The 141,264-nt window shown below is 44.1% G+C and overlaps 7 protein-coding genes across 13 annotated transcripts in view; 6 read left to right on the forward strand and 1 right to left on the reverse strand.

The window, feature by feature from the left end:
* Positions 1-12,083: 12,083 nt before the first annotated feature.
* On the forward strand, positions 12,084-32,956 carry tasora (transcription activation suppressor a). The gene is made up of 23 exons (XM_036531228.1): positions 12,084-12,561; positions 17,419-17,564; positions 17,720-17,812; positions 18,709-18,781; positions 20,632-20,723; positions 20,842-20,976; positions 21,221-21,351; positions 21,458-21,489; positions 21,631-21,736; positions 22,171-22,274; positions 22,415-22,518; positions 22,670-22,742; positions 22,856-22,930; positions 23,129-23,827; positions 23,943-24,277; positions 25,997-26,117; positions 26,489-27,651; positions 28,501-28,623; positions 28,907-29,066; positions 29,780-29,888; positions 30,163-30,341; positions 30,684-30,842; positions 31,180-32,956. The coding sequence occupies exons 1-23, from the start codon at positions 12,258-12,260 to the stop codon at positions 32,649-32,651; spliced, it is 5,988 nt and encodes a 1,995-aa protein (XP_036387121.1). The 5' UTR covers positions 12,084-12,257; the 3' UTR covers positions 32,652-32,956.
* A 1,870-nt stretch (positions 32,957-34,826) lies between these two features.
* Positions 34,827-44,497, reverse strand: ccdc66 (coiled-coil domain containing 66). Its single transcript, XM_036531660.1, has 18 exons — positions 44,419-44,497; positions 44,249-44,274; positions 43,609-44,002; positions 43,135-43,288; positions 42,911-43,017; positions 41,579-41,703; positions 41,339-41,464; positions 40,394-40,525; positions 39,882-40,090; positions 39,700-39,784; positions 39,399-39,560; positions 38,654-38,813; positions 38,443-38,565; positions 37,873-38,348; positions 37,683-37,738; positions 37,315-37,532; positions 36,927-37,048; positions 34,827-35,304 (listed from the first exon to the last, which is right to left on the reverse strand). The coding sequence occupies exons 1-18, from the start codon at positions 44,495-44,497 to the stop codon at positions 35,209-35,211; spliced, it is 2,850 nt and encodes a 949-aa protein (XP_036387553.1). The 3' UTR covers positions 34,827-35,208.
* A 3,022-nt stretch (positions 44,498-47,519) lies between these two features.
* On the forward strand, positions 47,520-80,493 carry ip6k1 (inositol hexakisphosphate kinase 1). Of its 4 annotated transcripts, XM_036531887.1 has the most exons (7): positions 47,520-47,621; positions 48,606-48,679; positions 70,500-70,911; positions 74,396-74,600; positions 76,146-76,327; positions 77,810-77,985; positions 78,878-80,493. In XM_036531887.1, the coding sequence occupies exons 3-7, from the start codon at positions 70,689-70,691 to the stop codon at positions 79,418-79,420; spliced, it is 1,329 nt and encodes a 442-aa protein (XP_036387780.1). In that variant the 5' UTR covers positions 47,520-47,621; positions 48,606-48,679; positions 70,500-70,688; the 3' UTR covers positions 79,421-80,493. The 4 variants fall into 4 exon arrangements, with proteins under 4 accessions (XP_036387780.1, XP_036387778.1, XP_036387781.1 ...); XM_036531885.1 differs by having other exon boundaries at positions 47,520-48,679; XM_036531888.1 differs by lacking the exon at positions 48,606-48,679.
* Positions 80,494-82,993: 2,500 nt separating this feature from the next.
* Positions 82,994-92,195, forward strand: gmppb (GDP-mannose pyrophosphorylase B). The gene is made up of 10 exons (XM_036531449.1): positions 82,994-83,174; positions 84,084-84,279; positions 86,147-86,227; positions 86,437-86,485; positions 86,590-86,732; positions 86,817-86,975; positions 87,754-87,832; positions 88,017-88,144; positions 89,823-90,005; positions 90,809-92,195. Exons 2-10 carry the CDS (start codon positions 84,151-84,153, stop codon positions 90,938-90,940), a joined length of 1,083 nt encoding a protein of 360 aa, XP_036387342.1. The 5' UTR covers positions 82,994-83,174; positions 84,084-84,150; the 3' UTR covers positions 90,941-92,195.
* A 1,011-nt stretch (positions 92,196-93,206) lies between these two features.
* lmcd1 (LIM and cysteine-rich domains 1) lies at positions 93,207-108,821 on the forward strand. Of its 2 annotated transcripts, XM_036531254.1 has the most exons (6): positions 93,207-93,307; positions 97,578-97,666; positions 99,474-99,729; positions 102,350-102,694; positions 105,291-105,506; positions 106,633-108,821. In XM_036531254.1, exons 1-6 carry the CDS (start codon positions 93,281-93,283, stop codon positions 106,762-106,764), a joined length of 1,065 nt encoding a protein of 354 aa, XP_036387147.1. In that variant the 5' UTR covers positions 93,207-93,280; the 3' UTR covers positions 106,765-108,821. The 2 variants fall into 2 exon arrangements, with proteins under 2 accessions (XP_036387147.1, XP_036387148.1); XM_036531255.1 differs by lacking the exons at positions 105,291-105,506; positions 106,633-108,821 and adding an exon at positions 103,319-103,836.
* An 8,184-nt stretch (positions 108,822-117,005) lies between these two features.
* On the forward strand, positions 117,006-120,768 carry LOC118779726 (telomeric repeat binding factor 2, interacting protein). Its single transcript, XM_036531935.1, has 4 exons — positions 117,006-117,081; positions 117,953-118,946; positions 119,162-119,289; positions 119,808-120,768. The coding sequence occupies exons 2-4, from the start codon at positions 117,965-117,967 to the stop codon at positions 120,399-120,401; spliced, it is 1,704 nt and encodes a 567-aa protein (XP_036387828.1). The 5' UTR covers positions 117,006-117,081; positions 117,953-117,964; the 3' UTR covers positions 120,402-120,768.
* A 1,509-nt stretch (positions 120,769-122,277) lies between these two features.
* LOC118779409 (E3 ubiquitin-protein ligase RNF123) overlaps positions 122,278-141,264 on the forward strand; it is a 103,266-nt gene continuing 84,279 nt past the window's right edge. The window contains exons 1-24 of one of the 3 annotated variants that reach the window (XM_036531511.1): positions 122,278-122,432; positions 123,755-123,872; positions 124,335-124,422; positions 126,918-126,997; positions 127,777-127,874; positions 128,405-128,459; positions 128,652-128,737; positions 128,909-128,995; positions 129,375-129,442; positions 129,570-129,695; positions 130,001-130,115; positions 130,324-130,428; positions 131,138-131,263; positions 131,381-131,473; positions 132,328-132,401; positions 132,838-132,955; positions 134,182-134,281; positions 134,404-134,465; positions 134,602-134,673; positions 134,962-135,082; positions 135,635-135,736; positions 140,270-140,370; positions 140,654-140,849; positions 141,135-141,264. The exon at positions 141,135-141,264 is cut by the window's right edge and continues 16 nt beyond it. In XM_036531511.1, coding sequence (XP_036387404.1) covers positions 123,791-123,872; positions 124,335-124,422; positions 126,918-126,997; positions 127,777-127,874; positions 128,405-128,459; positions 128,652-128,737; positions 128,909-128,995; positions 129,375-129,442; positions 129,570-129,695; positions 130,001-130,115; positions 130,324-130,428; positions 131,138-131,263; positions 131,381-131,473; positions 132,328-132,401; positions 132,838-132,955; positions 134,182-134,281; positions 134,404-134,465; positions 134,602-134,673; positions 134,962-135,082; positions 135,635-135,736; positions 140,270-140,370; positions 140,654-140,849; positions 141,135-141,264 — 2,285 coding nt within the window. In that variant the 5' untranslated portion in view covers positions 122,278-122,432; positions 123,755-123,790. Of the gene's footprint in view, positions 122,433-123,754; positions 123,873-124,334; positions 124,423-126,917; positions 126,998-127,776; positions 127,875-128,404; positions 128,460-128,651; positions 128,738-128,908; positions 128,996-129,374; positions 129,443-129,569; positions 129,696-130,000; positions 130,116-130,323; positions 130,429-131,137; positions 131,264-131,380; positions 131,474-132,327; positions 132,402-132,837; positions 132,956-134,181; positions 134,282-134,403; positions 134,466-134,601; positions 134,674-134,961; positions 135,083-135,634; positions 135,737-140,269; positions 140,371-140,653; positions 140,850-141,134 lie in introns of those variants that run through there. The other 2 variants (XM_036531512.1, XM_036531513.1) reach the window with 2 other exon arrangements.

Here is a 141,264-nt window from a genome sequence, read left to right on the forward strand (position 1 = left end):
CTCCTGTCCCCGGCTCTGAGGGGAGCCTCTCCTGATTGACGGTCCACTCAGGAGACTCCCTGTGCATCGTGGGATGAGAGGCGCGAGAGGGGTCTCGCCTCAGGACCCCAGAGATGTCACCATCGCCCCCCTGACCCACTGCACTGCTACTGTGCCCTCTCAGAGGAAAGACAATCTACAAATATATGTATATTTATGTAGCGAGTAGAATAAAGTAGTGTTTACAGTGAGTCTCCAGTCAAAATGACCAGCAGAATGTGTTCTAGACAATCAAGGGAGAGAGGCAGAGGATGGTGTTGCACGAATGTGAAGGGGTTGGTTTTGTGAGGTGTCAAGGCCAGTGCTGTGCTTCTGTGACTCTCTGCCACAGCTCCTTACTCTTGGTGCGTGTGCAGTCAAAGGGGAGCTCTGAAGGCCGACATCCAGTAATGATCGTAATTACGGCCTCCACAGTCATCCACAGTGTGGCTACTGAGCCAGTGAACAGAGTGGACGAACCTAGTAGGCCCCCTCAGAAAGTTACATTACTACTATTGTCTCAAGAACAACTGTATCTCTGTCACACTGGCTGATAGAAGCTACAGTGAGGGCTGGAAGAATGGGGACATTAGTGTTTGTGTTTAATACAGGGGGCATATATGGAAATGGAGTCCTCTCAGAGACACAGATTGTACTGTTTGACAAATCCACGTCAATAAGCTTCACAAAACCTCTTTGTCTCTGCAAGAGCCACTCCGTTACCCAGACAGCACAGCTCTTGGTGTTGTTCATATGAAGGTCGCATGACACCGTGAGGCATTATAGATGAGAGCGCATATTATTACTCCACAATGGAATATGCAAATTCAGAGTGAAACACTTTGATAAGCAAGAAAAGCCTGTACTTGCCTGTAGATAAGACAGAGTAGTCACTGAGCTTGGCTTGTGCTGCCCCCTGCTGGAGGAGTTATGGTGTGCAAGGTGTTCCTGTCTTGTACAGAGCAGTGGGAGAGCAGAGCCTCGCTGAAGCAGAATGTCATTGTGTGAGCCTCATCTTGGGGGAAGTGTATGTCTTACTTGTAAGTCACGGTGTGGTTAAAGCCAATACAATGTAGCTGAGAGTGTCGTAACATCAGGTAATTGCTCCCAAAGTTAAGTCATTTTCACATTGATGAACTTTTCATGTTAAATGAAGCTGAAGGTGTTTCTGACTGTGTAAGTGACTTTAGTTGCTCTGTGCCATGTAGCTGTATGCACCAGCCTTTGGTCACTGGATGTTCTGTGTGCTGAAGTGACTATGACTGCTAACGCATTGCCAAAAATGTTTGTGTTCGTTATTTTTAGTCTTGTGCAAATGTACTTGTTTGGCCTAATTGTCTTGTTTTGTATAAACGTCACACGTGAAATTTATGTGACCAGGTAATCGCTATAAAATTTATCCAAAATATATGCCTTTATTGTTTTTGTTTTTTTTTTTCAAGAAATGTATTGAAATCTATCCTTTAGGACATTTATTTATAGTTTTTTTCCACAGTGAATTATTGTTTTGTTCTTATTGTTTGGTTCATGCTGGAGACAGGATGTGGTATGATGGTACAGGAAGTGAGAGAATAGGTGGGGTGATTGAGGGAATCGCAATGTGTCAGAAAGACTCTGGTGTATGTACATTAAAAAGTTATTGTTGAAAGGTGAATCGCTGTGTTATGTGATGGTATGTGTGTTGAAAGAGTAAAGACACAAACAGATGTATAATGGAATTGAAACATTACCGAATAAATGACCTGAATCCAGAAATGAGCTAGTATGTTCATTTGGCCTGAGGAATCTGGTGACATCTTGGTAGGTAAGGCAGGGCTTTTCTATTTGTACCAAACCATAGTGATATATTAACTGCCCACAAGAAGTGATACCATATTAACTTCCCATAAGATGTAATGTCATTTTCACAGCATTTACTTCTCTTTCAGCTCCAGAACTGTACTCACTCTAAAATTACAGTGGTCCATTGCTAGAAATGTTATTAGTTTCTAAATAATATGCACCTGATTTTTTAAGAACCCTTCAACGTGTATTAAACTCCTGCTATGTGACAAAACACACAAGTGACAGAGGAGGAAAGAGAGAGAGAAAGTAGATAAGAAAAAGATACATCTATGATAAATCTCCTTTTTACATTAGGTAACTTTAATTCCATAGGACTGAAGTGGTCACCAGGAAAAAAATCATCGCATAAAAAAACATAAAACGGCCAATAAGGACAGCAGATAATAATTATCAGCTCTTTTCTCGAGCTGCTTTGAAGCTGCGCTCAGATTTCCTCTGCTGCTGTTCCTGTCTGTGCACGCTGTCCTCGGAAAACACTGGCACCTGTTCAGCTTGCACAGGCTAACAATGGGATTGCCACGGACGCAAAGGCCACACATCAAAAAGCCAGGAAATATGAAAATATGGTGGCGCACTGGTTACAAAGACGAGTCATTATTAATGTTAGGAAAGTGAAGGCCCCCCCATCCCCCATTCAATAGTAGTATCCTTTTATATTAGGGGCATAAAATGTTTAGGCACATCCAGTGTAGCTCAAGTGGTTCTTGGGTTATTACAAGCCACAGTCCATGGGGACACACCTAAAGCTGAGAAACTGCATAAAGCTGGAGTATTGATGTGGGCTGATCTAGATTAATCTGCAGCCAATCAGGACAGATCCTTTCCTGCCCCTCTGTCTTTTGGTAAAGGATTCTACTGAACAGTCTCTTTAATTGGACCTTTTGCACCATTATAAGATATCTTAAAAGATATAACTTTGTAAACAAAGCAGAAAGAGGTTTCATATGAAGGTTTTAAATAAATACACTCATAACATTCCCTGAAATATGGTCAAAGTGAATCCAAGTAAAATAGGTTTCCTCAGATCTCACCATCTGCAATCTTCTTAACCGTAATTCAAGCGAGTGATGGAATTGCAAATGGTCCCAGCCTTTTTCTTTGCTTTTATTTGGGATTATTTGCATTCCTCTGAACTCTATAATTGCCTGTCTTTCTGGGAACTATGTGAGCTAAGCAGAGAGAGCAGGACATTCGTCAGGCTTTGTGTCTTAATGTGTCAAAAACAGTGCTATCACTGCTTGTAAAAAGGATCAGTCTGCTCGCCTTTCTCTGATTCATGTGAAAGTTCTCTGTTGTTAAAGACAAAGTTTCCATTCAGACATGACACAAATATCTAAACTGGAAATTCAGACTCTTTCACACTGAGGAAGCACTTCATCCTGTTCAAACACAGGAGATTAATGAGTCTGAAAAATGAGTCTTAAAAGCTGACCATTGACTTATTTTCATACGACTATGCATTACAACATTACAAACAGAGCAGTTTAGGAAACGCAAAATAGAGCAAAAGAGAAAAACACTAAAAAGACACAGGCAGAGGGAAAACGTCATGTACAATAACTTGGATATGAGGCTGTACAGACCAATTTACAAAATACAACACAGAGTACCTGAGGTAAACAGTGGTGTGCAGAAATATATCCATTCAGGTGGGGCCTGCAGTGCATTTTGTTTTAATCAGGACAAAATTGTTTTTATATCCATACTACCATTTATTGATAACTTAACCTTGCCTTTGTATATGATGGCAAACAAAATGAAATTCACTGCAAGTTGTCAGACCTCCAAAAATATTTTCCCGATTGGGGTTGGAGGTAGTCCAAAATTGAAGGCTGACATGATCCATACCTAAACAGCACTGGGAGGTGGTCTTGTTTCAGGGTCTTCTACAAAAAGACCCATCATTTTTATGAAAAATTATTGCAGGAAATAGTAGGCAAAATTAATTTAGCACCAACCAATGAGGATTTTTTCGAAATGGTTAATTGTTTAGTTCTCTGTGCAGCTTGAGAGATTACATTGTGATACACTTGCCATGTCCACTACTCTAGTATCAGTTTGTTACAGTTTGGTATCATATGCACCCCTCCCTTGTAAATGCTCTACCACAAAGGAAGTTACATTGTATTTTGTATGTGCAAAAGATTATTTATTAATTTATTGTGTGCCAATGTAAATGTGCTCTCCCTTAAGCTCATTTGAAAAGATGGAGGAGATACTGCCCTCTTGTGGCACAATGTGGTAGTTAGAACATGACTAAAGACAAGAACCTGAGATATTGACACACACACACATATATATATATATATATATATATATATATATATATATGTATATATATGTATGTATATATTCATTAATCTAGTGTAATGGGAAATCTGGAGCATTGCATTAACCACTACATATTGAATACTTCAGTGTCCCCTGTTTGTGCATAGACCAATGTGTCACTAGCACACTGCGTCACATACTGAAATACATGTATTTGCATGGTCTTTTTAATATTGCGCTGCTGGTATCTCAATAACGGGTGCTGAGTAGGGCACATTGTGACCTGTGTGGTTGATGAAAATCAGGCCACAAATAATCTTTTATTTGTTCAATGGACATGTTTTCCCCATGTCATGTTGCCCCATACCATTTTCCTACCCCCTACCATGGGGTGGGAGTATGCAACATTTGGATCTGTGAGAGCCTATTGAGTCTCTTGATGGAGACTCTTTGATAGAGTGGATAGAATGTTGCTTGCAGGAAGTGGTGTGCTTTGTGGAGAGAGGATGTTTATGGGGACGTAATTTTGATGATTATCTTGTTTCCCAGTTTTGCGTATCATACCCACTGTGTCATCAGAAAGGCTGTGCTCCTCTGGTAGCTGGCAAACAAGAGTCCCAGATTGCATCAGCCTGGTGAGGTGTGTGTGTGTGTGTTTGTGTGTGTGTGTGGTGTGTGTGGTGTGTGTGTGTGTGCATGCAAGAAGCCTTTCCATGACCTTAGTGCTGATCACACCAGCAGGACATCTAGCCAAACATGCTGAGATACCTCTTCTCCTTGACCGCAGGGTTAAACACCTAGCGGGGGTGATTAGCATTGGCTGCTATCCAGCCAGCAATACCGAGCTTGCGTTGACTTATATTCAACCTCTTGCTGCTGTGCAGCCCAGATATCTCAGTGGAAGATAATGGGAGGCTGGTGTTGCCCCTAGAGGCCCTCAGTGCACTGAATAAGACACCTTGCTGTTAAAAAGCAGGTTATGTTTTGCCCATCTCTGACACAATTAGAGAATATTATACTTTCCCATCTCTGACACTAAGAAAGATGTTGTTGTATATGACAATACACAAGTTTGATTCTGATGCTACAGGGATGTAGCCTGACCCTTGGGGACAATATCTCTTACTAATACATGGTAGTTGGCAAGATATAAAAAAAGGGCTAAGTAAACACCTAAAAGGGTTTCACATTTACCTTGTCTGCGAGTGCAGCTGTGAAGATGGAAATCTTCACTAACGAGTATCTATCTATGTGTGTGTGTGCGTGCGTGCGTGCTTGTGTGTGTGTGTTTTAAAACCCCATATTGCTAAGCCTTTTCATCAGTTTCAGTGTTTGTGTGCATGCAATTTTATGTCTGTTCAGGCATTTGATAATTGATTAATTGATTAATTGATGGACCATGTCTTCTAATCAAAAGTATAAGGTGATATAAATGAGAGGAAGATTAAAAGACAGGAGAGCAATGGCAGAATAGAGAGGGTTATTTGGAAAGTAGCTATGCCTTATTTTAATGTCATTTATGTTCCTGTTTTAGACTATTTTCTTCCGTTTACTTCTGCTTGTTTTACCTTTTTTGCCTGTTTTGTGTGTAACGGATTCAGAATTGTGTGATATCTCCATACCACTGTTTTCTTCACACCTGTAGAAACTGATATCCTCTTCGACCTTAAACTAAACAGTAATTCAGGGATTGGCTCATCTTGTGTGTATTTGTGTGTGCGTGCGGTACGTGTAATATGTACATGTGTGCAGTGTGCTGTGCAGATGTGAGCCATGCTCAATACCTCCTACGCTGTTCTCTGGCTGATCGGAATCTGGGACAAAAACCCTACCTGCTGTCAACACCAAGGCCAGTTGGTTAGCCTCTGCATTTACCTGACACCACAGCTATGCAAATGAATGCATCCCTGCACAGTGGCATAACTGCCATCAGTGCTGCCTGGGGCCTGTTAGAAAAGGCAAATAAGGTGGTTCAATCACAGATTAAACCCACGGGAAAAGGTTTTGTGCAGCAAGCTTATGCACATCATCCTTGTAAGGGCCATTGACTTTACTTGGTGTATGTTTTATATGTCCAGCAACGAAAAGTTTTCAAATGTTCATCTTGAAATACTTACTGAGTTCTTATAAAAAAACCCCCAAAATTAATTTCTCTTTACGATGTACATGCCGAATGGTAAACTCTACCTCTATACATTTGAATGTAAACTGCCCTTCTAATTCCCCCCTCCCATTTCTGAATTTACCTCACCTTATCCTTCACAGCATTGAACCCCTGTCTCCAGCACCCCACTACCCCTTAACACCCTTTAAAGGTGGACATTCCTGCCCTGCTAAAAGACAAAGCATGTACCATAAGGTGAATTTCAAGTAGTAATATCAACTGTATCAGCAGCATCAATATCCACCTATTACAGTAGAAGTAATGCTTCATTGGCCAGTCCTTATCCTTTTCTGAGGTAATCTGCTCATGTGTTTCATACTTTCACTAGGTGGTTTACTCATAACACATAGTTTCCCATGTAATCCATTTACTGTATTTGTTTATTTCAAAAATGGTCGTCCAAAAACCCTGATTGCTTTATAAATTCTGAGGGTGTTTAAGTCAATTAATTTTGGATACTTTTTATATCAATTAAATATTACTATATGTTTCACCAGAATTGTTGTGTTGTATGCCAGGAGAAAAATATATGGGTGTGGTGGGCTATTTCCCTATAATATCTCCATCTTCTCTTACATTTTGCCTATAATAAGAAAATGTAAACTGGATTTCCATCTACATATTCTCTGGTATTATGAATTTATGGTTTTATACAAATCTAGAGATATGTCTTCCCATTCCTCAGCTGACTTGATTATCTGCCTCTATTTCCCATATGAGCTTCATCTCAGCTTTCTGATGTTTCATTTTATTGTAGGTTTTCTCATTAAATGTCACAAAGGGGTGGTTATCATGTAATATTCCCTCTTTATTATGTCATTGAATGATCTATAGAAGCAGAAATGGGGTAGGCTATATTTTAGCTTAACATTTGAACAATGTTAAAAATACTCCATCACTCTAACATTCCCAAACTAATAGTAAAAATACAATCTTTAACCCTCAATTTTTACTTCTTTCATCTATACGTTTGTATAATCTTATGTATAATAAATGTCTTATTTGATACTTCTACATCTTAGTATTTGGTATGAATGTCATTTTTCCCTCCACATGATTCAGGCCCCCTCCATTTTTCTGAATATCTGTCAGATAGCCAGGGAGTAATACAATCAATCAATGATATATTCTATAATATCTATCTATAAATATTCATTTATGGCTTCATTCCATTCCACACAAATGTAATAAGAATCATACTCCATTGCCTAAATGTATTCATTGTAATGGGTATCTGGTGTATTTCAAGAAGAAATCAAGTGAATTCCATTTTTCTTATTTTATTTCTCCCTAGAAGCAAGACCGCACCAGAGTACATCAGTTAATTTCTCAGTTAAAGCGGTTTTACAGTTTCTGATGATTTGTAATTATATAATGGGAGTATGTAGGGGGCTCACAATCAGCTAAGACAGTAAAAGCTCTTGTTCCAAGAACAGGAAGAGTCCCATGGCCCAGGCCCAGAACCAGCCATTACATCTACAATGACCAATGTGGGAGCTCCATGGAAGAAATTAGCCTTGCTGTACCCCCATTACCCCCCCCCCCCCCCCCCAAACCCACTCCATCACCTACGTCACCAGCACCCCAACATGCACCCAGCAAAGGCTGTCAGACTGTTCAGGCAGATTCAGGAAGCTCTCCTATCAGGATGAAAAGGTTTCCAGGAACATCAAAAACACAGGAGGGCAATAGGTTATGGGATATGGAAATTCCCCATATTTCCAATGCCATGCAAAAGTCTTTGGCATTTTGCATTATCGTACTCAGTTGCATAAGGAAACTACAGCATTGTGAAATTCTCTTACTCTTACACATACTTTAAGTCCTGATGTCAGGGCTGACCACAATACTGTTGAATAACAGACAATGACATCTGAGCCCTGCCAGTTTTGTTGTCAGTTCATTGCTTGTCTTATTTTTGTTACAGACACTATCCTTCTTAGTAAGCTCTTGGGTCTCACAGTGCTGGGGTATTCAATTACAGAGAATGTTTCTCTGTACTTGTTGACTGTGCTTTGGACACCACTTAAAAATTGAGTCATGTGATCTACTTTAGCCAATGTTTTTTGTTCTTTATGCAGTGACACAATTCTATAGCAATTTCCTTATCCATAAACCAAGGTATATATGTCCATGTATTATCCATGTATTGAAATCACTGAATGTGTTTCATTATATTACATTACATTCATTTATCTGTTGCACTTATCCAGAGCGACTTCCAGCACAAAAGAACAGAAGTGTATTCATTCAATATGTATGAGCAACAGTGTCAGACCAGGGTAACAACACTCCCAGACCAGTGAGTGTGAGCATAATACTATTCAAGCCCTACCCTAAGTTGACTTGTGCAACCTGACTAGATATAAAATAGATATCAAATACTAGACGTAGCAGGTGTTAGGGGGCGAGGACTGAGGTCGAACCGAGATTAAGTCCGAAGAGGTAGGTCTTCAGTGTGCATTGGAAGATGGCCTGTGATTCTGCTATCCAACCTTTGTGGGGATCTCATTCCACCACTGAGGGACCAGTACACACAGGGGTTGCGTCTGAGAGTAGTGGCCCTGTTTGGACAGGACAGTCAGTTGCCCCACAGTTGCAGAGAGCAGTGGTCACAGAGACGAGGGAGCTCTCCAGTTCACTGCTCTGTATGCCAGCACCAAGGTTCTGAACTTGATGCAAGTGGTGACAGGAAGCCAATGAAGTTTCGTTAGGAAGTTCTCCCACTCAAAGACGACACGAAGCAAGGTCCTGTCATATGGCCTTTACTACTCTTGTCAGAGGGAGCAGTCCAAGCAAGCACCAAATGCGGCTACGAGTGAGCTCAAGAACATACAGTCAACCGTGGGCTTATGTAGGCTATTTGTTTACATTTCTTCACCTTATCTATCCTATGCAGCTTCCACACGACAACACTATTTAAATGACATTATCCTAATGATGCACTTAATGATGCTACGGCCCCACAAAGACTTACGTCTAGATGGTGTGAACAGTTTATTGGTCGGCACTCACACATGGACTCCCCCCAAAGGGCATAAACACTAGGGTTACATAAGGACACTGTTAAACAAAACGTCATTGTAATGACACTTCTATTATGAAATTCATCCAGGCCTACCAGTTTGTTAACCTTTGCACAGTGTGACACATCCAGAGACAACAGGCTAGACATCTAATGACAAATAAAAAAAGGTAATGAAATCCCTCAGCTAGGCTTCAGTTACTCCTATATGCAAATTGAAAAAAAATTGACTTTTTGTGAATAAACAACTCAAAGTATACACAGCAGTTACAGTTCACACAGACTTAAACAGAATCACACGGAAATGCTTTTTGATAGAATCACGCGGAACCACAATAAGCAACTGGTAGTGTGACACACACGTTCCAAGAAAGCTCTCAAATGAATAAAATTGGATATAGTTCTAAGTGATATTTACTGAGCTCTTTGAGAAAATATTTGAGTCCCCTTGACTGAGATGTCTTGTGGTGACTGTTTACTGAGGTGAGCCTGCACAGACTATTGCACTAATTAGCAGACAAATATATGCAGGAAAGCCTATTTAATCATAACAGAAGGTTTCTGGGCTCCTTTCTGAATTTCCCATCATTTCTACATTTTGTGCACTTTTGTGTTCTCTTAAAGTGTGCTTTATGAAGTATTTTCTTTCTGTTTACAGACTATTAAGCCAGGCCAAGCAACAGTTTTGTAAAAACTACTGGGCATTTTCAGATTTTTAATAATAGCAAGTGAATGTACTGCCAGTGAGCGTGAAACACTTCACATGAAGGCCACTGAGGAGGAGTCAGCCTGACACATCAAACCAGTTCTGAAATCATGAAGTCTTGCTGTGTCACCACGGAAGGACTCAATTGTGCCATCAACTGATTATAGGGCAACTGCTGCCCTATAAAATTACAAACAATCTGCAATAATTGCAGGACACACAGTCACCAACTGTTCCAACACAAACTATCAATACACCTAGTTATTTCTCTCCAGTTGTTGGGCATCTGTTGTTGTGGTGGTAGCTCCTCAAAAGATACTTGAAAGAGACATTATTGTTGCTCCTTTGACCTGATACACCATGCAATCTAAGGAGTTAAGCTGCAAACCTTTGCGTACATGCACTAATTTTCACCAAGAATCACAGTAAAGAATATTGAAGTAGACATGTAAGGGCAGTTGAAGCAGCTAAACTGTAATGTGTGTTCGAGGCATAGGACACTGACTACAGTGGGTCCCTCCTGAATGGGTCAGTGGTGGTGTTGCTACGTGTTTACCCACAACATCCTGGAATGGAAAAGGGTCGCCTTGGAAGCAAGGCCCAGGCCTCGCGGAGAGGGCTCACCTGGGAAAGCCCCAGGCCTGGAACGTGTGTGAAAAACATCCCCACGCTGCTGATGCAACTCAAGGCAACAGGGCTAAAGTAGAGCCGGCACAAGCCCCCAGGTCTCCTGAGATGGCCCCTCTCACTGGGCTGTGCACCATCTCCTGGGAGCCTGCCACCTCATGTTGTGTTTTCCCCCCCAGTAAAGCTACTCCTCCGCCGTGGTCCCTGACAGCCAGCCCTGTAGTTCTGCAAATCCATTGTGCAGATAGATTGCCTGCTCAGTCTAATAAATAATCCCTTCAGGTGTGGTCAGAACAGCAGTTAAACTGCTGTAGTGGGACCCAGTCTGAAAAAATAAATCAATAAAATAAAATAAATCTGGGAAAAAATTAAAATTTGGGAAAGAAAAACTCAATTTCTATTCCAAAGGAGAGACATAGCCAACCGTCACCATCAGTAAACACCTAATTTAGCTCACGAGGAAATGAAAAATGGAAAAAGCAAACTGACAAAAGCATAAACAGTACAAAACACCAAGCGGTTGCTGATTAGAGCCGGAACAAGACAAGGGTGAGGGGGGGGGGGATGGGTCCACATGTTGTCTGAGAGGCAAAGCTTTCATCAGCCAGTGTTGAAGGCGCCTCTCCCAGACAGGTGTGAACGGAGATAATTTTCACTGGCACTGCCGAATCTCTTTGATCTGGAGTAGATAGTTACATGGGGGTGAGATGAAAGACAGATCTTTCTGAACCACTGGATATTTTAATTTATTGCCAATTGGGTATCAATACACTCCCCCTCACATTTCCCCAAAATTATCAGGTTATATATATTTTATATAAATATTGTCTTACCTGAGAAAGATGTGTATTTTCTCAGTTTTTGGCTGACAAAATGAATTATGTTGATTATATTGTTTTAATGATATCAGTGCTAAATCAGTTTCAGTAAAAACCCTTTACACGACTTTAAACATATTATTAAATCAAATACAACGGGATTCCTCTTTAAATGTTTAAATGAAATATTTTAATTGAATGACTTGCAATTTCATGTGATAATCTTCATTTTGTAAGTGAATGGTAGGGCTTCACTTTACACAATTATTTCTTTGAACACGATGAATGCAGTTTTATGCATCCTTAATATTTTTATATGTACAAGATGTCATACTGTAAATAATGATGACACTTTATATTATAATTACTGTTACTGTGTGTACTCTAATTCACTTACAGTCAATTTCGGGCGGATCACCTCTTTAAGATAGTAGGCTACATGGTAGATAGCAGCCTAAGGCTCGAATTCGACAATGCATCTGTCATCCTCAATCCTCAGGAAAAAAAAAACCAAAACAAAAAAAAACACATCCCTATTCTGTGTCAAACTCTGACAGTCTCATAAACACAGTACATTCAAGAGCCGACAGGAGGCGCGACGCCCGCTTGTACGTGAGTGAGATTATAAATGCAACGTCGGGCGGCGGAGTGAAGCAGTGGAGAGGAAGGAGTACGTCAGAGAGACAGAATGGCGGAGGCAGGTTGAGAAGAGATAGTAGGAAAGCCATATACAGCGGTCGCAGAAGTGTGGAAGCGGCGAGTGTTTCATCCGTCGTTCGAACAATGGCCAGTAACCTTAATATGGAAAGACAACAGGGCAAAGGAGGCGACAGGAGGCAAGGCGGCGATGTTTCTGCGGAGAGTTGCGATATTTTGAAGCATTTGTTGCCAGCCGCGGTCGCATCCAGCCAAGATGGCGAACAAGCTGTATGTGAAGGACTAGCGTCTGAGCAAGAAGCTACTGAAAGGCGGAGGAGCGGTGTGTCGGAGCTGAGGCACAACAGTTCTCCCTCGGCATATCAGAGACCATTAGACGAGTTGCCACGGCTAAACTTTCAGATACCGAGGAAGAACAAAGAACGGAAAGGTTGTGCATTCTCTCAAATTCATATTCCTAAACACAGAGGCTGTATTCTGTTCCATAGTTCCATCTGCTGCATGTACGAAGCAAATCGCGTTTCTTGGCTGAGGTTAGAGAATTGTTGTGGGTTGATCCATCTGCAGAGGGTAGTTTATTCCGCGAAAAAAACCGTTATCTTATTCCTGCAAACAATCTAAAGAATTCTCAGTGAGAACACTGCAGGTAAGTTTCAGAGCTGGGAGGCGCCATCAGATCAGAGGAGGCAACCACGTGAAGATGGTACCTCGTTTTAACGAGTTGCGTGGCTCTCTGAACCAAGACCAATCACAACAGTGGAATGATGCTTAACTTTATTCTTGGATAACATGTAATCCCACACCTGAAGATCAATTTTAAAGGATTTTTTTTTTAAATGATGCGTTCTTTAAAGTATGCCTTGTTGCCCTCAGGTGTCAAGTTATGTTTGGTTGGCCACACCCATCACCAGTGGATATCAACAGAAGTCCCTTCATTCATGTACTCACCCTTTCTCTCCACCCATTCAGTGTAAAATGCAGTAGCTGAATTTTTTTTTTCTGTTGGGATGCTTTCATGCATTCTAGCTATGTGGACAAACAGTGATTGTTTGAGCCCATATACTCAATAGTGGAAATGACAGTTTGACATGCTGTCAACAGTAGCTTCAGTAGTAGCAGCAGTCTTACCAAGAAGGTATTTATGGCTGCAGGTGGGAAATGCCAAAGTTGGTTTGCAGCTGTAACCCAAGGCATTCCCTTTTCTGATGGTTCCACGTCACTCCCAGGTCCACGTCTGATGGCTCCATTTTAAATTGAAGGGAGGCATTTCCTTCTGTTTTGCACCTATGATTGGGTCCTTGTAACATCCAAGAGAAGTTGCTCTTAAAGATCTCTCCAGAAATGGTCCTTTTCTCTTTCTTGAAGAACTGTGCTCTTCTCTACTGATTAAGGGCCAGCCATGGTCTCTACCATGGTTGTCTACCATGTTCTGTGTACTTTGCAGTTCTGGTGATTCCCATTCTAAAATGATGATTGAAAGTCCTGGGATGCTTGTTGCCAACACCTAAACAGCTAAAAGCATTTTGGAAATTATCATGTTTTCACCTTTCAGATTTTGTAGGTGAAACTTTTACGTTGAACCTTAAGCAGCTATGTAGGTTCACATGGATACATGACAATACCAGCAGTTTTGGTTGTTTCAATCTGGTGTGAATGGTCTTAAACTGAAATTCTTGTCTGCTATACTTAAATGAAAGGCCCTGAGTGGTGTTTTGTGTTGGGATATTGTAGTGTGGAATGAACAACAAGTACAGTTTTTAATACTCAACTTGAAAGTGAAACTCGTGAACATGAATAAACAAAATATATGCATACGCACACATGGTCCCATTTCGTTTTGAAATCGATTACACCTCTAAAGTCCTTTTAATGGAATGCATCCTGGATCGCACTGCTTGTTCATATTAACCCTTTAGGTGTTCATGGGCAGTATCCATTGTGTTCTAAGGGCTGGACTGAGTCTGATATTTCCCCAAGATGCATACCTTTAAAGTGACTACTGCACTCTCAGAACTTCCTAATTCATCTGGATGTTTAAAGACAAAAATCTGTTAAATTCCAGCTATTCATGTAAACCGCATGTACAAAAAGAAATGCAGACACTTGTCACTACATGTCACGTCACTAATGGAGACCCTAAAAATGAGTTTTGACTGCTGAGGTTGTTTGAGGCTTTGGAAAATTTCTCACTTGCCAGAAAGTGATCCAGGTTTCCAGCTCAGTGCATTAAGTGAGACATAATAATTGAATACATAAATGCATAAATTGAAAGACCGCAACTGTTACATGATTACTGTCACAGCTTAGAATCGTTTCTTCCAGCTTCCTCCACAGATAAAAGATCAGGGATGAGATGTTGCAGAGAATTGTTTTAGTCTACAACACACTAAAAAGGTGTCATTTTTTAATCAATTTGTGCAAATTTTCCATTCACAGAACTAGACATCGTTTGTAAACCAAATTAGTATTTGAAATGTGTAGCTTTGTGACACCAGTGCAAGCAAAAGGTTATTAATTGTTACCTTCGTGGGAGATGTTACTTCCTAATATTAACGCATTAGCTAACTAATCTTTGTCACCCCCAAAAATAGCGAAACATGATGGCAATTGGCCATCTTATGTTTCGTTTTTAGCTGTTCATTTTATTGTTAGATTTTCAAGACCATTACACTGTCCTTTGGATAAACTGGTCAAAACAAAAGGTCTGTTTGTTGTATTGTTGCTGCCCGGTGTCAGGAGTCTAGGATGCTTTTGATTTTGTGAAGCACACCTCAGAGGGAGACTTCAAAATGTGTTCCTTTTGAATGAGTCTGAGACATGTGTCTGAAAGTTACATACAATTTAGGTGTGAGAAATTATAAAGTTGCATCCCCTCTCTATGTAACCATGATAAAAAAAAACATTGTTTATAAGCTTGTACAGAATGTTAGAAGTACATTATTTCAGTAGTCTTGTTAACAAATGGTACAATTTTGGCTACTTAAATAACCATCATAGGTATATCATGATGTTTTCCCAGTAAGTAACAGGAAGACACTTTTCATACTTTTACTTAATATGTGGGTAAAGAGGCAAATCTTGTTGAAAATGTGATGTCTCCGATAGTATTGCGCCAAGATATACAATTCAAGTCATTGATAATTTCCATGATGTTTTTGTCAGTGTAGAGAGCTTATATTGATCGCAGTATTCTTGCAATCTTGTTCCTGTACTCACAAAGGCCGCATGCTTCAAATTTTATGAGTCAAAAATGTCGGCTCTGTTTAGTGACTTATCTGGAATGCTGGATGGAACAGCATACAGATAATTGTCATGAGACTACAGAAAAAAGGTAACCACTCCAGTGTATTATTCCATTGTTGGACAAAACCTTCAAAAGTACTTATTTTGGACACTGCAAGAGAATTACATAAAATTCAGCAGCCGGTAACAAGATAGAAATCATATGCTGTATTTTCACTTCAGTAGGATCACAGTTGTAGGCCTATATTGTGTTTGTTCACTGAAAATTCAACATTTTTTATGTGTATCTTGGACTCACAGCTGAATAATCAAGTCTCATGCAATTTCCTTTCAGTACCCACAAGGAAATAATTATCTGTTGTATTTATTTTGAAGCCCTCTGTCTTTTAACCTCATCAGGAGATATCGTTTTATCGAATTGACAAGAGACCATGAACCATGCATATCAGCTTGATGACTTAGATGTTGTGTTTTGAGCATCTCTTTTGTTCATAGATGGGCGCTGCACCAGTAGCAGCACAGTTTGTCTGAGTCTTGTTATCCTTCCTTGTTGTTTTTCTATCTATCTATCTATCTATCTATCTATCTATCTATCTCTATCTATCTATCTATCTATCTGTCTATCTAGCAGCCTGTTTTACAGAATGTTAAATTTTTTATAAATTTCTGTAACTTAATGTCTTAGCCAAGAGACTTTCTTAGTTGGAATGAGTATGAGCAGGAGCAGTGATTGATTGGAAGATCTTGATTGGCAAGACGTGTAGCTGCTGAAATTATATGCCCATTGTGATATTTACTTGCCATTCTGTGTTGGTGGACACAGATGGATTTGTTACTGCCCGTATACACACCTCAGAGCTCCCACTGGGACTTTCAGTGACCTCTTCTATGGCTTTTGGAATTCAGCCATCTTGGTCTCATGTCAGAATCAGAAATGGCTTGTTTTTCACCGTGATGAAAGAATTTAATGTGGCAGATGGATGCGTGTATTTGTTTCTTCTTTCATAACTGCCCCTTATGCGGTTATGAGAAGTTTTATGCTGGCCTCAAATGAGCCCAACCTTGTCGTGACTGCTTTGTGAGGGATGATCACGATCTGCCTTGTGGTAGGCAGCCCCCTTGTGCTAATGGCTCTGCATTATGAGAGGGCGGTCTGGGAAGCGTTGCTATAAAAGTTTCGGTGATGATGTTGCGGTTCAAATTACATGAATGTTGGTTCAGTATCTGTGCCTGGTGTGTACCTGAAGTGGAAGTGGGCCACTGAGAGGCAGGTGCTTCCTGCGAGTCTTTCTTTTAGTATGTTAAAAAAGCACACAATGAAACTGTTGAATGCGAGGCCCATCAATTTGGCTTTGTAATGGGGAGTGCTTGAAAGGGAAACGAATGCCTGTTCGCTTGTTTTGACTCAGTGGATTTTCTGTTTCACGCCGACCAATCGGTACTAAAAACCTGAAACATTATTGACCGTTTCTTAGATCTGACCATGAAAATAGGTTCTGGGAACTGCAAACATTTACCACAAATAAGACATGCAGAGCAATGACACCTTTTTTTGCCTCTGGAAAGGTAAAGTTATCAGGACAGGACTGTTAGTGTAACACCAACCACTTGCTAAATGCCATTCTCCCTGCCCTCTTTGACAGTGTACGCCACGTATTGTCAGTATACTGCTTACTGTTGTCCCCTTGTAGTAAAATGTAAAAAGAATTGTATAGGGTTGACTTAGCCCCATTAACTTGTAAGTTTTTTTACATGTACAATTTATGTAAATGTTTGTGTGTCCACCTGCCTCTCTCGTGATGAATTTCTGGCAATTTGTACTTGGTCTTATACAATGTGCACATTTTTATGTAATTGTAAACTGGATGCATAAGTAAACCTTGGAATTGGTGTTTTGGCAAAACAAGTGGATAGTGTGCGTTTGTACCTTTGCCTATACCTAATTCAAGGTTCATGTTCTGTCTTCACCACTCATAATGAGAGCTGCTGAGGGTTGTTCCATGCGTCAGGCCAACATTTTGCCGTCTTTCCCTGCTTACCACAGCCTTGTTCCAGTACCTGTCCCAGGGGTCGCGTGAGTTTGAAGACATTGTGAAAATCCTCTCCTCCTGTTACCGTGATGCCTCCTCGGCTGGGACGTTTTCCTACACCAAGGGCCGACTTGTCCACAGTGAGCTGCTGGAGAAGGATGTGAGCAAATCATTTTCAATTGAATTCTGGGATATATTTACTTCCTCTTAACAGCAAGTCCCTTTTTTGATGGCAACTCATGACCTTTGTTAGTGGAGCTTGTCGTCTCAGTTCCTACCGTTCTAACATGGGTTTTGCTGTGTGCTGACTGGCAGTTCGTTGAGAAGAGGAGGGAGCTGAAACAGGATGGGCGGACAGACAAGGAGCTGTTGGAGTCCTATTGTTTCCTGCTGCCGGATCCCTCCAAGGTGGGTGGGTCTGTCTCCATGTGCCAGCAGGCAGTGGAAATGACCGAGAAATGTCACCACCAGTACCTGCTGCTCGCATGTTTCTGTCCTAGGAAACACAAGACCAGGTCTGGTTGACATTTAAACCCGGCTTAGAATCACTGAAAAAAAAACACTCAGTTTACCAGACAAACCACAGATTGATTTGTTTTACTCAATTTGCTTGTTAGTTACAATTATGCCACATTTAAAGCCTGTAGGGAAAAATAAAACTAATAGAAAAATTAGCTTTTTATCGTAGTTTTGGTCACATTTCCAGTAATCAGATATTGGGTTGGTCTTTTCAGTGATCAATTTCTGAAGGCAATGAAAATACAGCCACACGTTCCCACATTACCCACCTCTCTCCTCTACCGGTTCCTGCTCCACTGCCCCTCATACAGTGATTATCAGCTGCTAGGGAGGAGGCTTGTCCTTTCACTGCTGCTAAAACTCTACTCTACGAAGGAGACAGTAGTGATGGCATTCCAACTCACAGGGCAGGAAGGTAGTGACTATTAATCAGAGATAGACAGAGGCACTATCTGTGCAAGAAAGGACAGAGAGACCTTCCTCTGAGCTGCAGGAGTAGGGGGGTTCACAGCTAGAACAGAAACACCTCATTGTTTTCCCATGCTACAGCAAAGAGGTGCCGTGAATGAGTCAGTCTTATGAATACCAGATGTGTCAAATCTCTGCAAAACATTTCTACATGCCAAAAAGATCCCCTTGTAATGATTACAGTAGTACAGCACCACACTCGGGAATTCGTTTTCTCCCTTTTGTTTTCGTCCAAGGTCGTTACGTAAAATGAATTGGAGAGGGCATTGTGCGGGGTTATATGCGCTCTCAGCTGTTTTTTGTTGTTCTTCCCACAGCTCCACTTGATCTGTGAGAAGGGCCTGTCGGTGGGGCACACTCGGATCACCACGCTGGGGAATCCCGCAATGGGTAGGCGCAGAGCTTCTGATTGACGCGATTGTCGACATCGTCAGTTTCGTTTCCTGATGCGGCTGATGTCACACCAGAGCCTTCTCAGCTACCCCCTCAGCAAATTGTCCTTTGTTGTGGTTTTATTTTTGGCTTCTCTGCTCAGTACACATTATACTTCTCTCAGCTCACTGAGCAGATAACTTTTAATAAATCTTCTGAGGCAGGGAGCAAAAATGACTGGTGGACATTTGGACAGTGCTTGTCAGTCTTGTCTCAGGGAAATGTGATTCTTACTGTTTGCTAGTTTTGTTCCCACAGAACTTTTGTCAAAATGAATATCTTGGCTATCCATTCCTCATTTGCCTGGGCAGTGCAGCTGAACAAAATAAAAATAAACGCTGTACCTTTATATTTTTTATAAGAAGAAACACCCTCCAACCAGTATACTTTCAGGGCGGACTTTTATTAGAGATGATGCATGCAGATCAGTATTCAGTTAACAGCTCTGTCAAGCCTAATTAAGAGCTCAGCTGGAACGAAGACCAGCACAAACACACACACGAGACCCCATGAGCAGGGCTCAAGAGTCCTGATTTAGACTACATTTAATGCTTCATAGTTGGGTGGGGCAAGATATCAGTGAATGTTCAGTCTGCTTGTCACACTGTGTGAGGGGACAGTGGTCTGTTTTGATATAGCCTCTGGCCTTGTCATGTGACTCTAACATAAGGACATCATTTTAGGGGCTAAAGGGTTACTGTCCAAGTGAAATAATAGCCAGCAGCTGGACAGAGCTATACATTGGCTGTGGTTTGGTGGTTGGTGCCCTAGTCATTATGGGAAAGACTTTGAAGTTCAGTGAAATTCCACTTATTACTGAGGGCTGTGAGAAAGAGGTTGAGTGTTAAGAATGCGTTGATTGTCAGGCTGTGGTAACTTTAAATGAGTGAAAACATGGGGGTTACAAATGGAAGTAGAAAATAGTTTTGGTTAAAGCTGGATTCAATAGGTCAGCTGGAACAAGGTCCTCAGGACATTCTCACTTGCTGTGACCGTGTGGAACACATCTGTGTGATGGCTGCTATTTTTAACCCCATGGAAAAGAGAGTGTCGTTTTTTGTAAAGCTTTTGTTGAAGAGGCAACGAGAGGGAAAAAGCTTCAGTTTGCCCCCACGTGGCAGAACTGAAGTGCAAGAGGAAGAGGACTGACCTTTCCATGAGGGCAGGATGGGTGGCTTTCTTCAGCATGTGGGAGAGGTGTTGCTTGTTCCTCTGCTAAGCAAATAAATCTGTAGTGGCGATGCAGAGGCGGTGGTGCTCTGTTGACTGCAGGGCGGTCAGAGTTGTTGGGGTGGATGGGCTTTGGTGAATAGCTGAGCATTTACTCATCCCAGTGCTACAGCCATTACCCTCTGAGCTCAGAGCACGGAGCAGCAAAAGCACAACGCCCCACATGCGCTCTCTGTTCACAGCTGGTGCCCCTACACAGGAAGGTACTGCCCCAGATCAGCTGTCACCTGTTTACTGAATGGAAAATATTATGGCAACCATACTTTATTATTTTTTTTTTTTTGCCCAACCAGTAATCACCACAGGGTGCCCTTTATTTTAATTGCTTAGCAGACAGCCTTAGATGTCGCTTTAGGGTGATTCATTTATTATGTGTAAAATGTTTTTATGAAGTGCTTTGACAGGGTCACTCCTTCTGTCAACCTGCAGGTAATAATGAAAGAGTATCTGTTTATGCTTTGTTGCTGTTATAGGTGCTTTCCATTCATCTCGACTGTTGAATTCTGGAAGAGTGATTTTGTCCCATGTGATATGACCCACAAGGATTAATACTAAAATATTTATTTTTGTCCTCTCAGGTGTTTATCTGTCCAAATACTCAGATTTGCTGAAAATAAATCCTTTTGACCTGGGTGCCACCGGTGATATTATTATATTTAAAGTTATGAAGGTAATGTCACAAAGAAAAAAAAGGGTTTTCCTTTCTCTGCATCTTAATTTAAATGAATTTAAAATGGTGCAGCAGTGCATAGAAGGATTACTGAATGACATGCCTTTCTCCCTTTCAGGGCAAGGTAAAAAGCATATATGAAAATATGTCCAAAAACCTCCTGGATCCCACGCCCAAATTTGACTGTCATGTCTCGAAGAACGCCGCCAGAGTGACCTCTCTTCTGTCGTACAGAGCATTTGAGCTCACACAGGTGCATGTTGGAGCAAAACCCACATCGCATAGTCACTAATGTCAGGGAGCACACACACACATTACATGCTTACTGAATGCTAACTGTTCATGGTCAGACATGGTGTGCTGTCATTGAAAGACAGAGGAGAAGCTCAGTTCATTGTTCACTGATTGATTGTCCAGTGTTCGTTGTTACATAATCCCTGCTCAGCCCTGTGGTGCTTTCAGCCATCTTCCTGACTTGTGTTGTCTTGTTTCCACAGCAATACTTCTATGAGTACTCCTTTGATGAGATTAAATCCCGCCCCCGACACGTGTGCCCGTATGCAGTGGTGTCCTTTTTGTACAAAGGCAAAGAAGCCACACCCCCTCCAAAACCTACTGCCCCTCTCAGGTATCCTTCTGTGACAGTAGTGTTATTTCTCTGAGTTTGGCATGTGGTGACGTATATATTAACTTTAATTGTCAGGTTTCAAGCAGTTTCCTGTTTTTGTTTTCAGATTAAACAGCAACATCTCTGAAGGAAGTAGAGGTAATATCATTGTATAATTACATACATATATATATGTATATATGTTTTCATATTGTATTCACCTTACCATGTGTTGGTACAGTGTAGACATGCACATGCTCCAGCAGTTGTGGTTCACCCCATGTCGTCCTCTCACGGCAGCCAGGAGCAGCTACACAGTGTGGAGCGGGCAGCTGCTTAATGGAGGCAAGGTTGTGTACCAGATTGGCCTCCGCTCCTCCACCCGCCCGTTTCTTCCCTTCAAACTGTGAGTCCCTCCTCTCTCTTCAGATAACACTGCTTTTTAGCTCACGGGTCAGCAGAGTGAAAGTATTCCGACAGGGTCCTTTTCTCCCAGGAATGCGTGAATACAGACTCTGAATTCTGGTAGTCACAGTGTGCTGAACTGCTTATCTTAAACCCATACAAATTCCCAAACTTAACTTCCTGTTACACCTTTGATAAAGACTGGAGTGTTGAGGGAAGTGCATGATGTTCACATGCACTTCCTGTGTTGTTCTATTGCCCTTCATCAGTAATGGCAAATTAAATCAGGGACAGATCGATGTAAAGCATTCATTTCAACAGAGGTTTTCAGAAATTAAGTTGTAATTAAAAGTGCATTTTTAAATTTTAAAGACAGGGTGTGTTTCGTTCTGCTGTACTACACCTGTATTGTCTTGTGTTGGTTTTCTGGTGCAGTCCAGAAAAGCTTGAGATCGGTACGGTGATGAACCTGGACCAGGTGAAGAGGAAAATACCAACGGTTCTTTTCTCCTGGGACACCTACACTGGAACCCGAGAAGGTGAGAGGGTTTTCCCAAACAGCAGGTTCTGTAAGCGACTGGGAAAATCTGTTGCGAACATCACAGAGAATGGTTTTGGTATTGTGCGAACCAATCGGAACAAGTGTTAGTTCATGTGTGTGTGTGTGTGTGTTTTTCAGTTTTGAAAAGTGGGATGTACTGCAGTCTGTTTGAGGTGGTGGACAAAAGCAAACATGGGAACAGTCTCACAGGCCTGCTGCAGAAGCTGGAGAGAGACAGAATAGTGAGTCTTTTGAAGTGATTATTCAATTGTGCATTTTGAGGACTTGACTACCAATAATTGATGAATCAGACCTCTTACATTCGGGTTGAATTGAATTTGATCATGTGTTACCGGCCACAGGGATGACCTCTGTTTCACCCTCTCTCTGCAGGTTTTTGTCAATACATTGCTCGACAAGGGTTTCCTCTTCCTCTTGTCATCAGCTCAGATGGTCAGTCCCAATGGTATGTTACCCTCCTCTGTTGTCTCACTGTTACAATAAGGATAAAATGTTGTTGGAGGCCACTGTGCCTTCTTGTCAGACATCATTGGTTTGTGGGGGTTTTTTGTGTTTCAGACAGGCGAGGAGGGTGGACGAGATGCCTGCAGGCTCTCTTTGTCTTTCAGGAACCAAGAGGAGTTACCAAGTTATGTAAGTGTAGGATGGCCTTCGTCTATTTTTACTCAGAAGTAATTTCATTACATATTGGAAGCTGTCAACATAACAGGGGCTCCAGCCATCTGGATCTGAGCTGTTTTTTTAATTTCTTTGTAAAAGTTGTTCTTCCGTAACTTAACACTCATCCTTAAAATCTCACCACAGACTCCCATTTAATCCTTTTTCCCAAAGCATCAAAGCGGCACACACCCCAGGAGCCTTTGCTGCCTGAATCCCAGAACCCTGTAATGCCCCACTTGGACACCTTCATCCCTGCCTTGCACTACGCCCTCATGAAGGTGCGTGCCAACCCCCCCGCGGACCTCGGTGCTGGAGTGGAGCGCCAAGCCCGGGACTACCTGAGCGGCCGTGACGATGGCAAGGTACGCCTCTATTACATGAATGAGTACAAGCAGAACCTGGACGAGCGGGAAAAACTCCATCCGGCGCCCAAACAGAAGCACAACCTCGAGGGCTACCTGCGCTCGTACATATACCGCCCTAACGTCTACCTGCTGGCCGTGGTGCAAGCCAAGGAGATGGTGGAGAGCCTCCGCCGCGCGCCGGAGTACAGCCCCGTGTCAGACTGGGAGGGCTCGGACAGCCAGCCCCCCGATTTGAAGCACGGGGGACTGCAGTCCAACGGGGCGCACGGAGCCCAGCTGTCCCAGGCCGACAACGACCCCGAAAAGATGAGGGAGCTGCTGAAGCTCATCCACATGTGGAAAAGGAACGAGGGGGAGGCGAGGCAGGGGGCAGAGGGGCGCGAGGGGCTGGAGGAGGGCGTTTGGGAAGCCCGTGGCTTGAAGAGGAAGCTGGAGGAGGAGACGGCAGAGGCACCTTTCAAGTACCTGAGGAGGGCGTCTCTGGACAACGGGGAGCACAGCAGAGGTGAGGTCATCCGGGGGTAAAGCATGATACTCAGTGAGCTGTTACGTGTCACGTGATTCTTTTGGATGTGTGCATGTTTGTGGGTAATCCCATGTGTGTTCTTCCCCTCTCAAAGACGAAGAGGGTCATTCCCCTCCCCCCCTGTCTGCGGTCATGAACTGTATGGGGCTCCGTGACTCTGACCTGAGGAAGGACGAGTCCCGCAACGCGTCCAGGCTGATGGAGATGCTGGCCACCTTCAACAAAGCCACGGCGGGGTCCACCTCTGGTCTGTCCGAGCACCCCGGCAGCCCGGTGGGTGGCGAGGGCAGAGAGGGGCCCGAGCTGAATGACTTGCCACGTTATGATACGATGATCAAACTCGGCCTCCCCGCCCGCTGCGACATCGACCTGCGGAATCAGACCAACGACGAAGGCCAAGATGAGCTGGACAGAAATGACTATCTGGAGGTATTTCCTGCTACTGATGATGATTCGCAATGACTTGAGAGTAGACAGCTGAGAGTTTTAAGAGCATTTCTGCTTTAGGACATGAATGACCTCATTAAGCCTACAATTACCGTTTAAGACTGAACCTTTTCAAAGTTCACCTAATGCAAAGGTGCTGATTAGATTGGGCAGGGATTTGGTTTTTGACAGATTGAATTAGAGTCAATCACATAACCATCCCAGAGAAATAATGCTGATATTCAAGTGGTGACCACTCTCTGAGACCACGCACACGTTTGGTTACGAATTGTCATATTGTACACGGGTAAAATTAATGGATGAGTTAATTATTGGTGAAGCAGAAATTCTGAATCAAGTCTTATCACTACCCATTATCAATAAAGTTATGAATTTACAGTAACACCTAAAAGCATCCTGAAGCACGTTTTGTACAAACGTGAGAATAACATTTTGCATTCCTTAAATAGAAGTTTAAGTCGAAATTTCACGGGCACTTCGTTTTCCTTTGATCTTGTTACACATTAACAATCGCCGGCATTGAATGTTTTAGAATAATTTGCGTACACACTTGGCTGCTTTTAGCTATAAGTAGTTATCTGTTTTTCTAGGTAGTTAGCGATATCTATAGGCAGTATTTACATAAGGAGTTAGTTTCAGGGATGTTGCTCAAAAATACACATAAATCTCCAGAAGCTGTGAATAGTGTAATTTTCAGTATGACCCCGTCCGTACAAGGGAGACACATTCATATCTGTACCCGGAAATCATACGCACCACACAGAAGAAGGTAATATGCACATGTCCTCTTCCTCACAGCAAGTTTGTCTCGCAGCTTTTCTTTGCTAAAGATAAATGGCGGTAATGTTTTGCATCTATGCAAAGACCGCACTCTGTGCTAGTCATTACATACATTTTGGATTCAGCTTCTGCATGTGAAACGTCTTCAGCATTAGCAAGGCTTGCCTATCGAAAGCATTCATTTTTCGTCTGAGAGTCTCCTGGTTCTTCAGTGTAGATTTCTTAAAGCGTCTTTCCGAGCGTTTAGCCATTATCAAGAGTAACGCTGATATTTTTTTCTGAATATGGTTTTAACGAATTGCCGTGGAAGAATAGAAGCTACCCAGCTATCATAGGAACGCGAACGACATCGGAACCTACCATTACCAGCGAAAGCTATTTATTAAAATATTACTTTGTATTTATCACAGAGTACAGAAGGAACGAAATCTATCTCTCCTAATAGTAAACAGTCGATATTTAGTTTGTATTTGGTGCCATCTTGTGAATAATTATCTGCGTCAGTTTGGCTCTGAACGAAACGAAGGCTTCATTAAAAAGGGTCAACGCTTTGATTCGCGCCTCCTCATTTTGTGTACGAGTGTCAAGTTGTAATCGCATTTGGAATATTAATATTTATTTATTATACAGCATCCTTAGAAGTACATAAAAAATGTTTTTGTACATTTGACTTCCCTCTAGATGTTGCAGTTGCAACTGTGTCGATAATGAAATTGATAGGTTCTCTAAGCTTGTGTTGTGACTTTACTATAACGGCTACAGAACGGCCAGTTTTATCAAAACGTTATATAGTGTCCAATTATCTGTTACCAAAACACAAAGATGGATCTGTTTTGCCTTTATTTAAATTTGTAATACATGGTACACGTAGCCTGCACCTTAGTGTATTTATTTATTTATTTATTTTGCCTGTGTGTGCAGGACCAGACGGCTGGCAGTATGAGCAGCTTGGAGGTGTTCAGCCCATGCTCCAGCAACGATCAGCACCGCACAGAGACCCTGGGGGAAGGACAGATGCCCTGGGTCCTCATTCCCATAACAGGTGTGGCCGTGATGCTATGGCGTGACATCCAGACTAATGGAAACAACATGTTTGGATACACGAAAGTAGCTTGAGGAAATGCATAAAGATGATACTACTGATTGGTGGATGTTTTCCAAGTCAAGGAACTATAGTCTGGTTAATGTTTGCCAAAACACGACAGTCAAAGTACTCAGATGAGTAGCTGTGTTGCATGACACAGCTACTGACTGAGACATCTGTATCTGCATGGTATTTCCCATTGTTTTACTGTTATTAAAAAAAACCATTATCTACTTTTATTTCTGTGCATGCATTACTGATAAAGAACTTACTCAGTTTCATTGTATTGCTCCTTCTCCATCTTCTTAACCCTTGTTGCTTTGATGTAGGTATAAAATTGGACAGGTATTGCCTCACAGAAGAAGATAACCCCCAAGATCCTCGCTTCCTGCAGAACTCTGCGGTGTCAAACTACACTACCCCTGAGAAAGGCCTCAATGCTCTCCCCGAGGCTCAGGATGACGGTTACATGGGAGACAGGGTGAAGGAGGACGAGGAGCGGGGGCCAGAAAGGCCAGGCTCCACCCATCCACCAGACCAGGATGGTTTCCCCAATGGCTTGGACAGCATCATCGACGGGGAGCTCAGTGACTTTTCCACGGAGATGCAGGAGCTTTTAAGGGGGGAGCAGGTCTACTACAGCTCTGAGCCGACGGCGCCGGCTCAGCAGCGGCCGCTCTGGACGCCAGGGGCAGGGTTCTCGGAGTACATCTCGCACTACACCACCCCAGTCCCCACCCACAGCTTCGTCAGCACGCTGTGCGAGAGGATGAGCCGCCTCGTGAACCCTGAGCGGGCTCAGAGCGGCGGTGTCACCGCAGAACGGGTTCCCGACCTGTCGCCTCCCCCTGCTCACGCTCCAACTGAAGCTGCTGCCGTTAGCACTGCATCCCTGACCTCCGTGTCTGTCCCTGCCCCTAGCCCTCTCAGCTCCCCGGCCCACGTTCATGTTCCCCCTGCCCTCGCTCCTGTTCCGGCCCCTGCTCCCTCTCCCTCTCCTTCTCCTTCTCCAGCACTTGTTACTGCTGCCTCTACTTGCACTGCCCCACCTGGCAAACCCGTGCCCTCTCCGCCCCACAGACAGCCCCCTCAAAGTCTACCTCGACTCGGTACCGTTAGAGAGGTGCACACGCACGGCTCTGTGCCTCAAGGGCTTCATAGGAAGACTGAAGCGGACTCCAGGAGGCAGCCCGGGCATGAAGGCGGGGCTCCTTACGTGGCCAGGGGCAGCGCGGAGCTAGAGCCCGCGGCTGTTAGCGCTGCTGCGGACGGAAAGCAGCACGGGCAGCCGCTGGGTGAGGCCGCTCCCGCCCCGGGCCCCACCGTGGACCCCCCCTCAGGTCCCGCTCCGGCATCCATCAGCAGCCTCATCAGCCAGCTGAAGCCTGAGGTGTTCAGCAGCCTGGTGGAGATCATCAAGGACGTGCAGAAGAACGCAGTCAAGTTCTACATCCATTCTCAGGAGGAGAGTGACGTCTGTCTTGAGATCAAGGTATTGCACTAACCTTCAGATGTACGTGTTACCAAAATGCACGCGGGCTCAAAATTTTGTAAAAGTTTGTACCTCTGCAACACATCAAAAGCACAGCTCTTTGTCTTTGCAGTTATTGTATTAGTAGTCATATCTTAAGATGATCATATTTGATGATCACATAACACACGTTATAAATTGCCTGAAACTAGCTAGCTGGTCACACAGATTCACAGAATAGTGATTCTTCAATTTTGGTATGGAGGAAAGGCTGACATCTTCTCCAGACAGACACTGGAGCAGTGGAGTGCCAGATAAGTCAAGGGGCTCTAGTGAGTGAAATATCCTCCAACTCATTGAAATGATGTAGAGTCCACCCTGATGAAGCAGGAGAAAAATTCACGTGGGACAGATAATCTCCATACAAGTTGTAATTACCTGTTGATGAATTATTCATCTGAGAACAGATTTTATTATAATAGGTGCAATGAAACATAAAGGATTAATTATTCATGAATTATTTATTTAAAAACCCGTATGAATACAATATATGAGTCCATGTAACATGACAATAGATTTTATATCCATGTGTTGTTTTTTATTGTAGCTCTACAAAAAATATTCATGTGGTTGCCTGTCTCTCTCTGTCTTCTGGACATGAGCCTCTAAACAGCTTGTTTGGGACAATGCAGTGAACATCTTTCAGGAATTAGAGAGATTTCAAAAGTCTGTAAATAAAAACATGTATAATGACAAAATTCAGTTCTTCATCTCTGATAAAAACATACACAAAGGGGGGGGGGTAAATAATGCTTATCGACAGTTGTAGTAAAATATATGAAAATGTCTCCGTTTTCTTGCTGTGCCCAGGAGTACCTGATGAGACTCGGAAATGTTGAGTGCAACCCCCAGACCTTCTTGGAGAGTAAGAACAATCTAGACAAGCTGCTGATCATCATTCAAAACGAGGACATTGCTGCTCACGTCCACAAGGTAGCTCACAGTGAGGAAATGACAGTGCCACCCTTGGCTTTTGATACAGATGTGGATTTTTGGTTTGGTCAGAGATATCACACAGCAAAAATTAGCTCGTAATGAATGCATTTCAGCTGCTCTTTATAAGCTGTGGCAGAAGTGTGGTTGTCAAAGCTAACCTCAGACGGCTTTCTTTATATATGATATCTTAGCTGTGTGTGTGTCCTTACAGTAATACAGCAATCTGAGGGTTAGGCTGCAGTCTTAGGCCCTCTCTCTGTGTTCTGTGCCCGTGCCCCAGATCCCAGCACTGGTATCACTGAAGAAGCTGTCGTCAGTGAGCTTTGCTGGAGTGGACAGCCTGGATGATGTAAAAAACCACACCTACAATGAGCTGTTTGTGTCCGGCGGCTTCATTGTGTCTGACGACTTTGTGCTCAATCCAGACTTCATCACTCACGGTGAGTCTGACGCGCACCTTGTTTCAGAGCAAGCAGCTCTCAGTAAACGCCGCGCTGGTGTCTTGCTGTGGAAGGAGATACTGAAATACTGACCTTAGGGAATGTCTGCTGAACCGGGAGCTGTACACTGTCTCTGCTGGCTTAGGGATTACAGAGCTGTGCAGCACCGCTGTCAGTCAGGAGGGCTGAAGTTATGCAGTGACTTGCGCCAGAAAACCAGTGATAGGGACGTGTGGATGCCGTTGCTATTTTCCATAAGTAAGAAGGTGTTTGAATGGATGCAGGCTGTCTGAATATCTGCATTTTCATCTCTGCACATAGGGACAGAACTGTGGCTAATTGGGTAAATATTTGATAAGGTAATGTCTGGGTAGCTGTCGTATTTGCTGTTGTGGACAGCTTGAAGCTCTGAGACAGCTTCACTCAAATGACTCAGTTCCTGCATTCCCCTGCTGTGTCACACCATGAGTCTGCATGAATACATGACCACTCTCAGTCCAATAGACCCCCCCAAAAGAGAGAGTGATGGCCTGCCATTGAAATTTTGTGGTCAGTTATTTTTGGGATCCTATTTTTAGTTTGATTGCATTGAAGCATTTGGCTTAGAGAGGGAAGAAGTGGCAGGACTGTGACACTCTTAGCTCTTAGACCATCACGGTATATTACCACTTGAGGGTTTCGAGGGACCAAATGCTGTTTGTTGTTTTGTGCAGAGAGGCTGCACACTTTCTTGAAGTTCCTGGAGCAGCAGAGCACTCCGGAGAGCCTCTGGCAGTGGAAGGTGCACTGTAAAACTCAGAAGAAACTAAAGGAGCTGGGCAGGTCAGTATGAAGCAAACGACACACGGTGACTCACGCAGAGACCTATTAACCATTGGTAACCAACGAACCACTGTGATTTGAGAACCTTTGGCACACACATATTACAGGGGATCTGAGAATTTTCAGTTTGATGTTTCATTTTCCTTTCATTCCATTATTAGTCACTTAAAATGCTCCATTAAAAGTGGATGCATCTTGGAATGCTTTGGGTGCTGAGGCTTGGTAACAGCACTCATTTTGCCTTTCCTTTGCACTTACCCTCTGCCCTCCTCAGGTTGAACAGTGATGCTCTTAGTCTGTTAAACCTACTCACCACCTATCAGAAGAGACACCTGGTGGAGTTCCTGCCGTACCACGAGTGTGACGCCCCATCCCGCCACGCCCCCGATCTGGAGTGCCTGGTCAGGCTGCAAGCCCACCACACCCAGCACCGGCACATCATCTTCCTCACAGGTACACCGCACACCCACCACCCCCCTTCGGGTGCACCGTTCTCAGGCAGCTCCACATCATTTCCATTTCTGCATGAACGCACAGCATGGCCCAGCTTTACACTGATTACGGGTCAGGACAGACTCACAGGCTGAGTGGTTTCTGCAGCGTGACATGGAACACCTCAGACGCCTCCAACAGCAACACCCTGCATATATTAAGATTTTGCATAAATGGTGTAAATAATGTGCTTTTAACAGGATGAAAAAAGCACAGGAAACCTGCCGCCAGCGTGTTCAAGGTAAGATAAGGTTTGTTATAGTGTGGCTGTTACTAAGTAGGCTTTGGCATTGTGTTTGGCAGAACGGCGGTTTGAGATGTTCCCCCACTACTCCAGCAATGGGATAGTGATCGCCAGCATCGATGACATCATGCACAGCTTCCACAGCCTCATCGGCTTCCATGACAGTAGGGAGGAGCTGCACACCTTAGACAATCGCTCTCATCCGACTCCCCCTACAGGTCAGTTTCTGCGTTGCAATGACGTGATTATGAAGTTGTATTGCAGCCACGTTCCTCCTGCATTCATTGTGCATCACCACATTCTTGTGAATACCAGTGTAATTTAGCGGTCTATGCGTAGGTGAATTAACATGAAAACACACAGTCAGCTGTTAAATAGCATATATTGTCCTCTAAATTGACTGAATGTGAATTTTAAAAATCTTCACTATATTCAGGAGTTATGTGTACTGAAGTAAAAACAAGCTGTCAAATAAGGCTTTTGTAGTAATATTTCCAGTCGCCTGCATGGTTTAGTACCTGTTGAGGGTTCACTGCACTGCATTCTGCCTTGCAGTGGCGAAGGATGACTGTGTGCAGGAAGAGGACATGTCTCTGGACTCTGAGGAAGACTCCCCTATAATAGAGGGGCCCAGTGCCCAGCTGCCGGATGTGGGAGCAGAAGGTTTGGCACAGCAGCCGCCTCTTCCCCAGACAACAGAGTTTCGTCCACCCCTCCCAGACCAGGACATCGCAGAGGCGAGAGCACACACGTCCTTCCTGTCCTCTGACGAGACGCCAAAGCCGCTGGACTTTGAGGCTCTCAAGTCCGCCATTTCTCAGTTCAAGGCGTCCAACCAGAGGCCGCCTGTGGACTATGATGTGGGAGGGACCTCGCCTGGGGCTTTCAACGTCAATCCGCATCAGAGCTTCCTCTGCCCGGGTTCACTGCGGACCCCTTACTCCGTCTCCTCCGGGTACTCCGCTCTCCTGCCCTACCCCACCTCTCCCTGCAGCGGCAGACAGGAGGCAGACAGCAGCAGGCTCCCGGCCTCGGCTGCCCACCTCAGCCATCCACTGCTAGTCAACCAGGAGGAGGCGAGGCCTGTGCAGGCGTTGCAGGCAGTGACTCTCTCCCCTCTGGGCTCCTCACACTCCCACCCTGGTCCTGGTAGCAGAGGGACAGCATCCGCTTCCATAGACGTCAGCATGTCACTGTGTGGCTCTCAGGACAGAATCGGCACCGGCCCCACTAGCACCATGCACTCTGGTGCCGCACACAGCCACCAGGGCCTCGCCGCCACGGCGTCCCCAGGAGCCTGCTACCTAACCCCGGGCAGCGTGAGCAGCAGTGTGGGCGACATGGCGCAGCACGGCTGGAGCCACCTGGCTGGGGTCAGCAGCGCCTGCGGCACTCCCACCAGCCAGGACGACGGGGCGCTTGGCCTGGCGGTCGAGGGTCACCGGGGAAAGTCGGCCACCCCTGGCAGCGGGAACAGTGCATCAGGGACGCCCAATAGCCAGGGAGGAGCCACGCCCAGCTCTGCCAGCTTCAGCCTCCAGGGAGGGGTGAAGACGGCCAACCTGGGCGGCAGCACTCCCAGCAGCCAGGGCAGCCTCACTCCAGTGCCCAGCACTGCCAGGAAAGGCGTGGAGAAGGCTGCGGCGGCCCCGGCCAGGGGAGGCTCTCAGGGCAGCGGGCTGCTCCCCCTCCCCCAGGGGGCCAGCAGTGTGAACAGCAGGGGTCGGGGAGCCAGGATCAACAGCAGCGGCGGTGGTGCTCCTGTAGGGTTTGACAGCACACAGGGGAACGGAGCCAACGCCACTGCTGCGAGTTTCAGGGGACTCCCACCAAGCAGCAACAGATCCAGACCCAGGGGGTGTCGGGACAGGGGGGGCTCGGCGTGCACAAGAGGCTTGCTGCAGGGGAGGGGTGCGTGGCAAGGCTACTATTTGGACTTTACAGAGGACACCTATCCCTGGAGCGAAGGCTACAGCAACCAGGGAGAAGGGTATCGCTCTCACAGAGATGGATATAATGGCTGGTGAGCCGGCAATGAATGTATATAGTTACCCTTCAGAGCGCTTTAAAAATGACTAAATGGAATCCTTGTTTTCTACCAGTGAGAAAAAAAAGAGACTGAAAACAGAAAAGATACAGGCAGTGCCCAGTGTCCTACTGTCAGATGGATGCTCCTCATGTTTCAGATCTTGTTCAAACCACTATATTTGTATTTGCCAAGATTATTTTATTGCCTTCAGATGTTTTTTGTTATCTATTTCCGTTTTTCTTCCGATATCCTTTTTGTTTGTGAACAAAAGGGTGCATGCCTCTTCTTTCAACCCTCAGACAATACAGCCAAGTGGCGTTGCTAGCCGCTGTTACTTTTAAACTTTTTTTTTTTTTTTTTTTTTACATACTAGGTTGTTCAAAATTGTTGACGTTTCTATTAAAACATGCCTGTATCAAAACTACTGGTTTTGTGGTGAACATTACAATGATCTACGTACAAAGCACAGTCCATCTCAAAGGTACATCAGACTGGCAGTGATAATGGATATCCTGTAGATATAGGTCAGACATATGGAGGAAACAAAAAAAATGACCCTCAATATTAAAAAAAATGTATGACAGGCCATTAACAAAGATATAAATTAACTGTTTTCCGTAGAATTTTAGTGTTGAGTTTGACACAAACACCTCTAGTCCAAACTCTGAATGACTGCAAACCCGACACAACATTACTGTGACCTGCAGTAGGCCTTGAAAGGATGTCAAGAACATGACTTTGGCCCAAGCCGCATTTTTGCTCGCTTGGCCGTAAGCGCTAACCCCCTGAGCAAATTTTACGAGTTTTATTCAACTGCAGCGTCCCGAAAAACTACACCACAAAGTGGTACAGAATTTTACTTCCGTTTGGACTGGTCACAACACAATCGCGCACATTTTGTTTCGTTTATTTGATTTGGCGCTTGTTGCTAACGCCATCAAGCAACTTCCTTTTCAGGTAAGTCTATAAAAAGTGTTGTCCAGAAGAGGAGGAGTGAAAAAACTTTGAACGCGAGAAATGGGTGTCTGTTTAGGTGCAGTCTGGATGGGGAGCTCAGCTGTCAGCATTAGCTGAGGCTAACAACGTTTTTCGGTTTGTTGTTGCTATTAGTTTTCGTCGGGACGTCGGTTCATCGCGCTACGCTGTTGTGTAGCTTGGACCCACAAGAAGACATTTTGCAGAGACCTGATCACTTTCCCTGAAGTCGAGTTGGACTATTTCCTTTGTGTCACCGAGTCGGTAGGTTCACCTTTTGCTACCTTGGACTGGGAGGACTGGGCCGTTGCAATGTTGGGTTTGTTTGTGTGTTGTGCACGAGTGTATGGAAAAACAAGCAGGTTACGTTAGCCACTTCCTTTAAAACCATTTTCATTTTTTTGTCGAGTGACTTGCCATAACATCTATATTATGAAGAAACAGATAAAACAAATGCATTTACATTTATTCATTTAGACATTGATATTGATATTTCGGATCTAGTGTTACTTCTGCAGACTGGTTTAATATTACCTTCGTGTTCCATTACGAAAATGAAATGCATTGTAATGTTGCCTACTGAAACACGATTTATCCAACTTGGGCTGTTTAAAAACACGATTAGAATGACTAAAATGTAAATGTATGCTTTTCAGCAAAGTGGTCTCCAGATACGATCTAGGTCTCCTTATGCCGTTTCCATGGTTTCATGGAATCACGTTTTTTTAGTTACTCCTTCTCGTCAGGACCCACGACACTGGAATGACGACAGCAGAGTGTATTTGAAATGCACTCCCCCCCCGCCCCCCCCAAAAAACCTCTCTCCTTCCTCCTCAAGCATGTACTTGTGTGCTGTCATGTGAATTATGACGTGTCTCGCTCACAAGACACAGCCTACATCTTCAGCCTTAAATAGAGCCCCACAAATCAGAGGTGTTAACTACTGACCAGCAGCCTGTTGTGTGTAGGGCATCCGAGGACACTTCAACAGTATACCTTTAGATACTTTGCTTCATATAATGAGGGGAAAACTTGTGTATTTTTGTCACTAGAGCCTTGTCAAGTTCAGACACGAATGTTTCTTCATATTGTCCATGTCAGGTTTCCTTTACATTTCTGTGTGGATTTGAATGGACTCACATCCTGCTGCCCCCCTCAAAGAAGTGATGTGTGGACAGCACTGGTTTTCAAGCCCTGCTTTATTTAAACAAGATTACATTGTTAAAAATTACTTACGTACGTCTCGTACCACAAACATGATTAGAGGTGCAAATGGTCATTTTCAGTAGTACAGGTTCAAGTCTCAAACTTCAAGTAATTATAACATCCTGCGGCCCTTCAATTACAAGATTTTGCATCAAACGAATACCTAATAGAAAAATGTATCCACTCACACACAGACACTCATTGATAGCTTAAATACTGCTTTGAGCTCATCCCATAGAGAAATAATGATTGTGCAAAGGTTTCAGTCGTCAGTGCAATCCCAAGTTATAAAGGGCTGGTCGGCTCCTGTAAAGTGCAGTTCATTCCCTTCATTTCGTGCTGGCTCTGGGATCAGAGAAAACGGGATTGTCTGATCACATTTGCTGGAAGTGGGGTGAAAGGTTTCCATCCTGGCCCAATAGTAACGGATTGAGTCCTGTCTCCAGTTCTCTCTGCTTCTGCAGTAAGCCCTGAAATTTCAATTTACACATCAGCCAAACATGCTCTGACAGATGGCACTCACTCAACCACATATTAGGTCTTAACATCTTGGAGTCAAAGTACATGGTAAACATAATATGAAACAATATTTTCCTCATCTTTTTTAATAAACTGCCCAGAGCTGACACGCCAAACTAACTGAAAATCTTTACATTAAACTGTAAAATGTATTTCTCTTTCTGTGTCATATTTAACATTCATTCTGATCCCACAAATATAATATATGCTGGAACAAACATGCCCTGCATGTTACTCAAGAGCTGCCCAGAACTGCAGTTTTACAGAAATGATCACCTTTCTTTGCCTAAACCACCACCTATCAATCACACATTCATTCTGAATGTTCAAGAATAAATGACTAAACAATAATGAGAATAAAAGTTGAGTTTTAGAATTACTAACCATTCTCACCAGCTATAGCTGTGCTGTCTAGGTGAGTACAGTGGATTTCAATTCAGTTCTTAGCCTAAGCAAAGTGAATTGGACAAGCAAGGACCGAACTACATGTATTGTCTTATCTCTTAATAATGATGTTCTTCCCGTGTTTGATACCGATTGCCTGTGTTCATGCCTAATTCAGGACCGAAAAAAATACTCAGGGTTGATACATCAATTGCCCAGCAGGGTATGCTAATGATTAATCCTTTGAAGCCAAGATACCCTGGAGCTATGCTGCCCTTTACAGCATTTAAAGGAAAACAGCATCATTTTGTTCAAATGCTGTTGCTGTCTGAGGCTGCAATAACCTCCAGACACTGTAAATGCAACACATCCTTCAGTTACCTATGCTATGTTTAAGCAAAAAAAAAAAACAAAAAACAGCCTTGCAAAAACTGCGTTAAACTGTAACTACAGTATACGAACAGGAGTCCAGCACTCTAAAATACAGTACCCTACATATCTCTGCATCTGAGGCAGCAAGAGTTCTTCCTTTCAATCACAGGGCAAAGTGAACAGTGCACTAAGAGGAATGTAGATGACATCGCCGACACTGCCCTGCATGAGGTTTTATAAAATTCTGATCTTTAACCAATGCAACGTGTAATTTATTGTATTTTTGCTTTTTAAAGCATATAAATCATAATAGTCCTTAACATCTCAATGTAAGCAGCTCTTAAAGACCAATCAGTAAAGTGGTTCATTGCTGGCTAAGACTAAGAGGGCACTTCACACCAGTGTAAAGTAAAGCAGAGATGGACAGAGAAGACAGGTGGTAACGTCAAGCCAGAGTTAACTGATCTGCCTTGGACAAAGGATTCATGAAATTCCTGAATATTTGAAGAATGTAACACATTTATTATATAAGATTACCATTAATATTTCTTTAAGCAAAAATGTATGCTTCACTCTGCGAACAATGTGTCTGAGCTACACATTAAGGTATACTGAAATATGCGAATAAAATATGAAAACAATATTCAGCGTACAAATTTTGGTCCATATGGTGAGTGCTAATATTTGGCTATTATTAGCAATCCAGCCCGAGAACTGTGATATAATATTCATGTGGGTATTTTGAGCTGAAATAGAAGCAGCACGAGTTTTGAGTACTCCCCATTGTTGGTGGAGTACACCCTCTGTTAATCCTTACCTGACGCAGCTCTGAGAGGCCCTTGAGGATGGCCTGCTGTCTCTCCTTGTTCTTCAGCAGCTCTGGGTGCAAGAGAGGGTCGCGCTCGGGGGGAGGGGGAGTAGGCCGGCCGTGGTCAACCCCTGATCACACACAGAAAGCAAGAGATCTTACAGCACAATAACTGCTTTGTCCTGTCGACCGAGACTACTTCCTGTGGCTTTCTTGTTTTTCGGATCAACTGCCTGTTGAGTGAGTGAGCTTGGCTGACTGTATATCTCCTCTTAGTGTTAGCATCATAGGTTCTTAGCCTGTGGAGGGAATGGAGGGTGAGACTGGATATGGAAAGGGGGCCGCTTGTACAAGATGGGACTGGATTTGGCACTCAAACCCCTGTGCAGGCTTTTACCTGGCTGCACCCGTGGACGGGACTCCTGAGTAGAGGGTCTGGAGAGCGGGGCCAGGGGGTCCAGCTGATACACCTCGTCTGTCCGCACGTAAGGGATGAAGTTTGAGGATGGGGGGTGCTCTTCTGTCTCGCCAGGCCCTTGTGTGGGAGGACGGATGGGCTGCTGAGACTGCTGTTGAAGTCTGTGTTTTAGTGCAGGGACTGGAGGAGAGCACACCCTGGTGGAGGAAGGTATACAGTGCAGCATAGGTTCACTTATGAAGTGACACTGATGGGTTTATGCATGCAGGGGAGGTAATTCCTGATTGTTGTCAGTTATAGGCTGGGACTGATACGATCTGTACTGATGGAATTGGTGAGAGGCCAACCTGTTTTCCACGTGGGCAGCCATAGGGTGGGGCTGACTTTGGTGAGAATGATCCTCCTGGAGAGAAGAGCAAACAAAAATGACTAAATCAGTCCTGAGTGTACAGAATTTACTGTCATTTAAAAGAGAATATACACACCCTCATCGCCAACTGTCCATTTACATGCACAGACACACACCGTTCGACTTACCTTTTGCTGTGGGAGGGGTTTGTGCCTGTTTTGGGGCTGTGTGGTGTGGGAGGGCTCTTTGTTGCCGGGCCTGGAGAGGGCGTTCTTCTCCACCAGCGTCAGCAGCTCCATCTGCCTGCGGAGCCGGCTCTCTTGCCGGTGCCTCTGCAGGCCCGCGGGGTAGCGCTCCGAGGCGGGCACGAAGGCCTTCCCGGGCCTCTGCGAGTTCCACTCTGCCCTCCTCCCCGCTCTCTGCCGCCGGTCCGTGCGGGCGAACGCTTCGTACGGGTCCCCCCCGGTGCCCCCGTTCTCCCGGCACACGTTCTCCTTCCCTGCCCCTGGGTTCCTCTCCGCCGGACGGGTGTCCCTCTTCTGCTTTTTGGTGTTGGGAGGGGGCCTGTACTCGGCTGGGATGTCTGGGGTCTGGGCGACTGTGCCTCGGCCTGCCGTTACTGTGGCCGTGCCCACTGTGGTTCCCATACCTGGTCTGCCAACATCTGCGAGAGAGACAGTGCATTATGCTACTTAAACAGCCTTTCTGAAAATAAAGGCTTGAAAACCAATCATGGTGAAGGAGGTGTCTTGAAGTACCGGTCTGCACTGCGGCGTCTTTTCTTGAGGACAGCATGTTGAGAGCCTCTGCGTTAGGGGTCGCTGCCTCCCTTATGGTCATGCTATCGACTGAGATACTGGGTGTGTCCCTGCTGTCGAGTCCTGGAAGAAAAAAATTTAAACGAAATGCAACCAAATCCCTCATGGGAAGAGATTCCACTTGGAGGAAAACGGTCAGATCCACACCCACCCTGGAGAGATTCTCCCTCGACGCTGTGCAGCAGCTTGGAGATGTCGTGACCCTTCCTGGCCAGCTTGCGGATCCTCTGCTGCTGCTTGTCCCTCAGCGCCTCCTGCTGGGCCCTCTGTACACTCAAGTAAAGCTCCTCAGTCTTCCGTGACTGCAGCTCCTGCAGAGACCCACACAAGGGCCACAGCGGAAGATGACAGATCATCACAGCAGTCCTGAGTACACCCTACCCCCCTTCCTGGCAAATAAAAGCTTACTGTCAGCAAAGCTTGGACTTTTAGATGAAGCTGGTTGAAAGATCTAAATGCTTTTGCCTATGCTTAGCCCAAGATGTCGCCAGCAATTAACCCTTTCGTGCATACGTTCACACTGGTGCGATTAGCCATTTAGCTCGTATGGTTACACCGGTGCGATTATAACATGAGATTGGAAAAATTCTAGCTAATTTTAGCTTTGAGGAAACGGTGATTTAACATTAAAAATATAGTAAATGCGGCGGTGAAAACTGAGAAGCTTAATAACTCTAATGAAAACATAATGAACCATATAACGTACCACGCGCACTACATAGCATAAAATAAGTTATGTGCGAAAGGATTAACAAACACTGATTCTCTCTGTGCGTGCTTAAACAGGTTTGAAACGGAGTTTGAAACAGCCTCTTGGTGTCAGTAAATTATGGGATAGGTGTGTACATTCTGTACCGGTGAGGCGCTGGTGCTCTGGGGGTGTGTCCACAGCTCACCTTCTTCTGCCTTTCCCGCTGTGTGTCCAGCTGGTACTGCGCCTGGAGGAGCTCCCTCTCCCGGGCCACCTTCTGCTCCTCCGCCTGCTCCTCCGCCTGCCGCAGCGCCTCCTCCCGATCCCGGTGACGCCTCCTCTCCTCCACCTGCGCCTCTATGGCACGCTGAAACGGGGAGACAGAACCCCAGATAAAGCCGGGCGCTGAGTCTGGTAACAGGGACCTTAACACGGAATCCATCTCTCCGCACTACCAATCTACACTAAGTAAGACCCGTGTTTCCTTTAGCGGTGCTGTACCACACCTGATGCTCCAGCTGTTTCAGGCGCTTCCTCTCTCTCTCCTCGATCTGGGCTGGGTCCAGGAGAGCCGTCATGGTACGGAGATAGCTGGAAAGAAAAACCCAGCCTTGCTCAGCTCTCCTGAAATGTATTATTACTACTGTGCACATTCCTGCTGCTGGTGACTTCGTGTTCTGGTGCTGACCTGGCCCGTTGTGGGACTCCTCTGGTGGTGTCCACGCTCACCCTGCCCAGACTGTCCCCTCCGAAAGGGCTCATGCCTTCTGAAGCCACTGACAGCACACCCGTGGGCGACATCTGGTGGGTGATAGAGCGGGCTGGTAGTTCTGGCTGGGAGGGCGCCCTCTTCTGGAGAGAGTCAAAGTGCATGGCCCAGCGCTCGTGGTCCTCAGCCTGCTTGGAAAGGCACAGTCCTCTGTCAGTATGTGTGCGCATGACGCAGGGTTCTGCCCATTAGGGCTGCAGTGTAGCATAGTGGTAAGAAGCAGGGCTCATAACCGAAAGGTTGCTGGTTCAATTCCCTGCTGGGGCACTGCTGCTGTACCCTTGGGCAAGGTACTTAACCCAGAACTGCCTCTGTAAATATCCAGCTTAATAAATGGATAACATATACAAATTGTGACCTGTGTAAGTTGCTCTGCTAAATGGCAATAATATAATGTAATGCAATTAGTCACGGCCGCAGTGTTCCGCTACCTGGCTGTGCTCCTGCTTCTCCTGCATCCTGCGAAGTTTGGCTTCCTCCCTCTGCTGGTCCAGGTCCTGCAGCCAGCGCCTTTGCAGCTCCTGCTTCTTGGCACTGAAGGCGTGCTCCACCGGAGTGGCTTCCTGTATACAGAACAGAACAGTCATATCAAGTGATGCATGGTAAAATACTTTGGCATCTTAGTGTTTCTGTGTTACCGCAGAATCTATTGTTGCTTATGTTTTGTTTTGAGGAAGTGTCCTAATAATACAGCCAATTACTCTTTTTCCCCTCCCTCCTTTGTTAAAACAGATTAACAATCTGTTTAAAATGAGGCTGCTTAAGTGTGCTGTCAGAAAATGAACACACAATGGCCTAGAGTGGCTATGACACAGTAAACTCGCTCATTTTAAATGGAGGTTTGATGTTGTAAGTGAGTTTAATACCCAAACTACTGCTTTTGATACACTAGGGTCTTGTCATAAAGACAAGAGAGCTGTTTTTAGCCTTTCTGTCCATTTATGCTGTGATTGTAGCACTTCCCAGCCACTGCTAATCACACCTTGTAGTTCCAGTTAACACAGCAATCACATCCTGCTACTGACAGCATCTGGTGTGATCTGAGTAGGGACAATGTGAGCTGGACAATGTGATCCACTCCATCCCTTATCTGCCTAAAATGATCATATTAAACACTTGTGCAGTTGAAATTGACTTTAATCACTGAATTTAATCACTCACATATGCAAAAGTTTTATAAAGTCAGTTGGAATACAATGTAACCACACCCCATTGTCTTGAGCAAGTACAGTGGAGTGCACGTGTATGCGTGTGTGTGTGTGTGTGTGTGTGTGTATGTGTGTGTGTGTGTGTGTGTGTGTGTGTGTGTGTGTGTGTGTGTGTGTGTGTGTGTGTGTGTGTGTGCAGATGCCGAGTGAATAGTACATTAACAATACCCCCGGGACAAAAGCAGAGCGGATGGCAGCTGGAAGGTCTTGCTGGTTGTAGTAACCCGGTGCTGTGGACTGTGCACTGTTGTCCTCCAAGCCTGAAGCTGTCCTGGTTATCCCTCCCTCTTCCACCTGCACATGAGTTCACATGCCCAATGAAACATACATCTTGCACAGTCTGGAGTATCAAAGCAGAGGGATTATTATAACTCAAAATGAGTAAAAACTTTTTTTTTTTTTGCCTACCTTCTTTTGGGTGTCCCTAGAGTTGTGTTTACAAGTATCAGCAGCACTGGGCCTCCCCCATGGGTTATAATCCACAGAGGACTGTGGACTCTTTTTTTGCTGTTGTCTCAGAGCCATCTGTTCATCTGGATCACACACAAATGGGAAATGGCAGCCACTGTTTATTATTAGATTTCAGCTTCTGATTTTCCCTCAGACTCCACTCCAAGTTCACCAGCATCCAAACACTTTGCCAAATGGCATGACTTTTCTCAGGCTATTTCACATGCTAGGTATTGATACAACATTCATGTTTACATTTCAAATTCATCATGAATTCATTTATTTATCACCGAATGATTCTTATAAACAGACTGCTTGATCCTTTCAAGTGGATAATTTAACAGTGTTAGTACAGGAATGATTTTGTCCCAGTATTTCTTTTCATCATTACATGGGGTTGATTCTTAGTAATCCAATTAACTAAAACATTACATATGGAGTCAACTAATCTGAATGCAGCCAGGACAGAGAAGACTGGATATGAGACTGTTGCATGTATTGTTATACCATTCATATAAATTAAGCGTTGACAGATTCAGTAATACATGAAAGTCCTTCAGCCAAACTGGTACCTGCACTCTGTGATCAGAAACTGTCAGTGGCTGAAGTCTGCATATTAAGTGTGACCCCATTGATTCATATCATCATGTGCAGAATTAAAATCAATGCTTTTCCTTAAAACAGCCACATTTTTAATATTGCAAATAAAATGAAAGTAAGTTATGTAGTGCACTCTGTTTGTTCTGATGGCAGGATCTTGTCTGTTTATGTGGTTAAGCATGAACGGTTAGATCTCTGACAAAGACTGAGGTCGAACAGGCATAGCAATAATGTAAAAATGTTTATACTGTATGAATTGTATAGTTAAACCATGAAATAAGCATGCGTGAAGAACATCTACCTTAAGTCTGAAAATTAAAAGGAACTGAACTTTAAAGATATACGGTGCTAAAGCAGGGAAAATTAACACCAGCATTTTAGGTCTTCAATCTTAGGCAAATGAGGCGTACACTTAAAGTAAGCTTCAGTAAATTAGGTGGAATACTTAATGGAGCTCATTTACAAAAATCACTGCCCAGATGTACCATGTTTGTTCCAGATATATATTACACACACACACACACGCATCATGGGCAAACATTCAAAAAACAGTTTAAGTGAGTGTACCTTTTAAGTACAGCCCATGCATGTTTTTGCAAGCCATTATTGTCACTTTTATGTTCAGTTCACACCCACACATATCGTTTCCTGTTACAGTTCACTGAGATTCTCTTCACATTGCTACAGTACCTAGCTCCTTCTTCCACTGTGCCCTCTTGGCTTCCAGAGCTTCCTTCTCCCTCTCTCTCTCTCCCAAGGTGCTGAAGATACCGGGCAGCGTCCCATTCAGAGTCGTCCTAGCCAAAGAAAACAGCGCACAAGTGCAAGATATGTGTGCCTGAATGTGATTTTGCACAGTTTAGAAGTTTTAAGATTTCAGAAGGGGATTAAAGGCTTTCCAGGCAAGATCATACCTCTCATCCTTCCTGCTGTCCGCTGTGCTCCCGTTCCCGGCACTATATGTACACGGAGAGGCTGCGGATGGGCTGCCTTTTGACGCTGCATCACCACTCCCTGCTGTTGCTGTCTGACTGACATGGCTGTCTTGTTTTGAGTCTCCCCCACGTTCTTTCCGCATAGGAAAAGCAACAACAGTTGTATAAGAGGTAACCCATTTTGATATTACAGCATTATAGCCCTCATTTGTACCAGTTATGGCAAAAGGTGAATGGTTTGATGACCCTGAAGTGCAGCTCTGTCCAAATGGAAATTAAATATATTGTAATATATTGAGAAATATGTTGTTCAGCCCAAGAATATATTGCAAATACTTTAAAAAATATGTTTATTCAATGGAGAAATATATGGCAATATAACCAAAATGGGAATAATTTACATATTTTAAATACAATGATTGAACTTTGTATGCGTGGACTGTGAATGCTCACCTGGTTTTTGATTGCTGGTACCTGAGGACTGGCTGATGGTGCTGAGAATCTGCTGCAGCTGATCCTGGGTCAGGCAGACCAAGCTCTCTTTCAGGCTCTCTGGTGTTACCTTTAAAGATGCCTTGGTGGGAATATGCTTGTTTCGTTCGGTCTTCTTGGTTGGAGCACTGGCCTGCAAATGCCCCTTGCTGTTGCTGTTTCCCTTCAAAAATGTCTTCCCAGGAGCCTTTGGACCCACCTGGTCCTCAAGTTTAATAGTTGCTGCCTCTGCACCAATCCTTTTCCTTGAATCTGTGCCCCGTCCCTGGGCTCTGTGGGATTGCTCAGACACAGGCTCTTCAGACACCTGCTTTGACTTAATAAGGACATTTTGAGGCCTAGTTCTGGTGACTACCTATTGCCAACACAAGGACAAAAACTTCACATTAATACTTTTCCCTCCTTTATACTGTATTCTCTTTATTGTTTGGAACATATGATCACATGTTTTATGTGCAAATGACTAAAACAAAGGGAGCTCCCAACTGTGAGGCTTCCACTGGCAAAAAAAAAAAGTATGATACATGGAAAATGTTCATTACATACATTAACATATGGAAAAGCTCATTACCAAGAGCAATGACAAAGCTTAATAGCTTACCTTCTTGGAATTCTTGGACTGAGCATCTGCAACAGAAAGACAACTCCACATGTGAGTAACATCATTTCAAACTCAAATCTATTCACATTGCAGATTTAAATTATTATTAAAACTCATACAGTCCTTTCAGACTAGTATCACATGAAAGCAACAGGAGGAGCACTGCCTACCATGATTGAATAAAATGAGCTTGGGCTTCCCATTCTCAAGTTCGAACATCAGGCCATCCCTACAGAAGAAAACAACCATGGCACATCACATACTGCTTCCTGCAGGATTTTGCACTTTTTACAACTCATCAACAATTAAATACATTAAATACATTTATAACTCGGCGCATATGCTGTGGTGCAGTTCATAAAACAAAATAAAGCTTAACATATGGTACAATTGCTGAAATCCATTAACTAACACAGCAAGTGATATTGCTTATGGGGGGTGAATGATTTCCCACACTTGGTGGCTTCCCTCTAATCCAATGATATACAGGTTCAAAAAATAAGTAAAATGCTGTGAAAACAATTATTAAAATTTTCCTTCTATCAGCCAATGCTTAAAGAATTCTTTTAATGAGTAATATTTTAGATATCTGTTAAGACCTATTTGTATTGGTGCTATGGCATAATTTGCAACTGGTTCTTAGAAAGCCTGAAGCCCAATGTAAAGTACAGCACACTAGAATCAACATCTTTAATTGATCTCAAGGGAAAATAATTCAAGATGTTTTGAGAAAGCAGTTGAATTTAATCACTCAAACCCATCTGACCGCAGTCACATGGATACAGTTGTTAATTAATACATTTAAGATTACACAGATGGATACACAAAACAGTATTTGTTCTAGTCAGTGGGCTGTGTTCAAGTGTGTCCCCTGATTCATGGGAAACATGAGAATACTTGGAAAGATACTTCAGTGTTTTTCCATGGCCTTCTCCATCACACTTTTCATGCTCACCAGCTCCTTATGTGCACAGAACACAGGGGATTATATAGCAGATTAACTAGGGGAATTATGATTAGATAGCCAGACAGACCGCCAAAGTGGATGTTTGACCAGTGATATCATCCTTAGTCTTTCGATAAGGAACTCATTCTCCTTAATGTCAAGTGTGATCCAGGACCTAAGTTTCAGGTCGCATTACTGTGCCTCCTCCAGCACCAGTTAGATTTGGGACCAGAGGGAAGAGGGTAAAAGGGTGGTTGGTGGTTGATGGTTGAAATGACTACTGTCCTTTATTCATAAATAACCAAATACCCACATACACACACAGCTAGACAGCTAAATACTTGGTCGTGATATGATGGTGTCTTAAAGGTTGTAAACTACTGGCATAAGGTATTTTTTATCAAAAGCTCGTGGTAACTGCTCAACAGCCAAAACGTTTAATATTGCAGTTATCCAAGAAACTTTTCGACAACTAGCTAGCTACTTACATATTTTAGCTAGCATTCGACTCAATTAAAATACCTTTCATGGCATGATAAACATTATCTGCACTGCCAAGACATTTTCAACTAAGGGTAGGTAGTCTAACTAGCCACTTCGTAAGCTACAGCCATACATTCGATGGGATAACTAACGTTAGCTACAACACCTACCGAGTTTGGAATTTATCTGGCTAAGTTAGGCACCTTGCTTGCAGCAAACTAACGTACCAAAATGCCGCAGATGTCTATCAATCCTCTTAACTATCTACAGACAATCTATCCGTAAGGCAGACGAGCTAACTAGCTAGCTAGTGTAATAACCCAGAAAAGCACGAAGAAAAATCCTTGGAGCTAGCTAACAGTAGAGAGGTTAAAATGACACTCACCCCAGATTCATTATTGCACGCCGTTGACATTTAGCTAAGTAACAGCTGTTAGACGTAGCTATTTGAAATATTGTTTATTGACTCGATTTCTACAGACAGCGAAAGTCCTTGTGGATGTATCAGTGCGACATCCCTTCCTGAAATCATAATTGTGTACGCTCGTTGCTGGCCACGACCAACAAGAGTTTCGTCTATTGGCGGATTCCTTGGCTGCCTTTCACAAACCAGCGAATCACATACCTTCTTTATACGCAGGTCATTTAATCGGGGGTGGGAAAAGTTTTCCGTTTAACGATACAGCAACATTAAAAACAGAAAACAAATTTACCCAGCATGGCATTTGAAACTCTGACAACAAGAACTCCAGTATAGCTACGTCTATACACACTTTGATGTGATCATATTATTATAACATGACTAGTGGGCACCTACCTAGGACATTTACATTGCCAAAGGAAAAAAGTGAACATAAAATACAACATCTTAATACTACAAACGTCATACATTTTTATGAGGAATCTTAAAAGATGGTATGGTTTTGGTAGCCAGATAGTACCTCTAGAAACTAGAGCCCAATCCCAATAGATATTTAAGAACCGCAAATATCTCGAGTTTTTATTGGTTGTGTTATAGCAATAACTAGATTTTAATTGGCTGTCATTAAGTTGAAACGGGGCGGGTAACGCTACAGCCAGAGCAAGGGTTTTCTTCACTAAGCACTCTGCTTGGTGAAAATTGTTCAGGACCGATGATGGTAGAACGCGGTTTATGTTTTAACAAAGAAGCAACAAGCCCTATTTTGCGGCACATCTGCACCGACACAGGTTTACTCTCTAATCTCTGCAGGTTAGCATGGCTGTTTTGGCTCATGCACTTTTTTTTTTTTATTCGCTCTTCAGGTAAAATCCGATGATTGAGGACAGATATAACTAAAAACACAAAGACTTGACAAACTACGTTTTTCACAGCGTCATTGAAAGATCGAAAGCTCCATCTACAACCTTAACGTTGAATAAAACAAATAAACCCAGGCGTCAGTGCTAATGCAGTAACACGATGACACGGTCCTTAATTATTGCTTATTGCTTTCTCGTCAAATTCAAACGTTTCTCTAGAGTAAAACATTAGGGCGAAAGACGCCCATTCACGTTGCACAGTCGATAATAAAAAAAAGTCCTATCACTGGGTTAGTTGAATTGCCGTTTCTGACCACTTAACTTTGGCTGTAACTTAAAAAAAATCTAATTTGTGTCTGAACCCATTAATAAGCAGATTGTCTGCGAGTGTAGCTAACCCGATGCATACTTCTGCGAACCCAGCCTTATCTCAGAGAAGAGAAATAGAAACCGCGAGTCTATATGAAAGGACCAATTAAAGTATGAGTCTTGGGTGGTTCACGGTTTATGCGGTGGGACTGGCTCATGGCCCCGATAGCGGGCCGCCATTATGGTTTCAGATGTGAAATTTCGTTGAGGTATCTTTGACCAGAAGGGCACCAAGACCCGGATAGAAAAGATGCCGACTGCTCTCCTCACTTTTCCACAGCCCCAAAAGATAAGGTAGCGATATGATTTTACTAAACTAACGACACAGATAGTTAGCTACAACCAACCAGTGTTAAATAAGCAACATTAGAACCTGGTGGGAACGAGGACCCGGGGAAGGGAGAGGAAAACTCATGTAGACAGCCAGCTAGCCAACAGCAGCAATTTAGCTCAGAGAGGAAAACAGCGAAAACAAGAAATAGCACCCCCGCTTTCACGCGTGTCACAATCTCAAGCAGGACCTGTCCAGGACAACGCTTGTGAAGGGCGACGTCTTCAGCCATGGGGCTAGCTTGCTAGCTAGCTACTCTTGACACCGCTAGTCACTCTTGACAAAGCTAGCTGGCTAGTTTGCTAATCGACGTTATTTCATAGAGATAGCTGGCTAGCCAACACTGCTGTTCTGGCTGATTAGCAAGCAAGCTAGCTGTCTCGGTACTTTTAGATATTCAGAGCTAGCTAGCTAGTTATCAATCAGACTGAAACACGGAGCTGACGGGTTAGGGTATCTGGCTTGAGGGAATCAGCGACATGGCTAACGTTAGCTACATGTGGAGGATGCAAAAATAGATCAGCGTAGCTAGGTAGCTTTATTACCTGGTAGACAGCAAAGTTAGCCTGCTAGTATAATTTTGGAAAGAGCTGTCAAGTACACTTCATCGCATAATTCTCGTTAACTTGCTACTGTAGCTAGTCAAACTTCATTTCCTAGATAACCGAATTCGCCCAAGCAAGACAGTGTATTTTGTGAGAGTGGACTCTTACTTGATTGCTATCTAATTGGCTTGCTAGCTGGCTTGCTGCTAATATTTGGTAGAAAACGTTAGCTAACTAACGAGCTAGCTATGATCAGGATTTAAAACTTCAGTAGCTAATGACAAGAAGGGTCAGCCACAAATACCATCAGTACAGCTGACATATATCAACAGTTAGGACGCTGGGTAGCTACACATTGCCAGATTTTTTTGTTTTGATTTGACTCCGGAGTGTTCCTGGCAGCTAACTAGTCCGACCCACTTCGATTCGATTCCCTCCCGGCTGAGCTGCTGGTGGACGCAAGATTGCTAAAACCGGTAAGTGTTCGTGTTTATCATAGCTAACAGGATGTCACAGCTAATGACTTATAATGAATCCAACCAGTCATGTATTTAATCTCAGCTACCTAGCTAAATAGCTAACCAGCAAGCAGTACACTCCATTATGTGAACAGAATAGTTAACGTTAGCTTCCTTGCTAGCCTCTTAGCAAGCTGCTTAGTAGCTTGACAGGACCAGTGATTGACACTGCAACGGCTAGTTGGCACAGTTGTTCACTGCAACACCGGTCAGCCTCTCCCTGCCCTCTAGCGACTAAGAGTAACTCGTTCATTAGTATGGACTTTCCCTAACGTTTTCACTGAATTAGCTAAGGGACAGTAAACCATATTCACCAACTGGCTATACAGACAGCTAGAAAGCCAAGTTTATTTCAGCTGATTTGTGGATCAGCATCACAGCATATCACACACATATGTCTTTTTGATGCATAGACGATTTGGGGGGTAGCTAATGAGTAGGCTGTCTTCGGTTTGGGGATGCAGTTAGATTTTGCTAGACTCCAGTTGCAGATGTTCAATGTAACGCTAGCTCGCTAGCTACAACTGCCCCTACTAACAGTGCGACCATTTAGGTACCGTGCTGACCGGATGTAGCTTCAAAGCTCGCTGACTAACGAACAATCACGACTGTGTCCTTGTTACAATGTAGTCACCTAGGTAGCTAGCTAAAATGAAACGTGTAGCAGATTTATGCGATGTAGTGTTATTTGAGTGGTGTTGGTTGAATATTTTCCTCTCACTGCCTCGGCATATTTTGGTTGCTATGACTCATGCATTTTTAATCACCAAAAATGGCTTAATTGCAAAATAGCAAAATTCTGTAAGAATATTTGGAAACGCTTAACCTGACATACGAATGTCACAGAAGGGCAATGCTGAGATGGAGTATAATTTAGTGACGCTTTTGTGTAAAAACATGACGCGCTCACCAGTGAAGAACATGAGCATCCATACGTTCTTACGTAAGAGGACTCGCACTGGATGTTACATGTGACATTCGCCTTATTTTTTTCTACATGGGTTCACATCGTTGACATTAATTTGTCCTCTAGCGCTAAATCAGACACAATCACCATGTCCAAATTTGTGATTCAGCTCTCAATGGGTCTTAGGAGGGCATTGATAGAGTACCTTTACATAATTTTTTGCTTGCAATTTTACGCTTTCCTCGTGGTTGTTTACTGAATTGATGTGAATAACCTTGCTAAAGTGCACACCTATAGCTGTCTAACCTGGATTTGAAACGACACGACAGGCTGTCATGTCTGTGTGTTATATTTTATCGAAATTATTTAATATAAATGGTTCGTGTATGATTTGTACAATTTCAGTAGGCATGGTTGTAAATAATTAACTGCGTTGACAAAAGGGCGGGATATGTTGTATCAATTAGAATGTTTTATTTTATCCTAAGCACAAGTGTTTCTTATAAGCCAGTGTAGAGTTTTCTTGCAGATTTTAGAAATGACCTGTAATCATGTTGTGTGAGAACGGTAGCCAGCAGGACTGATGCTTTAGAGCCTTTCGGATCAGATGGAATGCTTCTGAATGCGTTTGTTTTTTTTCCTCAGGCTCAGGTTATCTGATGGCTGTCTGTGTTAAGTGGCTGTTGAAGGGAAGGGGATCAGTGGTTACAGAATGAATGTTAATCCAGTTCCACAAAAAGGAAAAAAAAAATGCTGTTTCTGTTTTACAGCTCTGATATGACCCATCCCGGTGAAGGTGTGTCAGCACAAGCATATGGTAGTTTTTGCCATTTCATCATTGAGTCAGTTTGCATAGTGGTTTCATGCCTGGTCTTTGTTTGTTCTTCTTTACCTTACATTACATTGCAGTTTGTTGCTTAACAGACGCTTTTATTCAGAGTGATAGAGCAACACATTCTTCTTGTGTCAATACATTTAAATAGAAGTAACTGATGCAGTGATATTGAATACGTGTCATTTATATTCTGTGACACTTATTTTTTAAATTAGAAACTAGCATCTTTGTAACCATGGAGTGTTCTCCCTGATTCCCATCAGGTAACCTGGCAACGCAAAGCACATGTAAGTGTACATGCTATTGGTGAAGCTAAAAGTAATTGAAGACCAAGCATTCAGCCTAATAATGCAAATCAAACAAAGGTGTGCTTTTCAAGCTTGTGGCTTTATTTTTGAGTCATGTAAGCAAGGTGTGGACAAACACAGTAAGAGGTCCATTTTGGTGTAATATTCGCAGAACATTTTAACATAACAAGGTGTACATGAAAAAGAATATGCCGGTTTGTTTCAGGTCAGTACAAAAAAAGTCAGTTGTAACTGCAATGTGCGTGCATGGTTAATGCTACGTCGGCTTTCTGTCTGGAACGTCTGTTTCTTTTCAGTAACAGTAAATAGATCGGGTTGCAGGAGTTCCTCGAGATCTGCAAGGAGAGCTATGGGGGTGTTGATGTGGAGATCGCCTTGTGCTAAGTGGGTGCCGGGGAAGCAGTCAGCTTTGCTGCCCAGCGCATGTGCGTCCTTCCACGCACAGTATGAGGCGTTGTGTGCACAGGCTTGGACAGCGGCGTTGCGGTCTTCTTTTACTATTTCTCGGCTAGAGTTGTAATTCATAAACATGGGCCTAATCTGACATCTGTGCAAAGGAACCAACCGTCCTTTGTGTTGGCCAAGCAGGCTTTTCTTCGAACTAGACAGAACTCTCATAATATGAATATCAATAAATCTTGTTTGTCAGTCATGTTTCTATGAATAACCAACAGTTTAGTGGTCAATGTTAATGCATTTACCATTTGAAAATATTCATGACTGAAGGAACTTTGTTTAGACTGTTATAATGCATAACATTAAGACGTTGGGGGTATGTAGATGTTGAATAGTGAAAGGTGAAGTGTTTGAGTTGCATACAGATCCTCCACTTGGATTTTTTTAGCAAGTGTGTGGGGTAATCTGCAATGTGTTTTGAAATTTGTTTTTTGGCATGTAAACAGGAGATCACTCCCAGGATGCTTTGCATCAGCCGCTGGGAGATTTTGGGAGGGGGGGTGGGTGTTGGCAGTGTGTTGTTCACTGTGATCAGGTATTAATATCTTGTACCTTAGATGGGGCATGTAGGCTGGTGGTATCAGAATAATCTCCCTAAATCCTTCCTAATGTGGATCCTGCTGCTAGGCATCATCAAAAGTGTGCGCACATTTCTGATCAAGTACACTAAGCTAATTTGTCTTTTTTTTCTTCTTCTTACAGTGAAAGCTTTTTTTCAGGCCCTGGATATTTGAAGTTGTATGTAAAGCACTCAGTGATGTTGGGAGAAAAAGGCCAAAATTATGTTCTCTTTTAATACAGTTCATCCTTCAGCCATGTTTGAAGCTGTACACCATGCAGTCCTCATTCCACTTTGGAATGTAGTTGTTGATACATTTTTCTCAGCGCTCTTGAATTCCAGTGATTATTCTGTGCTGTTGGAATGGTAGGGGGCCTGTGTTTTTTTAGATTTTGATGATTTAGCAATTCACCTTCAATGTTTGTATGTTTGATTTTGATGGCTTAGAATGTGAGAAATTATAAACCGGTACACAAAATGCAAAAAAAAAAAGTTACCACAAGAAAGAGTTGCTCTGAACATATCTTTGAAGAGTGACTTCACACACTCCCCTCACATTTATGTGTTGGGCATGTTTTGAGCGGTACTCTTCCGTCTGTATGTTTAAGTCCATGTGACACGTGTTGAGCTGAGACAGGCGTGGAACGATTGGGTTAGCTATATGTCCTTTAAAGGTAATGTGTGGCTTTGCACATGCTGGCCCGCCGTGTGTTCATCTGTGGTGCGTGTTCCCCTGTGTATACTCCTCCATGGTGCTCCGCGGACCAGCGCACACTGGGTCGAGTGTTCTGCTAAGTCATGGATACACATGCAGGCAGCACGAAGGTGCCAGGCTCCGCAAACAAGCAGGGAAAAATGGGGTCAGCAGACTGAAAGGGGAAGTCACGCTGAATCTGCTCGGCCGTTTGGAGTGTGTGGAATCACAGAAGGCTGTAAGGAAAACCGTGGGTCGTAAACAATGGCAAAAAGCTCCTTTTTACCCTGCGCAGGCCACCCTAGAATGACCACTCAGTATTTCTCTACAGTTGTCACTGTTGCGTTGCACACGCAGACAGCGTCTGACTGTTCTTAATGTGCTAGTTTCAGCAATCTTTTGTATACTACCTTTTTATAAGGAGGAGCACAGGTACCAGTTGTCAGGAGAGTGCAGTGGGGGTCAGCGCACCCCCAGATTTGGAGTATGCATTGGTGAGGCTTGCCTCTTGGTTGTCTCGGGTTGGGGAGCTGACTGCCAGTTGCCTCGTGAATGCATGTGGCCCAGCGGGCTGACTAATATCCGAAGAATTCCCATCCCCTCGCTCTTGTCAGCGCCTCCAAGCCCCCTCTCCCCGTCACCCTGTTTCTCCCAGGTTGGCAAAGTGTTGCAGCTCATCAATTAGCACCTGTCACCTGTTTTATGTGGCCCGGTCCCAAGAGCGATCCCCTTTCCGCGGCCTCTGCTCTCACCCCTGAGCTCACCCGTCTCCCACCCCGTGCTCCCGGTGACCTGCCTGGCACTTACAGACGATCGTCTTGGCAACGCAGCCCTGGTCTGCTGCACCCTACAGTCCGAGGCCACTGCTACATCACATCCCTCGCAAAGCGGCTTGTTTTGGTCCTTAAATGCCTGTGAATTACATTTAGTGTGTTTTTTTCTGTTTAGTCAACAGTTAGCGCACAGCCGCATTTGTTGTTTTTGTTAACAGCATGACTCCTTCTGTCCTATGACACACCCTGATTTGTACCGTTGGAAAGCTCAGCAATGGAAAGCATAAACATTAAAAATAAAAACACACACACTCAGCAACAATGAAGGGGGAAAAAGTTGCAGACACAAAACTTGTGTTTGTGGGAAGTAGGTGCATGTTGATGCTGCTGCTGTAGCAGTTTTAAAGTACTGGCCAGTCCTTGAAACACGCACCCCCTCCCACTTCCCACACAGGCGCACACACACACCCATTCCCCTGGTCAGCACCGCTACCTCCAGTCCAAATATTAGGCTGCACCACACAATGGGTGGGGTTTTAAGCCAACACAAGACATCACGCTTAAATATTTTCTGCGGTATTTGAATACCTGCCTAATCCTCCTCTTTCCTGCAGCAGGAGTGGGGCCAAGAAAATGGTGCTGTATACTTTATTACGTTAACGTCTAAGCATTCAGACCAAACTGGCTCTGCTTCCTCTAATCATCCTGCTCTGTCTCTGCTCGATCCGCTACCCTTGCTTTCTGCCAGATTCAGAGTTATTCTTAAGAGGTCTTTGTGTTTACATGTATTGCAAAGGTGTGTTTACAGAAAGGCCGACTTCAGTGTGACATCATTCATACCATTATGTGGGCGGATGGTGGTTTGGCGGTTGAACTAATTGTCCTCAAACTTACCCTTCTGAAGCCCTGAGCTCAGTGCTCCTCATGTCCTGACCACTACCGTGGTTGTGTTTTTGAACAGGCAGTAGTTAGCTCCACACAGGGATTGCTGTGGCTGCTGTGGTCAGTTGTATTTCCCTCAGCGTGCCATGCTTGCTGCTTTTTTTTTTTTTTTTTTGTATTCGCTAAAGTAAGGCTCGATGCTGTCAAGTAGTATCAACTGATAAATGAGCATTAAATCCAAATAGTGGAAATGGAATGAACGCAACAAGCGAAACACTCCAAGCACTGTAGGAACCTCGGTGCAGTTGGCCTTGAACTAGGCTACTGCGCATTCGTGTGTCAAGGTTAGCTGTGGCTCGAACTGATTTATACGCGGTTGGCTTGTGCACCCAGGGGTCCTGTGACAGGGTGATGCATGGTTTCATTTTCCAGCCACCTGGGAAGGGGTCACAGTAGAGCACTGGGTTCAGGGTGGGCTTTTGATTCAGACCACTCAAAGGGGACAAATATGAAGCTGGCGGAGAAAAGACAGCCTGTACCCATTGTGTTCAACATGAGATCTTTGTGCATCTACCCTGTGTTCTAATTGATTGGCTAATGGCCTGTGTCTTTCAGCTTTTTTTCCCCTCATCATGTGAACTAATTTTATGTGTAAAGATTATTTATTTTATCGTTGACCTTTTTTTCCTTTTGTCAGCATGAGTGGATGTCCTTTTCTCATGTGCTATCTCTGGTACTCCAGGGGTAGTGTTGACTCTAATTATTCCTGTGGTGCTATTGAGTGTAAGTATCATCTCCCTCCGCTAATGGTTTAAGACCGTATGCAGGTTGATTTCACCAACGTCACTGTTTCTTCATGCAATATACTGGGGGGAAAAAAAGGAACACTTGAGTGACATGCATTGCTTGAAAGTGTCTCTTTGCCTCTTCAGTCACAAACATCCATAATTTGCATTATTTCTTTTATCTCTTCCTGCAAGACTTCTCACACAAGTGAGGTGAAGCCCAGTTTCTCCCTGAGCTGCTCAGTGCGTTTATCTGTGACAGTTTCATGCGTGAGGCTTTGTTCACCAATGATTTGCCTTTGCTGTAAATGTACAGCTACATTTTGAGCCAGTATTGGGGGGGGTTTGTGTTTCAGTTGATCTTACCCAATACTCAAGTGCTGCTGACTACAGCAGCAGCACAGGCCTGCAGTCCCTATTTACTTGTTGCTGGCGTGTGCCGTGTTTGTGAAACGGGTAGGCTTCTAAATCAAATCAGGTGTTGATGAATTTCCTCTTACCACCTATACCATTTTTGCTTGTGTATAAATAAATGAGATTGCTCACCATATTTGTGAAGATGCTGGCTAGCTTGTTATTTGTGCTTTCGAGAGACCACATCAAAATGGAGGTGTTTATTTTCCAATGTGAACTATCAGTGGAATATGAGACCATGCCAATACCTAGCTAGGGGTGAGCATTGGAAAAGTCTGTGTTGCTATGGTATTTTACTTAAGATGCCTACATCTGCGGGCAGCCAGGGCTCCAGACAGATTGTTTATTATGCTAATGTAAGCCTTTTAACTCTGCTTTTCAGAGGCACAGTTTTGAACACTGTGAATGTATTGAACAAAATTGACTGATTAATTGCCAGCTCTAGGTAAAAACAGTGTTCCACTTTTAAATGATGTTTTGACTCAAAAAGTTGAGAATGAGGAGGTTGATATTTCTGTTTTGTGTTTTTTTTTGATAATATCTGAATTCTGAATGAGAGCACTAACCCTGTCACTGTGCATTGCTTTAACTTCATGGATGGTTTCAAAAACAGATTTTTTTATTTATTACATTCGGGAAAAAGTGTTTTCGTAAAATTAATGTGGTAGAAAAATGTGACAGTGTATGCACAGCCCGCTGTCCCGCTGGCCCTTTTCCATTGGAATCAGTGCTTCCAGGAGCCAAAAGTTCTTTCATAAGATCACAAATTGAGACTTGATGCTTAAGTCTAAACTGTTTGCACCTCGGTTTGCCTCTGGTTACGTTGGTTACAGTGTGATTTGTGGGGCTACAGTGGGGAGATACAGGTGATTAGAGTTTAACCTTTGAGAGCCCTTTTACTCTTGTCAGAGACTCATTTTCATCCCAAAACATGACATGTTTTTTACAGTGTGACAAAACCAGTTAACAGTTGTCAAGTCAGTCCAAAATGGGGCCTTTTTTCAGTCACCTGGGTCGCAGGTGCTACAGCCTTGTGTTTCCACTTTTTCAAACTGTATGTTGTAGCAAAGACTATTATGTATATCTGCTCTGAATCTCATATTGTGCCCACCGTTGGGTGCTGCACCTCATAGTCTTAAATGCTGAGTACTGAAAATGAAAATGTGTAAGTAAGGCAATTATGTGGTTCTCAACAGTCTTTGAGCATATAAATGGGCCACTGAATTTTGAGGCCACACCTTCAGAGGAGCACAGAACACAGCCCACAACAGCACTGGGCAGCCAATTACCTTCTGCTTCTGGCACTAGTCACCCTCTGGGAAGCAGTAGTCAGAACTCTGCACATGTCTGCTAGTGTTCCTATACTGCTCTCCTTATGGACACAGCTGTTCTCTCACTGAGCTCTACAACAGTTGGGCACCATGTTGATCCGCATGCAGCTGAGACTTTCTGGTCTTCAAAAGAGCGGTGGCCCTTCTCTGCCACCGGATAACTGTATGTGTCGTACACTGTGCCAAACTGATCTTCCTCAGCCATGCTGCATTATACATTCTTGCTCAATCAAAACATATTTCAGAGAAAACCTGAGTCACCCCCAAAATTACTAAGGATTAACTGTCCCACTGCTGACACCACGTGTGATGGCTGTTGCCCTCAGCCACAAAAGAGGTTTAAATTGCTGAGCTCTGAGTTGGTGTAAAGTGTATTATACTTTGCGAATGTACTGTATTTTGAAATACAGAGGAAAAATTCACTGTTAGCATTCTCAGGGCTGCAGCCATAAAGTTTCTCTCAGTGCACCCTCTCTCACTAATCCAAGCACCACATTTAAGGCAGTTAGTTACAGGCTCTCCTAATTACCTCGTTCCCATCAAACTCATTCATCCAACTAAAAACCATGAAAGTGCTATTTCAGAAGCTGATAAAGGGCTTTTTTAATGAGAGAGTTTGCAAGTAAACCATTGCAAACAGCAGGCTATATTTAAACATCAAAACAAAAACAGTTCACACAGAACTGGTAAGTCCATACATTACATTCAAACATATGAAGGAAATGCACCAGTATTGCAGGAAGAGCCTACAAGAACAGCTGTGTGAATCTGGGATGGCTGTCATCGCAAGTATTCTGTATATGCTCTTCCCCTCTATGCTCCCCCCTTTTTGAATGATGTACTCATGTAGGAGCATGGAGCATCGTGCACGCAACCCTCCGATACACTCGCACACCAAGCATGCCTGTTTTTCACACTGTAAGTCATCCAGCGCTCTACAGTGAGCTAAGCGCCTATTTGAGGATAGGCGCAACTTCACTGACATCATCCAAGCAACCTGCAGATCCCTGATGAATCACAGGGTGCCTGGGAATGGCGAGAGGAGCAACCCCATATCGATGCACCCCCATCCCCCGATCCCTGGCGAAATGAAGCCGGGTTTTTTTTTCCACCACTGTGGGCTCCTGGTCATCATCAGCTGATGACATTGCTGGGGTCAAACCCGGGCCGTAGAGCACAGCTTGCCTTCAAAGCGAGTGCCCTAACTATTGAGCTACTCAAGAGGCCCTAAAGCATACCACACATCACAGCACTTAATGCACTGAGCCGCCCTTTAGTCTGGCATCTCAAATATTATAGGGAATTTCTGTAATTGTTTTTCCTGCGCCATTCAATCAGGAGCTAACTCAGCTATGCCAGTATGACAGCTCTTTGTTCTCGTAGCACGCATCTACCCTGAAACTTGTAAAGGTACATTTTATGCATGCATCATTTGGAGGATATATGCTGTGATACATTCCCGGGTATGCTGACATCACAAGTAGGATTTTTAATCTCACTGTTACTGTATATAGTATGTATAAAGTATATAAAGTAATTGCTTCACTTGCGAGTTTCCAGTGACACTCAGCATTGAAGCCATTGCTGTGCCTCTGCCAATTGCAGGCGCAGTGTGAATTCACAGCGGACATTGACAAGGCTCTAAGTTGCAAAATGTGCCAGATGAAAAAATTCTAGGTTGTGCACCATGCTCTGTGTGCCAGGGATGGATGTATATCAAGTAAGTGTTGCCTATGCTCATGCCCAGCAATTGCCTCTTTCATGTAGCTGCAGGGTAAGATGTGGGAATATGCACTGCATGGTGTTGGAATATTTGTTTTAGCCCCCTACTGTGGTTCATATTTGGAAAAACTAATAGATGATTGGAATGGCATGGACTAGTTTGCTTGCACTCAGACTTAAATCCTGATAGGCCTGCTGCATCCATGCTCACTTTCATAACACTCTTGATTCAAACAGTGTCCCCTAAATCCTAGGTAGACGCCAGCTAAAATTAGCCCATTAATGCCCCGGGGCCAGCAGTCAGAGAATAGATTTGGAGTGGAGGCAGAGCCCTAATCTAGCCACCCCTGCTTGCAAACAGGACTGTCACAGCAGAAAAGAGGCTTAGAGGGGTCACCTCTCTCTCTCCTTGTCTCAGTTGCTTGCTCCCTCTCTCTCTCTCTCTCTCTCTTGCTCTGTCAGTTTCCACTCCCTCTTAGATATTTTGTCAAAACAAAGGTCCACATGACAGCCGGGCTTGTTTTTTTCCCCTCCTCTCAGCTGTCTCTTTCGCTGACTACTCAAGCGTGAACTCAATTGCGGGCGCTAGCACAATTGTGCTTTCGGACACTGAAGGAGGGGGGCTTTGGCTTGGTTATTTTGACTCTAATTCACTGTACCCGCCCCTCGGTCCAAGAGGCAGTCTTTCTTAATTTTGGGAATATAGAGGACTATGCCTGTTCCTGTCTTGAGCATTTCCAGAACGAGAGGTGAAAGTGGAAGCGTTGACTGCAGGATTATGCCTCTGCTACGGTAAGTACCTGTATCTGGCTGGTGATCATGGATATGGGATCCTGAAAAGAGTGGAGAGCCATCCTGTTCTTCTTTGTGTTTTTTTTACCTGCCTCTCTTTTTTGCAGTGTTCTTTCTTCTCTCTGGTGAACCTTCAGTTCACTGTTAAGCAACAGAACACGGTACTCCCTTTCTCTGTACTTTCCTCTTGCTTCCAAAGCTGTAAATCTGTACCAGGAAAGGGGAAGATCTTGCGTTTGTACCCTGCTGTTTATTGTAGTAGGGACTAAAGTTCTGTCTGTGAATGAGCCAGAAAAGTACATCCATGTTTTGGGTTGAGTTTTGAAAGAAGCTTGCAGTGCTTAACAGCCGCCTCTCATGAATTTCATATTAAAGCGTGCGAGGGATAAGCAGCTGTGCTTCTGTCTGCCAGGTCTTATTTTCAGTGCGGGTTGCATCACCCGTGTGTTCCCTGATGAAATTACAGTATCTCTAATCTCTCAGTTTTGAAAGGTGGTATATGTTATACTTACAGCAATTTTCCATTATGGATTTATCAGCTCTTTTGTTTTCACTTTTCCCTCTTGTTGCCTGTTCAGGACCTTTTAGGGAGTCCCAATTTCCAAGCAAGGACCCCACCAAATAATATTGCTCTGTTTTTTTTTCCATCTTAGAAAGGATAGAAATAGTGCATCTCTCGTGTCTTAACTTCGGTAAGTGGCTGGGAGAACGTGCATGCAGCAGCACTGACTGACATAAAGCAACTGTGAATTGCTCCAGTCAGCGGTCCACAATCCACACAGTCCACACTGTTTTGCTTATGCCTTCAGTGCCGGGAGGACAATAACATCACGCCCTTAAACACCTGAGGCCCCAAAGAAACAATCTGGATGATTTGTTCTTGACTTTCTTTATTGTTGAACTTCAGTAAATTTCTTTTTAGTTTGCAAAGTTGTTTTGGGCCTCTCTTGGTGACATGCCTCCACCTTCTCTGGCAATTTGACAATGTGCTACAGTTTACTTTGAAACCAAGTCCTTAAACTGCATTACGTTATGGCGCTGCTTTCAGCTAATTTCTTTGACTTACTGCAGCCACAGACATTGCATGGTAGGAAGAGTGTGTGCTTGTCTTCAAGAACCGTTCTCATATACAGTAGTTCTCATAATCAAGATCCATTGTAATGAGACTTCGTAGCCTCATTTGATGCACAACAGTCAAGGTGCATAATAGCATCAAAGACAGGTTTGAGTCTGTTGTAAAATCGGAGGATTTGTGATGTTTTATGTAGTCCTCTAAGTATGCCTTTTAGGCATATTAAAACAGGTGAATATACTTTTTCGTATGAAAATGGAGATCATTGTTGATCACAATAATCATTTCTTAACCTTCCTATTTAGTGTAGACATACAAAACACAGTCCCTTCTACCAAAGAATTTCTACAGTGCTCATCCTATTTATGTTTTCTTGAGCAGCTACCAGCATGTGCTAATAGCACATACAATTTATATCTGACTGTATTGAGTCTAATTAGCTACTTTGCTACTCAGTACATGTGTACTTTGCAAAATTGAAACATTTCTGGCAGGTATTTACACCTTTTTGCCTCCAGCAAGGTCATCTTTTTACCATCTTATGCCTATGGTATAGGAAACTCTGCACTATTATGCTGTTACAAGTAGCGATGGGATGTCCTCCACAGTATGATTACAATTTGCAGAGAATGGTCTAGGTGGGGATCCAGAACACTACCATCAACAAAATGGCACTTCACACAATTACGGATGTATTGACTAATGTGTGGGATTTGTTTTGGAGTCAGGGATTCTGGTATGCCTTTTTCACCCGCTGATGTGCCATATTCTGGGTGCCTCTGTTCACGCGTGGAGCAGCGGTATACTGCTGGTATGACATACTACAGCACAGAATTTGGTGCACCACTATTCCTTATGTATATATATATATATATATATATATATATATATATATATATATATATATATATATATATCTGTATGTATATACATATGTGTTTGCATATACATAAAATACTCTGAAGTCTGTAAGGAAAACTAGCAGAGGGCTTTTCCTGGAAGCTACATACTCTTTTGGTGTGGTGCGTAAGGAGAATGCTTTTCCCCTCAGCACAGCAGATAGAAATAGCCTTTAATCTGGAACTGGAATCTAATGTCATGGAACCAGATGATGTAAGTACTAGAGATCCTCAAATCTCATTTGTAAATACCCAGCCTGCACATGACCACAGTGGAAACTCCTCAGAGCGGCGGAGATTATTGCTGTTTGCATGGCCTTTGGGCCTTTCTCGAGTAGTGTTATCAGCAGTTGCACCAACGTCGCCAACTTGCTACGCCACGGCACCTCGTCGTGGTTAAGGGGCCGCGTTTATTTTTCGAATCTCGCTGTGTGGTCTTAGCAGCTTTTTAACGCAAGGTGTGAGAGAGAGGCGGCAGGGATTTCTTGGCACTAATGGTGTCAGTAGTATCTGTCACAGCAAGAAGGAGCAGATCTAAATATCTGCTGCTCCCAAACCTGAAAAGTGATAAGCCAAGTGAAGTGACAGAGATGCAGTTGTACTTAGTGCATGTTGTGCTGCTGTTACTGACAGTCAGTCAGACACTGCATGCATGTGTTTGTGTTGTGCGAAGGCTGTGCTTCTGGTTAATGCAGGTGAGGCAGCTGTGTTGGCTTCTGGGGAAGGTAGGATATGCTACATTAGATTGCATTACATTGTTGGAATTTAACAGACGCTCTTATCCAGAGCGACTTACATAGGTTACAGTTTTGTACGATGTTATCCATGTATACAGCTGGATATTTACTGAGGCAATTGTGGGTTAAGTGCCTTGCCCAAAAGTACAGCAGCAGTGTCCCAGCAGGGAATCAACCCGGCAACCTTTCGGTTACAAGTCCTCCTCCTTAACCACCATGCTACCACTGCCACCAAAATCAGTGTCAGAATTGATGTATAATCATGTGTCTTTGCTTACAAGTGGTGCAGGGAGGTTCTGAAGGTTTGTTGGGGAAATGGTGAAGGTTAAAGATTGTGTGTGCTATGCTGTGGTTTTACAGGGACAGGCAAAATGACAGAAAAGAAATGTGCATTAGAATTGGAAGAGGAAACACCAATGTGCACAAATGTGCATTTTTCTATTATCTTCAGTTTCATAGGCGAGACCCATTAATGTGCTGTTGGATAAGCCTACGGTCAACAGTAACAACTGACAGTATTAGCTATATATAATTACGATATTAACGATATATAAATTAACTAGAACAATAATACCTGTGTTCAGTATATTTGAGATAACACGGTGTAAGACAGTTTTGAAATTTCGTAAATGTTGAAGCAACATGGCCTTTTACAGTCACTGTCAGTATTTGTGCTGATATGGAGTAACTTTTCTGGCTCTCTGTGTGAGTTTGCACTCCTGGGTACTGCTGGGTACTGTCAGGTCAGATGTGGAGAGAGATTGCCAGTTAGCTTCATAAGGGAATAAACTCGCCAGACTGTTTGTACTTGTTGGTCTTTTTAAGAGAGCCACCGGAGGTCAGAGGTGAAACACAGCCAAAAACAGCTTGGAAAATAAGCTGGCTTGGGGGCCGAGCATGCAACACCCCGGCATGGCCAGTTTTTCTGTCCTCCTTTCATTTTGAAACCTGTCATGTTGTCTGCTGGAGCTTGAGAGGCTGTTACAGCACATCTTGAAAAGTGGACTCCACCAAAGCTGGACAGGCCTGTGCCTCCCTGTTTCTATTTTTGATTTTTTCTTCTTGAACGCTCCCCAGACTCCGCTGTTTACCGATTATGGGAAACGACAGCATCTGTGTCCCTCTAACGAACTCCATGTGTTTTTGGGCAGAGGGAAACCTCGGCTCAAAGGAGGCCTTTTCACATCACTGGACCTCCTGCTACTGCACTTAATGTGGCAACACCTTGTTAAAATTCCTCTGTTGTCAGCTGCTCATTGTTGACACACATGCAAGACACACACAGACCAACCCTAACACATACACATGCACATACAGAGGACCGAGTAGAGAGCGTGGTGTTTCTCTGTGTAATCGTAAGCAACATCATCATCAACATTTTCACAAAGTTTTAAGAATGATAAGGATGCAAACAGTACAGTACATTATATTACTTATTATTAATTAGTGTTGTCATTTAGCAGATCTTATCCAGAGCAACTTACATTGGTTACAGTTTTTACGTGTTGTCCATTTATATAGCTGCATTTACTGAGGAAATTGTGGGTTAAGTGCCTTGCCAAGGGTACAGCGGCAGTGCCCCAGCCGGAAATCGAACCAGCAAGCTTTTGGTTACAAGCCCTGCTCCTTACCACTACACCACACTGCCACCCGACACTTGCAGCAGTAATACTGTGGGTTTGCACACAGCAGAACTTAACGGAATCTGAATTTTTTTGGTGTAAGAGGCGTTGTCCACATTTAGTTGAGCTTGGTCAAATCAGCCCAAAAGTGTTTGTCATTGCTGTGCCTGACACTGTCCTTGCGGTAATGAAATTGGTCATGGCTCGGTGACTGAAGTGTATCATCTAATGCAAATGCGGTCCGCTGACGAGCTGGCCGCCCCTCCCTGCTCCGTGCTGATGTAGACACTCCCTCCTGGCAGACAGAGATCTATCTCCTGATGACTCAAGGTACTCAGTGTTAACAAATGCTGTGAGTTTTGTGTTTCTTTACTGGTCCTGTATCTGGCTCCCGCCACCATTACGCCCGAGCACCTGTGCCCAAACCGGCAGGTGCGGGGTGTTGTGGCCCTGACATCGCGTGGATGAGGCTGAGGGAAGGGGGTAAGAACGTGCATTGTGTCACGTCTGCCATAATGAAGACATCCCTGAAGTGTTAACAGACTTTGCGGAATGGAACCAAGGGGCGGGGCCACGTGAGTGTGTGTGTATGTATGTGTGTATGGGGGGGTTCTCCCCTTGCACTAATCCATCAGTGGAGTGTTCGTCCTGAAAAAGACCAGCTGTATGGGACATGAAACCCCCGGTCCCAGCAAGACGCTGGCTAATCGCTGCTTCTCGCACTCTTCGCTGTTGGGAGGCTTTTCAAATAAAATCGGGCTTGGCTGATGGAGCTGGAGGATCCAGTCAGGCCCTCAACTCCTGCTGAATCTGTTCCTGCTGCTGGCCGCCCTGGATGGGGTCAGGGTTATGTCCTCACAAGCAGGAGCGCTGCACTCCCAGACAGCTGGACCCTTAGATTCGGTTTCCTCTGTAATAACCCAGCGCTGTAGCCTGGGGACCTTTGCCCCATCTCCCAGCCCAGAGGGGAGCAGTGCAGAAGAATGGCGTTGGGTGGGGAGTGTGCAGACCATGTAAAGGGCATTGATAAATGGGAGGGCCTGACCATCAGCACATTCTTCACAAGCTCACCCCACCAGAGGAAGAGCCCTTTGCCACCCCGGGGACAAATAATGGTACTGCCTCTGGTCACCGTGCTTTATGGTACAGTACACAGCGTACCGTCAAATGACTCATGCTGTGCTCAAGCCCTGTGCAATTTTATCGCTAGAAGCAGAATGTGCACAAAGGATTAATAAGCAGCATTGTGAAGCATGAGAATGGATAAATACATTAATAGGGATGTCCAGGACTGCATCACGCACTGCAGCACCGGCGGCCCTTTCGCTGCAGGCCTTGTTGTTATTGTTCCTCTGAAACAGGCGTAGGTTATGTAAAGCGGGGCTGGAAGTGGGCAGTGGTGTGTGAGCGTGCAGTGACAGATTAGGGCTCTAATTGCCGTCCCCATTGTGGGGAGAGAGCGTGGCGGCGGGCCAGCGGGTCTGTGCAGGCTCAGGCTGCGCTTGGTCTGGCCCGTCGGTCCTTGCAGGGAGATCGGGTCTCCATCAATATGACATGGTCCACTCTAACCCCCCCCCCCCCCCCCAAAACAAGCCCCGCTCTCTCACCCATAGACAGGGATTGTTCCACAGGCCCGTAGACAGCTTGTTATTGTGATGAAAATCAGGCCGTTCAATTAGTGACTAATTAGGAAAAACAGCATATACGGCTGAGGGACAAAAAGAGAGCATGAAAAGGTTGTTTTAATTTTTTCTCATTTGATCATATGTTTTTGTTCTCTTTGTCTCAATTGTTCCTATTGTTTAAATGTTGTTTTCCTACTATCCCTAATATATGGGAGATGTGGGCCAAACAAAACCCATTCATGTGATGCATGTTCACACTTTCACTTGCATACCCCGCCCCCATTTCAAAATGTCCTTTAAAGCCTTCTCATCCTGACTGCATGTTGTTATGTTGTGAAATAACAAATACATTCCAGGAAATTAGGGCACGCTTTGTGCTGTCAGCTCTGTGAAACACAGTGCCCAGCGGGATTGGGGTCAGCACTGAGGCTAATTTCACTGGACACAATATTGCTGACAGTGAAGCATGACATCAATAGTATTGACCATAACTCTAACAAATGATCTTCTCTTTGGTAGCCCTTTGCTGCCAGTCTCCATAATGCTCTACCTCCGGTGTCTTCCACTCCATTAATGCAATTCCCTGGTGTCAGAGATTTGGGGGGCGAGGAGTTTTCTGTTTAATTATTTCGTGAGAAGGGCACTCGGGGCATCGTCGTGGGACGCGTCCAACAGGGATGACGTGGCGGGAGGACTGAACGCTCCCTCTCTCGGGGTGTCTGCCGTCTGCCGTCTCCCCTGGGGGTCAGCTGTCTGTGCCAGTGAGGGGTGGAGCCGGCGGTGTCACGTTTCTCTCGGTGCTTCAAATCTTCACCCTGTTGCGTCTTTCAAGACACTGAAACCGACACACGGCGCTGGCTGGAGAGGGGCCAGGGATTGGCGGGCTCCGGGTCCCGAGCGCTGGCCACAGTGATGGGATCCTATTTCCCTGAGAGCCAGCCTCCAGGCCATGCGCTCATCACCTCCCCCCCCAAAAACACGCACAGACGCTCGCACGCCGTCCTCAAAGTCTGAGCCCTTCTGTGCCACCACAGCAGCCCGGTTTTTCAGCTCAAATCAGGCACAAAAAAACGGAAATGTCGTGGAAATTTTCTGCATGAGTGTGAAACGATGGGTTTGAGCTGAGGCATTTGACAGCCTGTTAATATTAACACTGAGCACCAAACGTTTCAGTGCAGATTAACTGCCCTGCCTCATCCTCTGGATCTGCTTACTGTCAGAGGAAAAATAGCCCTGATGTGTGAAGTCATACTGTAAGGAGAGTGGATATTTTTATGTTCTGTATGACATCATAGATGATGATCAAATGAACAAAAGGTCACAGTTTTTTTTTCCCCTCACGATTTACTAGTTTTGAGATTTACTTTATGTTTTGAAGTGATATGGATTTGAAAACACTTTGCACATTTTAATAAAAAGGAAAAACTAAAGCAGTAATCATCTGAGCAATCGCAGGCTGTAAACATACGCAGTTTGTTGCGTTGGTTTTCAGGTTGTTATGCGTGGCATTTTTCAATAGCTGTAGCTAAGGCAAGTTAGCTAGATTGCTCGCTTGTAACCAGATGTAATAGGTGGTCTGAAATGTGACAGTTTAGCTGTCCCTCCAGCTAGATTGAATTATGCAATTAATAAGCGAGGATGGTGTTAAAAAATCATGTCTTGGATACGGCTCAAACATTTTTAAAATGCAAGTGGTGTCCCATTTTAATATGTAAGGCTGTATTAAAATACGAAGACAAATGAAATTATATGTTATAGTCATAGGCTTGGAAATACTCAACAACAATCAGCAATCAAGCCCTTTGCAGACAATGCTGACAGTACAGAAGAAACCATGTTAAATTCTCATGGCTGTACTTTCAGCATTTATGGGTTATTTATCAGGTTGTGATATTAACAGGACAGGATTTAACATAGAAACATGACAAGGACTTTTTTTTTTCCAAAAGTTAATAGCACAGAGATTGGCAGGACTGAACGCTAGGTAGGCAGCAGCAAGACAATAGGCATGCCTTTGGCCATACTCTGCCATGTCCTAATGTAAATGGAAGCATTCATTCTGCCAACACACTAGGGTGTGGCCACACTCAGCCTAATGGAATCTGCCTGTATGGAAAGTTCAGGCCCTTGAGGGTGGCGTCACCCCAGGACCTCACCCAGTTAAGAACACAGGAGTTCTGTTTTAGGCTGGACCATCTAGAGATCTATTGTGTGTGTTCCTCTCCTGGCATGTCCGTCGTTCGCACGTCTCACGATCCGCATTCATGTGGAAGCGTTTTTGGCACGAGACTGTGCTCAAAATCACACACACATTTCTGCGTGCGTATATATAGTCGTATACGTATAAATATCAAAAAGGCAGAGGCCACCGAGGTCTATTGATGTATTTATTTTTTGTCAGCGCTAATCCCGTGCTCTCAGATGTTAGTCCTGCTAATTTAGCGCGGGGCTGTCACTTTCCAGCGGCCGTGGCTGGCATGCCTCGGAGGGGGATGTGAATGGGCCGGTGTAAAACGGATAGCCTGATGTCACTGCTATATGCTTGCTTGTAATGGCCGGCGTGACTCCTTTCCCAGACAGGGCTCGCTCATGTGACACGCTGGCAGGAAGGAGGTGGCACCGCTTTCAGAGCGGGAAGGGAGGGTATAGCTGGTTTCGGCCAGCGTGCGCATTCTGTAGCTCTTTGGATTGCTTTAAAAATCTGCCAGGCTGAACAGGTAAAGAGTAAACCAAGCAAGAACAGGTACATACCTGTGAATTTTTCAGGAGTACTGGAGTTGTGGGAAGTCGTTTCATACGATGACGCTGTTGCACGGGTCACATTGAAATAATATCATTTGACTGAGAGCACTTAATAACACTGTTTATTAAGAGACCAATTAGAGTTGATAAAAGTCATTTTATCAACATTTTTCACTTCGAGGTGTGGGGACTGCTCCTCCACCAAATAGTTTGACTGTTTGACCCCAGATTAACTAGGACTTTTTTTTGCCAAAACCTGCATGGTATATGAGGAAGGCTGGGAAAACAGGCAACGGAGGTAGAAATTCTGAGTGGAAAAGTGAAGAATTGGAAAACATTGAAAATGAGGCGCGAGAGTTGAGATCATGAGACATGGAATCGGGGAATTTACATCATCTTTGTGTCTTTGCAAAAAATGTACCCATGAGATACACCATCCATACTTCAAGTTTTCTTCACTCTGTGTGTGTGTGTGTGTGTGTGTGTGTGTGCGTGCGTGCGTGCGTGCGTGCGTGCGTCTGTGCGTCTGTGTGTCTGTGTGTCTGGTCAGTTGGAACGAGGTAAAATTTGGAAGGCAGTTTGCATGGTTGGCAGGAGATGACCTTGGCAGTGACCTTTAGGAGAGGAGTGTGTGGCAGGTGTGGAAAAAGGACAGTGTTGTTGTAACCTTGACTCTGTCGTTTGTCGAGGCGGCTGCCATAGCAGTCTGTTATCATAGGTGCTCCATTATTTGTTCAAATCTGTTGCATCTCACTCTTTCATTCACAAACACAAATATTTATATTTCTATACATTTAGGCTTTCAAAATTTAGAAATGATGTCTGTGTTGAAGAAATCAGTCCAGATTTTTAAGAACCGTGGGAAGGGCAGTGCTGTCTTTTTTGTGGAAGGGACAACAGGATGACTTTATCTGGCTGTTTGACTTTGGCAACGAATGACCGTCAATATCTTGTTTTGCCCAAAGCAGCCTATTACGGTTGAAGTATCTACTTGCTTGTTGAGCTGCAAAATTTAGAGCCAGCTGACAGAGGAAAACGGGGCGGGGAAAACGTAATTCTCTTATCTGCTAAACTGTTTGAGTTTTGAAAGCCATTTAGCTAACTTTGTTTTCTGAGGCCAAAACAAACAAACAAACTTTCAAGCCACACTTCATTAAAAACAAAGGCCCCTCTCCATCCTCTTTTGTACGAATTAGACTTGCAAGCAGGAAGCTGATTGGATCTAATTTGTGTTTGCTTCTTGTAATCGTTTTCGTTTTTGCTGTGACGACCGCAGTATTTGTCTGGGCAGCCTTCCCGGCAGCGGGCATTGGGCCGGAGTGCAGCCTCCAGAAAGACGCGGATGAATTAGTGGACTTTCTAATTGGGACTTGGATGCGGTCCTTTGTCTGGTTAATGTGAAAACACAGAGGGGAGCAGAAGCATCAGTTTGGAACACTGGGTCTCTTCCTGTCTCTCCTCTGCTGACAGAGAAAGAATGTTTCCTGCCGTGGTCTCAGCAACTCTGAGTGGGTTTGCACCGTCCGCTCCAGGTATTGACCCGCTGTTGCAGGTTAACGCTGGTGAGAAGCCGGGTCGCTCGGGCTACGGTTATTGATTTACAAGGTGTGGAGTAAACTCCTCGTGAGTCGGGCTAGCTCTGCGGTCACAGCTGCTCTGGTGATTTCACGCCAATCATTCAAATTATTCTCCATGAGCTCTTTGCTCTGAAGAGGACTGCACCGCTAAACATGCTGGGATGACGGTCTCCAGCGACAGGCTCTCTGATACAGTGCAGAGAGTGTGGCTTCAGATTGGAGGGAGGGATTGTGGGCTAATGGAATGATAAAGGCAGATGTGAAAGGTGTGAGAGGCCCTCTCCCGCCTCTCTCTCTTTGGAGTTTTGTACATGAGAGAGCCGTTTGAGCCCCCACCCCCCGCTGGGAACCACCGGCTGCCTGCCTTGATTCCTGATGGGGCCTTTCGCGCAATGCCACATTTGGGCTTTTAATTGAAAACGCTCAGATCGCAATTCCCCCCGAACAGCAGGATCCATCTGTCAATTAAGGGGCTGCCACAGACATTGTGCAACAGCGAGGGAGAGATGGCATCACGCACTGACCTTTTAAGGATATCAGACAGAGAGCAAGTGCGCAAAGACATTCAGCGAGTTTGAATTTCAACAGCTGGCGTCCTCAGATTAGTTTATTAGTACACTGGAGTACTCGTGTTTGGCTTTATTCTCGAGTAGCGGGCGTGCTCCGGATGAAAGGTCAGGCCGGTAGTCACTGTGCGAGAGTGAAAAGGCGGGAGGAGGGATCCCGGGGGAGGCTTGCAGTGGGGACTGTGTAGTTTGGTGCCAGACAGCAGGGATCGATGGCTGGACTGTGTCTGCTGATGAGGTAGAGGGTAATGAAATGAAGTGTCTGGAGATCGGCAGATACTGCCCAGCCTGCTGCCTGCTGCTCGCCGGTCTCGTCATGAGACGGAAAGCCACAGAACTCTCGAGCGTGCATGCACCTGCACCATCTAGAGAACGTGTACAATCCGTTGCTGATTTCTGCCGTGACGTGGTGTCTCTTTCTTGCTAATGTACGGCATGTAACGCTTTTTCTTCGTTGGCGTTTTCCCTGTCGTCCTGCAGGAGGCAGCAGCTCTGACCTGTCCCAGCGCTCAGCGAGCGGGCATTGATTGGCTGGTAGGTGTGGCCGGCGGGCTGGCTCCTCCCCCTCCCGGCGGCAGCGTGCGCTCCCAGCCGCCGCCTTGCGCCCCGCGCTCGCCCGGCCTGCGCGCCCGAGCCCATGCCTCCAGCGCCACGCGGCCCTCCAACGCCATGTGCCTCCCGCACAGCATGGACGCGGGCAAGCACGGCGCGAGCCAGGGACCGGGCAGGCGCAGCGGGGTGCCGCTGGAGCCCTTCGTGCACCAGGTGGGCGGCCACACCAGCATGATGCGCTACGACGACCACACCGTCTGCAAGCCCCTCATCGCCCGCGAGCAGCGCTTCTACGAGTCCCTGCCCCCCGAGATGAAGGAGTTCACCCCAGAGTACAAAGGTAAGGGCCTGGAGCTCTCACACTGGCACAGGTGCACTTTAGCTGGTTACCTGTATTGCAGGTGTACTCACAATTGGCCCAAGATGCTCCACATGGCATGTGTGGATCCAATCGGAATAAAATACACTGAATGCCCCTGGTATAAAAATTAAACTATTAAAATTTTAATGGTTTAATGCACCATTGTCTCTACCAGCTAGCTTGTACCTTGTCTGGCTAACTATTGAAACTTTGTCGTGCAGCACTTCTAATATTGTGACTCTGTGCATGGCTTTCTCTTGCGCTCTCCCTCACTTGTAAGTCGCTTTGGATAAAAGCGTCTGCCAAACGAATAGATGTAAATGTAATGTATAAAGCAGGTCACCCTGATTTACGGTGCAGTCTGACGCACGCTCCTCCCTTATCAAGTCGTATATCTTACCAAGCCATCATCAAAGCAATCTGTGGTGCTTACATAATTCTCTGTGAAGCTAAATGAGAAATGGAACAATAGAAGCAAGCAGGAGTTGGCGCAATATCTTCCCAGTAACATCGGCGGAAGAGAGAGGAAGGACCGTTTATCAAGTGTTTAAACTGCTCAAGTGATTCCCAGCAGCCTGCACTACATCTTCATCGTGATCTGTTAAAATGTTTTTTCTTGCCGTGGCAACCGCGGCAAACAGTTCCTGGGAGACGAGGCTGCAGCAACGGAGGGATGTTTTGATGTTAAATGTCAGTGCTGCTGAAGCACACCAGCGCGGGGGTTAGGAAATGAAGCCTGTGGGCGGTTCTGCACGTCCGTCGTGTGTCCTGCCTTAACCGCCTTTGATTTGTTGAACGCTGGCACAGAGACGCGGCCAGGTGCATGCAGAAGCCGGGCGTTATTGTTCAGATTTTGTTCTGGTCAGCGTTATTTACTGCGAAGGCGATCAATCACTTCGTCCGTGGGACGCCTAATAAAAGCGGTGCAATGTGATGGCCTGGCCCGGGCCTCTGCTCCCCAGGCCTGTAGCAGCAGCTCCCCGCACTTGATTAAGGGGACAGACTGAGCTCTGCTCTCCGGCTGATTCCATTTACGGGCCAGGACGCTGCCGTTATCTGACAGCGCAGTCCGCGTAAATCAGCGAGGAGCAATGACAGACCCTTAGGCCAGGACAGATCTGTTTCTGTCCCTGGTTTTACTATTCTTAATTAATCAGGGCCCAGTCAAGAGTTGCACCTGTGCAGTTTTTTTACTTTCCAGTGATGTCATTCAAAGGGAACACGCTAAATGGCATGTGCTCTGAAGGCCTATCATATTGATATACAGCTACTTTATTCTGTTGCCTGAAGAGTGTAATTATGTGGGCACTGTGCTTCCCTCACACAGACATGCGCTGCGATCAAAGGCTGTTGTCAGTGCTGGTTGAGCCTCTGCAGTGCCGTGCCAGTGCTGAGCGCTTTTTCGTATGAAGCGGAACCCCCTACGTGTTTCTAAAGGGGTAAATAAATACATTCATCTGTAACTCCCAGGCCCTATTTCGGGAGAGGGTTGAGTAACTCCGCTTGTCCCATTTTTTCCATCCGTTAGCATCTCTCCTGCTCCAAAGCGGTCCCGTAGCTGATAAAAATAGGGCCGTCCCCACAAGCTCGGCATTGTTGACACATGACAACAAGCCAGAGAGAATTAGCCACAAACCATGGAGGTATGCGTGAAATGGAGAATGGGTTATTAATAGGTGCTGAAGAACAGGGACCACGGGAGACTACGCTTTTCGGGGAGGGTGCGGGGAGGGTGCGGGTGGGTGCTACGGAACCAGACAGCCAAATACATGTTCAAAACCTCGATGCCATGTCCTCGATCATGTGTTGCCCCATCGTGCTGTGGGATATCAGTCAAAACAGTGCTCTGTGTTTTCTGTACATTTAAGAAGAATAGGATTGATTTCAGTTTAAAAAAAGCTCGTTATCTTTACTGCGTTTGTGTTGGACAGCAGAAGACCCTTATATGGTCATGAGCCCCTGAGGGGAATTACCACCACCTCCATTAAGCCCCATCCAATGGGGAATGCCATCTTGATGAGTGCACAGGCTTTGTGGAGTTACAGTCTTGAATTAATGTCAGTCTGAGTAAACACTCTTTTACTCATGAAAGTATTCTTCTAAACATTTGCAAGCACCTCGTTTGAGTGCTGCGATAAACACAGGAAATTTCACTTCAGTGGGTGGGGAAAACGAGACGTCTGGTTAGTGTGAGGTGGGCGTTTTCTGTACTGTGTCACCAGTGTCCTGTCTTGGCTCCTGACATTTCAAGGTGGCCGAAAGAAGCATCTTTCTCTGTCTTCCACTTCAGAAAGGGTTCTCTGACATTACATGTTTTGAATTGCTTCTGGTCTGTTTTCAAGTCACTTTCAGTTAAAAAGTATGTAGTAGGTCTTTTGGAAATTCAGTTTAATCTCTATTCAGCTTTTAATTAATATAGCGTATTCTAATACCCATTTTAAATCTTTTGCCCTTAATGTAATGTAATGTAATGTATTAGTAAATTGCAGCTCCTTGTCTCATCTGTTTCTTTGAGATAACCTCGCTGTCCGTCCTTGAAAATGTCTGCTGAAATTCTTCTGACTGTGTTAGTGCAAAAGGGCATTGTGGGCAGTGGAAATCTTCTCAAGTTAAATGCATTTCTGTTGATCCCTTACCCATTGACTTTCTGGCTGTGAGCTAAATACACCATGGGTTCTGTGAAAGAGAGGGTGCAGGCATGATCGCGCTCGGTGTCTTTAAGACAAGTGCAAAACAAGCCGAGGCCAGATCCCTAATGCTCATCAAACTGAGCCCTTCCTGAATTAGCCTGGTGTTTGAAGCGCTTTATTCCCTGGCATACACACACACACTGGCCGGCACACACCGTCTCTTCCCTCTGACATCAGCAGTGTCTCCATTCATTAGCTCTCTGGGCCAGGCTGACATCACCAAGGAGGGATCAGAGCGCTAAAGACCCCGGCTATGTGCAAGTCAGCAGCAGGGCCGCGGATATTAAAGCTGGCCCCTGCCTCCCTCCCCCTCTCTTTCCCTGACGTTAGACGTTAGACACTTCCCAGCCAGATAGAATGACTTTCACCTCAGTGTCTTCTCCTTCCATTCCGCTGGTTATCTTCCAGTCAGTTCCACTTTTCCTTTTGTGGCATTTTTCTCCCATGTCGGTCCTTTCAGATTGTTGTGATTCACTCCTCTCCTTCAATGGCAGTTATCATTTGCCAATTGTCCGTGAATGAATCTTGCAAAGCTGCCATTGTTTTTCTTTCCTGATTGTTAGCCCTGAAAGCATTCGAAAGATAATATTTGACGAAAGGATGTTGCATGAAAATGTTGTAGGCTGAGAATTTTTCTCAGAAATGATCTCACCTTCCTTCCTTGCAGCTTAAATCCAGGAAAATGAGAATGGAAGCTCCGTGTAAAATTACGACGCGTGTCATCTCTCTCCCTGCCCACCGACCCCGTTCGTCTCTGTTTCCTCCCGTCGCAGGTGTAGTGCTGGTGTGTTTCGAGGGGGACATCGACGGCTACATTAACCTGGTGGCGTACCCTTACGTGGAGAGCGAGGGGCTGGACCACGAGGACTTGCCCGAGAGGGACCAACCGCGAAGGAAGCACTCCCGCCGAAGCCTGCACCGCTCCAGCAGCGACCACAAGGAGGAGCGGCCGGCCCACGAGAGCGACAGCACCGAGAAGTGAGTGGGGGTGTGGAGGGGAGGGGAGGAATGGTGTTATCCTCACACTCACTGGTCTGGGAGTGTTGTTAGCCTGGTCTGACACTGTTGCTGGTTTAGCTTGAATGGATACACTTATGTTCTGTTGTGATGGAAGTCGCTCTGGATAAGAGTGTCTGCTAAATGTATGTAATGTAATGCATTATAATGGGAGGGAAGAAGGGAGGTGCTGAATGGGGTAAGGCTATCTGAACACATAGCTTAAACATCTGCAGATATTTTTGTATTCTGAAGTTAAAAACCATTGTGAGAATTCTGCCTCATCTCGAACAAGCACACTTTTACTTAAACCACCTCTCAATCTGAGTATGTTCTGCGTGACGCATGACTTGGTGCAAATGTAAACACATGGAACCACTATGGAATTTCTCCCACACTTGCTTCTTAATGCTGCCAAATCCTCATGATTTTTTGTGTAACGATGCAAGTTCCTTGCTTATGTTTTCTGATAATGGAAACAGATGATTAGATTAATGCATCCATCTCGCATAAACACTGGAGGATCTGTGTGTGCTGTCTCCAGGCCCATCTCCGCAAGTTAAAAGGTTGGCTCTTGCTCAGGGGAACAAAAACAATGGCTCAGGAGTTGCGCAGATACAGTCAAGTCAATTCCTGCCCTGTCCCATTTGTGGAGCCCAGAATCCATATTCAAAACTGCATTTTCAATAACGGTTCAATTCTACATTCCCTGCAGCACTGAGCTATACTTATGCCAAGTAATTTGAAGATGGGGAAATAATCACCATTCCATTGCATTTTTAAGTGGACACATTATTTATTTATTGTATTCATCCTTTATTTAACCAGGAAAGCCCCATCAAGATTGTCCCCCCTTATGCCATGGGGACCTGACATAAAGACACAGTTAGAATGAAAATATCACAATGACAGGGCACATAAACAAGGAACAAGACAAGTCGTAGCTAAATACAAGCTGTAAAGAGGCCATGTAGAGAGGTGAGCGGGGATGGCGTGAGGACCTCGGGGTATGTTGGCTTTAAGAGAGGAGCAGCGTTGAGGAGAGCGAGACTCAGGCACATTGAAATGTTCACAGAGCCCCGAGAGTCGAGTCAGTGGGGTGAGACTGGAGGAGGATGCCGCTCAGCTGTGACCACAGCCATTGGAGAAAGGTGTCAGAGTATTCCAACCCCTGGGGAAAACTGGGACATGCAGCCACTTGATATCAAATCCACATGGCTCACAGCTGCAATTGATTTGCATCTTTATTTATTTTTGCCTCCCAGCCTCATTTCAAAGGGTGTCACTTCCAGCATGGCAAAGAAACACCACTAAGCAGCAGTACATCTGATCTACTCCGTGTTTTTTTGAAAGACTGTTAAAGATGACATCGCACGTGATTTAAGGGGCATATCTTGGCAGTTATGATTTGATATCCAGTGAGAGGTGTGGTAAGGGGGAACCACACTGGCTGTGATGGTTTGGTCTGCTCCTCTTCGCCTTGCCGGGCTTTGATGAGCGACCCCGCTCTCCCCTCTCCTCCCGCAGCCTGCAGGAGCTGAAGAGCCCTCGCCTGGAGCTGCAGATCCACTCGGACGTGCCCTTCCAGATGCTGGACGGCAACAGCGGCCTGAGCTCCGAGAAGATCAGCCACAACCCCTGGAGCCTGCGCTGCCACAAGCAGCAGCTGAGCCGCATGCGCTCCGAGTCCAAGGACAGGAAGCTGTACAGTATCCCTTCACCCACTCTGCCAGGACGGCACAGGAACGCCGCTTACCAATTGTTGGGTTGAAGCTGTTAAGACATCACCTATTAGACAGGAAAGGTCAAACGTGCGGCAGTGAGAGTGTTAGCTGTCATTGACTTGCTGGGAGCTGTGTAAATGTTACACGTTGTAAAATTCCAGCCATAGCTGGAAAGGCGGAAGGCTGGAAAGTGATTTTTTCATGAAAGTGGCTAACGCCGTAAAGCCTCCATGTCTTACTGAAATTATTCTGAGCTGTATTTTGGCTCTTTTTTCATGCACTTTGAGAGGCTTACAAGCTTGCACCTGCCCCAGCCCTTTGTTTAGTGGAAATTTGGATCAGTCTGACCTAATTTTTTCAAATTCAATCAAGGAAGACATGCTTCACCACTCCTGGGTGTACTCTTAGCCCTTTGTCCCAAGCAGCCAAGAGTGAGGACACTGAGCCTTTGAAGCAAGTTCAGCCTGTACCTGATTGCATCACCTTTGCGTGGAAAGCTCAGTTGACTTAGGCCCTGAAGCCCACATGTAAAAGGAAAACATTGTCCTTCAGAGGGCTGCAGAAACAAGAGATGTGTTTGATTAAATTTTCCGCTGTGCTCACACATTCCTGGATTGTTTAGCTTTTGGCAGTGAGAAAAAAAAATAACAAACCAAATTAAGAAAAAAAAAAACCTAGACAGGTCATAGTGACCAGCCAGCAGTGTCCTTTTTTTGTTTATAGTGAGAAGCTAATTTGGAAAAAGTCAAAGGGACAGACCCTCAGAGGACAGGCATGTTGGATAGGGGCACTTGGAAAGTTGTGTCGGATTAGAGGTGAGTACTATGGCATTCAGGCGGTGGATCAAACAGCGCTTGGGCTGAGAGGGACCTCTATACCACTGATGTTGGTACTACAGCTGCTGGTGGCAGTATTTTACTGTTTGTCCTACTTAACTTTCTGTGGAAAAGATGAAGCACTCATCCTCCTGATTCTCCAAAGCATTGACCGTCTTCCTTTGAAGCCCTAGGCTATAACATAACACTCTTGAAGCAGTGTCGTTTAAATTTATTTCATAGTCAAACTGGATCTCTGTCTCAAAGGAGTCCCGTTGCTCTTCATTTTTTCCCTGCTCCCTCAAGTCCCATACGATGGTGATGTGACAGGTTGTGAGCGTATTGTCACTTCAGTGTTAAGCGGTGTTAGTCAGGCTGGTGGGCGGCAGTGTCGCATAGTGGTTAAGGAGCAGGACTCATAACCGAAAGGTTGCTGGCTCAATTCCCTGCTGGGGCACTACTGCTGTACCCTTGGGAAAGGTACTTAACCAACCCACAATTGTCTCAGTAAATATCCAGCTGTGTGAATGGATGTAAGTCACTATGGATGAGAGCGTCTGCTAAATGGCAGTAATATGAACGTAATGCAAATGTCCAGGGTGGTAACGTTTACGCTCGGAGGAAAGGCTCCTTGACGGTCGCCCCCCCACAGAATTCCTGCTGCTGGAGAACGTGGTGCACCACTTCAGCTACCCCTGCATCCTGGACCTGAAGATGGGCACCCGGCAGCACGGCGACGACGCGTCCGAGGAGAAGGCGGCGCGGCAGATGAAGAAGTGCGAGCAGAGCACCTCCGCCACCCTGGGGGTGCGGGTCTGCGGCATGCAGGTGAGGGGCGACGCGTTTGGGGCTACACACGGCTTAACCTAAACGCAGAGTCCGTCAACTCCGGTATATTTACATTCACACCTAACATCGAAACTCGCAGACATTCTAACATAGGGTTGAGTGAAATATGTTTGAAGTCCGGGTTTGATATCTGTGACCTTTTGAGTTATTAAACAGACGCCCTTTTTCCAGGGTTTATTTTTTCAGTGGACCTGATATACAACAGGCCATTTGGGCCATGTGTGAACTAAGAGGAAAATAATGTGGTAAAATATTTGTAAGAAGAGATTTAGGAGTTTTCCTCAGCAGGGAGGGTTGCCCTTGACTGAAATGAATGTTGTGGAGGGAGGTGTTTATTTCCCTTGTTCATCTGGGGGCAGATTCAGACTGTGCCGTGGCAGCGATGCTGCTGAGTTCGGGCTCCCGAGGAGCGCGCTGGGCTCACTAATGGCATTCCTCTCCTCTCATTCCTGGATTTAGATGGGCTGAGAGATGAGCGATGGGGCTCATCCCTCTCTCTGACGCCGCTCCCATTATACGCAGCTGCGCGGAGGCATCTCACCAGCGTCCTCTGCTCCCGCTGCCCCTCGCTAGCGTCTCTCTCTATCCATCACCCCAGCACAAGAGGGGGTGGGGGGGAACGCCCTGCGACTGAAGCCAGTGCAGGAACGAGGAATGTAATCAGGAGGAAATGGACATCCTGCAGTCATAGACGCAGGGACGGCTAGAGATGAATGGCTGTATTTATGGAAGGGGACATTACTTATTAGTGAGGGGACTAAATGGAACTGAGCAGGATTTTCCATTGGCTTCAAATGGCACCCTTTCCAATGCATGCCAGTGAGAGCGCATTTCTCAACATTCTCTCCTTTCTCCCGTCTCTTTTTTGCAGGTGTACCAGATGGACACAGGCCACTATCTTTGTAGGAACAAGTACTACGGCCGGGGGCTGTCCATCGAGGGCTTCCGCCACGCGCTCTATCAGTTCATGCACAACGGGGCCCAGCTGAGGAGGGACCTTTTCGAGCCCATCCTGGGCAAACTGCGCAGCCTGAAGGCTGTGCTGGAGAGACAGAACTCCTACCGCTTCTACTCCAGCTCCCTGCTCATCATCTACGAAGGCAAGGAGCCCGAGGCGGACCCCTGGCAGAATCCATCCGACGGGCCGCCCGAAAGGGACATGAGTCCCTGCCCGGCGGCCCAGGGCCCCTTGGAGGCCCCCCCGGTGCCCCAGCCCCCTGCAGACTGCGTCCTCCCCCACCAGGAGCCTCCCCCACCCCCCAGCGTGGATGTGCGCATGATTGACTTCGCTCACAGCACCTTCAAAGGCTTCCGGGACGACCAGACTGTGCACGACGGGCCGGACAGGGGCTACGTGTTCGGACTAGAGAGCCTAATCAAGATTCTGGAAGGGATTCGAGACGAGAACCAGTAGCGAAAACAGGCTCCGCCCTCCCCACCTCTCTTCCCTCAAAGCCCAACCCCACCTTTGATGTAATGAAAAAAAAGGAGGAAAAAAAAGCTAAACAAATGAAAAACAGGGTGACATTTACAAGAAAGAAAAGCACATTTATAGGCAAAGAAACCAAGGAGTGACAGCTTCTGTAGCTCTCAGCAATGTGGAAACAGACACTAAAGGTTTGAGAAACCTTTGTTCTCCTCATTGATTGACACCTAGTGGCTACTTCTGGCAGGGTCTACAGTCCCACTATCAGGACAGACGCAGCTGCTATCCCTTTGCAGCACTGAGGGACATGTCTGCCTTGTGGGTTCATCGCCACCATGTGGCCATTTCAAGTATTGTTTTGAGGCACGGGTCAAGAATAACAAAGCAGCCGCAGCTCAGGGCACGTCCAGGGTCAGGCCCTGTCTTAACACTGTGGGGTTGGTATGGGGGAGTTTGTGTGTGTGTGTGCGTGCGTGTGTGTCTGTGTGTAAGAGTGTGTATGCATGAGGGAAGAGCAGGGGAGGGGGGTTGTTGGGATGACATCCCCTCAAAAATTATTCTTAGCAGCAGTATTCCCATTGTGGTTTTGAAAGGGGAGCAGCTTTGCTGGCAATCGTTTTCGAAAGCTTTACTGTAAAGGGAGCTGGACAGTTTTAAAATTTAATCTTAATGGGGAAAAAAGATGAACCCCCTTTACAGGCCCAGTTTAAAAACCACAGCTTTACTGTATGGAAATCCTATATATAACAGGTCACCTTCTTATTATTTTGCAAGCTTCTTCTAGTCATCTTATTCACCTCCATTAGCGTCACTTTCATTTATCGTAGATTCCACATTTTTTGCATACCTTTTGTCCTTTCTTCGCCCACCAATTAATGGTAGTTCAGGCAGTCCCAGGCTGGGCGATGGGACAGCTGAGGGATGCTTTTTTTTTTTTTTTTTTGGCCCTGACCCTTTATTGTCCCCATGTTACAAAGCTTTTCCTCGGTCAGGGGTGGTGGGTGACCCTGAAAGAAAACCTGTCTTGTAATTTGCACTGTAGAGGCTGGATCTAAAGCATCAAAGCATGACTCTTCTTTTTCTTACTTCTTTTTTTTTTTTTTTTTTTTGGTTCTGCTTCAAGTAAGAGGGTGGAGAAAAAATATTTATACACAGTGATACCTTTCCTCCATCAGCACATGTAGCAAAAAAAAAAAAAAAAAAAAAAGGAAAAAAAGAGAACCTGACTTGACCATCCTCTCTGTTTGTCTGTGCTTTACCCCTACCATGGCTAGGTTAGGATGTTCTCTGTGTAGGCAGAACAATTTTGCACTGTAGCCAGAGCGCCTTTTGGTGTATGTGGATTCCTTTTCCCCCCCCCCCCCCCCCCCCCCCCCCCCCCGGCACACCGTAGGCCTTCAGGCGCTCAAGTCTGTGCTTCGAATCTGTTGTGTAAGATTGGAGCTTGCCTTTTCCCCTCACAGCGTACGTAGCGCGTAAAGGTCACGTTCATTGGTTTGCAGTTACGTTGAAAATTGTGCACATTCGCATCATGGAAAGGCCCCTGCTGCTGTTCAGTGTTCTTCCGTATTTTTGGCAGCAGCTGTAGTGAAATCGTTGCCCTCCAGTCCAGTTTGCTGCTTTACCCGGGCCTGTCCTGTAACTGTGTCAAATGCATCACGAACCTCTGTGCCACCGGCCAATATGAGGGTTCTTCGCATTCTTAATTCCCTTTCCTTCAGATGTCAGACTCTTCCGAAATCCTACCTGTTTATTTGAAACATGAATTAATCAGAACAATTCCTCTCAGTCAACATGAGTGATTATGGCTTTCTTCACCAGCGTAAAGTCAGCATAACTAGTCTGTTGGGTAGAGTGTTAAAATATTGTTAAGCTGGAATCTCTCTGATGCCCCGTTTCAACTGAAGTGGATTATGTGAAAAGAAAATGATTATTTTAAAGCATTCAGCACAGCATGACATTTATCTACAGGATATACTCTGATACTTAAAATCATCCCTGTGGAGAATTGTGTGTGTGTTTATATGTTTTAGAATTTTATATATATATATATATATATATATATATATATATATATATATATATATATATATATATATATATCAGACTTCATTTTAACATTTTAAAAAAGGCACTGGCCTTTGAGGGTTTTCTACAATAAAGTGCCGCTCTGTTTAGTTTGCAATAAAACTGAAACCCTGTGATGTGCCAGAGAAAGAAGGGAATTAACACTTGTAAAGTAAATAGAAACAAGAATCCAAAAGTCTGTAAAGGGTTTGGATTAAGTCGAAATGGCCTCCTTTGTGGTGGATGTTATATGTCAATCTTTCCATAGATGTGAGAAAATATTTGTAGAGAACTATTACCCCCAAAAATTCAAAGTATCATTTTCTTTGTCGTTGTTGCATGGATGGATATTTTTTTAAGAAGAATTATAATGACATCTTTATGACAACTTTGAATGTGAGCTAAAAAAAAAAAACATTTATTTAAAAAAACTGTCTCTTGTCTTCTTTATCTTTTTTTTTTTTTGTTTTGCTTCCTTTGATGTCAATTCATACACATTCAACCTGGGGGTGTACGTTTTCAGCCAGCTAACAGTATCTTAAAAATCGTTCAGTTTGAAAGACATATAGGTATAGATGTTCTCCCCACCACAGCCCAGTAGCTCGGTCAAAAGAGACTAAAATATTGTGTACACAAGCAAAATTAAAAATGTTGGGGTTTTACCTAACTTTTATCCATAAACCAAGCAATGTTGACGGAAGTTCTTAAATAATGTAGTGTTCAAACAGAACGCTTAATGATTTTCCAAGTAAAAGGTAACATGACAACAGACAGACCCAGTCGTTGCACCCCAGGTTGAATAGGATCTATTGCTTTTGCTATTTCGCGTCGCTGTGCAGATGTCACCGACTGAATGTATTTAGACCATGCCCCCGTTACTGTGGCTTTCTTCTAATTGGTTCCTTGATGTTACACGTCTCATTAAAATCGAGCCGTAATAGGTTCCGTTCTGGGTATGTCACATTTTGATTTGACAGTGAGTTTAAGATACTTCCTCGCCACGTTGTTTTCCTCTGATTGGTCAAGAATAATTATGGAAATGGACGTGACCAAACCAGCACGGGAAGTGTCATTTCACGAGAATTACTGTAACAAGACGACGATTTCAAATGATATTAAATTAAAACACAAAACTTTGCACGCATCCATTTCGATGCATCGTTCTATGCCCATGCTTATATTTCAGTGATAGATTCAATCGCACAGTTTCAGAGTGTGAGTGGTTTCAGTGGTTGCTGGGTGACCGGATGGTTACTCTTTATGCAATTCCACCATTAGCTCAATTAAACATATCCACGAATGAAAATACTATTGTTTTAGATTTAAAAGATTTAATATAAAACGGACACAGCTGAACTGTTCAAATAGCTATGTAGATATTACATGTTTAAATACGAACCCTCCTATATACAGATTGGTACAATCCGAAGACCTATGAACCGAGGTAACGTCACATGGTTATTGTTGAATGGCATTGTGGTCTTGTTCCGCCCCTCTGTTGAAGATTGTATTAACCTGTGTAATTTACTAGTCATTCAGGGAAAAAGTCAATGAACCAGTTTTTGAGATAGCAACGTGTCACATAGTTAACATCAGCTACGTTGACGTCAGTTAGCTAGCTAACTGAACTTCTCAGCTGGAGACAACATATTCCGTGACAGAGCAATTTTGACAGGTGAGTTACAAGGCATGTCAAACTGATACTGTTCTACACCTTGGTATTCTGGCTGGGTAGGTTAGATGATGATAATAAAGTTATATTCCCCGGTCTTGAAGTCGCAACCGCCATTCATTACAAAGGGGAATCTCAGAGAACTTGATATAACTGGAACGATAGTTTATTTACAGCTAACCATACAGCAAACTGACGGTATTATTGCCTGTTCGATCCATTTATGCATGGAATTATCTAATGTCATCTGTTTTACTACATAGCTCGCTAGATAGCTAAATAGTTAGATCAGTGTACTGCAGTTATCGTCAACAAAGCCAACCATCAGCAAGACCGCTGTATAGCTGCGTTAAGTAAACTTTAACGTTTGTATGCCGGGACTAAGTAACGTGGCCATTGGAACGTGTACCAACTTTTAGCTAGCTAGCTAGCTACATAGACAGATTACCTGATTTCACAGATTAAAACATCGTGGGATTATCCTGCTTTGCAAACTAACGTTAGCGATATCCGAGCTTTTTTTTTTTTTTTTTTTTTTTACTTTACTAGCTAGTAAACCAGCTAATTCACATGACATGTAAGGTTTCTTTGAGCTGACATCAGTTTCCTTGTTTCCTGATTCATGTGTAGCCTTTTAACGATAGCTACCTCCTCCATTCAGGAGAAAAAAACTAGGTCCAGATATGGATCCATCATACGAAACATTATTTGTCTGAAAATATCTGAATCGAAAGAAACAGATTTACCTGGCTAGCTCACTGCTTGTAATGGATAATACAGATTTAGCATTTTGGCTGTAGTCGACGGTGTAGTTATTATTTAGCTAATCTTTCCCGTGTTATCGTCTGGCGATCAGTGAAGTGTCGGTTTTACTGCGGATAAAACATTTTTAACTTTTTTTTCGTTTCACAGAGTTAAATGCCTTTCTGCCTCCCGCTTCGGCTGATCAATTGTTGACCCTCTCCAGTTGAAGCCTAAAATGAAAGCGCTGATCTTGGTTGGTGGATATGGCACCAGACTCCGGCCCCTCACCCTGAGTGTGCCGAAGCCGCTGGTTGAGTTCTGCAACAAGCCGATCCTGCTGCACCAAGTGGAAGCTCTGGTGAAGGTCAGATGTCTACAAGTCAGCCACCATCCTCAAGACTTTAATTGTGTGAAGCTTCTGTCCACCATGTCTGGATCTTTCTGAAGCACTGTCAGACTGTTTTAATTGTGCTACACTTATAATCCCAAGTGCTTTCCGGATAGGACAGTACTTCATTAATCCAAAAAGGAAATTGTTTTGCCAGCAGTCAAGCATGTGGAAAAACAGAAGCTCACAACATAAAACAATAGGACAATAAGAAAAGAAAATGCCACTGCACCGATAAATAACATATTGCAATAATTATATTAAGTGATCTTATTGCACTTATGTGGTTATTGCACGTGAGAGGTTTCACAATGAATTGCACTTAAGTTCTTGCAGTGCGAAGGATTCAATGGTGATCTCTCCACGACAGAAGGGGGAGGAGTTAAACAGTGTTATTGCTGTAGGTAGAAAGGATCTCCTGTGACGCTACATGGAGCACTTTGAAGGGATCAGTCTATTGCTGAAAGTGCTCCTTTGGTGAGCCAGTGTGCCATGGAGGGGGTGGACACGGTAGTCCATAATGCTCAGCAGATTGTTGAGCATCCTCCTCTGAGACCTCTACTAGAGAGCTCAGCCCTGCTCCCAGGATGGCGCCAGCCCTCCTTAGGAGCTTGTTGATTCTGTTGGCATCAGCTGTCCTCGCAAGGCTGCCCCAGCACACCACAGCATAAAAGATGGCACTGGCCACCACAGACTGGTCAGAGGTGTAGAGGTTTGAATAGGAAGGGTGACAGGACTGTCCCCTGCACTGCATCCGTATTGCTGACCACCGACTCTGACATGCAATTCAGAAGCCACACATACTGCAGTCGACCAGTCAGGTAGTCCATAATCCAGGATATAGGGGGGGGGGGGGGGGGGGGGCATCTACCGACATCATCGCCAGTTTGTTCCCCAGCAGGACAGGCCAGATAGTGGTGAATGCACAGGAGAAATCAAAGAACATAATTCTCACCGTGCTGCCTGGCTGATCAAGGTGAGCATAGGAGCGATGAAGCAAGTAGGGATGTCCTCACTGTGGGCCGCAGGTGAGCCAGAACCAGCCTTTCCAATGCCTTCATAGTATGGGAGGTCAGAGCCACTGGCCTGCAGTCATTGGAGGCACTGGGGTGCATCTTCGTTGCTACAGGAACCAGTCAGGATGTCTTCTTCATCACAGGAACCCTCTAAAGGCTCAGGCTCAGGTTGAACAATTGCTGGGAAGCTCCACACAGCTGGGCACAGGCTCTGAATATGCTTGGGCTGACTCCGTCGGGACCCGTGGCCTCGCCCTGTCTGAGTCTGCTCAGCTCTCTCCTCACCTGCTCTGTAGTGTAGTGGGGGGGGGGGGGGGAGAAGAGGAAAGGGCAAGACAGGAGGGTCATCAAGGGAGCAGGGGAGAAGGTGAACTGGAGCCCCCTCATCAAACATGTTGAAAAACAGGGTTAACCCGTTGGACCTGTCCTGGCTGTGCTCTACTTTCAGACTGCTGGTCTTTTTGTAGCCTGTGATGCTCCTCAGCTCCCTCATGCTGTTTCCCGGGAGTTTTAGCTCCAGCTTCCTCTTGTAGCCGTCTTTACCCTTACACAGAGCAGCATACACAGAGAGTGCCATGTCATAAATTAAGAGCAAAGTATATAGTTAAATAACAATAGCAGTGCCAGGATGCAAACAACTTTTTTACTGCCCGCAGGGTTTGTCGAATCTGTTGAAGTCTCATGTCTTACAGTGATGCCTCCCCCATCTGACATTATGGTTCCAATGTCCATCGTGGTGTATTGCCTATGTAGTGACATTGCCTCTAATGCTAGCAGCTGCGTGCTTAGCGTTTTTATTCACCAGGGTTTACTTTCTGTCTGTCCAGGCTGGTGTCAATCATGTAATCTTGGCTGTGAGTTACATGTCTGAGTTGCTGGAACGAGAGATGAGGGCCCAGGAAGAGAGGGTAAGTATACGATTTGCTGGACAGAGTGAGGGGGGGAGTGGTTTCAGTTTCCAGCAAATTTAGTAGCAAGTTTTGTTTTTGTTATTCTGAAACCAGCAGTGTGTTATTTTCACGGAGATAATAGTAGTGTTAGTACGTTCATATACACAATATTCTCCATCGGCATGCTGAGGTACTTTTCTTATATATGGTCTGACTCTGTCTCACAGCTTGGCATCCGGATATCCCTCTCTCATGAGAAGGAGCCACTGGGAACAGGTAAGCGGCCACTGTGCATGGTGAGGAATGGCTGATGCGTAGCTGTCTGCTTTTGGAGGATTGGAGCTGTTGGCTTAACAATGTATATTGTTTCTGCCTCAAAGCGGGCCCCCTTGCCCTGGCCAGGGAGCTGCTGATGGACAACGCTGAGCCCTTCTTTGTGCTTAACAGCGATGTCATCTGTGAATTTCCCTTCGAGGACATGCTGAGATTCCACAAACATCATGGAAAGGAGGGCACCATTGTGGTGAGTAGAACAGTTGTCATTAAGAATAAGTTGGTCTGCTCTTGGGTCCAAGAAGTGAAGTCAGGACCACTCTGTTTGTTTCAGGTGACTAAGGTGGAGGAGCCCTCCAAGTATGGCGTGGTGGTGTTTGAGACAGAGAGTGGACGCATCCATCGCTTTGTGGAGAAACCGCAAGTCTTCGTCTCCAACAAGATCAATGCAGGGATGTACATCTTCAGTCCCTCCATGCTGAACAGGATCCAGGTCAGTTCCAGCCAGCACATTCCTATCCACTCAGTAGCTGCATTCCCACTGCCTGGCCAGACCACATTTCATGAGGGCATGATTATGCCACAACCCCCTGCCAAAGGCTGTGTCTAAAAAATGCATTGTTTTCCTACTGTCAGCCCATAATAGCAGCTCTTTGGCTCCCGAAAGCAGATAGTTGGTAAGCATACCGGTATTACTGCTACTTCCCACTGACTTCATCTCATCCAGTGTACAATATTGGTACACATTTCTTATGCCTTTGCCGTCTTAAACCTTAAGAAACGTTTTTGAAAACAAACTCATCCTCTCACCAGACAGAAAAATTGTCCATGAGCAACACTGCCCTTATTCCCCATTGTCCTGCTGAAGCTGAAAGACAATTATTGGGACTTGGGGAAGTGCTTGAAGGTCTGTGGTAGGCCTGCTCGCAGCTCCCTTGAGGCCTATAAAAGACGGAGGAGAAGCAAAAGGCACTATCAGCTTTGGCACACCCTGGTCAGGCCCAGCAGTGGAAATGTGGATCTTGTAGGAGAACTGAACTATAGTGGTGTGGAGCGAGGGAAGTTACACTATGAGCCTAACTGATTGTATGATGGTTTGCTTTGGAAGAGAGGTCACCTTTGGATTTCAAATACATTTGTTTGCCCCACTCAACAGAATATTGCTTCAGTGAGAAATAGAAAAAAATGTGGACCATTTTTTAGGTTCTGGTTCATATTGTTTTTGAGTTTGGCCTTTTTTGGTATCTAAATCCGGCTTTGTCGTCTCTCAGCTAAGGCCCACCTCTATTGAGAAGGAGATCTTCCCAGTGATGGCCCAGGAAGGACATCTATATGCCATGGAGCTCCAAGGTGACAGTCACACTGCTCTCACAATACAACAAAACACATGTCACTTTCACCCTTTCACAAAATTGATTATTTTGATCTAAATACCAATAAATATCTTGCATGCTTACTTTAATTTACTCTCTACAACAGAAGCTATATGTTGTGCATCACATCATTATGTGGGGCTGTTTGTGTATGTTCGCAGGGTTCTGGATGGATATTGGCCAGCCCAAGGACTTCCTGACAGGGATGTGTATGTATCTGCAGTCTTTGAGGCAGCAGGGTCCAGAGAAGTTGCGCACTGGACCAGGATTTTTGGGCAATGTACTGGTGGTGAGTTGGGCATATGTAATATTCATATGCATATGATCCCTGGGTCACAATGGATGACCCTCCTGATAAGATGATTTTTGAACAGAAGGTCTTGGGTTTGAATCTTGGGGTTTAAGACCATTATTGTAGCAAGAACATTACCAGCTGTGTAAAGGGGTGATACATTTAAAGTGTGACAGCAACCTAGATTACTGTGGATAAAGGGTGTCTATCAAGCAAGTAATTACAAGCAAATGATGTCTTGAAAATATCATATTAATGGAATGTTAATGGCATAATACAGCATGAGAGGCAAATCTAACTTGATCCTTGGAAACAAGCCTTTCTGGAATTAACAGCAATTTACTGGCAAAGCTATTTGTAGTTTTAAGGAGAAAAATGGTAGTCTGAGTATAATGATTTTGAACATCCCGGCTGAATTTACTCATTTTAAGTTTAAATGAGTAAAGTAAAATTGAGAAATACTTACATTATGATTTTATGTGTCAGTCAATGTTAAGCCATACTGTGCACAGAATGTATGAAAATGGTGGCTACCTATTAACAAAGATGAAAATGCAGGATAGAATAATACTGAATGCTGAAAATATCAGAATGGAAGAAACAATATAAAGCAATGCAAATATAGGTCCCTGAGGTAACTACTCATGATGCAAAGAATCCCATTTCAGTTTTAAATTCTGTTTTAAAATAAATAAATAGACAGTTCCAAAGGTGAAAGAATGACTTGGGAAAAATTGAAACCCATTAAAAGAAATTAAGGACAAATTACAGAAATAGCTTTCTGATTTGGTAATGCTTTAACAACAAGACATTAAAAAGGCAGATTCAGACAGCTTTGTTAATCCAATTGGATCCAGACTGGGGTAATGCTTTACAAGTAAATTGCTCCTAATAGGCTAGCTTCCGAAACAGAGTCCAATCTGAGAAAACACAGTGAGAAATAAATGGAAAAACACCTTTCAGCATGAGGCCTTCGATTTCCCCCCTAAGACAGCCTAGGGCGAGACAAACCATAGCCAGACTAGGAGGAGAAGCCTGTCCCTGTAAGCCAGCAGCTGATACAGGGTCCAAACGCTCTCCATCCAGGTTACTGCGGGTCAGATCCAATCATTAGAGACCCTCCTATCATTAAGGGAGACTAGAGAGATGTTTTTAGCCTACTGTTAAACAGTTATACTACACCCGATTACTGCAGAAGTTCTGGTAAATCATCCCATTTTTGAGGTAATACTCCTTACATTGCATACGTCTTGTCCTACCCCTTACAGGGAATCTATTCAGAATACTTATCAACAACTGCCATCATGGTTATTTAGGGTGTGGATTTAAATCTGTCTAAAAAAATTTGTCTTATTTTTCATGATCTGCTGCCAGCATATGTAACTACATTTAAAAATTCACACCATATAGCTCCCCCTTCTGTATGTAAACTTCCACTAGAGGGTGCCCCAATCTTAAAATCTACCATATTGACTGGTTGCATGGAGTTTCAGAATTATACACTTTTTGATGTGTTTCTACTCTATCAGTTATTTCAGTGAACATTTTGAAAACTGACAAACAGTAGAAAGACCATGCAGGTGAATAGGTATGAATAGGTATGAGTGGTTATATTTTAAAAGCCTGCTCTGTTTTTTTTTAATGTAATGTTTTTCTTTGCATTTTTTTATTCCAGGACCCTACGGCTCAGATTGGGGAGAACTGCACCATAGGTCCAAACGTGACGTTGGGCGCAGGGGTGGTGCTGGAGGACGGGGTACGAATCAAGCGCTGCACTGTGCTAAAGGGGGCGCGGGTGCGCTCCCACTCCTGGCTGGAGTCCTGCATCATCGGCTGGAGCTCCTCCGTAGGGCAGTGGGTGAGCAGATACTAACTCTATAGGACACGCACTCACTCTCCCATCTGCACAAATCTACAGGACACACAGGCACAGAGACACATGCATACAGACGCTTGCATTCCTGACAGTGTATATGCAGACTGCTGGACAGAAATGGCACTAAAAATTATGACAAACAGCCATAACAATCTGTACTAGCTGCTCTGAATTGGTACCTTTATTGTTCCATAGCTGACACAGCCGGAGGACAAACGCCATACACTGTGCGTACGTATTGGCTGTTACCACTGAAAGATCATTTATGTAATGTATTACACATAAAGCTCAACCAATCAAATTGTATTTGAAATAGGGTGCATTTTAGATTACGTTACCTTACATTCATTTACCAGATGCTCTTATCCAGAGCGAATTCCAGCTTAGAAGAACAGAAGTGTATCCATTCAAGTTGAATAGCCATTCAGGTTCCATTTTTACACTGGAAATTGTCACAAAGCAATTATATGCAATTATTGAACCGCGCAGACTGATGTATGTGCAGAGAAATGAAGACACACACACACACACACACACACACAGTATGAACACCCTCACAGCTGCTGTAAAGCACGAGGAGGGCGGCGTGTCACCTGTCACCACATTCTCACTCTTTCCCTCTACAGTGTGCTACCTTTTGTCACCCTCCCACTTATCACTTATCATGAAGTCCCCTTTCCCCGCCGTTGCCATTGGCTCCTCCGTTCTCCGTCTCTGCCCGGCACACCCTGCTGCTGTCAGTCACCGTGTTCCTGTGCATGTCCCCCGTGTCCCCCCCAACGCAGGTGCGGATGGAGAACGTGACAGTGCTGGGGGAGGACGTGATCGTGAACGACGAGCTGTACCTGAACGGTGCCAACGTGCTGCCTCATAAGTCCATCACCGACTCCGTGCCTGAGCCGCGCATCATCATGTAGACTGGATTCCTGCTGCTCTCGGGCTGGGACGGGGGCACCAGGCAGTGTGCCAGCCAGAGGGACAGGAGAGACAGACAGACAGGCAGGCAGGCAGGCAGACAGGCAGACAGGGAGACAACTCGGACATAGCTGCTGTGACATTCACTATGCATGACAGAGAACAGTTAAAGGTTGCAGTATGGATCATGGGAGTAAAGTATGGGTATGTATGTGTGTGTCTGCCTAGGTTTCGAGATCACTTCTTTATGTGTATGTTTGTGTATGGGGACTGAGAAAGGGAATGGGGGTTTTTTGTGGTTGTGAAACTGTGTGACGTGGGCGGGTCAAGTCAAGGTCAAACGAGGTATGCGTGCGTGTGTCAGAGAGTACATGGACAATGTCTGCAATACATCACTGGTGACTTTACATCATGCCCTCGTGGCAGCTGCTTAAAATTGTTCATGTGAAGGAACACTTCAATACAAAGTCTTTTTTCATGAAAACAGAGGGAAAGTTTGTAATAGCTTATGAACAAAAACTCTAGGGTGGTTTCAAGTATCACATCGCCTTAAGAAGCTTTTTTTGGGCAATTACTTTTTTCTGTTATGACCTGATGCCAATGTCAGCCAAATGCCTGATAATCTTGTAACATTTAAGTTGAACCAGGAATATATATAGACTCTATTTAGATTTATACTTAGTTTTTACTGACATTGTTGAGCAGAAATCTTCTATTGCCTAATGTTTATTTAGGTAAGATACTCTGAAGGAAGTGCTGACAGTGTGTGAGGCTTTAGAAACCCTTCAGGTAAAGCTGAGGGTTCCCAATGCTGTTAGATTAAAAAAAAAACCCATTCCATTTAGTCATAATGCAGTCTATCTCAATAGAGGTATGCAGAGCCATGGCAATCAGACTAGGTCATCTTTGTTGTTTCTTTGTTCTACTCTGCTATATAACCGTCAAGTGTGTTCATTTATCTGACAGCATGGAACGGGGAATGAGAAAGATGTAATGATGTTTGAATACCTGTCAATAAAGAGAAGCGAGTGTTGGGTTGATCATGCCATGCAGAGATGTGGAAGTGGTGAGCAGTGGAGACAGAGGAGTGGATAACCACCTCCCCCAGCTGTCTCACTGCCCCCCTCTTCAGCCCTACAAGCCCACTGCAGAACTGTTTGTCAGTGAGTGGCACCACTGACCGCTAACTGAATAATGTCCACGTGAAGAAATGCCAATGTTTTAATGAAGTCCTTTTTATATAAATACGATTATTTGATCCACCTGGTTAAGCTGTACTTTCTCCTTCTGAGTAGTTTTGTGGCAATTACTTGCTTTATCTATGCACGTGTTCGGACACACTCATTTTTGCTCAAGTTGCACCGTTCCGAGTGTCCTCGACTCACTAGTCAGGCTCGGTTCTCCCTCACCTAGCCTAATGAATGAAAGCACCGCTTTATTGTCCCTAGAGCAACCAGGAGTGCCAGCTTAGGTAGCAATTTGTTTCGCTGGCCGGTGTACAACTTACCCAAGTGGCGGCTACCAAACATTACATGAGCTAGCTATGTAACAACACCTCCCTGATAGATGTCTATCACTCCGATCTGATATTGATCGTAAGAGTTCATTACACCTGCTGGGGGCCACCACAATACAGATAGGGAAATATTTCATATAGTTTGAAACATGTGAATACATTATTGAAATACTGATCCCATCAAAGCTAAAGGTTTTCTGAGTGTTATATTGCCTTATCCGAATCATGTAGAACCTAAGAATAGACATTTTAAAATAGCTCCAACAGTAATAATGACCTCACCGTTGTCTGTGAAGTATCAATTTCTGGTGAATCACTATGCAGGAAACTCGTCTGCCCCCGCTAGTTATTTGTTGACACAGGAGTTCACTTAATTGATGCATTCCCTCTAACTTACTCCAACGCTGAAAAAAAGACCTAATAAGGCAGAAGGTTAAACGCACCGGAAACATCCTCCCCTAGATCTGTGAGTGCAAATGACAAAATATGCGAACATCGCATTCTTCCAGCCTTATAACGCGTAGTCACTGGTGATGTCATGCTTTTTTTCCGGGAGCTTGGGTGTTCCAGATTTGTAGAATCCAAAAAAATCGGTGCAGCCACCTAGAAAAAAATGAACGCGATTCTATTGGGTGGGCGATTTTTTTTAGTTTACTGTAATTGGTTGGATAAGTTTGCAGGGATTCCCACCCGACTCGCGCTTTAAAACAGCCTTTGTCAAACGCTTTCAGCACTGTAAACAAGAAGCCGACAGCAAGCAAACTTGGGAGTAAGTCTGGATAGCGACCATACCGTCCCAACTCTGGAAATATAGAACTGAAGTGCAATGGACTTGAGCACGGGAATGCAGAAGGTGAGTTTAAATGACAACATGCCCTCTGCGCAGAACGTCTGTCTACAGGTAGCCCGCGTGACTTTCCCTTCTCGAAAACGCACAATATGCACAATTTACTGAGAATGGCAAGAGCGAAAACAACTGAACCTGTTAACTGCACATGGAAATGGACTACTATGTCGTTGTGTGAAATGAAAGCATAAACCGGGAACTTCATAAGTAGCCTACATGGGCTAGACAACTTTTTGTACTTTGAAATGATTTTGCACACCGAGATTGCAATAATAACCACAATCTTTTCTTTTTTTTTTTTAACGAAAAACACATAGCCAGAAACACGTGTTATGATGTAATTAAAGTAACATCGGATTGCTAATGTAACTTCCACTGGGATAAATCAGTCAGTGGTTTATCAATTAGCCAGCTAGTTTACAAAATATGTTCGAAACAAATGTAAACAAGATAAATATTTAATGGATAATGGATAATGGATAATACAACTTAAAACAACTGGAAGTACATATGTTACCTTTTTCAGTGGGGAAGCTGCGTGCAGTGCAAAATGCATGCAATTTACGGAATGTGGTTTTCTCTTTCTTTAACATCGGTACTTTTAAATGACTTCAGAAAACAAACGGCATTAAGAGAAACCCCATCAATCACAGTACTCAACTGCACTTTCCAAATAGGCTGCCTGACATAAAAAAGCATATATTACATCGAGAGCTATATAGTGTTTCTAATACAGAAAGTTATATAACCCAAGTACAGTCCACCTGTAATAAAGAAAAGATTTCAGATGCCAAAGGTTTGAAAATGTTTCAGATGCCAATAGCTGTGAATTTTGTATGTGAGTTTACCTCCCGGTTGCTGTTGAGAGATTACCTGTGTCCAGGACAAAGTCTGCATGGAAGCAGTGGAAAACATGCATCACCTTATCTGAAATAGCCTGGCCATCTCTAGAGGCTTTATCGTGAATTCACACATTGTTGCACTGCAAGGGGATCCCGGCCAAGAATGTGCTCCCAGTGTGGCGGGGTCTTTGCTGCGGCTCCAGCACAGTTATTCTTCCTGCCGCACCGCCGACTCTAACTTGGCAGGCCCATTAAAATACTTTCCTACATTTCAGCTACACTCCCCGCTTTTTTAAACTTTCTGCAATAGAACGAAAAAAGAGGGCAGAATTCACAAAAGACTTCACTGTGCCCAAAGATCAGCTTCTACTGATATTCATAATTGACATATTGTATAAGTGAGCGAAATGCTGATATTTCATAGCCCCAGAAAAATGTTTTAGATGAGCTGCCTGTTTCAGTCAGTAGGATGTTTGTATTATGAGGACTGTCTTTGTGGTATTATTGGCATCTGACACTGGTGGGCTAAACTGGCTGTGTTTTTTTTTTTTTTTTTTTTCAAACCAAAAATTTCTGGGCATTTTGTCCTTGTTGAACAATGACCTTTTGAATTAGAATGGAACTCTTTACAAATACATATTGGGAAGAATGTAACAATATGAGTTGTGTCAAATGATCAAACACTGAACTTGCCATTGTTTGTGATGATCTCAACCTCCAACAAAACTTTCCAAGGAGCTACGAAACTGCACACACAGTCCTTGAAGCCACTTTAAGGAAAGTGACCCTTAACCTGCCAGTGTTCAAACAGACATCTTCAGCTCGGAACCTCAAAGGCACATGGCTCCTTGATTTCCCATCCATCTGTGCACCTAATTACATAATTGAGCTTGTTATATTAATGAGGCTGTTCAACTCTTTGCCCAGGGTCTTACTTTGATACTGATTTTAAAGATCCCTGACTTCCTCTCCCTCTTCCTCTATGTTAAACTTGATCTCTCTTATTTTTGAAATCAGTGTTGTCCCTACTGTATGTCCCTGGATGGCAATGTTGTTTTATTTTGTATTTTTAGATTTATTTGTCGTCTATTTAGACAGGAAATTCCCAATGAGACAGAAATCTCATTTGCAAGGTGGACTGACACAAAACACAGTTACACATGGTTACAAAGGACAAGGTAACATGGTACATACACAGAGGACAATAATAAAAAATAAAAAGGCAGTAAATATTAAAACAGGAGCAGAGTTCAATTACTACATCATGAATCATATTTAAAATCAGAAAATCGAAAAACATTGTCCTATCTAAGATTCTTGTGTAAGTTTACCAACAGTTGTGTGCAGCGTACATCTCTTGTGGTTTTGCCATGCATTCCTCTTTTGTCACATAGAGACGACATGTCTCTGTCCTGGAAAAAGACTCGTAATACACTCATTAGTTAGCTTTTTCTCACTAATTAATCATTCCTGCGTGGCATATGGTCATAGCCTGCATTCATCAAAAATACTTGCTGTATTTGCATTCTTCCTGCTCTCTAATCTTCTCCTGTTCATGCCTCAGTTCATGCCTCTAATTTCATTTGTCCTCACATCTTTCTAATAACTCGTGATGTTTCTGTGATTTTTTAAAATAACTTTTGATTTAATTGTTCATTGGCCTGGTTTTAACCTGAACTGTGGTGCACTGCTTGCGTGTTAACTTGATTTATATACATATTGATTTATATTGAGTTTTTGTGTGTAACTTTTTCATTTTGTTCAAGACTCATTTTCTCATACATTGTGAGTATACTTACATACTTTTTCTAAGCAATTAACAATCAAGGAATATTGTTTTTTTATTGCATCGACAGACATCTTCTAATGGAAAATAGAGCTAACCATTTGACCTGTATGGTTAGATAGAGCCTTATTCTCTTGTCTGAACAAAATGCGCAGTCAGATTTTCTCACTTCAACTCATTAGCACATGACAGGCATCAAATGCGCAGTTCAGTGGCAGCTGTGTGGCTATCACTCTCTCATCACATAGCTGTACCTCAAGGGGTTGAAGGCACAGGCCAGTAGCACTGGTGTGATGTCCCGGTGGCTCGACCTGTTGTTTGAAGCGGATTACAAAGGGATTTACCTCCATGGCTGCGCCTTGTTGTGTTTTGATAGTCAGCTGTTTACAGCGTTATTTTTCACCCCTTACTTTTCACCACCGGGATTTAAAAGTCATGCCCTCTCAAGCGTCGCTGGGGCGCAGTGCCATTGGCTCAGTGCTGTCCCTTCCTTCCTGCTGTGAGAAGCCTATGAGCAGGGACGGTCATAGTTCCTGAAGAGGTTAGGCCCTTCTCATTGTTACAACTGAGCTTAAACCTAATTTTGTGTGAGCACATGTCAAAATTTGTTGATATCCAATACTGAGGGACTCCCTATGAGTCCACATTACACTCACAAAAAAATGACGTCAGTCGCTCCTGTTTTTGTGGTGTGCTTGAATTGTACTTGGGTTTGTTGTGAACATTCCCATACAGCACTCTCAGGCTGAAATGCATAGATAGTGTGGCTCAATTGTCTCTGATCCAGAGGTTCTGTGTTCCTGGCACATCACTGCCTCCACTCGACGCAACGCCTGAAGGAAGCGGCACTCTTTAACATTGGCCACCAGGAGATTTAGCAGAATAGTAGGAGGGGGATTCCCTTTCCATGTGTCTGCTGCTAGCTCTCACTCTTCACTGGGAAAAGCTCCTCCAAGTCCTGTCAAATGAAAACTTCTGGCTTGAGTCCCACATCAAAATAAACAGCTTAAAGGCTCCCATTTGTAATCGTGTGCCACGCCACTGCGCTCATTCATAAGTTTATTGTTTAGACTGAAGGAATAGCATTAAGAAACAGAGCACTTAGGACCTTGGCCTGTGAAAAATGGTTGGGTATCCACGCCACACACGACGGGTTATACGTCACTGTGAGTTATTATTCAAACACCTGGAGTGTGTGTGTGTGTGTTGGGGTGTGTCTGCTTGGAAGTTGGTATTCTGTGATGCAGGAGAAATATGTGATGGCACTCTTCTGAAGTGTTGCCAAAATGAGCAATTGGAACAAATGCCGGCAAAACGCAGTGACATCATCGCTGACATAGGAGAGTCCTCTGCCATCACATCTGGGAATAAGCAGCCACTGTGGTCTATGGACTCGTACGCTTGTGTGTCTGAGCGTGTGTCACCGTGTGTGTCAGCGTTTAAGTTTCTGTGGATCGGTCTGCAAGTGTGTCTGTGTCTATGGGCCCCTGGTGTCTGAGTGAGCGTGCGTGAACCGGTGTGTCTGCGTGCTCGTGTGTGACTGGCCGGATCCCTGAGTGCTGGGACCTCTGAGCTGTGTGTGCGTGAGTCTCAGACCCATGTCCCCTGACTGGAAGCGTCGTCTTTTCCTCCTGTCTTTTTTCTCCAGATGTCGGTGGGGCAGCCGCCAGCGGGAAGGGGCGCGGCATGTCTGACATGTAAAGGGATCTGCTCTGGATTCCAGCCACATTCCTGGAGGTAATTTATTCTCTCCGCTTAAAAAAGTAAAGCAATAAGTCCACTCTCTCCTCGTCTTCCTCCCCTTCCCCTGATGTTTGTGGAATGTTTCGCTCCATTTGCTGCAGCCACTACCAGCTATTGTTACTGTTTTTGTAAGCAAGCTAGTGTTTTTACTATCTTGAAAAAAGATTAGGCTAATGATAAGGTATGTTGATACACATATATAGATATATAGATATGAAAAGTTAAGTTTGGACTTTACTTTCAAGTAATGTGACATATATCTATTCTTCCATTTTGGGATTTTTTTGTGCAATGGCTAGATAATTATTCCAAGATGAAGGAAACTCATAACTCTGTGATCCACCCACTTATCAGAATGTACACACTCAACACAGATAACAAGGTATCAGAGGCACAAGTAGAAAAGGTCATCAACACAAGGCTTACGATTTATGAAATGCGGGGCAACGTTTTGACACTGTATGCCCAAAGTCTTGTAAGTATCCATGTTTGGCATTCTGATTTCACAACAATATAACATATGTTTTAGCCACTGTCATATAACAGTGGATAAAACACTGGTAGTGGTTCATCATGGGGAACACCACTTTACATGACTAATTACTCAAACACTCTGATGTCTGGAGCCTGATAAAGCTCTAACAGTTTCTTTCCCAGCCAGGGCCAGTTTGCCCTTACTTGAGAGTTTATTTTATGGAAGCCTTAGAGTATCGTGTATCCATTATGTTGGAAAAGAATGTTCCATGGAAAAACGAATGTTGAAAATTTTGAGACAGTTGTCCATATGTGGATGCTGATGTTTAGTTGATAAAGAATTGAAAAATGACTGAGGTTCACTCCCCACAGATATTTCGTCCTTGATTGTGGGAAACTCCTCCTGAGGCAAGGCTACCGAAAAAAAGAATGGAGGACTTAAAAGGAATTTATTAGCATTTGGAGTCTCTTGTAGTCCCAAGCGTGCTTATTGTATTCCACTAAAATGGAGCAATTGAGATCAAAATAATTTTTTCCTCATTTGAATTTATAAAAATCCTCAATGGCTCAAGGCTGTTACTGCATAATAATACCTACATCCGCTACCTTGTTTTGCAAGAAAAAGTGGTGTCCCAGCTTAACATTCAGATGCCTCTGGATGTAATACCTCACCTATTTACAGTTAGTAAAGGGCAACAGTGACTTTTTTTGAAACATGGGTGCATGTCTGAACCGGGAAAAATGCAGGGCCACAGGTGTTCTTTTGTCTTAGTCATGTTTTATGGCTCCTGACTGGGCCTCATCAGGCTGGTCCCACATTGATTGTAGCGTGAGAATGCGTGTCGGGGCTTGGCATGTGATGCTGGCGCACTCTCTCGTGACTGCCCTTCTCTTCCTTGCGTGTGTAATGTGGCTCATGCCAGCAGGTGACTGTCCTCCTCCCTGCCCGCAGGGGACGTGTGTCCTTTACACCCAGATGCCACGGCTGGCCAGCTGTGGCTCTGAGGCCCTGTTTGTGTGTCTGACAGAAAGGCCTTTAATCAGGGAGTCAGGACATGCTGTGCTTTTGAGGGCATATTGTTTCACTGTACTTTTAATGATGATTCATTGCTGTGAATTTGAGCTGTTTAAACTGAAACTGTTGCCGCACATCTGAATATAAGCGCTTTGTTTATATGATATACTATTTATTTTTTCCATGTGTATTTGTGTGTGGATATATATATACATATGTATGTATGTATATGTATTTGTGCTGTTGTTCACGGTCTCTGCCTCTGATCTTGTGTCTACAATAACATCTGATTGCGGTGCTGTGATCCACCAGAAAGGCCTGCGTTGTGTGCCGGTGCAGCCAGGAGGAGCATGCCCCGAGCTCAGACAGCGAGGACGACCGCAAGATGGGCCGTCTGCTGGCCGACTCGCGCTACGCCCACTTGACCGCCAAGGTGAAGGGTGGCGATGGGCTGCGCGTCTACAAACGGAACCGCATGATCATCACCAACCCTGTGGTCTCCCGCAAGGACCCCACATTCAACACCATCACCTACGACTGGGCCCCACCCGGCCTCACCCAGAAACTGGTAAGGGCTTGGATAGCCATGACGGGGGTGTAGATGTCAGACAGAACGAGGGAGAGGGAGGGAAAGAAAGAGGAGAAGGGAGTAGTTGAATATGACACATTTATAGATGTTTATACGAGGAGTCACAATTGTTGGTATGAAAGTGGACAGTTCTTAAATTAGAGAGTAGAGGTTTGGACTCTTAGCGGGAGAACTGAACCGTGGAAGCAGGCCCAGGCTGTGAGGTGCGAATGGGGAACGTACCCGCGGCTCTAAGTGAGGAATAATGTTGACCTTTGTTGTATCACAAGGCTGGCTGTCCCTGTTCCTATGTTCCTATTCTTGCACTGAGCTCTAATCCAGATGGATCGGGCCCTTTGTCAGCAGGCCCCACCCCCTTTTCCCCCTCGCCCTCGTGGCACTGTCTGCTGGGACAGAGGTCTGCAAATAAACCTCTGGCTGTGCAGGCCTGCCGGTCTCTGCCAGGGAGTGTGCCCGTTATGTGTCAGAGGGGGAGCCGGGAGCTGTCTCCCTCTCAAGGGAATGATAGAATTTATACACACTTGAATGGAAGTTTTTCTCTACTTCTCAAATCTGCATCTGTGCAAGCCTTTGCTTTCTGCCAGAGATCCTGTCCTTACACACTCAGAGGCAGCCTGGCCTCAGCATGCATTCAGTATGTCTGTCAGAGTGTTTGATGTCAGTAAACCACAATACATACCTTCACCCCCTGTCCTATTCCACAGAGAAGGGGTTACAGGCTGCAGTGATTTAGTGTCGCTCATGAGCCTGCTTGCTCTGAGGACCTATGAGCTGCTATATAGCTGCGTTTCTTATGCTAGCCTGTAAATATTTGCGGCTTTGTCATAAGAAGGCCTCAGCGCTTTCTGGTGCCATGCAGAGCGGTATGTGGTGCAGGATGTGGCCTATGGGGTTTCAGCGCTCAGGCCAAACCCATCAGAGTGCATGCAGGAGAAGCTAGTGATATACTGGGTTTCACAGTGGTGGGCTCACCCCAAAATCGCTGCCTGTCCCCGATGTGCTTACAAGAAAAACATGCCATTCCGTTTCACCGTCCAAGAACCTCCATGAATGCGCTGTTGTTTATTCATTGTGGCTGATTGCTCGTCATTACTTGTTTGATTATGTATTGATCATTAGGCCTCTAAAGCTGCAGACCACACTGCTTATACTAGTGTGGCTAACATGTCCAAGGCACAAAGTACGCCTTTGTTTCTTAAGCACTGAGCAATGCAGAGAAAAAACAAAGGCAGAACTGGTCGAGTGCCAATTCATCATGTTGCTTCATTCATCCATAGGTGTAAATACTCATCCATAGGGAAAATACTGGATCTTCTATGTCCTGGGCCTTTTTTCATTGTTGTGTGTAAAGCTCCCTTTTGCCTGCCGTATGCCTAAGCTCTATGTCTAACTATAGCTTCTGTGTTGAGAAGAGGCTTAAAGCCTTGTGTTGCATGTTTTTGCATGTATTTGGGGGCTGGATTTTTGAGGGGTCCGGGGCTCTCTTCATCTTAGTTGTGCTGACAGAAGGCTGGAATTAGAGAGTAGCTGTTCCCCTGCTCTCTCGCTGCTCTCAGCCCAAGAGAGGTCTGGAACGGGCTCTGGAACCTTGTCTTGCCAAGAAGTCTATTTTTTATTTGTCATATAATGGCTGTTAAATGACTCTTAAAGTTTGTATTAAAGCAGTGGTGTTGAACACAATCATAAAGTGAGTTTAACAATGAGGCAGTGTTGCAGCTTGTAGTGCAGGGGTAACTCAATGCTGGCATTTCTGGAAAGGGGCTCTGTTGGGTCTACAGCATGAATGGGTGGCCTGTGCATTTTTTTAGGCATATGTCTTAACCATGCACATTTGTGTTTCTGTATTCACTTGTGAAATTGTAAAATATACTTCAGGTCAGGGAGGGGAAATGATAGCCCTGCCTTGGTAACTAAACACAGTCCCAAAAGCCAGCCACTGCCACTTCTGTTGATCAACATGTAAGCCTACAATACATTTGCTAATCAAGGCTAATCCAATACTACAGACTTCAGGACAAGTCACCACAGAAATAATATTTTCCGTCTTTTCTACCACTGTTGCGGTGTTCTGATCATTTTTTTGCTGGAAGATTGCTGTCAGTGACATGTTAATGGGACGTTTTTTGGTAAAGTGAAAATTACAAGTCACAGAGCAATGCCCTGAAGACTGGTTTGTAATAGTCCAGAACAAACAGTACTTGGGTGACAGTTCTGGGCTTTCCTGCGGTAGTTTAGTAGATGTTTTCCTCTGCGGCTGTTTGTCTGCAGCTATTCCCCTCAGACTGGTGCTTTTGACTGAAGTGATTTGGAGCACCTCAGTGTCAGAACTGCTTTTTCCCTCAGATGCCAGTCAAGAGTTGTGCCTAGAGTACACTTTTAAGAATGCCTTCATGCAATGTGAACGAACTCTTCTGTCTTTCCTTCACACACGCACACACACACACACACACACACAAACACACACACACACGCTCCGTCCCCATCTGTGAGGGTGACAATTAGAGGCACCACTGGAAACCACTAGGACAATGGTATTGGGAGAGATGATTTGCAGTGGGGGCAAGTTTATTTTATTTGTGTGTGTGTGTTTGTGATCCAGGCCATTCTGTACATGGAGCTGTTGCCAGAGGAGAAACGCCCGGTGACTGGCACTGAGGGAGCACTGTACCGGCGCAGGCAGCTGATGAGACAGCTTCCTGTGTATGATCAGGACCCCGCCCAGTGTCACAGGCTGTCCGAGGCTGAGGCCAAAGCCATGGCCCTTTTCGTGAAGAGCTACAAGGAGGAGGCGTTGGGTGTGGGCGAAGTGGCGCTGCCTGGGGAAGCACGGGCATCCAAAGATGACACGGCAAAGCAGAAGGATGGGAAGGGCTCCCAGGACCGCCAGGACTCCAGCCCCACGGCCAATGGAACTCTGGGAGACTGTGGGAAGAAGAGCGAATATGTGAGTTACTATTCACACACACACACACACACACACACACACACACACACGTATTCACAACTGCGCTCACACACATACCCGCATATACACAAACACACTCTCACACACAGACATGCATGCTGATGTGCAAAAACACACACACTCACACATGAACACATTCACACACATGTACATACACAAACACACAGGCATACACAAACAGCACACACACATGCATATACAAACACCCTCACACACACATGCACACACACAAACATACACACACACACATATGCATTCACAGCCACACGCACACATACATGCATAACTGTGCACACATATGCACATACATATTATTTCTAACATTTTACACTGCAGCCATCCAAGTCATCTTTGAAAGGTATCAATGAGAGTATATGGTATTAATTCTGAAGCCGTGTGCAACAGTCCTGTAATAACTTTACAGATCTTCTTTTTTAACTCTGTATCCAAATATTACAGTTCTTCTTTTTATGGTGAATTTGATGAGTAGTTTTGTATTGTCAGCGTGGCAGTCAATCTCAGACAGTCTTGAGACTGGTGTGTTCTGTGCTGAAATTCTGAAAAAAAAAAAAACAGTCCAGGTTTTCTCTGTTCCTTTCACAGTAATTACAGTGCTGTGAGACTCCTTACATAGATCAATGAGGATCGAGGCTAACCAAGAAAAGAAATACTGGACCTCAAGGGCATGTTGGTTTTGAACTCAGACTTGGAAACTCACAAAAGGCTTGTTTTGAAAGGAAGAAGCAGCACTGGAGAGCCCTGTTGGATTTCAGAGTGGGGGGGAGTGCAAAATGGGCCTCTCCTGCTTCAGATGTGTGGGCAAACCTCAGCTGGCCCGACGCGATCTCAGACATTTCTGAAATAAAGAAGTGAACCTCAACGTTGACCTCCAAACCACTAATTATGCACCACTGCTTATCAAGCTCGAAGCAAACCATCTGCAGACTGCTCTCAATTTGTTTGAAGCTGAAAGGGGGGATGGTTTAACGATGAAAAAAGCTTTGTGATTCCATTTTAAAAAGGAAGCTGAACGGTTGGATTCCTCTTTACTTTACTTCAAGACAAATGGGATCCTACTAATGATCGTGGCAGTAAAAACAAACTGCCCTAGTTGAACTTCACAGGCCTGCTGGTAGTTAAAACAGACACAGGAAAAATGGTGATCTGGAAATTTCTATCTGCCTTTCTTAAGAATCGCCTTTGCTCAAATGTACCAAGCCTCTGTGAATTGCATGTGCTAAAATCCTGTGTGCAAATGGTGTCAGATGCCGTTGCCAGGGTGAGTCCTATAACACAAAAGGAATGAATTGACTGGAGTGTCTTTACATACTTGTAAGTGCCTGAAGGACAGTGATAAAAATGAGATTTACGAGGCTGAATGAGAACGGCTCGTCAGTTGCTTTGCGGGAACATGTTTATTGCCCTGTAAAATATCAACAGAGGAGCAGGGTCACAAATGGCTAGGCAGGTCTGTCGACTGCTTCCATCAGTCCTCGGGGGGAAGGACCTCAGATGTATCCCCCACTGTTAGATGTCTGCACCACTGGGGAACATTAGTAGTGTATCTGTCTCGAGCAGGCTCCCTCTTCATTCATAAAACCGTAGTTCTTCAACAGTGCAGCCTCAGGCAGAGACGGGTACTCTGATTCTCTGCAGAGCCCTGCTCAGGCTCTGGTCAGACATAAAAAATAAACAACGACAGTAAGATCCACCTCAAGCAGTCCTTGCCAGGAATTGTGTTTGGGGAAACTAAAAAAAAAAGGGGGGGGGGGGGGGTGCAAAGCCCCGGCTGTCTGTGATCCCGCCAGCATGCCGCTCCCCTGTTTCCTGCTTTCGACGGGCGAGGCGTTCACAGCGGGTGTTTGTGTTGGAGGCCCGAGCAGCAGGGCTCGGCTGTAAGATGGCCCTTCTTATTTCCTCCTCAGGTGGAACACAGAGCAGATTGTATTTAGTAGGCCAGTCCTATTTACGCTTTTAGGGAAAAGAAGAAAAGCGTAGAGCTTGCAGCCCACCATCTCCGCAGTCTTGTTTTGTTTTATTTCTGAATGTCTGTGCTTGGAATTCGTGCTTTCAGGTTCCAGATTAATGAGCCAGATCAAAAAGTCAAAGAATTTCAGCAAACAAAGAGGCTCGTCCCTGTGCTTTTGTTTTTAAATTCTTTCCCTTTCGCCCGCGCCTACCCCCTGTTTTCGTAGATTAGTATACATGCACGTTCAGTTCTGTATAGAAAGGGGGGGATAGGAACATAATTAAAGCCTGAAGAACATCTGCATTTCATTGCTTTTATCATGACGGGAATGCACAGTTCAGGGCCTGTGTGTTGTTTCCGCGATGATGTGGGTTTAATTACTTCTCATGAGAGACAAACGATGATCCATAAGAGCTGCAGTCAAGGCTCAGCGCTGGCTGTTTGTACGTAACTGAAGAAGGGAGAGCTGCACCTACATGTCTGCAGCAGAGGAACCATCTGTAAGCAGGACTCGTTCTCCTCTTTTGTTGGACTGTGACTATAAGGTTGAGCTGGAGAAATGAATTCTGCTTCTGTCTGTCTGTCTGTCTGTCCATGTGCCCCCAGCACTGTGACCACTGCCAGGAGCTAGCAGCCAGCGACAGCCCAGTGGTATATGCTGAGAGGGCAGGGTACGAGAGGCTGTGGCACCCAACCTGCTTTGTGTGCGCGGAGTGCGGGGAGGCGCTGGTGGACCTGGTCTACTTCTGGAAGAACGGGGCCCTGTTGTGCGGCCGGCACTACTGCCAAAGTTTGAGACCTCGCTGTGCTGGCTGTGATGAGGTAAGTGGGAAAGATGCACAGGGTGATGCTCATAAAAAGAGCAAAGAAAAAGAGTACATAAAAAGAGTAAGCCTGTCATGTGTCATTTCAGTCACCACTACAAGAGGTCATGTTTAAGACCAGCTTTAGTTTTTCAGGGATAGGAAGACTTGTTTTACCCCTCTTTCTATTACAATGCTGGAACCTGCAGGCACCGAAAAAGAACTAGGTGGCCACTGATGGAACTAAAGCTGGTTGACCCACTTCAGCATGATTGCTTTTGCATTGTGATACCCGCAACCTGAGCTGGTAGCACATTATGTTACACTGAATGCCAGCTGCAGTTTTCCATACTTCCTCTCTCCGCCTCCAGTTTTTTTTTTTGTTGTAATCAGCAACAGTACTCTTTTCTCCCTTCCATCTTTGCATCCTTGGTTTTTTGTTGTCTCTCACTGATGCTGACTCCACCCATACCTGACTTCTAAGTAGGACGGCACCGCTAATACTAGCAGGCAGAGCTAACACTGGTCAGCAGCACAAGAAAGATCATGGAAAACCACCCAGATTCTGAACTAAGCAATCCAGCGTTGTTCCAGCTCTGCGCTGAAAACGGGCTTTTTCGTCTGGATGGGATTTAAGTGTCAGTTTTATCTTAAATGATGAGGTTTGAATAAATACTGTATGATGAATGATAGTAATATCTGCAGGATTTAAAAAAAAATCCAATAAATATAAGTTAACTTTGCATAGTTCACATATTTTTGTTTATGGTTACTGTCAAAAGTAAGCTTGATTTAGCTGATAGTTATACACTTTGATGAGAGGGAAAACATTGCCCTGGTGATTAACTAGTTTCCATGTGGTGCTTGTGGAACAGCACCCCCTTCTTAACACAACAGGAAGATAATATCTGTTGCACATCAGTCTTTTGGGGAGAAAAAAGTTTTTCATTTGAAGCTGTCATAGTCCACAATTTTGTGACATTTTTTCTTAATAGTCAGCTCAAGCCATGTTCTTCATCTTCTCCGCTGAATTTACAGTTCCAGCCATACCACTGCAGTTATATTGTAGCAATGCTAGTTCAAAACAAGGCATCTCTTCTGCAGAATGTAGTTCTCATGTCATTTTTTTTCCCTCCCTCTTGCAGCTGATCTTTTCGGAGGACTACCAACAGGGGGCAGATGGCTTGGCTTGGCATAAGGAGCACTTCTGTTGCTGGCAGTGTGGCCAGTCCCTTAGTGCCCAGTGTTCTTGTCACAGTCACCCCAGGCCAGTCTAAATCCCCATGTTATCTGCATGCGAGCCCACATTGTAGGCACTTATAACCCCACTTTGGGCTTGCTAGCAGAGAGAGGGTGGGGCAGCAAAAAGAAAGTAGAGTAGTCCATAACTGAGCATCAGCAGTGGTGAGTGCAGAGATGGCCTGTAATAATATACTAACATCAAGGCTGAGTCTTTCCAGTCCTGAATAAGGAGTTCCAAATTAGTTATGTGTTCTAATATATACAAAAACACACTCCCTTTATAAGGATCAGATTTGTTTAAAGTGATTTGATTCTAAAAACATCCTTTATTCTTCTGTGAGGAGCATTTTATATAGGGTTTATTTAGGTTTTCTCTTGGCAGAGATTATATTAGGCGGCACTGTACTCGGATGTTGCAAGATAAATATACAGTGCTCAGTGTGCCATGATATGATGTAATGCACTAACTAGCTTGTGTTGGAGGCATATGAGAGAGGATTTGATTTGTTGGGAGGGCCCTTTTATATGATCCAGAAAGACATGGTTTATGAACCTGTGGTTCTGAGATCTGAATCGCATTGACTTCTCTTGTACATACAGTGACTCAGTGATAAACAATGTGTTGTCCCTACCCTATTGAATGATGCACATTCACACTGTTGGTTAAAGCCCCTTTGTGCGATTCCAGAGGGGATGTGCTGGGGCCAAACCCAGCACACAGCAAATAGATACTTTACAGTCAGCCAAGAGGGGAGGAGGAGGAAAAAAACACTTAGCAGTAATGTGTAAAGACAGATGTTTTGACCTAGAAAAGCTGTATGTAATAAAAGCATTCTTCCTCTTTCCCATTTAAATAATTTGTTTCTGACCGTGTTGAAACTGACAGGACTGGCAAGCTTGGGGGTTTGTTGCTGAGAGGGCAACTTGAAATTCTGAAATGAGGCCGATGCAGGTCCGTACTGTGCTTTTAGTGGAAGCGTGATTGTAAATATTTGATAATGCTGTGAGGAGGAGCGGTCTCTGAGAGGCCTCTGAAAGCACAGCCCTATATTATGAGGAGTTACCATGGTCTGAGCTTTCAGAGTGTGGGAGATTGATGGCTTCACACTAAACCCTGGATCATTTAGTGTCGGGCCCCCGTTGCCATCAGTTAGAGGAGGAAAAATGCTTACAAAGCTTGCCCTGTATTTATGGAGCAAAAAAAAGATGACGTGTATCCTTGCATTAATGTGCAAGCCGCTTTTAATTTAAAGGAAATTCTAAGAACACACTGCCCATTCACAAGCACTTCTATTGTGAAAGCAGTAAGGCTGTATAATACTGGTATATTGTTGATATTTATGAAACAGTATAGATATCCAAACATGATGATGAGAAAACAAACCCGGAGGTACTAAGGACAGAACTGTTTGGAGTGTGTTTAGAGGTGACTTAAAACGCAGGATACTGTCTCAAACCTTTCATACCTATAACTTTCCAAAAAGTGAGACATTCTAAACTCACTAAACTGGAATTAGTTGGTGGTCAGGAATCTCCATGCTTCATGCATAAGCTTATTTATGAATCATAAAATTGAAATTTAGTGGGCTTGTTCTTCATTTATGTAAAAGTTACTAGGATTGTTATTGCAAGGCAAGATTTTGGGGTTGCATTTTAGTTGTAAAACAGTGACTTTGAAAATGTAATATGACTATGGGTGTGCTTTTGCTTTCAGATAAGATCTAATGAATATTTTTGTCTTTATCCTTTAAAAGCTCTTTTTTCATTGATGTTTAGTGACATGGCTTATTTGCAATACCTGAAAAATGAAGCCAGGTTAATGCATTGTGTTGTTTGTTTTAAAACAGTTTGATTGTGTGATCTAGGTATTCATGTTGACAATGACAACTCTGTTGATCATGGAGGGTTTTCCCATTTAACTACATGATTTACTTTATTAAATAACTTCATAACTTTAATATTTCTATTTTCAGTGTTTGTCCTGACTTATATATTTCCATATTTATATATTTTTCTTCAGAAATGTAATGTGCCTCATTTTATTAAATAAAACATCAAAAATCAGTTGACCTCATAATTTGCAATTACAGATACAGTGTTATAGATTGCCACAGATAAGTCAAATGTCTTTGGTTAACAATAAAATTTCATGTATTCATTTGTCGTGTGTGCAGGGTCTTCATTTCCTTGAAGGTTTGATATAATTTCAGCAAACGGCACAAGCATTTGTTGCTTTTGTGTGATTTAATGTTATGGGCTGTCTACAGTCTGAAGATGAAGTCTCTAAGACATGACCCGCTCGATGTTAGCGCTGCTCCCCCAGTCTGTTAATGTATTCCTAAGTGCCCATTAGTTCTGTTCATTGTCACTGGGGGTTGGTTTGGGACTGGGGAGGAAACTGAAACCATAGCAAATCATGACCTCATCCAGACATTCTGCCACTCCTCCAGCTCGATGACATCAGCACAGCCCTGGAGTTCAGGAGGCTACGCCCCAGGCTACGTGGGCCTGCCAAGTCATTTCCTGACTGTTAATTGTTTATAAAGAGGTAAACAGATGAGCAAAGCAGACAATCTTTCAGGTTTTGTTCTCACCTACCTGCCTGGGCAAGTTCAGAGCCTGGATTCTAGATGCCTTGTGGGTGTGCAGTACCACCTGTTCCAAGGCCTAAGTGGGATGGCCCATTGAAGGCCACACTGCACCAGTGCGCTGCCATGGAGAGATATCCTCACAGACGCCTCTTACACCTGACGTCACCCTTGGCAGGCGGTCAGAAGACGTGTTTTCTCAGTCCAGAGAGAGAGGGAGGTGTTGTTTGAGATGCCCTGGCGGGTTTGAACAAAGCGGCCTCGTTAAATCTCTTCTCCAACAGCAAACGTAACCATGTACTGTATGATGAGGCTGGATATAAGACACACATGCACAAAATGAATCTGAGTGACGTAACCTCAAAACGCTATGAATTCAGTCAAAGCTGAAATATCGTTAATTAGATATTGAAGAAAGGTGTGTAGAGAAGTAGTAATGATCCTTAATGGTGGACAGATTAATCATTTCCAGAGCAGAGTGCAAAGAGCATCTGCTCATCTCATAGGCTTGTTGTGCAATCCCCAGCAGTGGTCTGCTCCCTCTACATCACACAGACCTCTGGGCTCCAAGCTGGGTTCCATCATGCGGACAATGGGCCTACAGAGTAAGAGCTGAAATAGGATGCACGTGTTAAGAGGTGGTTTGGTTTTTTTCATGAAAGACTAAGATCATAAAAATACTGCATTATAACTTTATGGCTTTATGGTTTCCACTTTATTTCCTTGAAAGCTTGTCTGTTGCGCTCCCTCAGACAACCCTCCCACTGCAGAGGCAACTGCTGAAGAGTTATTAGAATTATCTGCAAAATATTTCATATAATGGGAGTAGAATTTGTAAAAAAAAAAAAAAAAAGCTTGGCTGCAAAAGAATAAAGCTTGCATATTTGGTTGATAGCTGCAAGACATGGGACACTGTAGGGCTACCAATTTTGATCAGTTACTTTCCTGTAATACTGAGAGAACGTACATTTGACACTGGCAGATATGTTTCTCAAAAGTAGTTGGTGCTTTAGGTTGGCATCACCAAGCATATTTGGGGCCCAAGTGGGCCACTGTTATATCCTTGTACAATGATTTACTTAAATTGCTTCAGTAAATATTGGTATTCAGCTGCAGAGATGGGCCAGAGAAACTAAAACTGTTGGCTTATGTAAGTATAAGGGCGTCTGTTATGCAAACAGATGAAGCAATCTGGCAGTGCAATTTGGGAAAAGCAGAATGCTGAAAGACTTAACGCAAAAAAAAACAAACTTGCCATCTCTCCCCATGACCTCTTGGACCAGTTCCCTGGTTTAGCCCAACTGGAATAAATCCACTGCACGGGTCTTGTTTGTCTTTGGGTCTGAACGTTATTCGTGAATGGGTGGATTGATGTTGCATGGGGAGCTTATCAGAGAGAGCGGCACCAGGCCTGTATAACAGTGGGAGTGTGGGACAGGTCCTAGATAGGGCCTCAGAACAGCCTGGACATGGTTTGATTTATGAAGTCCCTTCTAATAAAAACTCCTTGGATACACAGCCAACCAACATCTCAGGAAGGTGAAGCACCCCCAGCTTGAGACCTTTGATTGACTTTGAAACAAACGTCTCTTGTTGGAATTGACTTTAATAGTACCACACAGTGTTTGATTGGCCATTTACATCAGTCTGTACTCACCGGTCAGTTTTCATGAGATTTTGATAAACCGTATGTATTATTTAGGTGCTTTTCCAAAGTACTGGAAAAGAAAGAAAAAAAATCTGAACAATGAAAATACACTGCGTACATACAGAACCCATGGTCTCTGGCCCCATAATAAAGTAATACAAGCTGTGTACCAGTAAAATATGCCCTGAGGGATAATCAGTAGGATGATCTTGGAAACTCAGCGAAGAACCATCTGTCTCTTGCTCTTGTTCCCCTGTACTTAAATGCAGACAGATATAGGAGCTCATTTGATGTCTGGTGTGTTTGAAAACTGCACAGTAGGTGCAGTGTAAAGCACATCCACTGTACCAACATGTGAGCTGGCTCATGTGGAAACTTGCCTGTTGTTTCACTAGGGTTTCTCATACAATACCAGGTTACACTCTTCAGCAAAGGCTGTCAAGATCTTGGCAATTAACCACTCCACACCCATGTCTGTTTTAACAATCTGGAACCGTGCGGGCACTAAAGCCATTGTGAGAGACGGAAAAGAATGCACGAAACTATGGATCAACGGAATATTACTCCTGTGTTTTATTTATACAGAGCAGAGCTTGTGTTTTTGCACATACACGCTAGTCATATTTGGGATTTTGGAAAGCGTGGCAGGATTAATTCCCTGAAAACCTTATATGCCCCTGGACATGAGTTTTGCACAGATGCCTCCTTTCATCTACGTCCACACATTGCTCCCAACACCAACATTATCAAAGCATCCAGATGATCCACAGCGTGAGAACAGAAAAAAAGAGGCAGCCTGATTCCTATGTTCAAATAATTCCTGTCAAAAGCTTGTGTGTGTGTGCGTGTGAGTGTGCGTGTTCATTGCTGGCTGGACACTGGACTGTTTTTACTACCCATGCTTCCAGCAGGGCATAAACATGCAGGAATTTCAGCTGATTTCACAGTGCTTGGATGCTGGCCACTGGCAGGCAGCGAGATACTTCAGGCTCCAAACTTGCACGCTTCGACAACGCTCTTCTATTTGAGGTAAGGGGCGAACGGCTAAGAATAACTGTTTTATGTTTACATGGGCCCAGCAAATATTCCAGCTATTTCACATATTACATTTTCATTTGATTACAGCATATGTAATTACTGGAAGTCTGAGGGAAAAAAATGATAAATGAAAGTAAGACTGAAAGAGGTTATTTTTGGGAAAACTGGCGTAGTGCAGAAACAATTCATCATTCCGTTCATATGATCACTTGACTTTGCAGTTAGGGATACGGTTACATCCTTCAGTTCTACTGCTGTTGAACACACAAATTACATCACGTACAGTCATGTGACCTGTTGCAGGCTGTCACCGTTTGAGAAAGCCACACGCCCACTTTGAGCTGGTCAGGTGAAGCCAAGAGGAGACCAGTCTGGTGTGCATTCAGCCAAAGGCAACACCCTGGAGGACAGGCCGTCTTTGTTCCAAACGGCAGCTGAAATACTTAAGGGTATGGATTCCAGACATGATTGTGAGCCCAGCTGGGGGATGGGTGTAAATGTTTGGTACAGGGGTGACTGAGAGGCAGGTGGGGGTGAAAACAACTTCCATGTCACACGTCTCTGACAGGGTACACTTTCAACAGGTCCACTCTGAAGAAGCAAGGAGCACCCGGGACACCCTCAGCATTTTAGTACACAGAACATGTTACATTACATTACATTATGTGTATTTATCACTCTCATCCAGAGCGACTTACATATGTTACAATTTTTATGTGTTATTTACTGAAGCAATTGTTGGGTAGGTGCCTTGCCCAAGGGTACAGCAGCCGTGCCCCAGCGGGTAATTGAACCAGCAACCTTGTGGTTACAAGCCCTGCTCCTTACCACAATGCTACACTGCCACCCCAGGGAACATTTCAAACACTCCTTGAAATTAAACATATTGTATAAGCTTGAGGAATTCCAGTGTTGCAGCTAACTGCAACTTTCTAAATTACATATGAATAAAAAGATTCAACTAGTTATGTTAAATGATTTTTGCTTGATTATTTTGTAGCTTGGTTTAGTTAATCTGCAAGATTGAGAACACATTGATAGTGAGTGATTGCCTAATTTGCTGTGAAATGTCAACCAGTGTTCACTTAAACTCTTTCATTTATTCATTAAGAGAAACTTCTGTGAGGTAATTCTTATTCCATGATTCATAATGAAATTCAAAATTTTCAAACTGTACAACATTACGCTTCCATTTTCAACTATTTTGAAGGTGCAGATGGAGCACATGAAACCAGGGTTTATCTACAGTTCTTATCATTGCTGTGAAGCAAGCAATGCACCATATTTAGTAATAATTACAATCCAGATTATGAACAGATATCCAGTTTTAGATTTATAGGCAAGATAGTCTCCAATTGCCAAAATATGTGTGCTGTGAGTGTAGTCACTTTCTTTGTAGTTAACCTCATAAATCCTGAAGGCAAAATGTGTGTGTGTGATTATTTTTGTAACTGCTTAGCCTTCATACCCCATGATAACTATTATTAATTATTCATAACATTTTTATCAGTATTGTCAAATAAAATATTTTTCAGTGTTTAAAATATTATTATTATATATTAGATAAGGAGATAAAAGTAAACATTTGGAAGGGATTTGTTTATTCGTATCTTGCAGAGGAATGCAAGACGGACTATCCACTTGTCACACTTGTAACAAACTTTATCATTCTAAAGCAAAAGTATGCAAGTTATTACTGCAAATTCCTGCAATGTTTTCCCATTGAAAATAGAATCTGAGTACTGCACTTTATAAACCTGGATGGTAACTCATAAGGGAGTGAGTAGACCTTGTATGATGTTATTTTTTGTCATAACATTTGACATTTGTATGTCAGCAGCTCAAGTTATGGCATTGATTAAATTAAAAACAAACCATAAAATAAGAAAGGAGAAAACACAGGAAACCCCTCACCAGGTTGTTTGTTTCTTCTTGTACAGTATCGCTGAGCAACAAACAAATTCCAAAGATCAATATTAGAAAAGATGTTAATCTTAAGTGTATAGTGTAATCCCTCACTATCATTCATTATGGAACTAAAATTATATTAGCTAACCCAAGTCCTCAAATTCAGCCCTTGTCAGTTTATGAATTCCATTTCAGGAATCATATTGTGAAAGCTTACATTAGTCCTGATCATCTGGTAAGTACAAGTGCCTTCAAAATGTGGCTTTGAAGCCTTCGAGTAGCAAAACTGAATAACAACGAGAGGGGCAGTCCATCAGCCTGCCTTTCCCTGCACTTTCAGACAGGAACAAAAGGTCCAAGTCTGCAGGTGCCCTTTTGTACAAGTTATTGAGTCTGGCTGTCAGAAATGTCTGCATCTTTTGATGTTACCAGCGACAGAAGTATGCAGTGATTTTCAGAGAGACTGATGACGCCACCCCAAAAAATGTAGATTAAATGAAACTGGTCTGACTCCATTCCACTGGTTTGAACTCCAAGGCTTTTGCACATAAATCACAAAAGACAGGTATTCTCCCCTGGGAGCAGTGAGGATGGTAGTCAAGCAAACCCAGAGCGATGGACTTTTTTGGATGCAAAAGTTCATCATTTACATACCGGTGTAACAACATTTCACTCGGGATAGCCCTGATGCAGTACTCTTGCATCCAAAGAATTTAGCAGAGTTTTTGAGAAGATGATGCATGAATGTGTGGCATCCTGATGGCTGGGGTAATTTGAAATTAATGGGGGAATTTTCCTTGATACATATAAAAAATGTATGGGTGGAAACATCAAAATTATCACTGCCTGAACTGTGTCCTGTACCTCTGTGTGGGTTTTGGTTTCCAGATGTTGGACAGTAAAAACGAAATGTATACTGAAAAGCTATGTTTGTTAAAGTTTATGAAAATACTGCCCGTGTCCACAAAAATTTGAATTACTAATTGACATACAATTATAATGTCATATAATATTATTACTGTTGCTGTTCATTATAGAACCAACGTTACATGGATATGCCAGTTTGCGGTATGATTTTTTGTACTGTATGCAATGTTTTTCCTAAGTTCATAATTGACAACAGTGCAATACAGCAAATTTTTTGAATAAAAAATTCCATCCCCAAATGTTTCAGCCACAGATGTACAACTTAGCCATACATGCTGGGCTTTGTAAACCAGACCTAGTAAAGCTAAGACTCTTGGATTCTGAGTCCTAGGAGTGGATTTTCAGCTCTTGGGCTACAGTCAAGGACAAGGCCTGCTCCCAGAATGAATAAGACAATGTCTGTGAGGCGCCCCTCAGATTTTCCACTGCTTGGGTTATTTTGTCATCCACATTTGTTGTTCATTTTTGTGTTTCAACAAAATAGTGGTGAAATGGAGGAATGCTAGAGTACAAAGGGGTACAAAAAAAATCACTCTTCTGCCCCTCTCCATTTTTTCATTTTGTGGTATTGAATTGGCATGGAAAAAAACAAGTTTACAGAAAAGGCTAAAATCAAAAAGTGATTTTAACCATTGGCATTAGCCATCTTTTAAGAGATCTGTTTCTGCTTTATACAGATAACGTAACTCTAGTATAGAGCTTTTGTTCAATCTTTGCACCTGTCCCTGCGATTTTGAAGCATTGCTCAATACATCAAATCCTTTGCATTTTATTGGGCTTGGAGATGACTCCAGCAGTCCAGTGAAGTTTTCCTCAATATAGGATGCCTTACCTTACCTTTATCAACAACAGAGAAGAGTGGATTTGACTGAGCTGATCCAAGGTACAGATACTGTTCAGTGTCAGTCTTGTTTCTTTTTAATATGTCTGAAGGTTTACCTGTTTCTCACTGAGAAAGGTCACACATGGATGCATCAGCTTGCAGCTGGTTTTTGATGGACATTTTGTTATATATTTTCTCCATCTATTCTTCAGGACTGTTTTTGATTAAACCTACAGGAAAGCAGCTCAGTACAAAATAATGTGCATTCACAGCATTTAAACTCCTTGGTAGTGGTGGGGGACGTGTCCTTTTGTGGTTATTTTAACAGGTATGTCTCCCTCTAGTGGTTAACACTGACGATAACTCAGATGTAAACCATACTGTTAACCACTTGAACTGTAAACCATTTGAACCTTGTTTGGGAGAGTTGTGTATACATGCATCCTCTTTAATGATATGCTCAGTTGCCATAGTGATCACGCCTTCAATCAACAGCTACAAACAATAACATTTTACTGTCAAGAGTACTGAAACTCAGAAAGGGAGAAGTACGCTGACAGTGATCATTAACCAGCTTGTAATTCTTACCATCTTAAAAGAAGACCAGACCAAGGTTGATGAACTTATGAAGCACCCATTTTTGGTCATAAACTGAAGCAGCAATGTATAGAGAAAAAACAACCATATTCCATCAAAGGCAATGACACTTAAAGGGACCAGAGTTGTAACTATTGGTTCAGTCTTATTCCCTGACTAATACTGCTTATCCCTGAGGGGCCGCCCAGAATATTATAATTTATCTCTTACCGTAGTAGCAAAAGCTTCCAGTTGTCCTGTGACAGGATATATTTTGATATTATTATATCAGAAATAAAACATTATATTCTAGATATACCTTATGATATAGTTACAGTATATATATCTCATATTATTACATTTATATAGTTTTCATCGAGTGCTCGTCTAATTTATATGATTTACATACATGTAATTATAACAAACCTTTTTGTTTTTACACATCTTTAATATAAAAGCAAAAACACATTTAAGTTATATATCTACATCGTTGTGAATGCAAGGTGGTCACATACATTGTTGTTATTTGCTGCACCAGAGGCTATAAAAATTAAAATTTTAGAGACTGCTTTATATGTTCCTCAGTTGTAATAAAGGATGCAGGAAATCTGGATTAGACGTGTCATGTTTTATCCCTTCGTCCTGCACCCTGCTCCCTGGTTGTAACGGTGGTAACAGGCTATGGGCCGGGCAGGGACCGAGTGGGACGCAGCTATGCTTAGCGCATGCGCATACGACACAGGAAGTTTACAACCATTTTCCCGCGTGCTAGCTAGCCAGCTAGCAAAATAGTACGCTGACTAAACTAGAATGTAAAAGTCGTTGGTAGGACGGCAGACAGAAGGTACAGTATTTCATCAGATAAGTAGTACACTGAATTTACTTTATAGTTGATCAAAATATTTGTTTTATGATTCTGCGGTAGTTAGCTAAGCACATTGGCTAATTTTGTTGCTAGCATACCAGCTAACTCCAACGTAGCAACGTAGTCTAGCTACTTATGACCTATCTACTGATGATCAACAACGGTAAAAGTAGCGAACCAGTTAGCGATGGAGCTAGTGCAGGACATGCAAAAACAACTCAAACAAGCCAGTCACATAGTAGTTATGCATATTTACTCTTTGGTTTATGGTCTGGTAAACGTAGGGGACTCTTCGGCTTTGAGCGCGTGAAGTTCAAATAGCAATCACACACATCGCCGTGGTATCTACCCTATGCCTTCTATTTGCTCTATTTCATGTGTACAAAATGATAATATTTACTGGCCGTAACTCTTTTATAAAGTTTACCTTATTTTAAGAATAAATGTGCAATATTTATGATAGCCGTCCATCTCCTTCAATGGGTCAGTGATGTGTGTTTACCAAACATTCAGCATTGGTTGCAGAGAAGCCTCGACACACCGTGTGGCTGCCGGTGTTGTAGTAACTCGCTCACCAATAACTGATGAGCAGGTGAGGTGGGAATGAGACGCGAAATTCCTTACTGCATTCGGTCATGAGGACCACTTTGACAACAAACCAGTTACAGTTCAGATTTAGCTATAAGCCTACTTTATTTAAAAATGTGTCTTTGAAGTAAACCCAAAAGAATTATTTCAAGTGTCAGTCCGTGAGTTGAACAAATGAAGAACACGTGATATAAACGAACACATGAAAAAGGTGACATAACACACAAAGCTTGCATTTGAACTGAATCTGTATGTTTTTCAGTGTAATTCCACAATGGCGTCTGCTGTGAATGGCAGATCATCACCTGTGTCTCAGGTCTTATTCCTGAGTGAAACTGGAAAACCTATGCACTTCTACCTGCGGCCAGGTCCTGCCAAAGCCCAGCTTCAGCCCCTTATCAAGGCTGGTGGAGGTGTGGTGACCAGCGTTCAGATGCCCAAAGCCATTCTATTGGCTGACCCAGAGGATCTGGCTGCAGTCCCGGCCAGCACAGCGCACTGGTACGTCTCTACCCAGTACATACGTGACTGTGTGGAGAAGAACCAACAGCTGGAGGTGGAGGACTACCGATTCAGCACTGACATACCCAGAGTGCAGACTCGAGCTAGCAAGCGCAAGCTGAATGGGAGCGGGCGTCTGGGCTACACGGCAGAGGAGGACGCTGCCATCCTGCGTTTCGTCAGCAAGCGCAAACACGAGGTGCGCGGGAACCGCGTGTGGCAGCAGATGGAGAAGCAGCATGTCACCAGTCACAGCTGGCAGTCCATGAAGGACAGGTACCGCAAGCACCTGATTCACCAGCCCCCAGCAGAGGATAGCAGGACGGAAAAAAGTGAGGAGGCAAAAGAACGTTCCCTTAACAAAGACTCTCCTCAGCCCTCGCCAGTAAAGGACACTGCACAGCCCTTGCCTGAGGAAAGACTCCCACAGGCTTCTCCTGAGGAGAGGTGTGCAGAGTCCCCGCCGGAGAGAATGCACCCCCAACTCTTGCCCGAGGAAATACAGCCTCAGCCCTCTCCTGAGAGGACTCGCCCACAAGGCCCACCTGATAGAACCCAGGAACAACCCTCACCCGAGAAAACTCAACCACAAGAGCAAACCTGTTTACAAGTTGCGTCTGAAACGACCAGTGCGCTGCCTGTGGTTGAGAATGTAAAGCCCCAGACATCGTCTGAGATGGTTCAGGTGCTGTCTTTGGCCAGGGAAGGCAACCCGCTGGGAGAAGAATCTGCAGGAACCTCCAATATGCCCACAGGTGAGTAACACGGGCTCTTTTTTGACCATGTGCATTCTTTGTTTTTCTACCAAACATTTTTATTGACATACCATGCAATAAAGACCTTTCAAAAACTGTGCGTTACTAGTGTGACTGGATTATCATGACAGTAATCGCTTTGTAATCAGTGATTACATTTTTAGCATTTTTAAATCCTTTCTGTGTTCTTGGGTGTGAATTCATTCATCATTCAGTGAGCAATGAGGAGATGGTGGGCACGGAGCACATAGAGGAGGAGGAAGATGTGCTGACTTCCACTCCAAAAAGGAGGAAACTGGGCATCCTGGAAAGAGCAATGAAGGAGTTTGAGGAATCAGAGGAGGTTAGTTTTTGATTGGTTTCCTGTACTGCTTACTAGTTCCTGTACTACTTACTATAGTGTATTACAAGTTATTGTTACACTATTCTTCTTACTGTCTGTGATAAACATAGATTAAATCAGTAAACTATGGGGTTTGTTGCTCTCTTTAAAATTTTGGATTGTACACAATCATTGGTAATGAGTTGCTGAAGGCTATTGTCATCTCAGCAAAACAACCATCATCAGATAATTTTCTCATGATGACAATATAGCCACATAGCCAATACTGACATCCTGAGTTTTGGATCTTGTGATGTCAAGACAGGAATTTGGTGGTGTTGAAATCCTCAAGTAATCTCCTTGTGATACTCATGGCAGACCCCAAAACTATCATTTTGTGATGGTCTAAAGGAGCCATCAGGGATTTCTACCCTTTAAAAATGTTTAATGTGAAGTCGTGAACCATAATGAGGTTAAAGTTAAAATATATGTATATACTGCAAGTTAAATTAATTGCATGAATATGCTTCTTGTTTTAGACTGATGATGATACTCCAGACATAGTTATTGGAAGCACAGCCAGCGCTGATCCCAAAGCTTTGGGTAATGGGACACCGGTCATTACCTCGGAACAAGTGATTCAGCCAAACAACAGTGGCAAAGAAGCTCACTCTGAGGCACAGTCTGAGAGTCCAAATGTCCAGAGTGGCGCTCCTGTCGACAGCATAAGGACTGAGGACACTGGCGCAGAACAGAGGTCTGTCCCTTCAACCTCCAACGTCCACATGGTCCTCTTGGACCGGGAATTGCAGGAAGAGGACCTTTCCCAGGCTACGGACCCCCCTTTCTCTCAGGCTCAGTTGGAGGAAGCAAAGCAGCAGCTGTGTGACCTGATGAGAAAGTCCAAACAGGGCCTGGTTAGTGTTACCAAATCCCTCTTGAGGAACAGTGGTGATGTGCCAGCCTCCCTGCACTACTTGCTCACTGGACAGAATCTGGAGGCTCGGAGGCCCCTCTGGGATCAGCGTGACGACAGTCTCCTTCTATCAGCTGACCCCTCTGAGCACAAGCTCCATGAGAAATATGGAGAGGTGGCTGTGGCCAAGCGGATCGCTTTTCTTGACATTGAGTGAAACAGGATCTGGTTGACTCAGGGGTTTGCTAAGTGGAACAGCTGTTTGCAATATCGCTAACTCCTGCTCCATGCCAGGTTCTGGGGTGCTGGAGTGGATGGTTTTGCATTTATCTTTTCATGTTGTCTTTTGTTTCTCATTTCATCTGGATTTCGTTTTTTAAGCTCTGTAACTGAGAAAATGCATCATTCAGAGCCCTAGTCAAAGTGTATATCTAACTACCTGACATCCTTTTGGACTATCATTTTTAATTAGAATTGTGTGATATTTGTGGAAAACAGAACAAAAAGTGTATATTCTTTGTAAAAAGGTCATATTCAGATTTAATTACATGTTTTTAATGAAAAAAAATTGAAATGATTTTAAAGATGTGTGACAGAAAGTGTCATTTTAAAGTTTGTCTCCACGTGTATAACCAGCTGAAATTATTCACACCACCATAATAAATCAAATTTTTACATACCAGTTGTACAGTGAAAAAGTTTTTACTTGCAAAAAGGTTGCTATGTGATATTTCAGGAGGTACCGATCAGCTTTAATGAGATTACTGCTGAAGAATGTAACTAACAGAAATGACAACCATTACATCTGAAAGTTGAACATCTGAAACATGACAATTTTTTTATTAACTGATAGTTATGATTAAATTTTTTACTTTATACTGTCTGAGAGGAAGATGTTCACAATGTAACATGACTAACAAACTGACTTACTGATGCATAGTTACTAATATTTCATCAGTATTTCATTTCACTTCTGGCATTGATCATATTACACCATTTTTAAAAATTGGTTGCATTTTATTCATATAAAAATGGTTTCAGTTTGAAATATGTAGTGTGACTGCAATATTGAAGAGAGGGAATATAATATTTCAATACAGTATTTGGTACCTGTTGATGCATTCAAATCCTACAATACCTGGATCTGGAGGGGAAGGCAGTGAAATCATTGACGTGTGCAGCAGTCGTAAAACAAAAGAATCCTAATGTGGGCTGGTCACTGAGAACGGTAAGGTTTCTATGACTAAAATGAAGCCAGTGGCGGATGTGCTTTATTGATGGCAATTCGCTGCTCATGCACCGAGGTTGCTGTTAGGTTGAGACTTCACACTAAAATCCTAGCTCCAGTGGGACGCTTTTCTGGATATGGAATTGGCAGAGCAAGTTGCCAGTGAAGAAACAAATAACATTAAAGAACGTGTAATGTTTTAATGTGCAATAGATTCATATTGTAATCCATTTATAGTTCAACATTTTGAGCGTTCATTATGTATAATATATGTAACATTACTTCTAACGATTCCTGGTGTGAGTATAGCACATACACGGCGTGCTGAAGTACGACGTTGTTGCGTGATCTCTTCATTCTTTTTTCATTTGAAAACCAGACCCAAACTGGCCGAAAATTATCCGCATGTCAAAGCAAAATTATATTCTGTAAAACCGAAACTATGGAGCATTGATCATACAGTTTTCCGATAGTTACGATTACCATTATAATTTAACGTGTAATACTTATTGTATTGTTTTATTTCATTCTTTAAATCGAAAATTGCTATTATTTTAAGTATGTCTTAATGATTATCTTAAGTAAGGCCGTGTAGCTGTTGTATTTTATGTTTCAGACGGAGATATACGAAACCGAACAGTGAAATGTCATGTTTTCCTCCTTTCATCAAGTTTCCATGCTTGTGCCCTCGGGCTATGTAGAATTGCTAGGATTGTTATTGCCATGCACAGTAAGTTAGTTCAATGCAGTGCCTAAGGTTGTACAGTCCCGGTTGCTTTCGAAATTCTCATTCTTACTCGTTCGGATAGAGCGGTATTTTGGTCCACCCCATGCTCCGTAGATTGGAATCGCCAACCTAGGGAGGGATTGTTGTTGTCAAAATTTAAAGGGGGAGACGGGATTCCGAACCGTCCGCTCGGCTGGACCTTTGTGCGTGTACAGTTAGCTACGAAAAGAATAAGTAGAAAAACATACAGTGTGTAAATCTTACGAAGAGGGCGAGTGTATATAAGGAACAGAGTAAGTAGCTAATGTTAGCTTCCTCACTCCAACTACACTATCTAGCTAACCTGCTAGCTAACCTGCTTGCTAAAGAGCTTCAATGCAATGGCTGTCACTCAGACTGAACATGAGTGAGTGTGCAAGCTATCTGGCTGTATTAAGTCAGTGTGTAGAACTAACAGTTGGCTGGCTAGCTTGTTTTTGGTTTTCTGATATCCGTCTTAACATTTTGCATTTGTAGCTAGCGGCAGTTAAATTTGTTAGTAGGGTGGTAAGTTGATTTCGATATTGTGAGCCTATGTTTGCTAGCCTGGTTGGTTGCTATCAAGCTAGCTAATTTCTTGAATTTACAGTGAACAGCATTCACTTTGTTTCTCATGTAAGTGCTACAGTAGCTGCTGGGTAGCAAGACCTGGCTCGCCAGCTACTGCATCCAGCCAGCGTTTACTTCAGTAGAAGAAGACATGGCCAGCTAGCTACAGCCAGCAGATGTCGTTTCTTTGCTAGCTAGCCAGTTAGCCTGTTAGTACAGAATGTCCAGCTAGCTTGCTGTCGATAATTAGCCACCACAGTCCCTCTTTGGCATGGGTAGAAACTTAAGCAGTTTGTTCTAAAATGTTATTCTTAACTTCACCAGCTATCTAGCAAGTATTAGCTTTATTGTGAAGTTATGTCATGTTTGACAGCCAGGTTTCTGGTTACGGGTGACCGGCAGTACTTTGTATACTCCTGTTAATTTGTCTGAGATAATTGTTTCACACTGCTTACTTGTGGGACGGGCAGTTTCGGCCCTACTTGGTGCCATCTCAGGTCTCTGAAATTATGTCACCGTAATTATTTTTTGTTTGACACATGTTATTTTCCATGGAGACACTGATTTTTTGAGTGAAACAGCCAAGTGCTCTAATAAACCTCAGGAGTCCCTGGAGTCCCTGTTCCCTAAAACCTGCTACTTGTAGTAGCTACTTACTGTTTATTTTACGTGTAGTATTGCGATGTGTTTTGGATTATGGTAGTGTACATGGCTTCCCTTGTCTAGTCAGGTTGCACAAGTTAACTTAAACGGCTTAAGAGTAGGGCTTGAATGGTGTTATGCTCACACTCACTGGTCTGGGAGTGTTGTTAGCCTGGTCTGACACTGTTGCTCTTCCATCTTGAATGGATGCACATATGTTCTGTTGTGCTGGAAGTAGCTCTTGATAAAAGCATCTGCTAAATGGATGTAGTGTAAACCTATAGACTGAGATCGTCCTTGCTGTAACACTGCTGCTCCATGTTACTTTAATTGGGGCTGTTGTGTGGTTCATGTTTTGTGTCCGTGTGCTTGTTTTTGAGGGTAGAATCCAACATTAGAGTGCCAACCACAAAGAACAAGCATGAGCTCCAAGGGGAGCAGCACTGCCTTGTCCCGCCGAAACTACCGTCTGGCCCCTGACACAGACAAGCCCAAAGTGGCAGGTAAGTTCTTCATGGAGTTGTCTGAGAATGAGACATATATATTTCGCATATTCTCTATCTTTGACAGAGAATGAAACATCTTTACTCTATGATTTCACAGTTTATTTCTAGTGAACCTCAAACAGTTGTCTTTCCTTAACATGTAGCTATTGTATAGTGTTTCAGTTATTTGTGTGCAAATGTGAACTGAGTATTTCCATCCTCTCACCCTCCTTTGAAACTTTTTTTTATTTTATTTTAAAATGACGTGTATAGGGATCTAGCTGTATAACTAGAAATACAGTAGAACAGTGAAAACATAGAAGACGTACCCAGCTGAATAGTATGATCAATAAGACAACATTAGCAAACATCCACATTCACATTTAAAAACATAGGCAAGATTGGTTTGTTTTCAGCCCTGTGATGGTAATTCAAATCGTATTGGTCTCCGTTTGTCTCACCCCTGGACTGTTTCTCCAGGCATTGTCAATGAGAAGCTGCTGAGTGACTACCTGTACCATGTCTTCCCCCCCTCCAATAAGCACAGTGTTCCCTCTGCGGCTTTCAGGTACTGTCTTGCCTCTACCCTTCCTTTTCCTGTGCTGTAAAGATCCTCCTCCTGTGTGTTATTTCCCATTATTTCCTATGGGCGGTCCATGAAATGGCTGTTCTTTAAACAAAACAGGTAGCAAGTAAATAGGTCCAGCAGTTTTGCTTAGCTGCCTCCAGAAAATAAGAGTGGTTTATGCGGTTTGAACGAGGCTGCATTCCATAAAAAAAATTCCAATTTAGGAAATTTGTAAAATCAGAATTGGTTCCCCCTTTATCTTAAATGTGAAAACTAGGGTTACATGTTCATAACTTGAGAAAAAACATGTAACACCTACATTCCATATAGAAATGACAGTGTAACAAATTTCCCTTGCTTGCAGTTTTATAAACTGATATTTTGTTATGTAGTGTTGACAGGCCCTTTTGACATATTTCTAAGTGTGGCTTGTGATCTGAAATGACGGAGGCAGAACCTTTTTTCACCTTTATATATTATTTATCTTGACCTGTTTTTTTGTTTGTTTTGTTTGACTAAATGGTAAGCAATTACTTCTCGTAATACTTTGCACCAGATAGCAGATGATTTCCCTTTCTCTTAATTATACCTTGTGGTAGTTTTCTTCACAGCACACATCCACAGATTATTTGACCTTTAGAGTGTGTTAGAAATGTACTGATTTTCTGAACTGGGGTTGATTTCTTACCTTTGTTATTCTTTTGCCCTTAAGGCTTGTTGGATATACAGTTACCGGAGTGGAGTTAGCTTTTTTAGATGTTTTTGTAATACAAATGTATGTGTTAAATACAGAAGCATAGCATGAAGAAGAACAGTACTGCTAGGATTGAGAGCAAAATGAACACCAGTTGCACGCAATAATCAGTCGAAAGAAAAAAAAAATCTTCTTTTTAAAACTGAAAAACCACCACTGGTTCTCAGTTAATATTAGGTGCAGTTGTGTGTCATGGTGACTTGGAAAGGGCAGGAATTGGCATTGCTAGCATGAAGGCACGAGCAGTAACCACCAGATGTTTCCCCTTTTCTGAGCCTTATTAAAATGTCCTGTGTTGTGGTCCTGGCTCATAGTTTTACACGCTTTCTTCAATGTACGTCTGAAGAAAAACTGTTCAACTTAGTTAAACAGATGTATACCAGTCTGTAGTAAACTGACTTAGAGGACATGCCAGGTCATCACAAGGGACACTGCTCACGGTGTTCCTTCATGCTTTGGCTTTGGAGTTCAACTCGCTCTCTGAGGTTTCAAGACTTCATGGCCATTTGGAGTCATGGAGTGTCACAGATGAAAAATTTGTCAATATAATCAAGCCACTAAATTCAAACCTCTTATTCCTGTTGTTTGCACTACATTTTATTACTGTGAAGATGTGCCGCTCTTACTTAAAAGTGATCCTTTATTTGTCAGTAACATTGTAATTAAAATCCCTCATTTGGACATTTATGAATAGTGTGTAACAGGGCTGAGGTTCACTACAGCTCCTTGACGAACTCTGGGAGTGACGGGACAGTGAAGCTAAATTAGTTCAATGAGCACAATGATCAGTTTCATCAAGTAGATGTTTATTTGATTGGAACAAAAGCCTAGAGGACTCAGGACTAGGGTTTAATAGCAAGGCTCTGAGTGTGTATTCCTCCATGGTTAGTCATTCAGCACTGAAGCTCTTTAGGTATTTTAAAGGAACCATAGAGAAGCACCATTGATTTGAGTGAAAATGGGTTTAAAGGGTTAAATAGTTGAATGTAGGCCTCTGGGGTCTAATATAGCACCCTTTCCCAATGGGTGGCTCAGGTTTCCACAGGAGCTCTATAGATAGAGTGTGATGGGAGCGCAGGAAAAAGATCAGGAGAGGGGAGGTGACAGCTCCAAGCGAGGAAGTGGCTGACCGAGTTTAGCCTCCATGAGAATGGATTTTACTTCAGTGCTCAACCATTCATCCAGAAGAAGTCAGCCACTGAACCGGCCATAGCAAGGGCTGCTAGATGGATTGAAGCTGAGGGGTGAATGATGTGCGTTTGACATGCACACGCACGACTCATTCACACAGAATCAGACGTTACTTCTGCTTGTCTTTCGGAGCCAGGTCAAGAAGCAATGTGTTTTTCATTATTAAGGTTTTCGCCTCCAACCCTTTTTCACCCACTGAAATAGTCTGGCCCTTCCTCTCACAGAAAATGTGGTTTGGGTTACTTCTGGAAGTCTCTTTAGAGTTTAAAATCTAACATATATAATGCAAAACTGTCATTAGCCAACTGTGCTTTTACCACATGCCAGGCATGGCGCGACTGCTGCATTTTTGCAGTATTTACTCCGTGGCAGAATAGGAGCTTTGGCTGTGAGACATAAGTGTGTAGGAGAAAAACATAGCGTCAGAAGTTTGGTATCGCCACTGTGGGTAAACTCCTCCAATGGGAGAGGAATTTGAATAGTAACAGTTCCTAACACATTGTCCAGGGAATACATGCAGCTCATGGGGCTGGGTGGGTTCTTTCCCCAGGAAAACCCTGACCTTCCAGGACCTTGGGGCCCACCTGGAGCGGCTGCTGTCTGAGGGAGAGGCTGCGGAGGACACTAGAGGTCAGCTTGGGGCCCCTCATGCATTAGAGGGGGTATAGGATACCGTTTTTATTTATGCAGCTGTAGTGTTTATTTTCCTGGACGGGCACACACATGCACACTTGCTTGTGCACATTTACACACACACACACACACACACACACACACAAACACATACATGCTCACACGTGCTTGTGATTATGCATGTATGAGCACACACGCACATATACACATGCGAGTGCGCAGAAATGGCAAGGGTCAGATGTGGGTTAGATTATATTATCTTATCAAAGCCAGCAATCCTGTGTTGTCCTCACTGCTGTGAATGTGAATAGCTGTGCAATGCTTACTGGGTGCGTGGAGGACCGTGAGGGCTGCTTTAATTGCAGTGTGATACATGGTGTTTTTAGCTTCCCTCCGGACTGTGAAATGTTGCCTCTGGTAGTTTATAGGACCTTTGCTTGTTTTTCAAAGGATTTGGTAGTACAAGCTTTAATTTTCTAGTAATATATTTAATAGGAACTGTATTTTTAAAATATGAAATTAGCACAATGATTTTTTTTTGCATTGCTCACTACTTCAGGGGCTAGTTACAAAACATTTGGTTATGGTATAGCAATTCCCTTGGAGAACCATGTTAGTATATTTTAAAGAAATGACAGCTGGAAAACACCATATTATGGTTTGGTACCTAAACAGGTTTCAGTTGCACTCGGAAGATGTTACTTCTGAACAAACATGGCTGTCAAGAGAGGACCCAGTTAACCATCTTTCTCATGGTGTCTCTGTCCCAACCCCAGATCAGGTGATTGATGGGCGTCTCGGCCCCCCCACTGTTGTCCTGGACCACACCAGTGGCTTTGAGGGGCTCCTTTTTGTAGATGATGACCTTTTGGGGGTAAGCCTGCTAACTCCATCTTTTGCTTTTCACGTCTCTTGTAGGCCTGAGTTGGCTGGGTGCTGTGTGAAACTCCTTCGAAATATAGCGATGTGGCTCTTTAGCATAGACATAAATCAAATCCTTTTAAAAACCCAGCCTCTGAGTGGCTCAGACAGTTAAAGTGCCTGTTCCGAGTGCAGGATGGGCCCTACGACCCGGGTTTGAACCGGGCTGCGTCATGCTCACAGTGACCGGGAGGGGTGGGTATGCTGGCCCGGGGGTCCCTCGTCACACCGGGTGGCATGTTTACGTGTTTTGTAGAATTACACGCGCTACGTCCTACGTGTGTACGCACAGGTTGCCACAGTGAGGCAAGCTTAGGGTATAATTAGCAATTTCAAATTGAGCGGAGAAGAGGGGCTTTAGCGTATTCATCTACTTTGTGTGCTTTGTTTCAAGCATAATTGCCTACCTCTGTGTGCTTCTGATCTAATTGATCACTTTCAGCAGTTCCTTGAAAGATAGATTTGTTTTTCTTTTTGCTAAAGGTCATCGGCCATAGCAATTTCAGCTCTATCAGAGCCACTACCTGTGTCTTCAAAGGTAAATACTTTATACACATTTAAACTGTACCCTTTTAAAATGCTGTTAAAAGTTTAAAGAGGGTTTTTTGCTGTCTGCAGAAAATATTACTTGTGTTGCTTTACAGTGCTGTGAATATACTGTTGGTTAGCAGGGGAGTTGGGAGTACCTTCATACTCTGCCTGTTTTTAACATTTCTCTTCTGTTGGCCAGGAAAGTGGGTCTATGAGGTACTTATCTCCTCCCAAGGATTGATGCAGATCGGGTGGTGCACCCTGAACTGCAGGTTCAACCAGGAGGTAAGCCGTCAGTCTGGTTAAATTGACTGACGTCGACCCTACCTCACCTACCACACCTTTTTACACCAAAAAACCTCAGCTGATTCCTTGTAAACCTCAGCTGATTCCGTGTCTTCACCACTGGCTGATGCAGCTCTGACCCATCTTTCTGTCCGTCTTTCTGTCTTTCAGGAGGGTGTGGGTGACACGCCGGACTCGTACGCGTACGATGGAAACCGAGTACGCAAGTGGAATGTCACAACCACTAACTACGGCAAGGTGGGAACACTAGGGCAGATGCCGGGTGTGAGCCATGAGCATGATGGATATCACCTGCTCATGCACAGGTTTACATTTCTCCTCAACTGATTTATGCTTATTGTCAGAGCAAGGGTGAGCAGCGCTAGCACTGAGAAAGCGTGGCCTCATGGAAGTTAAATAAACACGTTTTCTGTTTGATTCAGATACAGGTGTCGGCTGGAATAAATTTAGATAGAAATTGCGGGACCAGCGTTATGGAACTGTGATAGGGAGGTGGAGAGTTGATAACCGCGTCAAATCAAACAAAACCAGGCAGCCGATTGAGAAATTCTAGGTGGGTTTGTTTTCGTTCTGTGCTCTCGGCATGTGTTCTCACATCACTGTTTGATCTGTTTAGTCGTGGGCTGCTGGTGATATTGTGAGCTGCTTGATAGACCTGGATGAGGGGACCATAACCTTTTGCCTGTGAGTTCAGAAAAGAAAAGTCTCTTTTGAGTTGTGTTTTTTATGGTATTACTTATGTTTTTTTAACCTGCTCTTAACTTTTCTCCCTTATTGAACTTTTGCTCCCTCTCTCTCTCTGCCCCATCAGAAATGGGCAGTCCCTGGGCACAGCCTTCAGTAATATTAAGACGGGTCCTGGCATTGCCTATTTCCCCGCCATTAGCCTGTCCTTCAAGGAGTCGGTGGCATTCAACTTTGGCAGCCGCCCACTTCGATATCCTTTATGCTTATAATGCCTTGCCTCCATTCTTTACTTGCTAATAGCTTTACATGACTTCCCAACACATTGTCTAGCCAACCTGACCCTTAATTGGTTTTTGAGTTGACATTTCAGTTGCTTTTTTAAATTAAGTTTTAGTGTGGTTTGAAGTCAGGCCAGTCAGAAAAGGTACCTCTTTCCCTGCCATTCCTCCTCTCAGCTATTTGTGAGGCTTGGTGAAAGTTTCCACCATTGCTCCACTTGTTTGTGTATGTGTGTTTTGGAAACTCCTCTGTGAAGCTTCTTAACCTTTCATGTACATACCCTGTGGAGGGCTACCTGCCCCTGCAGAACCCCCCCACTGCTGACCTCGTCAAAGCAAACAGGCTGCTGGGTTACATCAAGACCGTGCTATCCACTACAATAGACACACAGGTACCGTTGTACTGCTTGCAAGCTCTTTGTGTGTGTGTGTGTCTGTGTCTGTGTATGTGTATGTGTGTGTATACGTATATGTTTCCCCGCATTGCTAACAGTACATTTTCCTGTGGTTTCCAGAGTTCCTATAGCAACCTCAGACCTGAGGGTGTGTATGTGTGCTCTCCCCCATACTGAATGCTTTTTTCTTGTGTGTTCCTGGCAGGAGGGGAAGCTGCTGGAGAAGGACAGTTCAGGCTGGCAGCTGCAGGGGGAGCCCACAGTCCTGGTCACACTAGCTCACATCTTCAACTACTTCGCTCCCCTTATGGTCAGTCACATGCTTCGGTGGACAGTTATAACCAAATACTAAGTTGCATCTTTGAAGGATTTGACAAGGATATAGCACATTTTAGGAGATGATGTAAGTGGTCCTGCTAACTATGAGTGGGATCAGATGGTTATTATCAGGGTGCCTGAGAATTTCAACAGTAGACGTATTGAAATGCTACTCACGTTCCACTGGAATTACTTGGTCCTCACAAGTATTTTGTCAAGATCAATATTCCTGGGGATCTTGCTAATTGCTCAAACTTGGGTTGGTACTCACAAAACTACAGGTTTTCTGTCCTCTGAATTTTCTACCCATGTAACACAGATCATGGCAGTTTTTACAATATCTGTAATGTTGTATACAATGTTGGAAAGCAGATACTTAACTGCTGGTATACATTTGCAGTTTTTACAATTTATTGAAGTCATTACATTTGAAGGAAGATAAGTTTGTAACACATCATTTATTTGAAAGTAACAGTAATTATTTCATCCTTTTTTTGTAGCCCAAATGTGAACAAGTCAGAAATAGTTGTGATTTGCATGAACATATACTGTTTTGAAATGTTTGATACTGGTTTAATTCGGTGACATCCTGAGATACCTGTTAAAGCCAGCTGCCATCCTGACAGTTTTGGTAATTAACAGAGAGCGGTAAGGTTTTTTTACCAGCTTGCATATTGTCGTGGGTGTGTCTCTGTGTGCAGTGCAAGGTATACCTGGTGGAGGACGTCCTCATGAACTTCCTGCTCAGTATCCTGGAGGGCGGCGGGTCAGTGGAAGAACACCCCCTCATCCAGCAGCTCTTGGACCTCTTCTGGCTGCTCATGGAGGTGAGACCCAGGGGGCGGGGGGGGTCTTCATTTTAGACAGCGAGGACAGCAGAAATATGTAGGCATCTGCCCCCCAATGAACGTGCCTCTCATACCTGCCCTGCGTCTCTCCTCTAGGACCATGAGGTGAATGAGTGCCTGAAGCAGCTGATGATGTCCCTGCTGAGGGCCTACAGGTTCTCCCCCATCATCCCCGACCTGGGCTTCCAGGTAGGCGGGTCAGTCTGGTGGCGTAGAGCTCAGTCACTTAAGACTCATGAGTCAGAGACTCTCGCTGTGCAGTTCACGCAGGTGAGTTGGGTCTGCACCCTCTCCTCTCGGCCTGTGTGTTGTTAGTGTGAGAGCCAGCAGGTAAACAGACAGGTCTCAGGTAGGGATCCGCTCAGCCTCTCTTATCCAAAGGGAATGAACGATACGGAGAGGAACAATCGGTTGCGCTGAATTTTATGCAGCACGCATTGAAATGAATGAATTGCTAAACCCTACTTGGCTGAGGCTTTTGAGCAGTGCCTCTGAGAATCTGATAAACAAGACCAGCTGTGTTTATAAAGGATTTCCCACCTACATTTCCAGGCCTGGAGTGTACAACAGAAAACATGTTGGTGCGAGGTTGCAGCACAGAGCAGCCTCTGAATGTTCAGCTAGCGTTCTGTTTTGAACATGTCCTGAATGGGAAATCCTCTATTAGACAGTGGATGCAACGAGTGGAGAGGCATACGCTACATGCATGACCACGCATCAAACTAATGCAAGTATGCTTATAGGAGAACATTAGGTGGAATGGTCCACCGCTGAGCTTAATGATTGTGCATGCAAGGTTAGCTGTTAGTGTCGACAAATCCTGGCACAGTGTAACCAAAATAGGATTATATCAAAGCTTATGCTAATCACTGATGTCAGAGGGTTTATGCAGGTTTCTCTCTACTGTCTTTAACTATCGTTGAGTTACAATTTTTAAAAAAACTGGACAACATTGAGCCTCAGTAATGTTTGTGATCTGTTAAGTTTCTGTTGTTTGACCCCATTTGACATTTGGCCTAACGTGTCCCTCTTTAAATTTGCAGATTCATTACTTGCGCTTGACAGCTGCGATCCTTCGCCATGAGAAGTCCAGGAAGTACCTTCTTAGCAATGTCTTATATCCTTTCCCTCGCACAGTACAGACTGTCCCTCCCCCACCGCCACATTCCGGATCACAGTATGCCGGACGAACACACTTTTCTATTCCCATTACTGCAAAACAACATGCATACAGGCCTGTAGGGGAGTTCAAGAGCTACTTTAGCATAGAAACTAATGGAGAGAGAGGGGAGTCAAATGATAAAATATAATCAAATAGTTTTCATCTCCTGCACAAGTACTGTTGTTTGAAGAGGAGATGATTCTTTGGTTCAGTGATGAAAGGATATTAATAATAGAGCACAGCCAGCGTTCCTAAACACGTTAGTGAGTCTGTGAATATTTCTGTGCTTAGGCTGTCCAGCATTATAAACTCAGTCCACCCTGTTGGCCTCCGTATCTTTGTACTTCTCTCTGTGTGCTTTTCCTTGTGTGGCAGTCCTTAGCATTGTCACGTTCGACGTGCTGCGCTCTGTGGTGTTCTTCTACATTAAGACTCCTCTGCGGGTGAAGGAGGCCGGGCTGGAGGAGCTCATCCCCACCACCTGGTGGCCGACGCGCTTTGACAAGGAGGTACGACAGGGTGCACATGTGGTGTGTGTGTCTGAGCATGGCTTATTCTGTTGGGCCCACCACTACTCCACCTCGCAAGGACGCTGCCATCTTTCTGATAAATTTAGTTTATGAGGTAATAAATTCCACCGTTTTTATGTCATACAACAAATGACAAAGGTGTCCTTTGATGGTGATGGTTAGACTGCTTGTGCGACCTCAGCACAAAGGGGTTTAGGTTTCATGAAGTTTAATAAAACAATGTCAGTGGCTGCGGGGGCCCTCACAAATGGTAGGTCAGCTGGTTTACAACAAATAATTCACACTTCTAATATTGAGAATTAAAATGCTGGTGGCCCACGCTACTACTTAGTGGACAGAAACAACTCTGCAAATGGGATTTGATAATTTATTTTAAAAACATACAGTATGTTAGCTCATGCGGAAACTCATCCCAGTGACAGTGAAATCTGACCCCAAGCCATCAGACTCAATTCCTTTTCAGTTCTCAAAAAAAAATTCAACAAAATACTACAGTTCAGATGGTGAAAAAACATTTGCTCATACAGTATGATTCAAAATCTGCTGTGTTCATCTCAGTTTAAAAATAGGGCACGCTGCCATATCTCAGTAGTGGGGGAAAATGGAATAAAACTGTATTTGAGCAAGCAGAGAAATGTCTGCTTCGGCTGCTTCACGTTCCCTGCTGCGGTGATGCGGCAGGCTGTGTGGGGAGTTCTCTGTGACACGGGAGGCTGTGTGGCGAGTTCTCTGTGATGCGGGAGGCTGTGTGGAGAGTTCTCTGTGATGCGGCAGGCTGTGTGGGGAGTTCTCTGTGATGCGGGAGGCTGTGTGGAGAGTTCTCTGTGATGCGGCAGGCTGTGTGGGGAGTTCTCTGTGATGCGGGAGGCTGTGTGGGGAGTTCTCTGTGATGCGGGAGGCTGTGTGGAGAGTTCTCTGTGATGCGGCAGGCTGTGTGGAGAGTTCTCTGTGACGCGGGAGGCTGTGTGGGGAGTTCTCTGTGATGCGGGAGGCTGTGTGGAGAGTTCTCTGTGATGCGGCAGGCTGTGTGGGGAGTTCTCTGTGACGCGGCAGGCTGTGTGGGGAGTTCTCTGTGATGTGGCAGGCTGTGTGGGGAGTTCTCTGTGATGCGGGAGGCTGTGTGGGGAGTTCTCTGTGGTGCGGCAGGCTGTGTGGGGAGTTCTCTGTGAAGCAGCGGCAGCCTGTGCTGTGCCTGTGCCTTGCAGGGCAGGGACGAGCGGGAGCCGAGGGAGGAGAGCGCAGAGGAGCGGCTGAGGCGCCGGGCTTACGAGCGCGGCTGCCAGAGACTCAAGAAGAGGATCGAAGGTGAGCGAAGCCCCTCGACCCGCTAACATCCGACGGAACCTCACATCTGCATGCACTGGGGTGCTGGGGCACCTACTGAGCCGTGTCACCAACTAAGCCATGTCACATTTTGTATTGTCCAGTGGTGGAGGAGCTGCAGGTCCAGATCTTGAGGCTGATGCTCAACAACAAGGACAAAGGGACGGTAGGTTGAGTTGGAGGGGTGACTCTTGGCTGTGTTCACTCATGAAGCCTGGCACAGTTATTCTTTATTAATTCAAACTTTAGTTTGACTAGAAAGTGTAAATAGTAACACATCTTATAACTTACTTCCCTTTTAGGGGGAGGCCTCTCGGTACATATTCCTGAATAAATTCCGCAAGTTCCTTCAGGAGAACGCCAGCAACCGCGGGGTAAGAGCTTGGCCCTGCTGCCTAGGCATCTCTTTGTGCCCTAGTAAAGCAGGGCACACGCTTCACTGTGTGAATACATTTGTTAAAATTTTAACAGGATTTCAACAGGTAGTTCTCCCATAATAACAGCTTTAATTGCCTAAAAGTGAGTGTTTTGGGCAGAATCCTCTATTTCCGGAGGGTGACACATGTTCGTTTTTCATGCCTAGTCTTGTTATGGATTATGGTATGGTTTCACATCTCTGTGGCATTGTAAAAGTCTGAGTTGTCCTGTGGTCTGTCTGTCAGAACCCCACGGTGCTGTGCCCCCCGGAGTACATGGTCTGCTTCCTGCATCGCCTCATCACCGCCATCAGGGGCTACTGGGACGAGGGAAAGAGGAAGAGCCCCGGCACTGTCAGCAGCGAAGGTGCAGAGAGCACACACATTTAACACACCCAACACAAGCTTGCGCTATCACGCGATCGCCAGACGGTCACTGCGAGATGTGTTTGCCCCTCCACATTCTGTCCCAGTGGGTAAATTAGGAGCAGCACATAATTTACATGATGCACTTCTGGATTCTTGGTGGAGTGTTCCTTTCAGTGGTAATAGACATCCCTACCCAAGATGTTGCTTTTTCGTTGTGGCAAGGGGAGTAATGGACCATGGTGCAGGATTTAATGGGATCATTATTTTAGTGTTTGGGCTCAGTGGCTACAGGGATATCTGCGCGTTTGTGATGTACTTGTGTAAGAATACTGTGATGAGAATGTTGTAATTTGAAACCTCTCACCCGTCAGATCATCCCCTTTTCATTGAATGCTGTGGTCGCTATGCCCTGGCAGCAGTGCATGTTTGTGGATGTGGAAGGACACTCAAATGGTTTCTTGAGGTTTCAGCTGAAATTGTAGAATACCATTCAGTCTTTCGAATGGGCAGATACGTTATGTCCTCTTCCTCTTTTCTTTCACTTTTTCAGAGGCCTATGTCCCTCCACAGCTCTTCTACAATGGCAAAGTAGATTATTTCGACCTGCAGCGTCTTGGAGGGCTCCTCTCTCACCTCAAAAAAACTCTCAAAGGTTTGTGAAGACGTGTCTCCCTTCTTTTCTGGCACTGGAGTTTGCTTTCAGTTCTGAACAGTTCTTATCCTTATCCTCTTATATTGACCCAGCTTCCATTTTTTTTAAAATTCATACAGATGTCCAGTTAAAATTTGCAGGTACCAAACACTATGTGTCCAGTAGTTTAGTAGCTCTTCATGGGAGCTCCACTAGAGGGAGTAGTATCACTTCATGTTTTCCAAGGCATTAATATGATTTTTTGAATCGAATCAGATAACACTCCTGTTGTGGGGAATTTGTAGTTTTTTAGTTTTAATTTAGAATTTCCAGTTTGCTGTACTGAAAAATACTTGATTTTTGATTTTTGAAATTTGACAGTCGTGGCCCCAGAACCTTGCTTACTGTATCAACAGAGCAACATTAAAACTTGAACTAATATTCAAAACCCAAACTACTTTCTCCAGTCCTTCGTTTTAATGTAAACCGACTTGGCAGAACGAAAACCTAGATCGATAACAGTATGCCTGTGATCATCAACCTCACAGTGTGTTTTGCAGTTTTTCAGAATCGAAATACACAATGCAATTATTGAAAACTTTTTCGTCATTAAGGCTTTCTTTCATGCGTGCTGTTTCTTTGTTTATACTGTTATGAAAGGCATATTTAGCTCTGTTTCACATTGAGACAATAGTGAAAGGGGAAGGGAGTCTGTCCTTTCAGAAGTGCCTATTTTAAGGGCTGCTTTCTTGCAGCAGTTATTCGGGCAGCTAACTGCCAAAGTAAAGCAACCAGCCTTTGAAATCCCCACACTGTGCAAGGATTGTGTAAGAATTGCATAGAGCGTATCATCGAAATTGCAATTGAAAAAACTACACTCCCATGTGGAAGTATGGCCCTTTCCCTTGCAGTAGTTTGCACATAAATGGGCTATTCCTTCTCTGAGCTTGCAGTGATCAACGTCATCTGAAGTGCTGGCACACACGTGTATTTTCCTGCTAGTATAAATCGGCCCTTCTTGCAGGCTCATACACGTGGCCTCATAGAAACGTCAAGCTGATGGTAAAAATGTAGCTGAAGTCAACATCAAGAAAGGAACAAAAGCTGATGGTTATCGATTCCTTTCTGGGTAATTTGGCTGGAGAAAATAAGCCCTGGATTTACTGCCTTAGAGGAAGGAGAGTGGACCGATAACTGGGTACTTACTCAGTGATGTGTGTTTTTGTTGTTTTTTTCTTCTTTTTCTTCTTCTTTGGTTTGTTTTTTTCCGGGAAATAAGCCAAGGGGCTGGCTGGCTAGGTTTCTGGGATTCAATCTGTGTGATTAAAGTGAAGGAGTTGTGAGGGGGGGGGGCACTCGGTATTGCATGTGTTGACACAGCGGCAGGTTTTTACAGAGCTGTAACTCAGGCCTGTGTCAGCTGCCTTGATGCAGAACGCTGCTTCCTGCCACAATCTGTTTAATTGCAGTCGCTTTCCCCCCTCAAGCTCCTCGGCGTTGCGTGCACCGCGCCGCAGCTCCGTAACTCTCCGCTGATAAATACCTTCTCTAATGAATCTTTTTTCCCCCAGACATATTAATCTGAATAACGATTTGTTTGCCGTCGTTTGATGGGTTCCTTTTCAGGGGCTGCTGGATATTGTGATGGTGCACGGGGACTGGAGTCTACAGCAGTGTCTGGATATGCAGTTGCCTTCGCTCTTCAGTTTGCTCATGGAAAAATTTGACAGTATTGACCATTTTGACAGTTACATGCAACAAGAGCAGAATGAGACTAACTTTGCCTTCAGTATGTCATGTTTCGCTGTACCAATTAGCCATCAGCTGCTCCCAAATCGCCTGCCTGATTGTGGCTTGACTGGAAGATAAGTATTGATTCTACATCATCGTCATCATTAGGATCATCATAGAGGCCCTTGAACTCTTTGGTCTCAGTGTGACTGATCAAGCCATGGTCTATGTAAATCTGCAGATAATACTGAAGCAGCCAGTCACTGTGTCAGTGAGCCCACACTGACATTTCTACTGACCTTGTAATGAGCATACTGTCAGGCTGGCATGCGTCTAGGACCATAGAGTGGGGCCAGGGACTCAGAGTACTGACGTATCACTTCCACTTGGGTCTGCTCAGGCTGGCTGGGTATTTTGGAAAAGGACACTGGGGTTGAAACCCCACTTCAGAAGAACAGCTGAGAGAGCTGCATTATAAATTCCCTCTGTTTCCCCTTCTGTGTCCCTTCTGCAGGCAGATATCCACCCTTTCATCATGTACTCAAATCGGCTCTTTATGTCACTTTGCCCCCACTTTTTCACCTGACTATTTATCAGATGGCCAATTGTGCTACTTTAAGCTCATTTTACCTCAACAGCCTCTTGCATGCACTTGCATTAGAGTGCAGGGCGGGGCCGGTCCGGTCCTCTGACACACATGAACGTCAGTGCGACTATTTTTATCTTGCACAGTGCACCACAGTGAAGTGACCGCTAATTGGAGGACAGGTGCTACTTCAGTGATGTCACCCATACAACTCTCAGATGCCTGGTGCAGGGTACTGAGACTGGATCTGTGAGGAGACCCTGTCCAACATACCAGCCCCTATCCTTGAAGGAACAAAGCCAGTTTGATCCACCTCTGTAGGCTCCTGGTCATTGTCAACAAGTGACAGGGCTGGTTGCAAAACCTGGCCATAAGGCTCAGCCTGAGCTCATGACGAGTGACATATTTTTTACAAAAAAGTATAAAGGTGTTGGAAAAGTTGGCTTCTGGCTGGCTCAGACAGTTAGAGCACTAGTTCAAAGTGCAGGCTGAGCCCTGCACAGGTTCAAAACCAGCCGTGTCACTTGCTGAGACTAACCTGGAGCCCGCAGCAGTAGAACAAATTGGCATCATTCTTTAGGGGTGGATAGGTTGGCCAGGTTCCCCTTGTTGCTATTCTCTGGATGTCCGAGGACACATGTGGCCTGTGAGTTATTCAGATAGCATCGGGGGGGATGCGCCTATGCTCTTACAGCCTTCGCATCCTGGTGCACTGTGGAAAAAATAATAACGGTAGGCATGTGTGTTCGTCGGACGGTTGTACGTTTCTTTGCCCCATGCTCCACCATGGGTTCAGTCATAGCAGTGATCACGAGCTTGTATGCGTATTAGTGCCAACTGCCGATTAATAAAGCTGGATGAAAAGGTTGGAAAAATGCTAAAGGGTGAACACCAGAAAAAAAGTTGTAGGAAAGGCATGGTGGTCTGTTGGGATGTTTTTGAAGTGTGCGTTGTGCTGGCCGTGATGAGATGGCCAGGCAGATGCAGGCTGGGGCTGAGATGGAAACCTTTTTTTAAATCCGGCAAGTGCCTTTTTTGGCAGTGTCCTGAGAATGACAAGTGTTCCCTTTGTTCCCGAGAGCCGGCAAAAATATTTTGCAGATTTATGGATTGGACCTTTTGATGTTTATAGAGTTCCAGATTTATGGCCCGGGCGATCACTTGAGTAAACACAATTTATAGCCACTTAGAGGTCACTTCTGAAGGTGTAATGAAGCCTCTATATCACCCGGCATCAGAATAATGAAAAGATATCTCTGTCCTTTATTGCGCAGTTCTTTTTGATTTTCTCCCCCCGTTGCGAAGCAGACTGCCTCCTCTGGCGTGACAGATCCACCTGCACCCCAGCCCCTCCACGGCTGCAGCTTGTACATTCATCTCCGCTGTTCGAATGCGCGGTCTCTACCACAGCCCGTTCCACTCTCATTTCATTAGTACGCGTCGACGCGAAGAAGAGGGCATCTCGCGGGCCCCGAGCTTCCTCCGGAATACGAGAGAAGTGATTGAGTTTTGTGTTCTGGCAGATAATGGGGCTGGGCATATCATATGGAGCTGCCTTATGTCAGAATGCATCTTATCGGTTGACCTTTGTTCATAAGTTGCCTGACGGAATATAAACAGCCTTAATGGTGTGTTTTTTTTTTTTTGTCTGAAAGTTTTCCTGTTTTCCCCACTGCAAACTATTTGCATTAAATGGAGCAAACGATAACCTGGAATATGATAATCTGCTTGCAGTAACATGTAATTTTTATAGTACTATGGGTACTAATAACCCTGATGCTTATGTGTTATGCATTATTACTGCCTAGAAACACTTCATTAGTTTGTGTTTATACATATGGAGGAGTGACTAATTTTTTATCTTGTGCAACAAGGTATTGTTAAATCTCTATGTACATATTACAAAAATCAGTGCAGCATGCCATAGTAATCACTTGGTTGCAAACTATGAAATCCGTAGTGATGAAGTGGCTTACGTGGATGAGGATCCAGAGGTATTGAAACGTCTTTTGTGGGAAAATAAATGTATACTTTCTGGGAGCATCAAAGTAGTGTACAGACTCTGAAAGAGCTGTTGTTTGCCTGTGATTACTTCTCATAATGAGATGATTTTATCCGAGGGATTTTCGTCATTAAATGCGATAGATTGTTTTGTCTCGCGTGGTATTCTTGTTTTGCTGATCTCTGACATGAAAGAAAATCCGGAGCTCTTGTGATTGTCTCTCTGTGTGTTTCAGATGACCTTGCATCCAAAGCCAATATCATCATTGATCCCTCTGAGATCCAGGCCACTTCGATGGATGACCTAGACGAGGATGAGGAGAGCGGAGCCGCTCAGGTACAGAGCATGCATCGGCTGATGCTGGCTTTCAAGCCCTGTGTCGGATACACGCTCTCTAAAGAATGGCATTTAAATGGAAGCACAGAGATGGATTAGCTGCTCTTTTTTGTTGTTATTCTTTTTTATTATTTTTTTAAGCTATAAGCATGAAGCTTAAAGTAATGTCAGTGTTATTAAAAAAACTGGAACACTGGGAGACAGCTGCACCCCTCACAAGGGTACACATGCTAACATATCTGTGTGTCTGTGTGTGTGTGTGTGTGTGTGTGTGTGTGTTTAGCAGCGGCCTTTTGGCGCGGCAGCTATGGGGGGCGCCCTGGCTCGGCCGAGCTGGCTGAGCTCTCCAACTTTGGGGAGAGCCAATCGCTTTCTCAGCACCGCAACCGTCAGCCTCATGACTCCTCGCCGGCCTCTGGCCCCGCCAGAAAAGGTCAAAGTTCGCACCCTGGCAGTGGAACAGAGGACAGAGGAGGACAGTGAGTGTCTGCTCATTGATATTCTGCAGCTTACTGTGTGTTAATGCAGTTCTCCCCATTTTATACAGAACAACTTTAATATAGAACACATTCCTGCAAGAGAAAGTTTGAAACACGACAAAGAGGCCACCTGGAAACAAATTAGACTGGCTCATAATTAAAAAATACCATTTAAAGATCTTCAGGAAGTGGTAATATTACCTTTCATTTTATTACTGATATCGGCCGAGGAAAATGCCTTCTGGTAATTTCCTTTTGCCCCATTTCTTCCTCCCCCACCTCTAGTCGAGGGAAGCCATGGTAACGATGGGCTGTTGCTGGGGCGACCGCTGGAAGAGCCTGACCAGCCAATCACAGAGAAGTCCCTACTGGAGATTCTGGACGGTATTGTGATGATGTACAACCTGAGTGTTCA

The sequence above is a fragment of the Megalops cyprinoides genome, chromosome 6 (genome assembly GCF_013368585.1).
Source record: "Megalops cyprinoides isolate fMegCyp1 chromosome 6, fMegCyp1.pri, whole genome shotgun sequence".
Classification (NCBI taxonomy): Eukaryota; Metazoa; Chordata; class Actinopteri; order Elopiformes; family Megalopidae; genus Megalops; species Megalops cyprinoides.

Excerpts from the sequence above, each read along its gene's own strand:
- ip6k1 (XM_036531885.1), top strand. The coding sequence starts at position 70,689 with ATGTGCCTCCCGCACAGCATGGACGCGGGCAAGCACGGCGCGAGCCAG. Across the intron at positions 74,601-76,145 it reads GAGAGCGACAGCACCGAGAA|CCTGCAGGAGCTGAAGAGCC; the intron begins GTGAGTGGGGGT and ends CTCCTCCCGCAG. Across the intron at positions 77,986-78,877 it reads TGCGGGTCTGCGGCATGCAG|GTGTACCAGATGGACACAGG; the intron begins GTGAGGGGCGAC and ends TCTTTTTTGCAG.
- lmcd1 (XM_036531254.1), top strand. The coding sequence starts at position 93,281 with ATGGACTTGAGCACGGGAATGCAGAAG. Across the intron at positions 93,308-97,577 it reads TGAGCACGGGAATGCAGAAG|ATGTCGGTGGGGCAGCCGCC; the intron begins GTGAGTTTAAAT and ends TTTTTTCTCCAG. Across the intron at positions 102,695-105,290 it reads GTGGGAAGAAGAGCGAATAT|CACTGTGACCACTGCCAGGA; the intron begins GTGAGTTACTAT and ends ATGTGCCCCCAG.
- ccdc66 (XM_036531660.1), bottom strand. The coding sequence starts at position 44,497 with ATGGTTGTTTTCTTCTGTAGGGATGGCCTGATGTTCGAACTTGAGAAT. Across the intron at positions 39,561-39,699 it reads TGAAACAGCTGGAGCATCAG|CGTGCCATAGAGGCGCAGGT; the intron begins GTGTGGTACAGC and ends TCCCCGTTTCAG. Across the intron at positions 37,049-37,314 it reads CCGTCCACGGGTGCAGCCAG|GGGTTGACCACGGCCGGCCT; the intron begins GTAAAAGCCTGC and ends GTGTGTGATCAG.
- LOC118779726 (XM_036531935.1), top strand. The coding sequence starts at position 117,965 with ATGGCGTCTGCTGTGAATGGCAGATCATCACCTGTGTCTCAGGTCTTA. Across the intron at positions 118,947-119,161 it reads AACCTCCAATATGCCCACAG|TGAGCAATGAGGAGATGGTG; the intron begins GTGAGTAACACG and ends TTCATCATTCAG. Across the intron at positions 119,290-119,807 it reads AGTTTGAGGAATCAGAGGAG|ACTGATGATGATACTCCAGA; the intron begins GTTAGTTTTTGA and ends TTCTTGTTTTAG.
- tasora (XM_036531228.1), top strand. The coding sequence starts at position 12,258 with ATGGCCAGTAACCTTAATATGGAAAGACAACAGGGCAAAGGAGGCGAC. Across the intron at positions 21,490-21,630 it reads CATCTCTGAAGGAAGTAGAG|CCAGGAGCAGCTACACAGTG; the intron begins GTAATATCATTG and ends CTCTCACGGCAG. Across the intron at positions 30,843-31,179 it reads TCATCCGACTCCCCCTACAG|TGGCGAAGGATGACTGTGTG; the intron begins GTCAGTTTCTGC and ends TCTGCCTTGCAG.
- gmppb (XM_036531449.1), top strand. The coding sequence starts at position 84,151 with ATGAAAGCGCTGATCTTGGTTGGTGGATATGGCACCAGACTCCGGCCC. Across the intron at positions 86,486-86,589 it reads GAAGGAGCCACTGGGAACAG|CGGGCCCCCTTGCCCTGGCC; the intron begins GTAAGCGGCCAC and ends TCTGCCTCAAAG. Across the intron at positions 86,976-87,753 it reads CCATGCTGAACAGGATCCAG|CTAAGGCCCACCTCTATTGA; the intron begins GTCAGTTCCAGC and ends GTCGTCTCTCAG.